Consider the following 144179-nt stretch of genomic DNA (forward strand, 5'->3'; position numbering starts at 1 on the left):
CTGTCAAAATCTTGCCAACAATTCTTTCATCATCTATATTCTTCCAAGACAAGCAAAAGCCTGAATAGCTTTGTGAGAGAATCAGGAACTGAAAAGGAGGTGCTCTTTGTCACCCAAGGAAGGTGACAAATGGCACAAGTCCAACTCCCTACTTTGCTTTTTGTAGGTCACCTTTAAGCTTTTGTCAGAGATGGAGGAGTCTTGCCAACCACGACAAGCCCGGGAGCTCTTGCTGGTAAGGCTTCTAGCTGTGGGACTGGCACAGAAAGGAACTTGGTTGAAAAACGATGTTCCAATTTGCTGAGATTGCCCAAACGTATTTAAAATGTCAAATAACGGATGGGCTGCCAATCTGCAAATGGCTCGATTGGAGTGATAGAGCAACAGAGTCTCTTCTCCAAAATCACTGAAGCAATTGTGCTACTTAACCTTTCTTATATTCTTACATTCACAGCTCACTCCTAAACACATTTATTTGAAAGGAAGCTCCACCGTTTCAGCGGAATTTACTTTTTGATCAATTTGCAAGCAGAGATAGAATGAAGAGAGGAAGAAGACAAGTAGTAAACAGGCCATAGCTCAACTGGGAACAAGTCAGGGTGCCAGGCTGTCAAGCTAGTTAGCAGGAAAGACTGATGTGGTGGTCTGGGTGGCGCTGTGGTCTAAACCACTGAGCCTCTTGGGCTTGACAATCAGAAGGTTGGGAGTTTGAATCCCCACGACAGAATGAGCTCCTGCTGCTCTGTCCCAGCTCCTTCCAACCTAGCAGTTTGAAAGCACACCAATGCAAGTAGATAAATAGGTACCGCTGCGGCGGGAAGGTAAACGGCGTTTCCGTGAACTCTGGTTTCCATCACGGTGTTCCGTTGTGCCAGTAGCGATTTAGTCATATTAGCCACATGACCCGAAAGCTGTCTGTGGACAAACACCATCTCCCTCGGCCTGAAAGCGAGATGAGTGCTGCAACTCCATAGTCACCTTTGACTGGACTCACCATCCAGGAGTCCTTTACCTTTTTTTCTTTTTCTTTTTGTACTAATTATCACTTTTAACTGATCAATTTACAAGCAGAGATAGAAAGAAGAGAGGAAGCAGACAAGTAGCAAACAGGCCATAGCTCAATTGGGAACACGTCAAGGTGCCAGGCTGTCAAGTTAGTTAGCAGGAAAGACTGATGTGGTGGTCTGGGTGGCACTGTGGTCTAAACCACTGAGCCTCTTGGGCTTGCCAATCAGAAGGTTAGCAGTTCAAATCCCCACGACGGAGTTAGCTCCCGTTGCTCTGTCCCAGCTCCTGCCAACCTAGCAGTTCGAAAGCACACCAGTGCAAGTAGACAAATAGGTACCACTGCAGCGGAAAGGTAAACTGAGTTTCCATGCGCTCTGGTTTCCATCACGGTGTTCTGTTGCACCAGTAGCGATTTAGTCATATTGGCCACATGACCCAGAAAGCTGTTTGTGGACAAACACCATCTCCCTTGGCCGGAAAGTGAGATGAGCGCCACAACCCCAGAGTCCCCTTTTAACTGGACTTAACTATCCAGGGGTCCTTTACCAGTTTTTAAGCTACAATTTGGTCAAGCAGCAGAGTCAGTCATTGGCCTCTTGTGCTACCGGACCCTGGTGAATTGGTACTTTTGATACCAACCTTTTGGTGATCTACAGTGATGGGACTTAAAGCAAACCAGAGATCAGACCAGCTGCTCCTTCCTCGAGTGAGCAACAATTATTTTTGAATTTTCCTTTTCTGTAAATCAGTGTTTCCCAAAGTGGGTGATACCGCCCCCCTGGAGGACTCTGGAATGAACCTGGGGGGCAGGGCGGTAGTAGCCTTGGGTGCAATTGGGGGGCGATGAATAAAAATAAGGGGTGTGTGTGGAAGCATAAAGAATTTCTTGAAAATTCACAACGTTTCACCTGTTGTGTAATGACGCTTACCAATGTAATGCAGAGTTGAAGTTGAAGTGATTACTTTATTTTCCAAACAAACACACAAAATGCAAGTTAAAACCGATCTGTGGTCAAGTCCGTCGACAGCATCTTTCTTTCCTATGTTGTAGGATGTAGGTAGAAATATAGATACATAAAAAGAACACCAATTTGTCATTGCATCTTTGTTCACTTAAAGAAGGTAGCTTTCCAGGGGTGCGCTGGGTAATTATTATTTTTTTCTGAGAAAGGTGCGACAGACCCTGATGTAGTGTGTTCTATGGAAGAACAGAACAGACACAAGAAGTCTTATGAACAGGCTAACAGTGGTGTCACAGAAAATTAGGTGCTTTTGGGATCCCTGTGCTTTGAGATCTTTTGCTTTCCTTTAAGATTCTTGAGTTCTGATCACGGCAAAATGGAAGAGTAATGAAATCCCCTCTATTCAACATTGGATCCCAAAGCTGACAGAATATGCCAAATTAGATGGTCTATCAGAAAAAATAAAGAATAAATCAAAACAGGAATTTGTTTCAAAATGGGAGGTTTTCAAAGAATATCTGAAAAATAAATATAGTAGTTTAAATTCTGTTGCAGCATTCGAGGAGCTTCAGTAATAGTTGCAAGGTAGATATAAGAAATTAGATATATTAAGAAAAAGTTTAATTATGATAAAAGTGTGTATTGGCAATAAGTAATATGAAATCAAAATATGGAATAGACAGGAGGTTGGGTCTTTAGTGTTAAGAGCAATATATGTTTTATTGTTTGCTAAGAAAATTATGTCTCTATGGTTATTCCTGTGTATAATTTGGTATTTGTGTTTTTTTCTTTTTTCTTGCTGTATCAATAAAAATCTTAAAAAAAATAAAATTGATTCCTTAAGATTCCAGCCTAAACCACACTTCCTTGTTTTGCATTTATTCTTCACCACTTGCATGAAATGAAGACCATGTTCCCCACACCTGGTCTACCACAAACCCTAAGGAGGTCACATACTCTTTCCATTTCACAGATGGGCAAATGGGCATCACGTTTGGTGGTTAGCTCAGTGACTCTGGCTGAATTTGGGTTCAAATTCAGCCTTATCAGGGTCTGATTACATTTGAACAAATGAAGGTTAGGTGCCGAGAAGACAAAAAAGGTGTGCTAACAGTTGCTACGGGATTATACCAAGCAATGTTCCCAGAAACATCAATCCATGTGTTTTCAAGTTTGGCTCTGTCATTTAAAGTCTATTACGTGCAGTTAAACTGGAACAGATAAAAGACAGACTAGGTGTAAAATACATACACAATCTGTGAAGTGGGAGAGGCAAGCAAATGTAGAATTAGTGTGAAGAGGTGTGTGTCCATCTGAACTTTTTCTATTGTTTATTACCGTAGATCATGACATGAGTAAAGGCTGGCATAACTTAATATGAGTAAAGATCTCCATTAGGAACCTTTCTTGAACCCGGTGCCAGTCTTATCTCAAACCTGTCCTGGAAGGCATCAAGGAGACATTTTGAGCTCCTAACACCTGTGTGTCAAGATCACCACATGCAATCTAGTTACTGGCCAAATTTAATCAACACCTCCTGTAGAAGAATGGTTCCCACCTAGATAAATAGCAAGATAGGTTTAAGACAGTAAACAAACAAGGGTAACCAGTTTAGTCATTTAGCTCACCAGGATTATATTCTTTCAACTTTTAATTAAGCAGAATAAACAAAACAGGGAACAGGCAGGACACTCTAGGAGGAGACAACAGAACGATAGAAATATTGAAATTATAAGAATTGCTCATCTAAAAGCCCCACTTCCTTCGCCATTAGAATGCACTGGTTCAGAACAGTATTTCAACCCTGGATTTTCAATGGCTGGTTAGCTCTCAAAGCTCCAACACTGACCATTTTTCACAAGGACCAGCCAGATTGTGTGCTTCACTACAGATCACATATACCCTTCCTCAGTGCTATTTTTCTAGAAAAAGAGGTGCTGGAACTCACCACGAACACCTCCCTTGTTTTCTTGGGCCAGAATTGAGTTCTGACAAGTTCTGGCTGAAAAAAGCCCTTCCCTTCCCGCTAGTGCGGCTTCTGTGGCAAAATCGTGCCCTCACTTTCTGCTGGCTTCTGGGAATAGTGAGGGATCCCCTCGCTCTTTAGATCAAGGTGTACAGGATATGCTGTTTGCTTAAACTGCAATTTTGCTGTCTGAAGCAGCGTTCGTATATTCTGTCACTTTCATTTCATGTAATAAACCAGTCTTCCTTTATTTCAGAGGTGCCCAAACTTTTTCCAAAGAGGGCCAGATTTGATGAAGTGAACATGCCTGAGGGCTGACCAAAGTTGACAACCTTTTTTTTTGGATTGAAGTTGTTCAGCTTTTTTTAGGGTTTACCCTAGGAAATAAACTGCCACAGGGGCCGGATTGAACCGAATGGCGGGCTGGATTAGGCCCCCAAAATGGACTTTGGGCATGCCTGCTTTATTATTTCTTCTGTGTGAGAACCTCTTGTGGGCATTAAATTACAAGTAAACACACATTTGTAACAAACACATGTTATAATGCTAGCAGACAGGGCTTTTCTTCAGCTGGAACTCAGTTCTGGCACCTCTCAAGTGGGCACCATTGCCATTCTAAGAGAACAAAGGAGGTGTTCATGGTGAGTTCCGGCGCCTCTTTTTCTAGAGAAATGGCACTGCTAGCCGAAGAGCCTAAGCCTGTGGGTAGTGCATGTATGAATACATGTCAGTGCTTGACACACATGTTGGTCCAGACAAATGCATTGACTTGTCAGCCTAGCCAAAGGGACCAATGGCATCTCCTTTAGAAACTGTGAAAGAAGATTTGCTTCAAGAAGTCCTGATAGCTCTGGGCCACATTTGAAGTCTAGCTCTGTGGTTAACTGCCATTTACCAAATGCCCCAAAGTGTTACCTCAGAGGCCAGGGAGACGCCAATGTCTCTCCTCAAATGCCCTCCTCCTTCATACTATGTTGCACTGTCACCTTGTCCCCGTAGTCCAGGGGTCAGCAAACCTTTTTAGCAGGGGGCCGGTCCAGTGTCCCTCAGACCTTGTGAGGGGCCGGACTATATTTTGGGGAAAAAATATGAACAAATTCCTATGCCCCGCAAATAACCCAGAGATGCATTTTAAATAAAAGGGCACATTCTACCCATGTAAAAACATGCTGATTCCTGGACCATCCGCGGGCCGGATTTAAAAGGCGATTGGGCCGCATCCGGCCCCCGGGCCTTAGTTTGCCTACCCATGCCGTAGTCTTTGCAGATATCGGCTCAAAATCCATCCCAATGAAGAAAAGTGAGAGGTAACAGGCTAGGTAAAGCAAGCCGGAAGGCCCGGGTGGTGGTTGTTTTAACCCACAGGTGAGTTTTCATCTCTTCTTTTCCTTCTTTTCTTCTGCTAAGGGTGGTGTCGTGTGGAGCAGCAAGAGTCCGAGAAGGGTTAAGGATATTCCTATCCACCACAACAGGGCATGAGTCTCTCCAAAGAGCAACTTGCCAAGAAAAGCCTGAAAAGACAAGAAGGAGACTTCTGCTCAAGCAACTGCCACCCTGTACTCGTTTGGAAGGAAGAACAGAAGATAGACATAGTAATAATAGCAACAAACTTGGCCCACTGGCTGGATGTTCCCCACCCCTGGGGTCTGGGCAGCTGAATACAGTGGTACCTTGGTTCTCAAACTTAATCCGTTCCGGAAGTCCGTTCCAAAACCAAGGCGTGCTTACCATAGAAAGTAATGCAAAATGGATCAATCCGTTCCATACTTTTAAAAATAACCCTTAAAACAGCAATTTAACATGAATTTTACTACGAGACCATTGATCCATAAAACGAAAGCAATAAGCAATGTACTGCAGGTCACACAATCAATCAATCCGTAGCTGAACACAGCCACAAAAAGAACCAGAAAAAAAGCAAAATAAATGCCCAAAACAGACAGACCTCAGAGTAACACTCATAACAGAAGCGTGGCACTCAAATCGGAAGTGTAACATGTTAGGCTTCCGAAAAATGTTCGCAAACCGAAACACTTACTTCAGGTTTGCAGTGTCTGGGTTCCAAGTTGTTTCGAAGCAAGGTGTTTGAGAACCAAGGTATCACTGTACGTTGAAATCGGAGAAAAATAGGCGCTTTAATCCCAAAATTTTACGTTGCATTTACATTTGGACGTTTCATTTTCCTTCTTAGGAACAAACAGCTTCTTTTTAAAGATTCCCTCTGCTAGAGTGCCTTGCTCATCTCACACGCCTCGCAAGCACCTATTAAAGGGGTTCCAGAAAGCGAGTTCTTGAACCAAGGACTTTACAAGAAGACACTATTAAATTAGGACTGACTTATCAGAGGTTCGGTTAAAAGCAACTCTGAAAGGTAGCACTGAGCAAAGTTGCCAACCTGGATTCATGTACGTGCTCAGAGACATTTTTTAAAAGTAAGGAACACCACTAAAAATACCATTTTCTCCTCCAGCAGCAACGCCTCACTATTTTGTGCTGGTTTAACGTATTATATTATTAGCAGCATTGGGGTTCAATTCTTAAATTTCATTGCGCGGCTCTTTCTCCTAGCCTGATTTATGTTACAAAAGTAGAGAAGGGAGTACAGTACCCAAGAACAGAAAAGGTGTACAGTGGTACCTCGGGTTAAGTACCTAATTCGTTCTGGAGGTCTGTTCTTAACCTGAAACTGTTCTTAACCTGAAGCACCACTTTAGCTAATGGCGCCTCCTGCTGCCGCTGCGCCGCCGGAGCATGATTTCTGTTCTCATCCTGAAGCAAAGTTCTTAACCCAAGGTACTATTCCTGGGTTAGCGGAGTCTATAACCTGAATTGTATGCAACCTGAAGCGTATGTAACCTGAGGTACCACTGTATAGGAATTTCCTGCGAATTCCTCATCTCACTCAAAAACTGGTCTTCCAAAAGTATCATGCAAATGTACGTACTTTGTAAGTCAAGAAAATCTTTAATAAAAACAATAATAATATTTTTTAAAACGCAGTCAGGACATGCTTTGACCAATCACACTGGCTGTCCCTAAGGCGTAACTTATACTTACGGAAGAGATGAAGTTAGACGCTGTTGAGGTCAAAGTTGCTGTAGCCGAGGAGGAGGAGTACCTTAAGGCTTTGGCAAAGAAAGTCCACATGACTGCGTTGCATGCAAGCACGAGGCCACCGCATCCAATGCGAAGCATCATGGGCAACTGTGGAACAATTGGGGAGGGACATTTTAACCGCACTGCATTTCCCACCCATTTCATGAGATGCGAGATCTGAGAGAATTGCATTGCTAAAATAGGGAGCTCTGCGGAGGCAGAAAACATGTTCTGGATCTGCCGTGCCAATGGCGACAGAGCAATTTCCATTCTTCCTTTTCAATCAATCAAATCTTTATTACGGTCACAGACCAGCATGAGTAGGGTGGGGTACATTCATTTTGGAAAGCTAAAAAGTATTAAAACAGAAGGTATATAAAAAACACTAAAAGAATCTAAAAGAAGGGTTAGGAGCATTAAACGGATGTGGAAGAGCATAAAAGTTTAGTATATAAAAGACTATAGGTATCACTTTACAGCGCACTCTGATATGAGTGAGCGTTAAATCTAGTTTATGGCACAGGCCAATTCTTCGTTTTGTATGAAGTTCTTCAGGGGAGGAATGAATTAATGAATCTTTATTTGCGTCAGCCATCGGCTATAGCAATAAAACAACAATACGATATACAAAGAATAGAAATAAAAAGTCAATTATATAAAATACATTTTATACATTTGAATCAATAGTCAAATAGTGGACCTTATTCTGATTGCCCCAGCTAAAAACCTTGCAACCTTTGCTGTCACCTGCTCATCTTGATCTGCCAACAGAAAAGACACTGTGGCAGTGGTTGGGCGACCCGGAATGGACAATAAAAGGGGTGATAATCTCATCCATCAAGTCTTTATACAGAGAACGAGAGAAATGAATGAATGAATGAAGGAGAACTCCAGAAGAGGCCAAGAAAATAGTAGTAGTATGTCTTCATACTACTCCATTCTTCATACTACTATCCATCCTTAAGGAAATCAGCCCTGAGTGCTCCCCGGAAGGACAGATCCTGAAGCTGAGGCTCCAATACTTTGGCCACCTCATGAGAAGAGAAGACTCCCTGGAAAAGACCCTGATGTTGGGAAAGATGGAGGGCACAAGGAGAAGGGGACGACAGAGGACGAGATGGTTGGACAGTGTTCTCGAAGCTACCAGCATGAGTTTGGCCAAACTGCGGGAGGCAGTGGAAGACAGGAGTGCCTGGCATGCTCTGGTCCATGGGGTCACGAAGAGTTGGACACGACTAAACGACTAAACAACAACAACATATCTTCCTCCATACAATTTAGGATCACAGAGGCGATGGCTGGAGTTTGGAGGAAAAGAAGGCATATCCTTATGGTCTCTAGGATCCAGAGCTACAGTCAACTTCTATAGTCTATCCTTCTGGAAGAACAAACTCATAGCTGTGCGTGATGGCATAAATTTCAGACGGTACAAACAGACACTGGTCAACTTTATTCAGATGGTTATGATGCATCTGATGGAGCCTTGTTTTTAACCACTCATTTGGTCACCGCTGGCGACCAGGAATTCCCTCCAGGTAAGTGACTGAGCCGGCCAAGCAGGGACAAAGCGCTCTGCCTTGCTAGCTCCTTCGGCTTCTGTCCTGTGGAGGAAATGGCTTCACTTCTTCTGCAACAGCTACGGAAACAGGCTTGCTTGGGCAGGGGGGAGAATCAGCTGCTTTTTACGCATAAGTGTAAAGAAAGCAAAATGGGTCAGTAGAAACAAGACCACTCTGGCCCCAGTTTAGATCTTTGTTGGTGTATTATATATAATTACCTATGTGCCCCATATTTAGTGAGCTAAAGCCAAGTTCTGATCTAGATTCACTCTGGTTCAGAAGCCAGTGATATAAACAACTCAGAGGAGAATACTAAAAGATTATGGATGAGCCTGTCAAGAGTTTTAAATGTGAGGAGACATCACCCAATTCAAGCATTCTTGAGCAGGATCTTTCTTCTACAATTCAGGAAACAGCTTAGCCAAATGAAAAAAAAACACTGACTAAGCATTTCTCAACTAAATTTAGCATTCCAAGGAACTCTTCTTCAAACAAACTCTGATTGGCAAGTTCTGAAGTATTTACTCTGAGCGAAGTCCGATTGCGCTTGGCAAATAATCTTTCCTATTAGCAAATAGCTTTTGCAACTTCAGGTGAGATTTGCATGCTTACTGCCCTGTTGCGGGGGACAGAGATATCCATACGCATGCCATACGCACACAGAGCAAATTGATTTAAACAGAACCACACATGTAGAGGCAAAGCAGCTTATACCCTCATGCAAGCCCGAGGAAGCACTGGACACATGTCAAGGGCACTTTCCAGGCAATGCAACTCTTTGTCAACTCTTTATTGGCAAAGGTAACACAGTCGCTTCTACAGCTCTGGATTCCTACACACACCAATCTAGCGACTAGGCAGCTGTTCCCAGATCTGCACTCTGTGGACCAATTGCAGCAACAGGGGACTACTCTCCCTCCACCAGTTTATGTACCTTCCTCTTTTGGGCTGCATGCAGGCAGCCAGAGACTGTGCCTGTGTGGCAACATCCTCTGCTCATCCCTTTTCAGCCCCCTTCTGGTTCTAGGAAACGGTGGTGCAGGAGAGGGTGGGGAAACACTTCCGTTTGCCCGGCCTGCCTCTCCCTCCAGCTCCGAAGCTTCTCCTGCCTCTGACTCTTGTCTCCCGGCTGGTACAGTTCCCCACAGACCACTGCCCCCCTCTCTCTGGTGTGCTCACTGTCAGCATCCTGCCAGTTCATGACTACACAGCATCTTAGGCTGGCCCGAGGCAAAGGAGGACAGGGCTCTGCACCTTTAATGGATGTGAGGAAGAGTGGTAGCTTGTCATGCAATTCCCTCTTCCACACTGCTATTTTAAGGTGCAGGATCCCTGCTCGGGCCACCATAATATAAATGCAAACAAACAGGGGAATACGATTGTATATCCATCTTCATGGATGGTCTAAAAGATCATTTCCCCTTCTTGAATGGTAATGCGAAGACAGCCCTGTTTAGGGAAGTTTTTAATGTTGGATGTTCTATCACTTTATTATTATTATTATTCTGTTGCGAGCCACCCAGAGTGGCTGGGAAAACCCAGTCAGATGGCTAGGATATGAATAAAACAAACAAACAAACAAACAATAATTTATTTATAGCCCGGAAGGGACGCAGGTGGTGCTGTGGGTTAAACCACAGAGCCTAGGACTTGCTGATCAGAAGGTCGGCAGTTCGAATCCCTGTGACGGGGTGAGCTCCCGTTGCTCGGTCCCTGCTCCTGCCAACCTAGCAGTTCGAAAGCACGTCAAAGTGCAAGTAGATAAATAGGTACTGCTCCGGTGGGAAGGTAAACGGCGTTTCCGTGCTCTGCTCTGGTTCACCAGAAGCGGTTTAGTCATGCTGGCCACATGACTGTACGCCGGCTCCCTCGGCAAATAAAGCGAGATGAGCGCCGCAACCCCAGAGTCGGCCACAACTGGACCTAATGGTCAGGGGTCCCTTTACCTATTTATAGCCCACCCATCTGGCTGGGTTTCCCCAGCCACTCTGGGTGGCTCCCAACAAAATATTAAACAGAATAAAACTTAAAACATTAAAAACTTCCCTAAACAGGGCTGCCTTCAGATGTCTTCTAAAAGTCAATAAATTATTATGATTTATGATTATTATGGACTTGCAGCATGACCCAAGCCCTGCTTCAGGCATTTCCCACTGCATCTTTGGGTCCCAAGTGTGTCTGTCAAGGATGAAACTCCACGGGCAAATGACCCTGAAAATCTCCGTGAATATGTACAGGGACATGTGGTTTCTGTTGTTAATGCAAATCCTGCCTTTGTGGGTCTGCCCTACGCAGCAGGCAGCTTACATAAGGTGGACCTGACAGAATACCAGAAGGAAAAGAAATGGGTGCGGGTGGGAGAATCAAGCACGGAATGGGCACAAAGAAATGGTCCTTTGAATAAACAGAGAAGAGAAAGGCGTTGCTTCACTGTGGGGATTAACTGGCCTCTGCCACACCTTTGGGTGCCTTCAGTTACCCGGTGGCCACCCAGGCAGGCTTTTGTGTTGTACCTTAAAGATGAATGGGGAAGCAATCCATTTGCCACTGTGTGCCAAAAGAAGAGGAAAAAAGCATCTTCCAGGAGGAGCTAAGGACAAACTACATGTTACACAGGAGATCTGTGGCTGGGTCTCCCAATGGGCGCATTCCTAAGGAAATTCAGGCTACAAAATTGTAGTCCTCGGGTATTTCACCCTCTCCCACGTACAGTGGAACCTCGGGTTGCGAACGTGATCTGTGCGGGAGGCACGTTCGCAACCTGCCGCGTCTGTGCACACGCGGGTCATAATTTGGTCTTCTGAGCATGCACAAAGCGTGATTTAGTGCTTCTGCACATGCGCCGAAACCTGGAAGTAACCCATTCCGGTACTTCCGGGTTTGGTGCAGTGCGCAACCCAAAATCGCATAACCAGAAGGGTCTGTAACCCGAGGAACCACTGTATTGATTTTCTGATTTGCCCTCCTCCACACTTACTGTTTGCCGCATAATTTTAGTTATGATTTTTTTAAGTACAGCATTTATACCCTCTGAGAAGCTGAAGGCAGAGTGATGCTTCCTTGTCCTCCAACTACAGGGCAAACATACTGAAGAGGAGGGCAATTCTGTGCCGGAAGGAAAGAATGAAGAAGCTGGTGGCGCACGGTGGCTGCATTTCATCTATTTATTTTTTAAAGACAAGATCAGGAGATCCACCCAACTTTACTTTGATCCTGAAATTTACCTTTGCAGGTAAGCTGCACTGTGGGAGCTGGAGTCCCGTGAAAAGCTCAGGGCAATGCCGCCTGAACTGTAGCTCCTCCAGCACCAACCATCAGGAAGCTGGCTGGCTGGGGAGAAGCCACAGAATGGGGGTCTCACAATCCTCAGGTTTCTTATGGCATCTGCAAAAAAAGGGATACCATTTCCCACAAGCTGCAGCACTTCTGCACTCTGTGTTTGGACGCCCTTAGCAGAAGACTTAGCAGAAGGTTCGTATAGTAAAAGCTATGGTTTTCCCAGTAGTGATGTATGGAAGTGAGAGCTGGACCATAAAGAAAGCTGATTGCCAAAGAATGGATGCTTTTGAATTATGGTGCTGGAGGAGATTCTTGAGAGTCCCATGGACTGCAAGAAGATCAAACCCATCCATTCTTAAGGAAATCAGCCCTGAGTGCTCACTGGAAGGACAGATCCTGAAGCTGAGGCTCCAAGACTTTGGCCACCTCATGAGAAGAGAAGACACCGACACCCTGGAAAAGACCATGATGTTGGGAAAGATGGAGGGCACAAGGAGAAGGGGATGACAGAGGACAAGATGGTTGGACGGTGTTCTCGAAGCTACCAGCATGAGTTTGACTATGCTGCGGGAGGCAGTGGAAGACAGGAGTGCCTGGCGTGCTCTGGTCCAGGGGGTCACGAAGAGTCGGACACAACTAAACGACTAAACAACGACAAAGCAGAAGACACTACGGTTCTTATTTCTGAAAGCTGGAGTTGACTTGACCAGTGGCAGACTTGGTAATATGGTGCCCTGAGCAAAGACCTTTGCCACTCCCCCTAGATATTTCTTATTTTCACAATAGTTCCTTTTGGTAACAGTTCCTTTTTTAAAGGATTTTCTTGATATTATTATTATTATTTATTCTGAGCCCTGTCAGAAAGGTGCCCTATGCACCCACAGCTCCCTAAATTCGGGGCTGACTTTACAGCAGGGTTCCCCATCTCTGATCAAATTGCAATCCTACAAGAACTCCAGTATTACGATTCTTCACCATATTGCAGCTGGAGAGGGAGTACTGGAGAGCCACCTCATGGCAAAAGTGAGATTCGCACATGAGATTTCCCAACGCACAGCTCAGTCTCTGAAGCTCCAATGTGATGCTTTTGTTTCACTGAAAAGCCACGACTCCCCTCTGCCTTAGAAAATTGCCTCCCGGCCGGAAATTTAATTCCTAAGACACCCCAAACCCCAGACAAGACTGGCAATTCTGGCGCGCGCAAAGCAACGAGTTTATAAAGACGTCTCCAAAACTTTGCACAAACAGGGACCATCGGGGCGCTTGCCGTGTTTCTTTTAAATCTCTGCTTTCCCCTATGTAAAACCGTGTGTGTGTGTGTGTGTGTACGCGCGCGATCCGTGGCCAGGAAACGGATCAGACCCAGAGACACTAAAAGCACAGCGTAGGATGAGACGCACGGATGAAAACTGATGCGCTTTCGGAAGGTCGCTTGGAGAGGTTTCCCAGCTGCTTTTGCGCGCGTCGCTACATCCATCCATCAATTTTTTTTCGTCTCTTCCGGGACAAACGGGCCACAAATCCCTCCCCAGCTGCCCAAACGTAGCGCTACTGCGCCCGATCCTGCCCTCGGGAGGGAGCAGAGGCCGCGTCTTACCCAGGAGCAGGCACCAGAGGCCGCCTCCTCGCCTCCGACGACCGCGGCGCAGGCTCCCCGCAGGTAATCCGCCCCCAGGGCCAGCTTTGCGGAGCAGGCGGCCAGCGCCCCCAACAGACCGGCCCCGGCGGCGAAGGCAGCCCCCCAGCCGGCTGGCATGGCGACTCCGACGCGCCAAACACACGTGCGCAAGGGGACGCCCACCACGTGGCTCCCAGACACGCTCTTCCGGGTAGGGTCAGCTCACGTGATAGCCCTGCGCCGCCCTCTTTTAAAAACTGGATGGGATCGTAGACAGAGTGTGTTTAGTTTTAATATATTTCTGTACCACTTTATTTTTAAGGGGGGGAAATCCCTTTAAAAATGCCCAGTATATCTTCCACCTTCTCCCTCCCTCTACGCATGTTGGGCATTTTTAAAGGGATTTCCCCCCCTTAAAAATAAAGTGGTACAGAAATATATTAAAACTAAACATATTAAATATATTACAACTAAACTATATATATATCTTCCACCTTATCCCTCCCTCTGCGCATGTTGGGCATTTTATATATAACAAGGGGGAGGGCAGAGAACACACGCACAAAAAATAATAATGGAAAAGGAGCCCAGGTAAAAAACTCCACCCCCTAAGCAGGAACAGTACTAGCTACCAACTAGTAGTAAGGAAGTAGAAAAGAGGGGGGAATTCATTATTTTAGAAACAAGTTATAAGAGCGGATAGCTATGCAAATGGCTTAAAAAGAACAGAGGGATGAGAAGAGGATTGAAAAAGAGCCATGAAGCAGCTACATCAGGAAGATTTGGACATGTGTATAAGAATTTTAAGGTCAAAGTGGGAAACCTCCCCATTGTCTCTTTCCTCACAAATCCTGTCTTAAGGGCACATTCAAGATATGAACAGGGTGTGAGCCTGTGACTTAGATTCAGGAATTAAGTAGTTATAATGACAAAAGGGGATGCTGGTGGCGCTGTGGGTTAAACCACAGAGCCTAAGGCTTGGTCGGCGGTTCAAATCCTCCTGTTGCTCGGTCCCAGCTCCTGCCAACCTAGCAGTTCGAAAGCACATCAAAGTGCAAGCAGATAAATAGGTACTGCTCTGGCGGGAAGGTAAACAGTGTTTCCGTGAGCTGCTCTGGTTCGCCAGAAGCGGCTTAGTCATACTGGCCACATGACCCGGAAGCTGTATGCCGGCTCCCTCGGCCAATAAAGCGAGATGAGCGCCGCAACCCCAGAGTCGTCCGCGATTGGACTTAACGGTCAGGGGTCCCTTTACCTTTAATAACCTTTATTACCTTTAATAACCTTTATTATTATTAATAACCTTTATTACCTTTAATAACCTTTATTACCTTTAATAACAAGAGTGGCGAAAACCCAGATAATGCAATCAGGTAACTTGCCAGACAGGAGATAAACAATGCACTCAGATTTCTGTTGTTCACCGCCTTTTCTGTGATGTAGGTATGACGTTTCTGGGGGTGGTCTGGGGGTGGCAAGCAATTTTAAATGTATATATAAGGGCTTGTGCGCCTGTGCTCGAGGTCTCCCCCCCCCCCTGTGTGGGGAATACCCTGTTGCAACAGCTTTAATAAAGATCAGGCTTACTAGCTGCCTTGCTTCTCACTATTCTCTGGTTGGCCTCTGTTATTTTCTCCTACCGATAGAGAACTTAAATAGAGGACTCTATATGGGCTCTTGGGTACCCCATAAGGGAAAAAGAGGTTTTTTTTCTTATAACATGTATGCAACAGGAGCGGAAAACCTAATCATTTTTAAAAATGTTTAATTAATTTGGATTTATTTGTTAAAATTTGGAAAACTAGTAAAAATTAAATACAAAAAGAAAAGAAAAAGAAACAAGTTATTATCCAGGTCAATTTCTGCAGAGCCAACTTAATTTCACAACATATTTTCGTTTATTGCCTCTGGTGCCCGTGCACCAGTTTTAAATTCTAACGTTCCCAGTCTTCTGTAATAGGCATCCATGAATTTTATTCCGTCTGATTAATAATGTTTGTTGTGATCTTCCAGGATGAGCTGGGTACAGTTGACACACACAACCACTGCTAGTTAGATGGCAATGCTGGCAATTATGTTTAATATTGGTCTTGGACCGTTTACAGGAATGTTTTTATATTATAGGGTGTTTGGCTAAAAATGACCATTAATTACAAATAAAAAAGCAGTTCACACTGCCTATAGTATCAAATGTAAACTTAGTTTTGTTTCACTGAAGAAAGAAAAACCTACTAGTAGAAAAATTAACAATTAAGCAATTCATCTAATTTTCCTCACATTCAGTATATACACATTCTGAAAGAAGTGCTAAAGGGATTCATCTAGGAAAGGTAAGGAACTTAAAAATTCATACGAATACAGTACATCAATAAGGAATCATGGTGATAATCCCAGCACGTACACAACATGAGACTGAATTAGCACCATGGCTTGGTAAGAAAGGAGAATTTCACTGAGGCAGAAGATCTACCTGCAGCAAGAAGGCTTTACTCAGAATTTGTAACATAATTCGCAGCAACCCTGATTGAGATGTTTCACTAGGAAGGATGAAGCCCAGTCGCATGTCTTTGTGAGTAGAATTAAAACTCCTGGTGCCGTTTCAGGATGGATCTTGATCAAATTCACTCCTTCTTTTCAAAAAAGCGTTTTCAACACGAAGCACTTGAACTGTCTGCAAAAGAGAGAACAACACTCAACGAGAATTGCAAGTGTTAAATGCAGACACCCAGGCATGCTTACATATTTAGAAACTCGGATCTGTGAACCAAGCTACTTGAGTCTGGGCTCAAGAAACTAGAAAGAAGAGCTCCTATCTCAAAGTAGGAACCCCAGAGAATGTGGAATGGAAAGGCCGAAAATTAGATCTATTAAGTGTACAAAAGTATTTTCTTCATCAAGTATTTGTTCCAGCTCCCATCGGAAGCTAAAGTGATTCTCATCTCATTTTACCTCCATCAGTTTAGCATTATCTTTCTTCAACTTCACAAGGTACTGGATCTTCTGGTTTAAATTCTGGTGACCAACCAACTTCCCGTTCTCTTCTGCAAGATATTCAATCTGCTTCCTTAGCGAGGACATCTCCTGCATTTCAAGAGAAGCACCAGAGCAATAGGGAATGGAGCTTAAATGGCAAAGAATTCAACCCAGGGGTCAGCAACCTTTTTCAGCCGTGGGCCGGTCCACTGTCCCTCAGACCTTGGGGGGGGGGCTGGACTATATTTTGGAGGGGGGGAAATAAACGAATTCCTATGCCCCACAAATAACCCAGAGATGCATTTTAAATAAAAGCACACATTCTACTCATGTAAAAACACACCGATTCCTGGACTGTCCGCGGGCTGGATTTAGAAGGCGATTGAGCCAGATCCGGCACTCAGGCCTTAGTTTGCCTACCCATGAGCTATATCTTTAATGCTTTCTTGAAAGCAAGGATAGCTATCTTGTGGTCCTTCTCCAGATTTTGCTAGACTGCAAATCTCATCATCCCCTGACCATTTGGCCACGATTCCAGGGGTCATGGACTTAAGACAACCCCCACATTTAAGCCTACTTGAAAATCTCTCACATGTGGTACGAACTTGCTCTATTTTTGTTCAAACTCACAACCCAACTCACAGCAAACAAACCTTTTCAATTTTTGCCCTCTCTTCGTAGGTTTCCTCCAGTTTTGATCTCATTTCTTCTTTCTCGGTGAAGGCCTTAAACTCCAAAGCTCTTGTTCGTTCCACCTCTTGAAGCATTCCCTGAAAAGCAGCCTCCTTGCTTCTAAGCTCCCTCCTGGCTTCTTCTAACCTGTCAAAAGTGATTGTACACAGAGACATTGTGAATCTGACTGCCCCCCTAAGAAATTTATTCACCACTATTTATTCTGCAGCAGGAGTTTCCAACTTTTCTTTTTCCAAATGCGGAATTTTACACTTTTAAAATATAGTGGAAATTTATCACTAGCTAGAACTTAATTGCCTGATCTTCCAGTATTTGCTACTTGGAAGTAAACCTTAGATGATCTGCACCTTCAAAGCTCACTTCAGGTGAGGAGGAATGCCGTTGAAAAGCCGCCAGCACTTTCAAAGCTTTCTGCAGGTGCTGTTTGTGTGTGGACCCCAACTGATTTTGTGTGTGTGTGTGTGTGTGTGTGTGTGTGTGAGAGAGAGAGAGAGAGAGAGAGAGAGAGAGAGAGAGAGTGTCACGGGGCCCTGATAGGAAAAAAAATGTTTCCCACCTCAGGTTTAAGATGTTGCTTTAAAAAAAACCAAGACCCTCTTGTGAGAGCTTTGGACGATACTCAATTTCACTGGGTCTGTTCCAAGATTAATGCTGGCTTATCACCCTTAATGTATGTATAAATAATGAACTGCTTTTTTACAGTCATTTTGTTGCTGTCATAAGTTGTACAGAACATTTTTGGAAAACAAATTATAAATAAGAAAAAAAAAAGTGGGAATACAGCTTATGATTTATTTAGGCCAAACTGGCGTTATAGTTTTAGCATTTTTCCTTCCTGCTCACAGAAGCAAGAGCGGTGCTATGCGAAGGTGTTCTAAGAAAATGATAAAGATTGGCAAGCTATGCAAGATAAAAACCTCAATTCTTATGACAAAAGGTGTAGCAGAATTATCATTATCAATAGCAGAATAAGGACACAATCTAGCCAAAGCTATGTTGTTGTTATTTACACACCTCCAATCCCTGTGAGTGATTGTGATCTTAAAATTAGGACAGCGAAAAACCCAGTGTCATTATTTCACTGGTCACCCCAGGTGCATTAGAAATTTTCACTTTGATTGGAACTTACACCGGAGACAGAAAAAAGTCAGTACCTTCGATAGGGTTTAGCGCTGTGTCCTAAATCAGACGATGCTTAGTTGCATACTTAGTAGCAACTTTCACTAACTGAGATTACAATCCTGTCCTATCCTAGTTTCAGGCAAGTCCCACTGAGCTCAGGGAGACTTATTTCTGAATAAACATGTGTAGAATTGGATTGCATGTCCCCCATATTCTGCTGGAAGAAGAAACCCCATAGGTTTTATAAACTAATGCAAGTATAACAATATTTAAACTTCGGAGAACACTGAAGTGCTTAGGTCAATAGGCAGATGATTTGTACCTCTGTATGGCTTTCATTAAACATTGATTGACTAGACTTAAAAAATTGCAACACACATTGATTTAAGTTTTAATTAGAAACTTCCTTTGCTGCTGATGTTGACAATCCTGGAAAGAGGAAAGGAGTAGAACAGCATGTTCCATGTCCAAGAAAAATGTTTGAAATCAGAATCGGGCCCTCAAATAGAGAAGACTGCACCGACAGAAAATAATGCAGGCATCTTGATAATTGCCTGTCACTATAATCTACTATTTCATTACTTTACAGCTATGTTATTTTCACTTCAACTTTTCTTAACAGTACTCCAATTATCCTACCTGCCCCTCCATCTGAAAACTGATGCCATGAATTCCTGTTTGCCAGAAATAATTTCTGAAAGTAGCTAACAGCTCCTGGATTTTTTTGTCAGTTTCTCACATCAGTTATGAAAGTGATTTGAGACTTCTTGTGCATAAAACCCTAATAATTGCAATTGACCGATTACTGTTTTTGCCATGTAGGCTATCATTTATAGTGTTGTAATCCAGGGAATTTTCAACATAAGCATTAAGGTATGAATTGTAACAACATCTGCTAACTGCCAGAAAGACTTGCCTCCATCATTTATTGTGAGAACCTTTTGAAAGCTGCTTTGAGGGCTATAAACATTATAAATCAATCAATTAAAAACACATTTCCTTCCTTGTAATCTGGTTCTACTGTACAGTGCTGCCCCGCAAGACGAATGCCTTGCAAGACGGAAAACCCGCTAGACGAAAGGGTTTTCCGTTTTTGAGCTGCTTCGCAAGACGATTTTCCCTATGGGCTTGCTTTGCAAGACGAAAACGTCTTGCGAGTGTTCCGATTTCCCCCCGATTTCCCCCCCTTTTTCTAAGCCGCTAAGCCACTAATAGCCTTTTAGCCGCTAATCCGCTAAGCCTTTAATAGCCGCTAAGCCTTTAATAGCCGCTAAACCGCTAATAGGGTTGGCTTCGCAAGACGAAAAAACCGCTAGACGAAGAGACTCGCAGAACGGATTAATTTCGTCTTGCGAGGCACCACTGTATTCAGTTCAATCTTCGGTTACAAACCAGCTTCGTGTGATTTAGATTTGTAAAAAGTACTTAATTAGAAAGCAGCCTTGTGGCAAATATGCAAGTTTTCGGCTGCCATCTTCTGGCTAAAAGCAAGGAAGAAATTGATGTTTCAGAAAGCCAAGTCACTCCATTTGGAACCCTTGTTTTCTTAATCTTAAAAGTGAGTTTTTCGTGCTATGCATACTTAGATTAGCTGTGTAAGTGAATGATTAATATCTGTGCAAATGGTTAATGTTTTTAATCAATTCAGAAATTGTCAGCTTACTCTGATGTAACTTTCAGTGTTTCTTCCAGTGCTTTACTCTGGGGGAAAAAGAAAGAAAATAGAACTGTACTTAACTGCAGTATTTAGAAGTTATAGCAGCAATGATACAACATTATTCAGCAACAGTCAAGTAATCTGAAATTGGCAATGACCAATTTATGCAAGTCTATGCACAAAATACATGTGACTTTTAAAATGGCCCTAAATGAGCCCAGAAAGGGCAAAAGGGGCACGAGAACAGTGCCTAGCAATCCCACGAGCCTTTGCAAATGCAGTCCCAGGAGCCCTTGCGTTGCAGCCTGTGGAGAGCAAGGTTTAGAGGGAGCAATTGTGGTGGAGTTTGGAATCTGGTAAGTGCTGTTGGTTTTTTTAAGGGTTTTTTAAGGATTTCCAGAGGTTTAGATGGCATTTACAGGCTTTTTCCAATGGTGTTTCAAATGTACAGTGGTACCTCGGGTTACATACACTTCAGGTTACAGACTCCGCTAACCCAGAAATAGTAATAGATAGGTAGCCGTGTTGGTCTGCCATAGTCAAAATAAAAAAAATCCTTCCAGTAGCACCTTAAAGACCAACTAAGTTAGTTCTTGGTATGAGCTTTCGTGTGCATGCACACTTCTGAAGAAGTGGTATCTGAAGAAGTGTGCATACACACGAAAGCTCATACCAAGAACTAACTTAGTTGGTCTTTAAAGTGCTACTGGAAGGAATTCTTTTATCCAGAAATAGTACTTCGGGTTAAGAACTTTGCTTCAGGATGAAAACAGAAATCGTGCTCCGGTGGCGTAGCGGCAGGCCCCATTAGCTAAAGTGGTGCTTCAGGTTAAGAACAGACCTCCAGAACGAATTAAGTACATAACCCGAGGTACCACTGTATGTGATTTTACTTAAAAGCACTGTGTCTTGGAACGTAACTCCCGTGTAAATGGGGAGTTGCCTGTATCTGTAACTATAGCCACCTATAGAACCTTGTTATATTCTTGAAGAAAAATGCAATTTACAGTGGTACCTCAGGTTACATATGCTTCAGGTTACAGACTCCGTTAACCCAGAAATAGTGCTTCAGGTTAAGAACTTTGCTTCAGGATGACAACAGAAATCGTGCTCCGGCGGCGTGGCGGCAGCAGGAGGCCCCATTAGCTAAAGTGGTGCTTCAGGTTAAGAACAGTTTCAGGTTAAGTACGGACCTCCGGAAGGAATTAAGTACTTAACCCGAGGTACCACTGTATCTCCATTTCAGTGCTTGCTGTTAGCTCTGCAACTGTTAAAAGACTTGATGTTGATAGAAAGTACATTGTAAAGATAAGTTTCCATAGTAACAACATTGCTTTTTTCAGCATATGGCTGTGATATATGCAACTACCAGGGATTGTGGTTAGGACAACTCCCCCCCCCCCCCCCCGCGCACCGCACGGAAAGTCATGGCGGAGCAAGCAGGGAGTTGAATCCAGAGCAATTCATCCAAATTAACTAATTTCTTTTTTTACTTTTTCTGTATAATAAACTTGACTGAAATAACATAATCAAAATAGTCAAAGTTAAACCAATAGTTCAAGTCAAGGACATGAGCAGTAACCAAATTCAAAACAAGACATCCATAATTAAACCAAAAGATGCAAGTACCTTTGCTAGTTTTCCTTCGGCAATTTCCTTATCTCTTTCCCTTAGGTCTTTAATATCTGGATACTTTGTGCCACTGTCAAGAAACCCAAGGATGAGAAATAGTTTATTTTGTTTTATTTCTTTATAAATAAGAATTCTTGCCCACCGTTTGCAAGGTCCCAGGGCAGATCACAACGTTACAATCAACGGCAACTTAAAACATGCAAAACAGTATATACAATTATAACAAGTAATTATCAATTACCATTTAAATATCGGGTTTTTAAAAAAGTATATGGAGCATGTGAAATACAAGATCTTCCAATATCACTATTCCCCATATTGCAGATGGATTAGGTATGCTATACCACAAAGACAAAGGAATGTAAAAAGGCCAGGAATTTGGTCGTGATCCCACGACACCATGTCTCAACTGCAGCTCCAAAGCATCTGTGGAAACAGAGGAGTGTTGCCAGCTCACCTCCATTTTGGGTCCCTACAGGACCACCTTGGCTCAAGTTTCCATTTAGTTTGCATATGTAAATTGGCAAAATCTAGCAAGCTAGGACAAAATGCTTTTGCAGTTTCCTGCCAGCATTCTATATCAAGATGGGCATAGGAGTGTCTATACATTGGCTTGGGACCTCTTGGAATCACCTCTGCTTAGTCTCCTCAATTTTCTTATTTAAATAAGGCAACATGTATTGCTTCTCAGTTGTATATGGAGAACCCTGGGTGTTTTAAGTGTCCTTACAAAAAGTAAGCCCACATAGAATCCACACCTCCTTCTCTGTAAGTTCAGGGGAGAAAGACAAAGATAATCATACCCCCATTGTTCCCCAGGAAATTCCAGGACCCAATCTACTCTTCAAAGACTGTAACTGGTCTTAGACCTTGAAACTTGGTGTGAGATTCAAGCAAGACTCCGAGATCCAAGAGTGGCCTTGCTGGGAACAGTTCAGTCTGGCTGGCTCTTGAGCTTGGCGCCCAAACTCACACCTTTAATTATTATTTTTTTAATAATATTTTATTAGGTTTTAACAATAAAAAGTTTAGAAAAATAGTAAAAACAAAAAAGATACAAAGTTATAAAATACAAAGATACAGACATTAAGCACAAAAAAGAAATAGAAGACAAAAAAAGAAGACAAAAATTCCCTCTTACTTAAATTCTCCTCTTTAGTTAACTTATTTTCCTGATTTCCTCACGTCTCCCATTTTTGTTTAAAAGTTAATTCAGCAAATACATGTCCTATTATTCTATCTATTATTAATCCAATCTTATATTTTACCTTGTTGCTAGAACCCCTGCAATTCATTTCAATGTCCTCAACATTCAAAAATTTTACAATATTTCTGCAAATAAGTTTTAAATTTCCTCCAATCTTCTTCCACCGACTCTTCTCCCTGGCAAACTCACACCTTTAAGCCCCTAAACTCTAGGTGATTCCTGAAGATGTCTTACTGCAACTTGACTGACTCTGAACTCCTAGCTCTAGGTGGCTTGTTCTGTACTCCTGCACCCAGTAGGTTCTAGCTGTGGTTGAGAATAGTCTTTTCCCTTTTGCCCTAACACCATGGTCCACACACTTCTGGGGTTTTGACAGGGCATAAGGAAAGGGGTCAACTTTCCAGCTTCCACCAGTTCAATCTCACCCCCTGCCCTGCAAACACTGACGCCTCCTCCTCCTCCTTATTGTCCCTACCAGTCCTTTTTCTGGGACAGTCTTCAGTGTTAACCTGCAAATTGCCTGTGTTTTATTTTCTGAAGAAAAGCTCAAATTCTGGAAAAGCTCTCATCTTTTCTCTTTTGTTCCCTCCAGGGCATCTTAGAAGGGCACTCGGATATCCAGGCCACATTCCTATAATTATGCATGCTGTGCTGCTGCATATTTTGAAACGTGCTGGTTTCTGAGCTAGCTCTACCAGACTGATAGTTGCCTGTCCTCTGGCAGAACAGAACCAGTGCCACAATGGGGAAAAGCCCCAAATCCAAGTGCTTGAGCGATCTGCACCCCTCACCTCTCATTTGTGCTGCAGAAAGACTTGCTCCCTGAACAAGGGAAAAATAGGTATTGTAATGGGAATTGGGGTTGCTTGTGCGTAAACTGCAAACTGCTCCAAGCTAGCCGTGTAGCTAAAACTTTCCCCGGTTGACAGCCCTTGAAACGCGACTGTCTTAGTCACTGGCAGAATCCGTCAGTGGGCGGGACCTAAATTTGCGCCAACATAGGAGTTGTTTGACTCCAAGTCTCTGCCTAGATTCCCTGCGTGGAAGCCTTCTGCGCAGCGTGGGCGTGCCAAGCAGAGGTCCTGTGCTCTCTCCGCTGATTTCACTGGAAGAGTCTCTGAGCCTCCCCTCCGCCTTGCTCTCGGCTTCCCCTTTCTCCCTGGTGTCCCCTGGATTTCTTTCCCCCGTGGGAACCCTCTCTCTCTCTCTCCTTGCTAGTTCCCTCCCCTGCATCACTGGAGCGACTTTCCTCTCCTCTTCCCTCTGATGGCAGTTCCCTGACAGATATGTTGGAAGGCAAATATCCTTGGAAAACACAACAATAAAGTTTTAAAAGTCAATTGTAATAATGTGCAAAGTCCAGTAGCATTTCAAACTACTGGTTCAAATTCTGCAAAACAAAAGAAAAAATGTCCCCTTTAGTTGTTACTGAAGAATTGTACACAAGCCATCCTATTATTTGGCACTGATTTGTACCTGATCTTTCTTCCTCTCTTCACTTCTTCAAGCTGGCTCTGCAGATTTCTGTTGCTTTCCATTAATTCCTGCATTTCCAGACGGAGGTTTTCCAGTTCACATAACTGAGCCTAAACAAGAGGACAATAGGATTCCGTTGATTTGAAATAAGCGTTTCATAACAGTTCCAGGTATTCTTGAAGTCCGTACCAAATTTGCATGCTTCACATCAACAAAAAAAGTCACAAAACTCTCTCCAATCTCTGTTTGCCCAATGGCATGTTTGCTCTCCACTCCTTTTAAAAATACACTCCATCAAGATTATTAAGATCATATTCTCAAAATGGCAGCACTTTAAGCACGTACACTACAATAGTTCACAAATGATCAGATTCAATGTACAAAGTGCTTGGAGCATTTACCTTTAGTCTTAGAATTTCACTATTTTTAGCATCTCTTTCTTCATTTAATTCGGATACAAGACATTCCAGGGTAATTGCAGAAGCTGTCCTATCTGCTATCTCCTGCTCGTGTGTTTCGAACAATCTTGCCAGACTGTTGGGAGGAGTTCGAGGGCTCTATCAAGGAAACACAAAACCATTTGAACAGTTAAGCAGGAAACTCTTTTAGAATATACGACAAGTGCTTATGGGACAAATTTATGAAACCTTTATACAGGCATTGCTCAGTCAAAACAACACAAATTCTCGCCGTTTTTTGCAGCCACTTAGTCTAAAGGCTCAAATTACCATTTTATTTGATTGGCAATGAAAAAGGGCACTCACAACAGGGGCAATAATGAACACCCTTTTACCTCTAGCACAGCTCTTTGCCTAGTTATAGATCAGGACCTCTCTTTTGACAGACAAACTTGCAGGTATACATTTCACGGAAGTAACTGCAGGTAATAATAATAAAAAATGATTTCCTAAGAACAATCATACCTGTGGAAGGGTTGTGACTGCAGAGTCCATAAACTGGTCTATCTGGCGCACTTTAGCTTCATATTCACTTCTCCTGTTTTCCAGTTCTCCTGTCCTTTTATCCAGCTGTAGAAAACGGCAACGCATCAAAATACTGGTATTCAAAGGTCACAAATCGTTGCCTATCTTGACTGACATAGGCAGCAAACATGGTTCTAGATATTTCTCCTGAGAATCTGGAATATTTCCAAATGTTTCATCCGGCTAGTTCCTAAGTCTACCGTGTATTATAAAACAATACACACCTGCAAAGGTCTCTGGGAGCACAGGTTAGACTTTTATACTGAGGTAGCATGAAAGCATTTCAATCTGGATAACACATCTTCAGCTGCTAATGGGTTTCCTCTGTATCCTTAGAGTCTGTTGTGACATTTGAACTGATGTATATTCATAGCCTACTTACACTAGAAAGGAACCGATATCGAAAGGGACTGCATTTGGGTTTCTAGCCATAGCCAGTGCAAGCTGCAATGATGGGCTATGGTTGCAATGGCGGAAGAAATTAAAGGGTGTGTGAGAGAGGAGAAACCCCATATTGCAAACTTGCTACTGCAGTTACTGGACCTCATGGTGGGGTTCTGGGGAAAATGACTTTGGCAATCCCACCCACCCCTGGTGGACTGGCACAGAAAAAATAATCTGGTGCTTGCCATGAGCTTAAAAAAAAGAAGGGGGAAAAAAGACCCTAGGCTGGGAGCCACCATTTCAAAACTACCAACAGAGTTGGCCTGTGATTTGGTGGCTGTTTTGAGGACACCACACAATTGTAAAAATAATGGCAATCCATGAGATCCTGAAATGGGAGCTCAGTCTTGGCAGGAACTAGGTAGGAGAAAACCTCAAAAGTGCCCCTGTGCCCACATTAGTGACCCCAGTCCTAAATCATAGTTGAGCATCATGTCTAAACATAGACACTCTTCTAACAACACAAAAGCAACCAGTCTGGGCTAGGATAGGTCGGGCCAGGTCAATAAGCTTATTTTTCCTCTTCCACTATTTCTCAGAGGTGGCAATGTTCATATTTACCTGTTCCTGAAGTTCTTGGATCAATGCTTCTTTCCTAATGAGGTCTTCTTGTGCAGACTGAAGAAGCGCCGCATGTTTTTTAGAAGCTTCTGTTAAACTGCTCAGCTGCTCAGTAGTATGTTGCAGTTCTTCACAAATAATCTCTTTCTACGTAAAGCAAAGAACAGCAGCAGCAACAAATAGCCTAGTGATTATATGGCCAATGGTATAATTAACATGGTAATATACATAGCCTTCACTGCCCCTCTATTTTTCCTCAGCTGCCCTTTAAAAATAAATGCAATAGTTTCCATAACTGCAGTCCGTTATCCAGAATTATAAACACAAAACTAGGATGATAAGTGTTACCTTGGTTTTCGAACATAATCCGTTCTGGGAGTCTGGTTGACTCCCGAAACCGTTTGAAAACCAAGGCGCGACTTCTGATTGGCTGCAGGAGCTTCCTGCACTCAAGCGGAAGCCGCGTCGGATGTTTGGCTTTCGAAAAACGCTCGCAAACTGGAACACTTACTTCCGGGTTTGCAGTGTTTGGGAGTCGATTTGTTTGGCAACTAAGCTGTTCAGGAACCAAGGTACGACTGTATATTGTATTGCATATCTAGGAAAAGTGATCTTATTCTAGAGTAGATGAGTGCAGTACATCACTATCTTATTTCTTCCCCATCCCGGGACTATTTTTAACCACACAACTCAAATATACTTTAAATTGAGGCAGAATCCAGAAAAAGTGTGCAAAATGAAATCCGTAACCTACTATGGAGTTATGAATCTAAACTAGATTTATTTATGTGGTGGTGAGAGCGTTGATACTTCTGAGTCAGTTTAGGAAAGAAGAAAAGGATGTACAAACAGATACATTTATTTTTAAAAAGCTACTCCTTGTGGGAGGGCGACAAAATTACCCAGAGTCTGCACAGAAAGCTGGGCAGGGGGAAAAGGGAAGGGGTTATCTGCCCACATGGTGAGATAAGGGTGTGTGATTTGTGTTCATAAAGGAGGGGCAATATTTCCAAGGATCCACTGCAGGAACATAAATCTAAACATCATCACTTTCAGTGTGGCAACTCTGGTAAAGGTAAAGGGACCCCTGACTGTTAGGTCCAGTCGTGGGTGACTCTGGGGTTGCGGCGTTCATCTCGCTTTATTGGCCGAGGGAGCTGCCGTACAGCTTCCGGGTCATGTGGCCAGCATGACAAAGCCGCTTCTGGTGAACCAGAGCAGCGCATTGAAATGCCGTTTACCTTCCCGCCGGAGCAGTACCTATTTATCTACTTGCACTTTGACGTGCTTTTGAACTGCTAGGTTGGCAGGAGCAGGGACCGAGCAACGGGAGCTCACCCCGTCGCAGGGATTCGAACCGCCGACCTTCTGATCGGCAAGCCCTAGGCCCAGTGGTTTAACCCACAACTCTGAGTGTAACTTAATTAGAAAAAGCCTCCTGCGTGGTTTAAACAGTTCTGTTTCCATGCTGAATGTTAAAAGCACATGCTCTCCTCCATGGGGCACAGTGAATATATGCAATAGAACCTTCCTTGCAGTTACACTGTCAGATAAAAAATTTACAATATCTGAAGCTAGCTGCTGTCATGACAAAAAAAAGGTACAGAGAGCTAGAGCTCTTTGAAAGCCCTGTTGCTTCATAGCGGGCAGGACCAGAACTGTGGGAGAATTCTCCCCTTGAAGAGCACCAAGCATGAAGTTATTTCACAAAGGCTGGCATCTGAAGCAAATGGGTGGAGAACTTTCAACACTGGAAGAAAAACCACATTCTATGCTTAGGCCCAGATTCTATCCTTGAAGCAAGAACAGCTACAGTATATAAAGAGGAAGACACTGCTTTCTCTGGAGGGCATGTTAAGGTAGATAAAGCAATTTTTTTAAATTGCAGGGCAAAGTAGAAATACCATAGCCATGTTCTCAGCGTAAGGACTGTAGAAGAGTTTGGTATTTTATGGAACTTATCCAAGGTACTAGAATGCAGCCTAAAAGGTAAAGGGACCCCTGACCATTAGGTCCAGTTGTGGCCGACTCTGGGGTTGCGGCTCTCATCTCGCTTTATTGGCCGAGGGAGCCGGCGTACAGCTTCTGGGTCATGTGGCCAGCAGGACTAAGCCGCTTCTGGTGAACCAGAGCAGCGCACGGAAACACCGTTTACCTTCCTGCTGGAGTGGTACCTATTCATCTACTTGCACTTTGACGTGTTTTCAAACTGCTAGGTTGGCAGGAGCAGGGACCGAGCAACAGGAGCTCACACCATCACAGGGATTCGAACCGCTGACCTTCTGATCGGCAAGCTCTAGGCTCTGTGGTTTAACCCACAGCGCCACCTGCATCCCAATGGAATGCAGCCTAAATGTCTCTTCACTGGTTTCCAACCACCACCACTGACGAAACCATTATTCCACACGGCAAGGATTCAAAATTTGATTGTTTAAAGCAGGGGCAGTCAACTTTTTTTTTATACCTACCGCTCACTAATGCATCTTTCTTGATGGTAAAATTTCCTTACCACCCACCAGTGCTCGATGGAAGGAGGATTTAGCTTGTGCCGTTGAACCTGACCGCCCACCTAGAATCCTGAAATGCCAACAACTGGGCGGTAGGGACCAGGTTGACAACCCCTGGTTTAAAGGGTGGCAGTTGAGATTCGATCAACAGCACTCACATCAGGAAATAGTATGTTCATTCCCAATTCTTGCTAAACGATTGTACAAATATATCATACATGCTATAGGCAGCTTTAAACAGGGATACAATATGAAATAGCACCATAAACAAAGACTTTACCTCAATTCTGTCAGCGGCTTGTGCTCTCTCCAAGGCCTCTCTCAACTCCTCAATTTGCTTCTCCTGATCTTCTATAATTGCTCTGCTTTCCTCTTTTGCAGCCAAAGCAGAATTATATTTACACTAAGAAAGCAGGAATGTAGAGATGTCAGGAAAACAATGTATATTAGATCTATATTTCTACAGGTCAGTAAAGATAATTGCTGACTACATCCATTCTGATACACATCACAAAGTTCACCAGTTCTTCATAATTAGTATAAAGTAGGTGAATAAATGAGCAAATTGAGTTACCGTATTTTTCGCTCTATAACACGCATCTGACCATAACACGCATGTAGTTTTTAGAGGAGGAAAACAAGGAAAAAATATTCTAAATGAAACAGTGGATGTATGATTTTTATGGTTCATGCTGTGGCCACAGACATGTGATCTGACAGTGAGTTTGGGGTAGCCCAATGCAAAAATCCTGAGGATCCATGTGGATCCGTGCTTTGTAACCACGTTTTAAGTGGGGAGGGAAGGAAAAGAACTCAAGGGACAAGGAGCTTTTCCACGGGGAGGAGGGAGGGAAAGAGCACTGTTGCTTTAAAGGTATACTTAAGGTATTTGCCCTGTGCCTGGGTTTTTTTTCCATTTAACAGTTTGCAGCCTTTTCCTTCCGCTCCTTGTTTTGAGGCGGAATAGATTTGAGCAAGTGAGGAGGACTTGGATTGCAGCTGTGTAAAAGTGCTCCTCCTTGCAGCCTGAATGATAAGCAGCCACCAGCAGCAATAGAATGGAGCACAAAAAAAGCGGTAGGGGCACTAGGACCCAGACAATGCTCAAATCTATCCTGCCTGAAAACAAGCTGCTCCGTCCCAGCCGATCAGCTGAGACGCGGGGGATTTTGCGAAGTTTTCCCCTCTCCCTCATGCCCTCCCCAGCCTTTTTTTTTACTTCCTGGTTTTCACTGCGCTCGAGGTTGGTTTTATTTTGCTGCTGGTTGCTTAAATTTTATCTTTCCTGCCGTCTCTCTGCAGCCTCATTGCTCTGTTTAGAGAGCGCGCAGACCTTTGCTAGCGTCTGTCCCTCCTCCCGTGTAAGCGGCAGCCGGCTTTGCTGCTATGGCTCTCCTTCCCTCCCTCCTTCCTGGCTCCAGGTCGCTTTAAAGAAAGCAAAGTGAGAGCCTCTTAGAGCGTGTAAGTGGCTCCCGCTTTGCCTGACTGACGGCAGCCATGGCTCTGATCCGTGCATTCGCTCCTTAACACGCACAGGCATTTTCCCTTACTTTCTCGGAGCAAAAAACTGCGTGTTTTGGAGCGAAATTTACGGTAATTTGGATATGCAGAGGATATTAAAAATAAACTTAAGGAACCGCAGAAAGAAGGGGAAGGAAGTCAATTTTTGAAATGTTAAAATGATTGTAAAATTAGTGAAATGTATAAACTTGAAAAGTATAAATAAAATTTGAAAAACTGGGGGGAAAAACCACAACTCTTCATAATTAGAAGACTAAGGGGGAATAAAAAAAATCGAGTGACTCAAAAAATACCACAAAATAATTCACCCAAGATGATGAGTATTGAGTATAACTGAGTATTAGTTATATACTCAGTTAAAGACCATCAGCTAGAATCTCCTATTAACTGTTAACGTTTTCTCCATGCTCTGTCACTAGACTTCTTTTTCTGACTTTTGAAACATCTAGGTTACTGCTCTAGTATGTACATTTCAAAGCTGTTTTTCTGGTCTATGGAAGTGATACACACAGTTCAGTTTTCAGCTCGGCCAAGGAAACCAGAAGCACTCAGCACAACCTGCTGTTGATCTGTTACTCCACATTGACACATCGCTCTGGGTTCCCTATGGGAAAGAATGGAACATACTTTTATGTCCTCCAGCTCACTTGTAAGCCCTTCTATGCACTCTGTCTTCCGGCTAATGGATATCCTCATGTCCTGGATCTGGTTCATCAGGTCTGACACAACTTCCTACAACAAAAAGAACAACGTTGTATTGATCTTGATTTGTTAAGGCATATAATTCCATATAGCAACTATGTCACAAGGTATTATTGTGTTTTTAATATTCTGTTGGAAGCCCCGGCCAGATGGGTGGGGTATAAGTAGTAGTAGTAGTAATAATAATAATAATAAGTTTTTAAACTCCTAATAATAATAATAAGTTTTTAAACTCCTTGGACCAGTATCAGGATGGTGTTTGTAAATGACTCTCTCATACACCCACAAATGTATCAACCCTTTAACCAAAACTTTACCTTTAAAAAGTGTCAAGTTTGTGAGAAAACATTTTTCTCTCTCATTAGGTTCCACATATCTAAATAAATTAAGTACATGAAAGTTTTTTTAACTGGGATCGCAAAACTTTGATTTACTGTATACAGAATGCCTGCTACAGCAGGGGAACCTTTTCTTTCCTGAAGAACAAACTTATTACCCAAACAACAATAGCAACTCTCTCTCTTGCTCACACACACACACTTAGGCTATTTTGTGCACAAGTTGTATCCATACCTTATCAGCAGCATTTGTTTTCTGCAGAGAAACAATAACTTCCTCAGAAGCAGTTAGATTTTGCTCCAAATTCTGCAACTTTATTTCCTAAAGAAAAAAAAATGGCTTCAAATTAACTCTCCTTGGATTTGCAAATATAGCAGTCAACTACATTTACCGAAAATCTAATTTTAAAATGCTCCATTTGTAAGCACACACGGCTGTACCTGCTGCTCACATCTTGACACAATTTCGGAATATTGCTTCTCTAGCTCCACGATTTCACTAATTTTCAGGTGTTCCCTAGCAGAGAACAAATACAATCACTTATAAGGGACAGAAGAAAAGGCACTAACCCAAGTAAACTTTGCAAGTTTGTCTTGTGCTAATTTTAATTCAGTTATGCTCTATAGTATGAAAATGGCACTACAATTGTTGTCAGAAGAAAGCTCTTCCCCAAACTTACTGGAATTGCTGTTAGCTATCACTTACTACGTCTTGTGGCAAATCTTCCACAAAGAAATGCCATTTAATAATGAGAGCAATTAAATTTCTATTTCTAGTTTGCAAGTGCAAACAAACAAAACTTTGGTTGATTTAATTTTCAACTATTTTGATTCAGGTTCATTATTAGGGAACTAAAAAAATTTAACGATAACCCATTCCTTCTAACTATATAGAGTAGCTTTCATTGCTTTTGAAACACTGTCTCATTTTGCTGCCCAGCATCTTAAAACAGCTAACCCACAATAGGGTGTCCACTACTGTACACCATCTTGGGAAGGGTGGGATAAGACTAAAAATAGTGGGCATTTCGGAATTGGTAGAGTAGAACATCTAATGTACAGGGCATATTTCAATTACTTCCTCCACAAAAAAGGGATACTAATCAAAAATGTTAAAATGATGCAACCACCAGCCCAAAATTGAGCTCTGTGATTTCATACGGTTAAGACTTACTTGGAATTATGCTCTTTATCTTCTTGTAATTGCATTGTTAATTTTTGATTATGTTCTTTTTCACTTTCCAACAGGCCCAATGCATTCTAAAAGATAATAGATGTACAAACATTTGGCGAACGGTTGCAGTATTTTCAGTTCTTTCTTTAACGTTCCTAAGTACTTCAGTAAATATATAATATTATTAAACTTAGGAAAGCCTCATTAATGAGACAGCAGCGCAAGTCTGCCAGTCCTGACATGTGCTCCCTCATTTTGCCAGTCATTGCAAGGGCAGTTAGGGGGTTTATTTGTTGATAAAAACCCTGAGCAATTTCATAAGGATCCAAATCGCTGCTGAGATACAGCCCCTGCACCCGTGTCTGATCTAACACAGGGTGAACACAGAGCTTCTAAAAGCTTTAGACAGGAAGTCAGTGAAGGAAATTTGTTCTGAAGGCCAAGCTTTTAGAATTAGTGAGTTTTTGCAGAAATACATAGGCTCATCTTCAGTTCCACCAAAGAATTAACTGCCTGTGACAGTAGTAGCTGTTTTAACATAAGAGGGTATTCCTTAGAAGCAGATAGACAAGTAAAGGTAAAGGGTAAAGGGACCCCTGACCATTAGGTCCAGTTGTGGCCGACTCTGGGGTTGTGGCGCTCATCTCGCTTTATTGGCCGAGGGAGCCGGCGTACAGCTTCTGGGTCATGTGGCCAGCATGACTAAGCCGCTTCTGGCGAACCAGAGCAGCGCACGGAAACGCCATTTACCTTCCCGCCGGTGCGGTACCTATTTATCTACTTGCACTTTGACGTGCTTTTGAACTGCTAGGTTGGCAGGAGCAGGGACCGAGCAACGGGAGCTCACCCCGCCGCGGGGATTTGAACCGCCGACCTTCTGATCGGCAAGCCCTAGGCTCTGTGGTTTAACCCACAGCGCCACCTGCGTCCCGAGAGACAAGTAGAAGCCTGGAAATGCAATGGCTCCCCCTCCTCGTCTTCACCTGTGTAATGCATGTTGCATAAATGTTTACACTTATATGTGTCCAATCCGATCTTGCAGTAGGTGGAGGGATTGGGGCAAATTGATAGTTTGCTCCTTTCTCACTGCCACAAATCTTTTAATTATGCTGATCTATACAATGTACAGTTAAAGGTGAAATCTTTTTCGTATTCATTACTTACCCAAAGCTCAGTTTTCAGTGCTTCAGTTTCTTGCTTGCTATCAGTGAGCTGCTGCGTTAGCTGGTCAGTCTCAAATTTCAGTATTTCCTGCAGGTTGTCATAGTCATCTTGCAGGCTTGTCTTTCTTTCAAGAATGTTTTCGTATTCGAGCCTTCGGTGAAAGAATATTACATTACTCATAATGCGTCTGGTTTTGTCTTGCACGTTTCAGGTTTCAAAACAAAGTTAGTACATCACCTCAAGGATTAGTGTGGGGCCAAAAGACGGCTGGAGGAGAGAGAAATACAGAGCAAGAGGCCAAAGCAAGTAGACCTAGGCCAGGGGTCTGCAACCTTTAAGACAAAAAGAGCCACTTGGACCCGTTTCCGAAGGAAAAAAAACTGGGAGCCGCAAAACCATTGCGACATTTAAAACAAATATATCTCCGGAGCTGCGATCTGACAGCGGGCGGGAAGGTAACGTCGGGACGGTGCGTGACTAACACACGCACCGCCCCCATGTGACATCACAGCCAGTACAGAGCCCGCCACAGTGGGGAGTGTCAGGGCACACAATGCGCCTCCTCCCCTCGCTAGTATCCGCCCCGGAGCCGCGGCAAAGGTGTAAAAGAGCCACATGCGGCTCCGGAGCCGTGGGTTGCAGACCCCTGACCTAGGCATACTGGTGAAGTCACATCATACAGGTATATTTTATATCTTTCAAGTACTAGAAATCCTTTTGATATAGGCCAGAAAAAGACTAACACCACTTCCAGAATGCAGCTAATTAACAAGACTAAACTGGCTGTTGGTATCCGTTTTTTACACAATACCGTGGTACCTCAGTTTTCGAACATAATCCATTCCGGAAGACCATTTGACTTCTAAAAGGTTTGAAAACCGAGGCGCAAAGGGCGGTCTGCCAATTCAGTAGAGAAAATTGTGAAAAACAGATATACACAGCGGAAGCCGTTCAACTTCCGAAGGGCCTTCGAAAATGGTAGCATTTACTTCTGGATTTTTGGCATTCAAAAATGGAAACGTTAAGCAACAGATGTCCGAAAACCGAGGTACCATTATAGACCAAAAGGAGGCCTTTCTATATGATGCAGTCTAAAATCAGTGGTTTTCAATGTCCTTCCAGGAACTCTTTCTACCTCAACAAATACTGATTTCCAGATTCTGGGCCATTTTGTAGGAGGTACCCTGTCAAACAAGGCAAGACCCTCACAACTGCCTCATGTGAATTGAGGACATGCCCTAAAGCACAGCCAGCACTCCCCTGTAGCTGTGCAGTGTAAGAGAAGATTTCTCTGCCACTACAGATCTTCTCACTGGCAAGTCCCTGACAAGTTGCCAAAGGACCCCTAGGTGTCCTAGAACACAACTTGAAAAATCAGATGTAGACTGTCATCTTAGCTTATTTTCCGATAAAGGAATAGTTTCTTGTGAATATAAGCCCAATTGTTGAAATAAATTACTGCATAGACACCCCGTAAGGTTCATTTTATTTTAGCAATCTTCTGCTAATTTGAGCCTGTGGAACTTGAAGTTAGCATTTTAATCCCCCCACAAACCAAGGTGACAGTAAAAGGAATAGCACATAACCAAATCTTCCTCTTGAAAATATTACACAGCTGGTACTTCAGTGTAGGAGACAGCAGTTCATGTGAATATCATGACATATGTAGATGGTTCAGCAGTCACCACACATGGCAGCTTACACAGAGACATTTGTGCACATTTTCTCTTATTCAGAGGTGCTGTTCATATGGAAATATTTCATAAGTTTGAAATAGCCCTTATTCTCATGTATTTAAGAAGCTTTTGTTGAAATAACGGCATACCTTACGTTATCAAGCTGCAGTTGTACATTCATATGTCTGCTAGAGAGTTCACCCATTTCTTTTTCTTGAGTCCTTCTGAAATGGTCATATTCCATTTTTACAGCAGACAGATCCTTGTCTGCAGACTGCAGGACTATTCGTAAGTCACGAACCTCAGTGTTTAACACTGTTTGGAAAAAACAAACAAAATCCTTGTAAAATGCACTTGTAAAAAATTCCATTATTAGATACCAATATTCACTTGATGTAATACCAAATATTCCAGTCTTCCCTGAAAGCTAAAGAAATATGCAAAAGTTCCAACTAAAGCCATTCTTGGTTTTCAGAAGAAAAATACTCAGTAAGTATTAAAGTGAAATTATAAATTTGGGGCAGCTATGAAAGGCAAAACCCTACGAAGATCACAAAAGCACTTCAGTAAGTAAAGAATTCAAGGAATGATGCCAAACCCTTTTTCATGTCCAGTTGTAGTGACTTGGGATTAAGCTGTGCTTTTTAGCATATACTTCAGAAAGCATTTACTGCCATAAAAATTGTTTTATCATACTAGCTGAGTCACATTCATTATGCAAGCAGAGATTCGTTCCTCCACTATTAGCAGTGTTTAGAGAAGCAACCAATCTTCAAGAACCCAATATTCCATTCCATATGTGGTTGTTTCTATTCTATGTGATATTCTAGGGGAAATGTCACGCTTTGAGAGAAAGAAGTGCCTACGTCCTCTTTTCGGATTTTTCTGATTAATGGAGTGCCTCAGACTCTGTGTATAGCAGATTTCAGAGCTTTAGCAAATGCACCACAGTGGTGCCTTGCAAGACGAAAATAATCCGTTCCGCGATTCTCTTCGTCTAGCGGTTTTTTTCGTCTTGCGAAGCAACCTTATTAGCGGCTTAGCGGATTAGCGCTATTAGCGGTTTAGCAGCTATTAAAGGCTTAGCGGATTAGCGGCTAAAAGGCTATTAGCAGCTTAGAAAAAGGGGGGGAGCGAAAAAAATCACAAGACTCGCAAGACGTTTTCGTCTTGCGAAGCAAGCCCATAGGGAAATTCGTCTTGCGAAGTGCATTGAAAAACTGGAAAACCCTTTCGTCTAGCAGGTTTTTCGTCTTGCGAGGCATTCGTCTTGCGGGGCACCACTGTAATAATTCTGAGTGAAGCCCAATAACTCTCATTAATTTAATTTTTTTTCTGTCTTTCTACCCAGAAAGCAGCATGGCAGCTTCCAACAAATGTATACACATACATGGAGGCAACATCTATCTCTCTACCATTTAGGGGAACATATTTTCCTCCCTCCACCCAATTCTATTGGCTGTGCCCACTGACTCCCATTCCATTGCAATTTTCAGACTAAAGACAACTAAATGATCCGCTATGGGGTTACCTACAAAGAACAGTGACCCATAGCTCTACAGAAAAATTGAATTAATTTTGAAAAGATGAAGGTAGTGGACCTATCTACCCCATCTCAGCAAAAGACAATTTTCAGCCATACCTTTTGGTCACATGAAGGTAGTAAAAACAGTGCACAAAATGGGACTGTTTTGTGCTGCACTAGAAAAAAATACATCTTTGGTAAAAAATCAGGCAGAAATCTACTGTTATCCAAACTTACTGTCCGCTTTGCTCTGAGTGTCTTGGTATTGTTTCTCAAGATAGTCTAGCTTTTCAAGAAGCCCTTGCTTTTCAGTCTGCCAATTGCTTCTTTCCGAGGCAAAGAGCTTCAGTTGGAAAAAGAAGAAGTCAAATAATGAGTGCTTGAGTATGAGAATGCATATGTGTATGAATGCATAGGATGTACAAGTTACAAAGGAACATTGCCCGGCTCTGTTGTTCTGACTGGATGGTTAAGTCTTGGATTCTGTTAAGTCTTAAAATGGTATAAGCAGCCATGGACACTTCAAGAAAAATCTTTGCATGCAGTTAAAGTAAATAAAGAAGTATTACATCAGATAGTAACAATAACTGAGCTAAGCTTTCTGCTTCCTCCTACAAGAGTCCTTGCACTAGTTCTTTTACCTCTTGCACTTGTGAAGAATGGTGCTCCAATTTATTAATATGCTGCTGAAGTTTTACAGTTTTACTTTCTTCGGCATCCAGTTTGATCTGAAGAGTGCTTAATTCTTCCTGCAATAGGACAAATAGGGAAAACTAAGCAAATTTATAATCGTACTAGCAACTGCTTTGCCGCTACTAAGTATTTTCTTCTAATGCATTTATATATTCCTGCACAAACTTATGGGGTATGTAAATACATTGTAAATCTACAGGAAGAGTTCTAAAGCCCTAGCTTTACTGTATTGTAAATGCAGTCAGAATCCCAATGTCCAAATACAGCTAAACGGCTAAAGAGGAAAGTTTCCATAGAAAGATGAACAGCGTCAGATAGCTCTCTCATTTGAACCGCCTTTGCACGCATTTTCTAAAAGCACTCAAGTAAAATCTGAGCATAAGTAGTCCCTGTTGGATCTGACTAAAGGCCTATCTAGTCCAGCAACCTGCTCTCAGTGGCCAGCCATTGTCTCCATTATTAATTTTCAGGAAGAAAATAAAAAAATTACTGTTTACCCAGGCATTAGATGGCTCAAAGGTTCCTGGCAACCTTGAAATTATTAGCTTAGATGCTTAAAATATTTTAAAATTTATTTTTAATGGTACAGTGGTGCCTCGCAAGACGAAAAGAATCCGTTCTGTGATTCTCTTCGTCTAGCGGTTTTTTTGTCTTGCGAAGCAAGCCCATTGACGGATTAGAGGATTAGCGCTATTAGCGGCTTATCAGCTTATCGGATCAGCTGATAAGCGGCTTAGAAAAAGGGGGGGAAGGGAAAAAAACCCGCAGGAACTCGCAAGACATTTTCGTCTTGCAAAGCAAGCCCATAGGAGATTCGTTTTGCGAAGCACCTCCAAAACGGAAAACTCTTTCGTCTAGCGAGTTTTCCGTCTTGCGAGGCATTCGTCTTGCGGGGCACCACTGTATTGTTTTACTATGTTGGTGTTTGCTACTCTGAGCTTCTTTGAGAAGAGTAGCAACTTAATAAATAAAATGAAGTTATCCAAGTTGGTGGACATCGCCACCTCTTGCAGGAGCAAATTCTATAGTTTAACTATGGTGTGGAGAAGCATTTTCTTCTTTTCTCCAGAATCTTCCAACATTGTTTTATTAGATGGCCCTGGGTTTTACTATTACGAGGGAGGAAAAGAGTTTCCTATCTACACCATGCCAAATCTTATGCACGTCTATCATGTCCCTCCCTTACACACCTTTGTTCTAAACCAAAAAGACCAAAATATTGTAAACTTTCCTCACAGGAGTCGCTTCAAGCCCTCGATCATTTTGATTGCCTTTTTCTGAACTTTTCCCAGTTCTTTTTGAGCCGAAGCGTGTAGAACTATACGCGGTATTCCAAGTGCAATCTCACCACAGGTTTGTAGATCTGCCTGAGACTGTTGACTTAACTCTGCCCATTCATACCTCCTAGCTCACAGCATCTTGATGAAACAATTTTAGAAATCTGCATTTTGCATCCCGAAACTTCACCTGTGCCACTCTCAGCTCTTCTGCAACAGCCTCATAGGCTTGTTCATTCATCTCAGGAGGCATGGGCTCATTAAAAATATAGTCGTTATCGCCTGAGCTTTGAATATCAACAGACTCCGGGCTCAAGGTTTCAGGGGTAAATCGTGCCACCAGTCGAGATCTTAGCTGATAAGCCTTTGTTGGGGTAGCGATATTCTGTAATAGAAATGATATTTTTTTAAAACACACACACCATATACATAGGTAGAAATACCGGAATAACATGGAAGTAAATTTAGAGGATTTGCGTCATATGGTAAGTAAACTTAAGGAACTTCATGAGACGAAAATGTTCCTGCCCTGCCTCCTCTTGCAGCCACTTCCTGCCCCCTGCCTCTCTGGTGGGTTAGGAAGCCCTCCTGAACAGAGCATATGGGGTTGCTGAGGGAGGGGGAAATCACCCCAAATTGTATGTAAATAAATTTGAGCCCAGCTTCAGCTGGGGAGGGTGGGATATAAATAAAAATTTATTATTATTATTTTATTACTAAGTGCAATCACTTTCAGTTTGCTTGAATCTCTCCTTAGCTCTTTTGTAGCAATCAGATGTCTGAATTCCAGGTTCCTTTCCTCTCAAACAGCATTCATCTATGAAACAGTGCATCCCTATTATAAAACATGGATTTTAATGCATGCACTCCCTAAATGAGAATTTTCTTTTTGCACAAAGATCATTAACATTCCTTATATTTTAAACAGCTAAATTAGCTTTCCTTATCATTGGCTCATACCTTTAAAGTTTCTCTGTGTATTTTATTAAGATGGGAGACTTCCTGGCGTTTACATGCCTTAGTTGCCTCTAAAATTTTCTCAAGATGCTGGTTCGCCTTCTGCAGAGACAGAAGTTCCGACTCAAGCTCTATCTGTTTTTTCCTGTTAAAGAAACAAATGCATCATAAAATCAAACACGGTTATCTTATTAAAATGACTCTCAATAAGGAAAAACAAATCTCAAAAAAGAAAAACACAGCAAGATTCAAGACGGTGTCTTCTGCTTAGACTGGAGAAATCCCAAAAAAACTCCTCCCATGCATTTGTTAGATACAAGGCTTGTTGATGCTTTTAACTTCTGCCTCAAGAGGAAACCATACTTTTAGAAATATGGTTTTAGAAATTCTGGTTGGAACCAGAATTTTGCCCTTGATAAACAGCTGCTTATATTTTCAGGGAAGGGTATTTCGTGGAAGAATGTTAGGACGCAGATTCATCTTACTTTGTTAGCTCTTTAAATTCTTCATGTTCCTGTTTGGAACTTGCCAGTTCGCTCTGTGTAGTGAGGAGGCGTTCCTTCAGCTTTTCACTAGAGCTGCTGTCTGTTGACGAGGCGGCAGAACACATCTGCTGACCTGTTTGGGATTTAAAAATGTACGCTTTCTTAGATGTGCGGAAGCGAACACCTTCACCTGTCCATGCAGCATATGAAAGCTGCAATGATTTTTATTTTTTTAATGTTTAAACCTGCATAAAATCAAAGATTGCTCTCTTTACAGAATGTATTGGATTTTGTTTCTGAATGCATATTGAACAATTGTCACGTGTTTTTTTACATCTATAGCTTTGCTGTCCTGCACCACTAGCTAATTAAGTCAAAAAGGTGCTCAACGTGTGCTTTCACTTTGATACGATAGCCTTGAGCCTAGTTCTCAGAAACAGCCGGTAAGTATGCCCAGGTTGTACCACATGGCACTGTAAGGTACACCTGTACAGACACTCCCTTCAGATGGATGGATGGGGTATAAATAATAAAATTACTATTCTTTCTTTGAAACCTTGTAATCCTTTTGTGAAATAAAAACTTAGGATATTTATATTTTAAGTAATGCTTTTTCATAGCAGGAAGTTCAAATGAATCAGTTTTGTTCCTGCAAGGAGCTGTGGTGACATTCCATCTCCAAAGGAAATATTTCCCATGATGGAGTTAATAGTGCAGAGTTCGTCTGTGCAGCCGTGTTCTAGGCCAGGCATAGGCAAACCCGGACCTCGAGATGTTTTGGGAATACAACTCCCATCACCCCTAGCTAATAGGACCAGTGGTCAGGGATGGTGGGAGTTGTAGTCCCAAAACATCTGGAGGGCCGAGTTTGCCTATGCCTGTTCTAGGCCATATTATGCCAGACACCGGTTATGCAACTGCATAGCTCAGCTGGTCAGGGCATGGTGCTAGTAACACCAAGGTTGCAGGTTCGATCCCTGTACTGGGACAGCTTCCTATTCCTGCAGTGCAGGGGGTTAGACTAAATGAACCTCAAGGTCCCTTCCAACTCTACAGTTCTATATTTCAGGCAGCCGTTTCTAACTTTCCTTCACTGTATGCATAAAATTTTATTCTAGCAGCAACTAGCTCCTATTAATTCACAAGATCTTCAACATGATGCCAGGCAGACAATTGCCTTTTAAAATATGCAGAAAGCATTGCAGAGGGAGATCAGCCCGACTGCAGTATGTTCATTTGAAGCAGCCTGTCTTGACAAGAACTGCCGCCACAGTTACTAATCACAATGTTTATCAGTATATGACTCATTCAGCCTAGTAACGTCCTCCAAAGGAACAGACATAAAATCCATCAAACCTGAAAACAAAATGCCAGTGAATTTATTGGGCACTACTTTGGAGGAGAAAAATGTTAAAACAGCATTACTTTAACTATGAGATCAGAGTAGAGAACCTTTAAAAAAATTTAACTTCATATATGAAAAATGTATTCCAATTTTTTCATACCTCTTTTATTGCTTTCTCTACCTGAAGCTTCTAAAAATATTTTTTCCAGCTCGGCCATTGCCTGAGCATCAATATCCTGGGCACTTTTCACTGACTGCAGGGAGCGAAGTCGTTTGTTCTCCTCTCGAAGGGCATGGTTTTCCATAGCGTATTTTGCAACACGTGGGTGCTGTTCCACCTGAACATAACACATATTCTGTTAATTCATGATATAAACAATCCTCAAAACCCGAACAGGTGTGTTGCTATATTAGTACAGGAAATTTTATTTTTAAAAAATCCTGATTACTTTTATTAGGCTCTCTTGAAAAAGTTTCCTAGCACACAAAAGGGAACGAACATCAAAACTAAATACAGTGGAACCTCGGTTGTTGAATGTAATCTGTTCCGGAATATGGCTCGACTTCTGAAACGTTCAACAACCAAGGCACAGTGGATGGTTGGAGAATTCAATTGAAAAAATAGAGAAATGGACTTCCGAGGCATGTTTGAAAATGGAAGCAATTACATCTGGGTTTTCGGTGTTCGGGTTCCGAAACGTTCAGCTTCTGAGACGCTTGAAAACCAAGGTTTCACTGTATTTACACATATCTGCTTTAAATAGTGATGCTTTTCCTTGCACATTTTTACACTATGGCCCACATGACATTTCTGAAAGGCTTGTGTCCTATTTGATCCTATTATAATTATTAATTTCATTTCTATACCACTTTATATGTAAAAGAAAAAGGATCTCAAAGGAGTTTACAACCCACATTAAAGCATCAAACAAAACAATTGACAACAAAATATTACAGAAGAAAGTCAAATACAAGGTGAGTCCTTTAAAAGAGGCCCCGTGGATACAGAGTACACATGTTCCATGGGGCCTCTTTTTAAAGACTCATCCTGTATAAAGTGTATATCCAAAACAATATATGTAACAATCCTTAAATATTGTCTTTAAGGATTTCAAAACATCACAAAGGAGGCCAACTACAGAATGCATATTGAATGCAGCAAAGTTAACAAAACAAAACAGTCTTGAAACATTTCAAAAGAAAACATTACTAAAGGAAGTCAAATATAAAATGCACAAGTACATCCTTCTTTGGAACATTCTGCTTTGGAACATACTTGGTTAAGTAGTTCAGATTAGCTTGGATGAAATTGTTTGCTGCATCCAGCTGAAGTCAATACATATGTTAATAAAAACAGAAGCTGATTTTCAATAAGTGCTTTCAGAATTATATAGATTATAAATTATAAAATCAACTCAACAACCACAAAAAGAAATGCAAAACCTTCAAAATCAATTAAGATCCATGAGTTACGGAAGAGTGCTGAAATCAGCTTAAAAGTTTTTCATCCAAGTTTAATACCAGGGATAGCGTAAAAGTGTGTCTCTTTTTGGTTCAGCTGTGTACATTGGCCAAAAAACCTACTTACAATTTGTGTGTAGACGTTTTAAGGGCTACTAACCACAACAGCTAACCTCCATGTTTAGAGAAGTACACTTCTCAATAACAGATGTAGGAAGACAAGAACAGAAGAGGACTGTTGCTCAATTAATGTGCTTTCTGGGGGCATCTGGCTTGCCAGAGAATGCCGGAGTAGACAGATGTTTGGCCTGATCCGGGTAATACATTAAACAAAAATACAGCTACCTGTTCTCTGAGAATCTTCAGCTCCTCCTTCAGTTCCCCAAAGAGCTTCTCTTGTTCACTGGGCAAAAAGCTGCCATGAGCCTCTTTATGTAGTTTTTCCAGGCGAGTTATATGATCCTCTCTGAATTTAACTATCATTTTATTGGACTGAATGAACTTCTCCTTTTTGACACAGAGATCTTCTAGTTGGGCAACTTTTTCTAACAGCATCTTGAAAATAAAGGCAGCCAATTAAGCAGGAAGCAATAGCATCATGACACATACATAATGAAAAGTATACTTGTCCAACCCTCTCTTGGATGCGATCAACAGAAATCATTAAATGAAGGCACAAACTTATGTTAATATGCTATTCACACACTCTCAACATTTGTGTTTAACTGATTTGGGGTGTATGTGTGGAGCCATATAAATAAATTAGATCAACTTTTAAGAAAGGGACAAATTATTGTTCCAGGGCAAAGATATTTTTGTTAATTGGACCTTTCCTAACACTGTACCATAGTATTCCTATTCTTACCTTTCTTTCACTTTCACCTTTTTCCAATAACAGCATTGCTTCAAGAAAATGGTTCAGATAATCTGCATTTCCTACATCACGTGTGAGGGTAGCTTAGAGAGAATGTAGAACAAAATACATTAGGTTAACACTTCCCTAGATTTATTTGTCTATTTTGTGTGTCAACTGAGATATTTAGCGCTGGTTTTTAATATGTTATAGCTGAAGTAGACATTATCATTTTATGATTATGGCTAAACTTTCTTATCTAAAAGTGCATTTAAAAGAGATTCAGGATAAAGAGGTTTGGGTTTTTTATATTTTTAAAAAATGTTTAAATACAAAAGCTTGTTGAACATTTCAGTTAAGCATAACTGAAATACAAAAGAATGCTAAATGTGTTTACTAAGAAGTCAGTTCCAAAGGATTCAGTTTGATTCTGTGCAGAATTTGGGATCCTTGCGTTTGCACAGAATTGGCCATTAAAGCAACAATCATACCCACATTTAGTTGAGGATAAGTTTCACAAACATTGTTGCTTGGTTCAATATCATGGTTATAATTCCAACCATGTCTACCTTGTGGTACATGCCACTGAATTCAATAGTCCTTATTTCCAGGTGGAGAATTGCAGCCTATGTTCGTTACTTATTAACTACAGAAATGAATGGGAATTGCGAAGGTAATTTAGTCCCAAAGATTTGGATCCAGACTAACTTTCAAGGTGACATGCACAGATCAGACTGTTACTCCCTAGCAAATATGCAGAGGATTTCACCGTAAACTCCTGCATTGTCTGAACTGTAGTGATAGATATTTACAGTTTACACACATTAAAGGTAAAGTGACCCCTGACCATTAGGTCCAGTTGTGGACAACTCTGGGGTTGCGGCGCTCATCTCGCTTTATTGGCTGAGGAAGCCGGCGTACAGCTTCCGGGTCATGTGGCCAGCATGACTAAGCCGCTTCTGGCAAACCAGAGCAGCGTGCGGAAACGGCGTTTACCTTCCCGCCAGAGAGGTACCTATTTATCTACTTGCACTTTGACGTGCTTTCGAACTGCTAGGTTGGCAGGAGCTGGGACCAAGCAATGGGAGCTCACCCCGTTGCGGGGATTCGAACCGCCGACCTTCTGATCGGCAAGTCCTAGGCTCTGTGGTTTACCCCAAAGCGCCACCCACGTCCCGATCAGACTGTTACTCCCTAGCAAATATACAGAGGATTTCACTGTAAGCTTCTGCATTTTCTGAGCTGTAGTGATAGACATCTACAGTTTAATTCTGTGTTAATAACTATAGTGAAAATAAAAGGTTAGCTATTGAAGGATTCTACCAAATCGTGATCTGAAAATGGGACTTGCAATAATATGTTGTGGTATTGAATGTTTCTGTTCAGAATTCTAGTCAATTAGTCATATTCTCTTCTAGCACACCATTCTATCCACCTCATTTCCCCCTCTTCCTCCAACACCGGTCAGAATTCTGTGTCTACTGAGCACAGATCCAGGTTCACTTATTCAGGATGTTCACTGGGTGACTGGGTTACTTGCCTCATGGGGTTATTATGAGGATAATATGGGAGCTCAGGAAGAGAGAGACTTTGAAATCCACCCTCAGCAATTTGGAAGAAAGGTTTGGTAAGAATATAAATACACTCAGTCCTCAACGGACTGTTTGGGTTTCCCCCGCTAAAGATTTATTTGTAGTTCTGCAAACTTTGGTTCTCTGAAGCTTGCTGATACCTCCGCTCTTGTGTTTGTGGAAGGTGCCATTTTGGCATACAGAGAACCAGTCTTCTATTACGACATTCCACTTCTGCGATATATTGGGGGCATGAATTAAGTCTGATCCTGTACAAAAGTCATGTTTTTTTTTAAAAAAACATTGAGGGGTTTTTTAAAATGGAAAACAAATGGAGTGCTTAAACAAATCATCCCGAAACACCAGTTTTAAGGGAGGAAAGGGGATAGGCTTTACCTGTAGGTAGAGAAGCATCTTGCAGAGACTGCCCTGAATTAAGCAGAGCAAGCTGCTCTTTCAGTTTCTTCACTTCAGACTGCAACTGCTTCACGTTTCCTTGGGTGTCTTCATTTATCACAGCCTTAAATAGAAAATTTAAGATATTGAAACACACACGCCTGATGATCGGATAATTCAAATCCTACTGACAAAGCCAACTAGAATGCGTTGTTCTCACTTTCAAACATCATAGGTTAAAAAGAAAATAATATTGAAAAAGAAGACTATATACTAGCATGGCAGCATATATTCTATGCATTTACAAAAGCAGGTGTAGAATTTAGCCTTCCCCTGATCTCAGCTCTCTTTTCTTTTAGAAAAGCATGTTCTTAACGCAAGGCTTCACGTGAGGAGTGAAAAATGTATAGGTTTGCTTTGTGAAGGCGCAGAAACGAGTTTAGGGAGTCTTTTTCTGTTTTCCTACATGCTGCCCCTACTCATGACTAATACTACTGACTCCCCCCACCCCCATTTCTCGCTACCTGTTGGTGTTTTGCAACTTTCTGACCTGTTGCAGGAGCTTAGCCAGACCTTAGCAGAGTATACGCAGAGTTCACAAAAGCAATCGGTTGCAGGCAGGATGGACGAAGAAGGAACCAGTAACTTGTTACTTATAGGTGTTTATTATATACAGTGGACTTCAAGTTACTATTTACAGGAACAGAACAGAACAGAACAGGGATCTTTAACTAGCTCTCTCACCACACGACTCGTAGACAACACACTGACCAACACTAACACCTAACTCCCAACTAACACATTCCAGTCAGTAGGCCATAAATCATTATGCCTGTGAGAGACCTCGACCAATGGTAGAGCTGTTTCCAGGCCTCTATATCTCCAGGCAGATTTTACTCCTTTACTTGGCCTTGGCTGTTGGCCAACTCTTAATTGACTCTGTGTGACGCTGCATGTATTCGAAAACCCAACACTACCGTCACCCCCTTAACTTATGGCCCTCTTTCCCTTTGCAACCCAGGAAGGCTTTGAAAGTTGATGTTGGCAGAAGCAATAGTACACATATGCACATTTATAAATTTGTGAATCGTGTTTGCATAAGATGCACATAGCTCTGCCTATCAGTTTTGATTCTTCTAGCTTGGGAGTTCTTAATAGATGCACACTGTAAAGGTTTAGCACAGAGAGTTGTTCTAGGCCAGGAAGCTTGTGTGTCTTGGTTGTGAGAACTGCGAGAAGGGAACTTCAGACAGTTTCTTCATTTTTACACAAGTCCCACAATGTCTGATACTGTTTTAAAAGTCCAAAGTGAATAGAAGTTACTTTTATCTCATGTAATTATCATTGAATTGTATGTTGCACACACAGCTAAAAAACGTGAAACATACCTCACGTATTCTAGAAAGGAATGCAACCCATTTCCTACTACAGCAAATGATAGAATTTTCAGTAATTTGAAGGAGTCAAGGTATTTGTTAAATGTCTGCAACTGCAGTCTCTCCCTCTCCCTGTTGGTCTATCCAGTTTCACGACTGGAATGTTAAGACTTAGCAAGAACACAGTATTATAAGAGTTGAAATAGATGAGAAATACTCACAATATTTATTTTGATTTAGCAAACCCTTTTTCTGCCAAAGAACCCTTTCAGACAAAGAAATTGCTTACAACTATGTACATTTGTGAAGAAAAATAAGGTGACTGAATAGCCAATGTAATATTCTGTCCCAATTAAATACCTTGTTCTTTATCAGTTTGGCTCTCTGAGCAAAATTAAGGGTGGACAAGGTTTCACCAAAACATCTGGAACCTGGATTGATGTTTGCTATGATGCAAGTTTTGGCATTACCTCCAAGTGAATCCTGTTTGAAGACATGAAAATTACTTTGAGATACAGCACTTTTAAAAGCACATAGTTTAACTAATTCTAGTGTTTATAGAAACACAAACTATTTCCTCTTCTACTAACCCTTGTTTTGGGGAGGATAACGCCCTCCTCGTAAGACCACTGTTTTAGGCGACTGTGTTGCTTCAGGACTTAACATTCTGATGGGGCACTTTCAATAGAACAGTGTGACAAGATGCTCTAAAGCAAGATTAATATCACCACATACATATGTATTGCCACTATGTTTGGTTTATGATGATACTGCATGTTAGTGCAAGCAGCCTGAATACTTACGAAAGCAGGTAAAGAAACCACAAAGGGGCTAGTTTAGCAGTATATCCAAACCTGGAATCATGGCTTGTTTCTCCATAACAAACCACAATTGCTAGCCCGCTTTAGACAAAAGCTTGTTGTTGGATTATCACGTGATTTATTATGATCAAACAATCCATGACTCCAGATTCAGACATAACACTAAAGTAGCCTGTTTGCGATTTGTTTACTAGCTTGTATGAAGGAGGAGCGAGGGAAACACTCTTCGGCTGTGTAAATCTACATGCAGCTTGTGTACAGAATAGCTTAATAAGCAAAACTTTGTGGCTTAGCATTATGTGGCCAACGGCAACAGATTGTAGTAATCATTGATTCTCCAGGACAACATACCGCAAGTAAGACATCTGAATAATATAAAAGTCAAAAGCATTTTGTCTTTTGAAAAACCAATGTCCTAAAAATTAATGGTACACATTACCCGTAGCAGAAAAGTGAGCCTGGAGTCCCTGTAACAGATGTGCCTCTGTTTTCCATTGCCCACATCAACAAGTGCAGTAATCACTTGGCCCAGACAACTTAATGAACGGTTTATGTTCCCTGCTTCCTAGAACAAAAAAGAAAATAAAAGTGAATGCCAAGTTGGTTACTGTGAAGTGTGCTTGAGCATGCATTATACAAGCGCATGGACTCTGTCTCCAGGAGGAGTTAACCCTTTTCTGCATGCTCCAATTCCCACTGACCAAGAATGCACTGTTTCGCCACTAACCTTTAACCTAACTCCCTCTGTGTGAGTATCTTTTTGTCTCTCTGATCCAGCCAAATCTACCAAATTCAGCAGAGATGATCGAATATTCATAACGTCATTGGTTTTCTCCATTGATTCGACCGTGATAGTAAAAACAGCATGAGACCTTGAGGACTCTCTGTTCATTGAGGTAGACGCTACGCGACGATTTCTCCAGCCCGTTGTTAACACCTAGTCAGAATAAGATACGAGTAGCATTTACAATATATTATGGAACAGGCTCAACAACTTTATCTTAAGCTATTTTGAAGTCACAACTGGGATTGTAGTGCTAATCTTAAATGTGTTAACGAAAGAACCCCTCTATTTCTAATCCTAATCTGCAAGAAGTGTTAAATTAACATCTTACTTGTAGGCAATGATGCATGTTTTACACATCCCTGTTCAAAAGGAATTTATAACATGGCTTCCCAAGTCTCCCATCCTATTTTTTTAAAAAAAATCTTATACTTGTACTTTTGATGTACCTATGTGTATATTACAGATAGGTAGCCGTGTTGGTCTGCCATAGTCAAAATAAAAAAAAATCCTTCTAGTAGCACCTTAAAGACCAACTAAGTTAGTTCTTGGTATGAGCTTTCGTGTGCATTCAGAGTGTATCTGAAGAAGTGTGCATGCACACGAAAGCTTATACCAAGAACTAACTTAGTTGGTCTTTAAGGTGCTACTAGAAGGAATTTTTTTTTTATTTTGACTATGTGTATATTGATGTACACATGAGCCAGGCTGATGATTTCCCCTTCCAGAGACAGTCTTTCACACCTTGTGAAATACTGTTCCAGATAGGCCCAATTTGTGGAGTGGGTTTTGGTGCAAGAGTGTTTCTGCTGCTGGAAAGGCGAGCGTGAAAAGTTCTCATGCATACTTAATGCATTGCACATGCCTTCTGCATCCTGGGCACTGGAAGCTGAGCTGCAGGAATGAGTGTTTATTGCAGAACATAAATAGCCTAACATAAGGGAGCTGAAGGGCAAAAGGTACAAAACAAGCGTAAGAAGCCCAAGTTATTTCTTTTAGTTAAGCTCTTCAAATAATAATACTGCTACTTCAATGAGTGCTGCCTCTATTACAACATGCAAGGATGTCTACCTCTACTTATCAAAACAGCATACTTTATATGCTTCAGCAGCTGAAGTCAACACTTGCTCCACTGCACCAACAACAAATACTCCTTTTGTGATGTGCTCTCTGAGGAAGAGTCCAGCTGAGGCAGAATCCAGCAAGTCAAATAGCTGCTCATTGTAGATTTCAATAAACGAACACTTGCAGAGAAAACTCTTTTCTGTACCAGCCTATAAGAAACATTAACATTTGTGTTACAGAAAATGCTGTTTTAATTTTATCTGGCCTCTAACCTCATTACAAGGTTTTCACAGCAACTATGAAGGCATGCCTTTATTGATCTCTTACAGTTTACAAAAAGACATATTTTACCACCCAACTCCTACTTTCACTTTACATATTTGGAGCCTTTATCGTACGAACTTCAAGCCCTTCAAGAAACAGTTTACCCACCTACTTCCCTGCCCCATCACACCACCTTTGGTCCTGTTCATAACTAGCTGTCCTTCTGCTGTTACCCACTGAACCCATTTCAGCTATTAAAAGCTGGTGCAAACTTGCAGCTCTTCTATTTGCAGCCTGGAAAGAGTAGCACTGTACTACATTTACTACTGATGCAACTCTGTATCCTTTTTGCCTTTAAGGGCCAACAGAGCTTAATCAGTGCAATATTGTAGCAGCTCAGCCCTAGCAATTAACTCTGGTTGGAAGAGAACAGTGAGCACAGGCAATAAGGCACAACACAGTATTCTGAAACAGATAAATTTACGCTTGAAATTGGACAGATGGCTGGGAGGGTCAACTAGGGTAGAAATGAAGTCTACCATTTCACTTGCACATTGGAAGCCAATTGCTACTCACCATGCGTAAGTAGCAAGCTAGCATAGCTGCTTGCCTGTATGAAATAGTGTGATCCCAAGCTATACAATCATTCTAAACATGCAAGCTATTTCTTCCAAATGAATGAAGGGCACCCAAGAGCTGGATGCCATTGCTACTAATTAAAACGAACCCTCAAGGACTTTTACCACAATCTTCATTAAGAAAAGGATTTACCTTTTCTTTTTCACGTTCAATTAGAAAAAACAGATATTCAAAACTCCGTGGTATTACTCCTCTCAGATTATGAGTAAAGTTATCAGAGTCGGGAGGACCTTGAAAAAAGAAAGAAAGAATTGCTTGGATAGAAATCTAAAAATATCTAGCAGAAATAAGGTGGTTTACATTATTAGTATTAGTAGCATACAATGTTTCTGAAATAGGAAGGAAGCCTTATTGAATAGATAAAGGCCATGGTTAAGAGCAGGCTTCATCAAACTTGGCCCTCCAGATGTTTTTGGCCTACAACTCCCATGATCCCTAGCCAGCAAGACCAGTGATCAGGGATGATGTGATCTGTAGTCTCAAAAACATCTGGAGGGCCAAGTTTGAGGAAGCCTGGTTAAGTGATACAGTGGTACCTTGGTTTTCAAACTTAATCAGTTCCAGAACTCCGTTCCAAAACCAAGGTACGCTTTCCCATAAAAAGTAATGCAAAATGGATTAATCCATTCCAGACTTTTAAAAACAACCCTTAAAACAGCAATTTAACATAAATTTTATTATCTAATGAGACCATTGATCCATAAAATGAAAGCAATAAACAATGTTCTGCAGTCACACACTCAATCAATCAATCAATCAATCTGTCAGTCAATCAGTAGCTGAACTAGGTTCCACAGTCACAAAAAAGAGCCGCAAAATCGCAAAAACAGACAGACCTCAGCGTAAAACTCAAATTGGAAGCGTAACACTCAAAACAGCTTCTGAAAAAAGTTCACAAGCTGCAACACTTACTTCCAGGTTTGCAATGTTTGGGTTCCAAGGTGTCTGAGAACCAAGGTACCACTGCACAATATCCCCCCCCCCCCCCAAGATGCTGATGCCTGATTAGTCTAACTCTAATCCCTTCCAAGACTCTTCCAAGTATCTTTTTCACCTGTCCCTTTGATGAAGGCTTTGGCTATCTCTTAGAGTCAGGAACACTGCAGTTCCTTGATCTATGTTGTTAGATCATAGACTATGGCAAAATTAATGATATCCTAATATGAAACTAGCCCTAGATTTGGGAAATACTGCGTTAGAAGTTAATATTACACAATGCGAAGCGGTGGGGAAAGAGGATCCCACACTGCGATCTAAAATGAGATAAACAACTGTGAACACAAATCGGTATGTGTTGTACTTACCCATCATCGTAAAGGTTTTCCCTGAACCAGTTTGGCCACTAAAGAGAAAAAGAAGCAGCACGCACGTATAATTATATCTCAGTAATCAGAGCTTACTCATTTAGTCATATATATATATATTTGCTAGGGTTAATTCTGTACCACTAAGAGGGTTAAATGTAGAGACCAGACTGTGGCAGAGCACATGTGTTGCATGCAGAGATTTCCAGGTTCAACTGCTGGCATCTCAAGTTAAACAGGATGGAGTAGCAGGCGATGTGGAAGATGCTGGGCCCCAGACACTGGAAAGCTAATGCCACACATGGATGAATGGACTAGATGAACTCATGCTTTAAAATTTACAGTCCTTAGAATGGTCTGACCAGGTAATGTATTTCTCAAAAAGAGCAGTTCATATAATTCAAATCAGATATTTTACTATTTGCATGAAATAAAAAGGTTAAAAGCTTACTATGCAAAAATGGTCCCATTGTAGCCATTCATGCATGATTCTACTATCTTTTTGGCCACGCTTGAGAACACCGATTCCTAGGCAGAAAAGATTTTAAAAAATAGTTTTAATATGTTATAATGATAAAAACAGCTTGACTTCATAGTATTCACAAACATATAACCACACACTGTGCACTATTCATTAAACAATACACATACCCTGACATTAAGGAATACTTTTCATTAAACACAAGCAATTCCACTGATACTAAAGAACCATTATTATGCACGAAATAATGAAATCAATGAGACTCGCTTCCAAGTAATAGGTTGGAACCATTATGAGAATATATCTAATGAATATGGCTATTACTAAAACAGAAATTGTTAATGTATCATAAATCTTAGCACACACCAGTCAGCTAGCAATTCTGTTTCCTTACTTTCATCTTCTTCCCTTTCCTTCTCAACATTCTTAGATTGCAAGCTCACATAAAGGGGCTATATATTATCTATGTATAATTCTTAGCTATTTCAGGCACTTTAAAGCAGTGTTAGAAAACGAAAGCTAGGAGCTAAATGGCACCCTAAACCATAGGTTATGGGTGCAACAACAGAATGTCTAGGCGCGCTTTTTTATAACAAGAATAGAAAACTGAAAATGAATGAATGGCAGCCAAAATATTATGTTCATCTTTCTCATGGTCTAGTCCAGGGGTCGGCAAATCTGGCCTTGCACGATGGGCCGCAGGGCATGGTGCACACTGCCTGGGAGCTCCACGGGGATGGGCCAATGGAGCGGCTGCTGCTCGTCAACAACGCCGGTGAGCGGGCAGCGCTGAGACATGCTCCTGAGCATGTGCAGAGTGCGTTCCGACTCCAGGTCCTGAGGCAGCTGCGGGAACAGCTTGCAGGGTATTTATATTTTTCAAAATATAGTCCGGCCTCCCACAAGGTCTGAGGAACAGTGGACTGGCTCCCTGATGAAAAGGTTTGCTCCCTGATGAAAAGGTTTCTAGTCCTTCCCCAGCCCACCCCCGTAATATTCTTAAAAGGGTCTCTTCTCCAGAGAGTAGCTAGAAGTGGGGAGGCAGAACTTACCCCTCAATAAGTGTGTATAGGATTGCAGCCTAAGGTAGGTGGGTAACAATTTTAATAACCTGTGTTATACTAGCCCCTTAAATGAAAGTACCTATCTGCAATTTCAGTTGAAAAATTTAATGCTAATGTAGATGGCTCAATGCAAACTATTTTCTATTACAAATGAGAACATGGCCAAAGAAGTCTCTTTTCTTTCTTTTTTTAAAAAATTACTTAACCTTTTAGGAACTAACTTATCTGTTGAATTACCTGGGTTGTATCCACATCTGCCACATGATCAAAGGTAAAAATCTTAGGTTCAGGCTTTGAATTCAGGCGAATAGTGTTTGATGAAAGAACAGATAAGCACAAGCCATTGTCAGCAAGCACAGTTCCTTCTTCTAGAGGGCGCACCCTCACGAAAACCTTGATAGCATCACCTTCAGCACTAAAACAAAACAACAGCTACATTAGTATACTAGTAACCAGCTGTAACATGTTTGTAAAGTCATTTTATTTTTGTCTCGTTCTTATGACACAATATGCAGACACAACTAGATAAACATATTTATCTTACGTTATGCCATACATGCAACTGCTGTGGAAATGTTATTGTTTTAACCTGCACCATCAGTTCATCTGATTTTGTTGCAGGTTGACAGTCGTCCATGCCTTTTTAAAAAAATATTTATTTTGGAACAGCCAGGATTGTAAATTAGGATCAAATTGTAAATCTCTTGATCACGCAACGAAGTTGTCCAATCTGATGTTTAATTCTTGCACACAATAATTAATGGATTCTTACCTGGAGGCTGCTAACGCTGGGTCACCTAAAAAACGAAAGTGAGAACGTGATAATTTAAAAACTGTATGTAAGACATCTATCTACTGCTAATTATTCACATTTCTATGGAGTGTCTACAAAAACAAGCTACAGAAAATGGGGTGACAAAACAAAAAAACTGAAGCAATGACAGACAGCTGCTAGCTATGATGTCACACATAATGCAAACACCTTGTATTGCCAAAGGTCTGGTACCCATACTCTGGTACACCTGGAAGGTGTGTAATGTGAACACCCCAGAGGTGTAAACTCCCCAGAAAGTGGGCTTAGAATAACCCCCCTTTTTGTCCTAAGTGGACACGCATTACTTATTGCATGCACATTCATATTGATCAATTTACTTGAGGTGTTTGCATGTGAACCCCTGTATCTGTTCCCTAACCATAGAACTGGAAAGAGGATGCGGGAATCGCAACGAGGTGCCCATCCAATCTCTGAAACCACGATTTATTTATTTTTTTAACTTATCGCTTTTTCATGAAAATGCTCTTTGCCAACTGCGCCATCCGATTCACGTCTCAAGCCATGGGTAGGCAAACTAAGGCACGGGGGCTGAATCCGGCCCAAATGCCTTCTAAATCCAGCCTGCGGTCAGTCCGGTAATGTGTGCTTTTATTTAAAATGCATCTCTGGGTTATTTGTGGGGCATAGGAATTCATTCATTTTTTTCTCTCCAAAATATAGTCCGGCCCCCCCACAAGGTCTGAGGGACAGTGGACCGGCCCCCTGCTGAAAATGTTTGCTGACCCCCCCCAAAAAGGAGGAACATTTTATCATATGTGGTGGGAATGTAAGAAAGTAAAAAACTTCTGGGAAATGATATATAATGAGATGAAAAAGATGTTGAAATATACATTTTTTTAAAAAATCAGAACCATTTTTACTTGGTATTATAGGTGAGGATATTAATAGACAAGATGTTAAATTGTTTTTATATGCAACAACAGCAGCAAGAGTATTGTTAGCCCAGAAATGCAAGCAAGAAGAAATTCTGACGAAAGAATGACAGAAAAAATTAATGGACTATGCAGAATTAGATAAAATGACAGGAAGGATTTGAAACCTGCGGGACCAGAGATTCACAGAAGATTGGAAGAAATATACGAAATATTTGAAGAGCAACTGTAATCAACAAATTACTCTAGTAGGACTACAATAAGTTTTGTAAGGAGAAATATATAAAACATTGCAAAGTAGAGAAAGAATAGAGATATTAGTTATGAGATTTAAATGTAATAGTGAAAGTAAGAAATGTATATTAAGTGAATAGATTGGAAAATTATCAGGTGTGATTGATGCAAGTCAAAAAAACTGTATAAGATGTAAAAGTATGTTTAATTATTGTTGAAAATGATGTTAAAAAACTAATAAAAATTTATACATATATGAAAAGAAAAAGTTTGCTGACCGCCCCCCCCCCCGGTCTTAAGCAGAAACAGATCCCACCGAGTTCAGTGGAGCTTATCCTTAGATGACTTAAAGTTGGAAAGGGACCAGGAGGGTCATCTAGTCCATCCCCCCGCCATGTAGGAACCTTCCCCCCCCAAAGTGGGGCTCAAACCCCACAAACCCGAGATGAAGAGCCTCACGCTCTACCAACTGAGCCATCCCTTCAGCACTACCTTGCCAAAGTGAAGATCCCAATAAGCAACTTAGGAAAGGGCATTGTTGTTGTTGTTTAGTCGTGTCCGACTCTTCGTGACCCCCTGGACCAGAGCACGCCAGGCACTCCTGTCTTCCACTGCCTCCCGCAGTTTGGTCAAACTCATGCTGGTAGCTTCGAGAACACTATCCAAAAATGTCGTCCTCTGTCGTCCCCTTCTCCTTGTGCCCTCCATCTTTCCCAACATCAGGGTCTTTTCCAGGGAGTCTTCTCTTCTCATGAGGTGGCCAAATATTGGAGCCTCAGCTTCAGGATCTGTCCTTCCAGTGAGCACTCAGGGCTGATTTCCTTAAGAATGGAGAGGTTTGATCTTCTTGCAGTCCGTGGGACTCTCAAGAGTCTCCTCCAGCACCATAAATCAAAAGCATCAATTCTTCGGCGATCAGCCTTCTTTATGGTCCAGCTCTCACTTCCATACATCACTACTGGGAAAACCATAGCTCTAACTATACAGACCTTTGTTGGCAAGGTGATGTCCCTACTTTTTAAGATGCTGTCTAGGTTTGTCATTGCTTTCCTCCCAAGAAGCAGGCATCTTTTAATTTCGTGGTTGCTGTCACCATCTGCGGTGATCATGGAGCCCAAGAAAGTAAAATCTCTCACCGCCTCCATTTCTTCCCCTTCTATTTGCCAGGAGGTGATGGGACCAGTGGCCATGATCTTCGTTTTTTTGATATTGAGCTTCAAACCATATTTTGCGCTCTCCTCTTTCACCCTCATTAAAAGGTTCTTTAATTCCTCCTCAATTTCTGCCATCAAGGCTGTGTCATCTGCATATCTGAGGTTGTTGATATTTCTTCCGGCAATCTTAATTCCAGCTTGGGATTCATCCAGCCCAGCCTTTCGCATGATGAATTCTGCATATAATATTCCCTTTTTTAACTATTTCTAAAAAGGAGGCGAATAGCCTCCTTCAGTTGCAAGGCACCCCACATAACCGTGTGTAGGGTGTGTGTGAGAGAGCGAGCCTCGGAACCTCCCCGCGCCTTCGGGGCTTGAGCTGCGTGTGCGGGTCCGACCCCATCCCGTCGCAGGGAGTTCCGCGGACCCCGCCCGCCTCCCGCCAAGAGTTCTCCTGCTCGCATGCAGAGTTCCCGAGCCCCAGCCGGCTCTGCCTTCCTCAGCGCCGACTCCCGACAGCAGCTGCTGTGGGGGAAACCCCGCGGCCGCTAAATAAATGCATAGGGCGAAAGAGCTTTTTCCTCACAGCTCCCATCCAACCTCCCTCCCTCGAAGCCCCATTTCGCCCCCACCGCCGTTTTTCCTTACCTTTCGACCCGGGGGCCATTCTCCGCCCCGATATCCCCCCTCAGCAACGTCGACTCCTCTGAGGGCTTAAAAGCCTGAAAATGGCGCCCTGTTTAAATTTGGCGCGAACGAAGCTTCCGCGGGGGCAGCCATTGTGGGGGGCGGGGGAAAGGGAAGGCCTCCGTCACGTGACGCGGGGAGAGAGGGCGGGAAGGGAAAGAAAGATGGCGGGGAGTGGGGTGGGCGGGGCGTCGGCGTGACGTGACGTGACGCGAGGCGCCGTCGCTCGGCGTTCACACAAGCCTAGGTTTACCTCAGCGGCACCATGAGCAAAAAGAACCAGGTTTCGTACGTGCGGCCGGCCGAGCCCGCCTTCCTGAGCCGCTTCAAGGCGCGAGTCGGCTACCGGGAGGGGCCCACGGTGGACACCAAGGTAACGGCGACGAGCGCCCGCCCCGGGGCCCTTTCCTGGCCAGGCGGGGGAAGGCGGCGAGAGGGTCGCCCTGGTGTCCGGGCTTCCGCGCTTCATAGAAGGGCCCACCGAGGTCGTCTATAGTCAGCGCAGGAATCTTTTGCCCAGAGTAGGATTCGAACCCACGACCTTGAGCGTAAAGGGTCTCGTACTCTACCCGGCTTCGAATTAGGGTTGCAGCCTCTCTTCTGGCAAAAGGCTATTCCACCCCCCCCCCAAAAAAAAACAAACATCTGGTGCTGAAGTGACTTCAAAGCTTTGCCTAACAGGATAGCCCCTCTGGAAATGCCACAATTTGAAGAGCCCCAAAGCTTTAGTACATGGCCTTTTGCACACCGTTTCAAACACATTTGGAGAGGGGTCCCTAACTTGGATCCTTGCTTAGGGATCCTCTCCCTAACAAGTTAGGGATTTCCACCTTGGCAAAGATAGAATATTTGAAATAACAGGACAAAACTGTATCAATACAGGATGTAGTGTTTTTTATTTCTTTCTTTATTATTAATAAATATTTTTATTTGAATAAAAATCCCCCCTTGAATAACTTTCTTTCCCTGGAGCATCTTTCTCCCCCTGCATCCTGTTCTCTTCTCTTAGGGAACATCCTAACTAATGAGATCCCAAATCTTTCACTCCCAAGTGCAGTTTTATTCTTTAGCCAGGGTGGATCCATCCGATTGTGCAAGAAAGAGATGGGGATAGGAAAATACCTGCTTTCTTGAGAAAGGAAGGATCTGGCACAATGACTGGTGTGCTATTTTTGCAGAAACAAACAGCAGAGGGAGTGCAAGCTAAACTGAATGAATCTTACTCCTCGCACTTTGCAGCATAAATGGCCACTTTGACCAACGATCCCAAACTACCATGCATGGAATGGCATTGCTGGCTTTTGATCTGGTGTCAAACCCTTAACCTGTGCTTCATTTGATAAGAGAAGTTATAGGTTGATACCCCCCCCTAAAAAAAAGCACACTCTAAATGCCTACGATTTAAATAGGAACATAAGAAGAGCTTGTGGGATCATACCAATGGCCCATTTCATCAGGGTTCGAAATTAGCAGGCGCCAGGCACATTTTGTGCCTAAATATTCTCCATTCCATTTGCGAGCACCTCAAAAAGTGTGGCTGCCATTTTTTGCGCCTGGCTGACACTCAAGGATTACTGGAATGTATGTGCTTTGAAAAGGGACACGGGTGGCGCTGTGGGTTAAACCACAGAGCCTAGGACTTGCCGATCAGAAGGTCGGCGGTTCGAATCCCCGCGATGGGGTGAGCTCCCGTTGCTCGGTCCCTGCTCCTGCCAACCTAGCAGTTCAAAAACCCGCCAGTGCAAGTAGATGAATAGGTATTGCCCCGGCGGGAAGGTAAACGACGTTTCTGTGCACTGCTCTTTTCACCAGAAGCGGCTTTGTTATGCTGGCCACATGACCCGGAAGCTGTACGCCGGCTCCCTCGGCCAGTAAAGCGAGATGAGCGCCGCAACCCCTGAGTTGGCCACGACTGGACCTAATGGTCAGGGGTCCCTTTATCTTTATGTGCTTTGAAGCCTCAAAGTATATATTAAGGATAGACAATATGTTAAGGTGTTTAACAATAAAGAGCAGTTTTGAAAACTGAAGTTTGGTACCAATATTTTTATTGTAAACACCAAATTAAACATGTATTAACAATTTCTGTTAAAAATGTGATATTAGCAATCTGTCACTTATGTTAATTGCATCTTAATTCATGCTTATCAAAATAATAAATAAAAAGTGTTGCCGACCCCCACCCCCCAAGGGCAACTAGACGTTCTGTTTTGGCACCCACAACCCAGACCCCCAAAGCCATTTGGCACCTACCTTTTCTGTCCCAGATTCTAACACTGCATCTCATCCATCATCCATAGTAGCCAACCAGATGCCTGTGGGAACCCCCAAAGCATGACTTGAGCACAACAGCCTTCTCCCCACTTGAGATTTCCAGCAACTGGCATTCAGAAGCATCACCGCTTCAAACAATTGGTCCTAAACCCAGAGAAGTGCCTATGTCAGAATTGCATGCGTAGCCAGGCTCTTTGTCTCTCTTGACATAGCAGCCCTTGGGCTTTGCGCCACCAGCTGTTTGCGAAAGAAGTGGGTGAAGACTGAGCTTTGAAAGTGGTTCGTGTGAGTGAGACACAGTCCCAAAACAGATATGAAAAGCCCCGCTGCTCGTGCCCAGCCCTCAAGTGCATGCAAATAAGCTTGTATTGAATCTCTGTAGGCCTCTCGTGCTCTGTATGAGGGTGACACACAAATTCACACAAGCAATCCATATTTTTCATATTTAGGCTGTTGAAGAAGGCTTCTGCTGAAGTCATTCTAGAAATTAATAATTGTACGATTGTAGAAGTCTGGATGAGCCCTGAGAATGCCAGAGATCTTGATGGATCAGCTGCAAATCCAGAAATATACAGACGTTCTTGTGCACATGCCGTAATTTTTTATGTGTGCATCTGTGTTACATCTGTGTTTCAATATGAAAATTGTTCTTTACAAATAAAAAAAAAAGGTTTGCAAAAGTTTTTTAAAAAATTGTACGATTGTAGAAGTCGACCGTGCTGGTTTGGTTGTGAAGCAGTTGATAAATAAATTAAAGCCAAATAAATAAATAAATATTGTAGCCACTCCAGACTTGTGCATGTTTATTAAACATGTAACTACCCCTTTGGCTATAAAGCAGGGGTAGGAGTTAACATTTTACCCTTAAAAGGAGCATGTTGATGGAGGGGGGGGGGAGTGAAACTTGCCCACCCCCCACTCAGCCTTACCCTGCCATGCTCCTCTGCTTTACGTAGTTTTTTCCTTGCCAGTAGTGGAGCCAGGCAGGGAGGGGCAGCTTTAAGCAGCAGAGAACAGGGAAGTCAAGATTGGGTGGGTGGGTTTGCCTCGCCTCCCCTGTGGGCTTTTTAAAGTATAGATACATACCCCCCCCCCCTGTGTGAACAGAGCATGGATCACTCACTTGGTTAGAGTGTGGTGCTGATAATTCCAAGGTTGCAGGTTCGATCCCCATAAGGGAATGCTGCATATTCCTGCCTTGCCAGGGGTTGGTCTGATCATTAGGGTCTCTTCCAATTTCATGATTCTATGTCTATGTGAATTTGCATACAATTATTCTCTCTATCCAAAAGCAAAGTCCAAAAGACTCAAGCCATGCAGCGGTCTTGCTGGTGTTAATCAGGTCTGGATCTAGTTGCAGAGCAGACCTTCTGGGAACCTTATACACACTGCCTTGGCAGGGCAAAAATCTAACAAATAGTATTTTGCACATGGAGCTTGCAGCAAGACGTTGGGAGTATGGAATGCTCCTGTTCAGGGTTCCAGCCTGCCTTCCAGCCATGCCCTTTTGCAAGATGGACCTTTTCTGCAATGGCTCCCCATTTGTGGAATCCTCTTCTCAGGGAGGTTTGGCTGAGATAGATGATAGATGATAGCTAGATAGATAGATAGATAGATAGATAGATGATGAAGGGCCGTATACAAGATAGATAGATAGATAGATAGATAGATAGATAGATAGATAGCAAGCAGGTTTAGTTTGGACAAACCAGGCGAGATCCTTTCTTAATGAACAAATTGTCAAAGGGGGGAAAGGCAGGAGAGTGATAAAGAGGAGGAAAAGTAATATTTCAATTTGTCCTTAGTAACAACGCTTCTCTGACAGTTTCATGCAGTGTGATGGAAACCAATTTGTAGCTCTGCATTTGATGTCTCGTAGGTTTGATTGTTTTCCTATTCTGCCTGCGCTGGTGAGTGTTCTGGGGCTGCAGAAATGAGAAGCAGTACAAACCTTCAAGCTGGGTTGCTTTGCATAGATAAAAAGCTGTCACATTTTGTATTTTAGATGCAAGCTGACTAGTTGCACTTCACAGAAATCTGAAAGCATTTGAGTTGCTTTCGGTATAAGCTGTCTTTGCAAATCACAGATTCGCAAATCTAGACTGGATTCCAGAAAGATTGGGTGGATTCCCATTGGGCTCCCGGAAGGGCATATATACACTCACGGGGTCTGAGCTGGCACTGACAGGAATATGAGACCTTGGGTTGTACTGGATAGCTCCATGAAAATGTCAACCCTGTGTGCAGCAGTTGTGAAAAAGGCAAATTCCATGTTATGAATTGCTAAGAAAGAAATGGAAAAGAAAGCTGTTGATATCCTAATGCCACTATATAAACTTGTGGTGTGACCACATTTCAGATACACTGGGTACAGTTCTGTTCACCTCACTTCAAAAAAGATATTGTAGAGCTGGAAAAGATTCAGAAAAGGACACCTAAATGATCAAGAGAATGGAGCAACTCCCTAAGAGTAAAGGTTGCAGCATTTTGGGTGACTAAGAGGTGAACGTGGTAGGATTTTATAAAATTATGCATGGCAAGGAGAAAGTGGATAGAAAAAGCTTTTCTCCCTCTCTCATAACAGGAGAACCTTGTGGTTGTAGGGGTAGAGGGTAAAAATCATCAAAAATCACCTGTTCTGTTCTGTTAGTGGAGGCGTCTAGATCCAAAGCTCTTGTGTGAGTGCAAGGGCACCAGTTGGATTCTACCTGTTCATTCTAGATGATAACTGGAAGCAAGTTTTGTGTAAGATTTTTGCAATCTGTAGCTGTAAACCAGCTCAAGAACATTACATCTTTTGCCTAAAAGGTAAAGGGACTCCTGACCATTAGGTCCAATCATGACCGACTCAGGGGTTGCGGCGCTCATCTCGCTTTATTGGCCGAGGGAGCCAGCGTACATCTTCTGGGTCATGTGGCCAGCATGACTAAGCCACTTCTGGCGAACCAGAGCAGCGCATGGAAACACCATTTACCTTCCCGCCGGAGTGCTACCTATTTATCTACTTGCACTTTGACATGCTTTCGAACTGCTAGGTTGGCAGGAGCAGGGACCGAGCAACAGGAGCTCACCCCATCGCGGGGATTCGAACCGCTGACCTTCTGATCGGCAAGTCCTAGGCTCTGTGGTTTAACCCACAGCGCCACCCGCACCCCCCCCCCCACATCTTTTGCCTACTACTTTTCAATTAATGCTGCAATCCTAAGCATACTTACCTGGGGAAATAACATTGATTCCTGTAAGACTTTCCAGTGAAAATGGCTAGGATTAGGGACAAGAGTGACGTGGTGTGTTCAAAAGTCCTTTAAACAGCAATCCTCAATACCCGCTCAATTGGAATTACTCCTGTTTAGGATTGGGCCTTTATGTTTTATCTCAGCAAAACCTAGAACGGCAGGTCACTATTTATCCCAATCGACAACTGAAAAATGAACTGAGGCAATGAAGGTGTAGTTTGTCCACGGGCTAACTTCACGGCAGAGGTAGGACCTGAATACCGCTTCATGTTTAACCAACACCAGACTGCACTGACTGTTAACTGTCTGGAAGTTTGGTTTTCTTTCCTTTTCTTTTTATTAGAAAAGTATTGGTTTCTTACTTGCTGGACATAGTACATAATTAAATGCATGGTTTGCCTCAAAATGGCCTTCTTACAATAAAACTAAATGATTCAGGTGATGTAGTTGTTATTAGAATTATTTTACTATATAAAAGAAGACCCTTCAGAAAGAACAAGACTCAGGAACCTTTGACCCTCCAAGTGTTGCAGAACTACAAGTCCGTTCAACCCTGATCATTGGCTATGATGGCTGGGGGTGATGGGAGTTGCAGTCCAACAATGTCTGTAGGGCCAGAGGTTCTCCAGTCCCGACATAGAAGATAACAGGGAGAAGCTGTTCCAGCCAGCCTTCTTCCTGACATTTTATAATTTCATGTTCTGCCAATTCCAAGTATTGTTTTGTCTTCTCCTTAACCCAAAAGAACTGGTCAGATGGTAGTAGATGACTGCAAATCTTCCTTTTCTTACCTTAAAATTATTTTGGGAATTACCATCTGAGTAGCTTAGCTTTCCTCCTTTCTTCCAGAGAGAACAGCTCCCAGCTGATGACGACGAGGATGGAAGCGACAAAGAGGATGAACAGCCACAGGTGATTGTTTTGAAAAAAGGGGACCTGAGTGCCGAAGAAGTGATGAAGATTAAAAGGGAGGTTAAAGAGACTCCCAAAGCCATAGGTACGTTTTGTAAATACTAAGTTCAGCATTCTTTACGAAGTAGAAGGACAGTTTCTATCAAGCAGCCTTCTAATTTGTCAGTTACTTTGCATACGATGCCTATCCAACCCCCCTGCTCTGCTCACTTTGATTTCCTTATTGCCCCTCTCCCTAACACTCTCTCTGTGTTGATCTTCCAGTACTGCCACCAATTCCCATTTCCCTGGTTTGCCATTGCAAGTCACTACCTTTCTCCTTTCTGCATTACAGCTGCTTCCTCTCTCTAGGGGCTCCTTTGGGTGTGCTTTCTCTCTCTCTTGCTAGCTTTAGTTAGAGATAATAAGGTTAGAGATGCAAGGTGGAACTTAACAGCACAAGTGTGACAGCCACGGCAAAGGGACAGAAAGACATAACCGCGTTTAAGGCAACAACTTACTGTTCATCTTTCTCGAGGGACAATGGAGTGCGCCTTCTGGGGTGAAATCAAACAGCTGGAGAGTCACAGTAGTCGCTGTGGCTGCAGAGACCGATAACTTGTAACTGCTGCCTCCTGCATTGCTTTTGCTGCGTTAGCAGCACCAAAGTGGCCTCTCTAAGGTGCAAACCTGGGCAGCATGTATGGAGCTCATGGGCTGCTTAGATTAGTGTTTCCCAACCTTTTCCCAACCATGGCCCCCTTCTGAACTTCTTTCCTTCCTGTGCCCCCCATGGACACAATACAAATCTGAGGTTCTGCCCCATTAACAAAAGCCTGCCCCCCAACAAAAATCCTGGCTATGCCCATGCCCCCCCTTGTCCTACTGGTAGAAAGGTAGCTATTTAAATGTTTTGTTTGTAAACAGTTATTTGACACACAGGGGGAAACCTACATATACAGTCCAAAAGGTGCACAGGGAGTTCTGTATAAAGTGGAACCTCGTGTTACGTACCGTCCCCCAACAAATGCTTTGGGTTACGCGCTCTGCTAACCCAGAAGTAGATGCTCCCGGTTGCGACCTTTGCCCTGGGATGCGAGCGGAAGTCATGCTCCGGCGGCACGGCAGCAGTGGGAGGCACCATTAGTGAAAGCGCGCCTCATGTTATGAGCGGTTTCCGGTTACGAACGGACCTCCGGAACGGGTTAAGTACATAACACGAGGTACCACTGTATATGGGAGAAATATTAAAAGCAAGTGGTCCTCACTGACATGGTGCAAAAAGATCTTATCAAGCAGCTCTGGCTTGCCCAGCCCTACCCATTGTTGCCCCACCACCGCACTTACCTGACCTGGGGGTTCTGGATCGTGGGCTCTACTGGTCAAAACAGGAGTCTCAGTGATCACCCTCTCCTGCCGGAAACAAACCAGGACTGCTCCAAGAAAACACACATGGCAAAAAGGAGTGCTAGGACCTGGTGGGCCGCCCCCTTACTCGCTTGTGATTGGCCAAGCGGATAGCCAGCCTATCAGGATTTTTTAAAAAAACAAAATTGATTTCTCCCTTCTCACTTCCCTCTGTGGCCCCCTAGCATCATGCTGTGGCCCCCCATTTATGCAAGTTTCACCTATGCCCCCCCTTGGAACATCCTGGAGCCCCCAGGGGGCCATATGCTCCCCCATTGGGAAACACTGGCCTAGATAACAAGACACTTCACTGATGTGGTCCAAAGGAAAGCAGACCAATACATTTGGCACCAGCTTGGCTGCAGGAGTTGGTGGAAAGAGGTGTAGAAGACACCACCCTCAGGGTTTACTTCTGAAGCTTTTCTCACAATTTGAGTACAGCCACAAGGCAGTGGGGGTTTACAATCAGAGTTTTCCTTCTCTAAGATGGTGTACCTGCCTGATTGACAAACCCCATCCGCCCCTCACTTCCCTCTACAGCATGCGCAGAAACTGCCTTCTTGACCATTTGGACCCGCTCTTGGTCTTCCCCGCTCAATCCACCAGAGCCTGCATTCGCATGCAGGGAAGTCCCCCCTAACTCACAAAAGGTTTGGGACCCATCAGCTACCCTCACCTGGTTTAGCCATCCAGTTGAAGCTGTCCCCAGGGTGTGGCTGCTGACAGCATATATATATATATATCTCAATCACAATGCACACAAAGGAGATAGACAGAAACACACAAACATCAGTTTGGCAGTGATGGCATCAACCACATTTCTTCAGTGATAAAGCAGATCTCTCTTAACAGAATTGTTTTTAGCCACAATCTAAATATTTTCACTTAACCTTAATTTATTGGTAGAAGCTAAATTAGTTTCTAAAAATGAAAAGAGCTTAAGTCTGTCTCTGTGCAATATTTTTCTGTAAATCTTCCGCTTGAATCCTAGAGAGAATTACTGTCCTGTCAAAGGTAATTTTTTCTGAGATAAAATTTCATAGAAGCAGAAAATGGTAATTGGTGTATAATGCCTTTTTCATGTATTCATTATAATCTCTAGAATTGATTTTTTCTGCTCCTTTTCTAGTACATCTGGCCTCTGGGACATCGTAATGTATGCACAAGTCCAAAAACTTGGCAGCGAGTGTCCTTACTCATTCAAACTCTAATATTATTCTAGTCTTGTTCAATTTGCTTGGTTTCTCTCTCTCTCTCTCTCTCTTGTTTAGTTTTTTTTTTTTTAAGCCATATGCCACACATTATCTGCTTGGGCATCAAAGTACACTTTCTACATCCCAAAGTGCTGCTTTAGCACTTTGTGAGTTTGTGCTGACGTGTAGCTGATCGGCAGCCTTACTGACTTGCTGTTATTTCAAATAACCTTGTGTACCACTTGACTTTCAACACCAGGACAATAGATTGGTTTCCATCGCTCTTTATTTCAATACTTTTTTCAGGGGAGAAAGAGAGACATATTTAGTTTAATGATGCCGGTGGTCTGAGAATTGTGAGGTACCATACCAGTGGGAACATTAGAGCGATGCCTTTATGAATAAGTGGCTAGAGGAACATGTACAGTGGTGCTGGAGAAAGCCAAAAGGTTTGCTGTTAAGCTATTCAGTCTTCTGCCATTAGTGAGTAAAGATCGTGTTGATGAGCCCTCAGCCCTGCAGTGGTGACAGATCTACATGGCTTTCCCTCTTCCGTCTTGAATTGCTGGCAGGCAAAGGAATCCTGGAAGAAAGCTCCGTTTAATATGGGACTCCATTATGGAGAAAGAAACTGAGCTCTGTGCTGTGTCTCTTAAGTTCTGCACAGCATTGTGGAAACTGAGGATTGTATAGATGCCTTTGCAGTCTCACAGTACCTCTATTGAAATAGACTGTTAAGAGGGTGGCTTCACAATATAAGTTTTTAAAGCATAAAGTGTGTGTGAAACAGATGCATATTTTCAGTCACATCAGGATCCCACCATGTGTGCATTTATTGCCATATAATGTAAAGGTGCCCTGACACATGAAATAATTACATCTGATCCCTAGTACAGTCGTACCCTGGTTTTCAGTCACCTTTGGAGTCGAATGTTTTGGCTCCCGAACGATTGAAAACCAGAAGTGATTGTTCCAGTTTTCGAATGTTCTTTGAAACCCGAACGTCCAACGTAACTTCCTGCAGCCAACTGGAAGCTGCGCCTTGGTTTCTGAATGTTTTAGAAGTCAAACGGACTTTTGAAATGGATTCCGTTCGTCTTCCAAGGCACCACTGTAATTTTTTGATTTTTAATATAAAACAACAACCCATCAACTTTCTGTGAAGAACCCACACGGATAAAGAAATGACAATTCTGGGAACTGAATTTGTGTGTGTATGCATATAGAACTGTGATTTACCTCTTTTAAAACAAGGTTTTTCTTTTTCCCTTTTGAAATTGTCTTAATAAGATTCAAAGTGGAGAATAAAGATATCTTTGGAATGGCTGTGTTTTATTCAGCTAAGTCGTACTCAGAGTAGACACATAGAAATCAATGGACCTCAAGTTGGTCATACCCATGAACTTTAATGAGTCAACCTTGAATGACATACCTTCAAAGTGCTCCCACAGAAACCCCGCCCCCCCAAACCACTTTCTCCAAGGCTTTCTTTTTTAAAAAAAGTTTTTATTTATATTTATTTCAAATTTATACATTTCAATAGTTTTACAATCAATTTAACATTCAGAGTTTGACTTCCTTCCCCCTCTTTCTGCAGTTCCTTAAATTTATTTTTTAATCTCTTCCGCATATCCAAATTCATTTAATTTGCTCATTTAATTATCTACTTTAAATATATACTTTTATGAGACTGCAGGTTATTACAATAATCCTGCTACCGTTCTTATCTGTTTGCAATTTATCTGTAAGTATTCAACAAACCATTTCCATTCTTTTATAAAAAGTTTGTTATCTTGATTTCTTATTTTCCGGTAAGTTCCACGATTTCTGCATATTCCATAAGTTTTTGTATCCATTCTTCCTTTGCTGGGACTCTGCTTCTTTCCACTTTTGGGCGAGTGGCATTCTTGCTGCTGTAGTAGCATACATACCGGTAAATAAATTTCTATACAATTTAGGTAGTTCTGCCCCTATAATTCCCAAAAGAAAAGCTTCTGTGTTTTTTTTACAAAAGTTATTTTGAACATCCTTTTCATTTTGTTGTATATCATTTTTCAGTAAGCTTTCTCCAAGGCTTTCTTAATCACTGGAGGAATATGAAGTTAGTTCCCCATCATCTGGAACTTCTCCAGGTTTTTGTGCCAGGGTTCAAAATCCAAGGCGGTTCTCCAGGTTTTTGTGCCAGGGTTCAAAATCCAAGGCGGAGGACTTTATTTGAGAAGGACCAGAAAACTAGTAAGATCCTTAGAGTCGCTGCTGGAGAGCTCAGCCTCTGAAGGTTCTTAGTCCAGGACCACAGCAATGACACAAACAGTATTTGTTTAAAGGATTTTAAACAACGTCATTTGTTTAGCATTGTCCCCAGTAACATTGCCAGCTATTTTTAAAACACTTGTTTCCTTGTTTGTGCCAAATATGTTCTTCCTGGGCAGTCTTAGCTGTGCTGATCTGTTAAAGTTTTAATGTTGTTATTAATGTTTTATTTCTCTTTCTGTCAAAATTAACTTCTGCTTCATTTCTGTAAAACCTAAACCATTCACCGGCCTACAACTGTCAGCTCACTTTCGATAAAAAGCAATTCCTCTCAAATTCCTGGCTTTGGCTGTTGTCAGGCTTCTAACAGCATTTGTTTCTTTTACAAATCCCTCTCTGAACTTTTCAAAGATAGATAGCTCATCAGTTTCTGGAGGTCATTGGCCCAACTGTAGGATGTGGTAGAAATCCATCACTTGTATCTCAGAATGGGTGAGATGTATTTTGTTCCTAGCTAAAGGAAAAGTATCCTTTTTTCCCCCTTGCTTTTTTTGCAGGCCCTCACAAATCAAAGTTGCTTTCCTTCAACATGTTAGCCAAGCTGATTTAGGACTTCATCTCCTCTTTCTCATTCTTCCTGCAAACTGCTTGCACAAGACTTTACCTGTAGTCATTCCTCGCTGATTTATTCCCCAGTTCACCACTGCTGACAATGTGGAGTGGAGTCAAGGGCTCCCAAAATTGGTTGGTGTTGTTGATTGAAAGGTTTTGATCTCGGTGAGCCAGTGTATCCTATCCTAGTTCTCTCATCTCTCTCTGCTGGCAGGTTTTCTTTTCTTCTGTAGATAATCTATGAGTCAAGGTCTGATTTTTTGGGTGTGTATTTGTGTGTGTGTGTTTCATTAAAAACATTGTTACAGCATATTTATACTAGTCCCTCTGATTTCCACATCATCAGAAAAGATCAACCCTTTCTCAGTGCCACTTTAATTAACACACCGCCATATGATCTAGAAAATCCACCATCCCAAAATGGTGTACGCCCCCTCAGGGATTGACATCTGTCTGCTCTGCATCTTCTACAATCATGAGCAGGGTGGATAAAAATCAATGTTATTTTTTAAAAAAAAAATTAAAAAATAGGATTTTTTAAAATTTAAATTGGATTTTTTAAAATTTAAAATGGATGGATTTTTAAAATAAAATGCTTTTGGAGGAAAAATATTTCTAAAGGTAGTTTTCTGTTTAAGTTACATTATAGTCCAAAAGCTAGTCATCAGGAAATAAGGATTTGTTTTAAGTTTTTCATGTGTGCTAAAACTCAAAGGTTTTTTTAAAAAATTGTTTAACCAAATCAGTTAACAAACATGGATACATATGCTATAATGTTATTGTTTTAGTTTAATAAATTGTTTAAATTGTTATTAAGGAAATGATTCTTTTTCTCCTTCTAGTAAAGCACAGCAGAAAAGTTGTCCAAATATAAACAGTTAACTTATTAAATCTCACGATAATTTCATAATTATCTGTCTATGTATTTCTAATAGTATAACCAAATCAGTAAATTTTGATACAACTGTAAAAACTACTCTGAAAATTTATTATTCCAAAAATGAAACTGTCATCTGGTTGTAAATATTAAGATTATACCAGCAAGAATGAGTCTTTCGGTAAAAAAGAAAAGAAAAAAAGATTAAAATCAAGTCTTACTGACTAGTGATTTAAATCTATTTGATTTAAATCAAATCCACCCTGATCATGAGCTTTCTTTTGAGTCAACTTTCTGCTCATCACCTGCTCTTCCTGCCAGCCCTTGGAGTCAGCCACTTTCTCCCAGTGCTGGGAGAGGTCATAGTAGCTGTGCTGTACCATTAATTTTGTTTGGAGTTCTGGCAGCTTTCAGTGGAGACAAGGAGCGAAGTGGGAGTCTTGGCCAGTCCATGGGTAGTAAGCCATAAAATGAGACCTTGTACGGGAGAGTAGAGAGAAAGAGAGAACATCAGCCCAGCTCACTCCTGCCCTACCTGTTCTGCCTTATTTTATTCAAAAAGGCAGCGGCGTCGAGCAGTAATGGAGAACCAGCTGTTGTCTTTGCTGAGGTCTGAATGCGAAATTCTTAGAATACATAGCTGAGTTTGCTTGGATCACAGAACTAGTTTTAAATAGTGTAATTGTTACAACAAGAGTGCATTCTGTATTCCACTTTGTTCATATTGAATCCACCTTTGCACTGCTTTCCATGACAGCCTTGATGGAAAAGGTACCATGTACCATCACAGCTGTGGCTTATTATAAATCTCAAGATAATGGTGTTGCAAGGGCACAGAGTAAGTTATTAAATGAAGATCAATCAACCACAGTGTTTCTGGCAAGTTTCTATTAGAAAATTGATTTTTAAAACATTCTGTTACTTAGTTAAGAAAAATGTGTTGCCGAGGAGAAGCTTAGATTTTTCTTTCAATGCTCCGCCACCTATAAATTATCAAAATTGCAAGCCATCTCAGCATAAGGCTTTGCTTGTGATTCATGACGCTAGCTTTCATAATCTAGCAAAACAGTTTTGAGATGCTTCAATCTTGCCGATGATCTTCATCTCGCACATTACCAGTCTCAAGAGTTTGTCTTCATCGACTTCCTCAAGCAACATTTACTAGCCTTCACATACTGCATTATGATGCCCTTTATGCACCGTGGTTGCAATCCATCAGTCAGTGCCTCTTATGCAACCACCATTTATTTCATTGTGTGTTTCACCTAAGCTGTGCTGCGGGGTTTGGTAGGTTATATGCCTTGTATGTGCACAATGACATAGTTTAAATGTGTTGACCAGACCATGATTTGGCTGTTGTGAATGGGCTATATTCTGTCATAATAATAATAATAATAATAATAATAATAATAATAATAATAATACCTTTATTGTCATTGTACAACCTGTGTACAATGAAATTAAACGAGCCTTCCTCCCTTTACGTACTCAGGATCCCCTTTCTGGTCTGTGGTAACTATATTATTTTATTTAATAATTGCATTTATACCCCACCCTTTTCTTCAACGAGCTCAAGGCGGCGTACATTCTTCTCCCTCTCCACTTTTAACCACACAACAACCCTGTTGGGTAGGCTAGACTGAGAAGCAGTGATTGGCCCAAGGTCACCCGGTGAAATTCATGGCTAATTTGGGGATTTGAACTCTAGCCTTCCAGGTCAGAGTCTATTAAATCGGGCAAGAGGCAGTCCTTAATTTCAGTGGGTCTGCTCTTACAGTAGTTAAGCTTGGTTGGATACCATCCATACTGATAGTACCTGAAAAAAATACGGAAACTTTCAAGTTTAGGGTCGTTTTTGTTTTGTTTTTTAATTTTCATTTATGAATGCTATGTAAGTTAACTGTGTGCTTACCTACTACATTAGTTATGAAGATTCTTTGTAACGTTTGCCAGTTTCCTTCAAATAGTTGCATCAGATTTCTTCCACTCTTGCTTCTTTTGGAGTCAGGCGATCCTGGGCTTTCATATATGAAATTTTGAGAAATTTCATTAGAGTAACTCAGATCAACATATTACAGTGGCAGCACATCACTGGGCCAACCTGACCTTGTTATGACTTCCACCACATATAGTGTAACTAAGACAGAATTTGGGGTGGGGTGGGGTGGCGTATTTAGACAAATTAATATTGAGAAAGACGGAAGGCTACCTTATAATGGCTTAGACAGCCTTTCTCAACCTGTGGGTCCCCAGATCTTGTTGGACTACAACTCCCATCACCCCTAGCTAGCAAGGCCAGAGCTCAGGGATCATGGGAGTTGTAGTCCAACAACATCTGGGGACCCACAGGTTGAGAACCACTGTCTTAGACCATTGCTTCATTTTAACTATTGTCTGCAGTGGCTCTCAGAGTTTCAGATTGTGGTGTCTCTCAGCCTTTGCCTGAAGATACTGCAGAATAAGCTTGTGCACTGCTGCAGCCTTTTCCCAGGATACTTGAGCTATCCGGTAGGATTATCATACTTTTTTGAAACTCAGAAGGTGGGAAAGTAGAGATGCGAGAGTGTGCACATAAAGGACTATTTGCATTCTTACCCTAGATGAAGAAGCTGACTCTGGAGATGGAAAGATTATGTTTAGGAAACCTCCTAAGCGTTCATCAGAAGAGAAGTACTCCGGTTTGACGGCCACATCAAGTAAGAAGAGAAAAGAGACAAAGAGGATTTCTCCAACCTCCCAGAATACAACCAAGCAAGTAAAAAATAGCAGCTTGCTTTCGTTTGATGAAGACGAGAGTGATGATTAGGAGCAGATTTGGATAGACATACAGTTTTTCCTCACAGGCAGAAAGTTGCGCTGAGCGCACCATGGAAACAGAATGGGACTTTTAATTTTATTTTATGCACATCTATAGTCATGAAAGATCTTTGAACAAAACTATGGAAAAAAATGAAATCTGTACAAGTTTAATATTCCACATAATGGAATCTTTATTGGTGCACATATAAATTTTCAGAGAGATTTATCTGCCAGCCAGTCCCCTTATTTTGTTTCCACAAGAATTTAGTGTCAAAAGACGGCATCTGTATGTGCATATTTACTCAATTACACCTGATTACCCAAACGGAGGAATGTAAGGTCTGTTTACTGTGGACTAAAAATGTATAATGTTGCTTTGGCAAAGCTGTCTGTCGTATCTCAAAAGGACCGAAAGAATTGCTGGGATTCTGATCACACTGGGCATATTGATTTCAAAAGAAGAAACCCAGCCGCAGAGTGTCCTTTAGTGGAAAAATATTTGGAAGTTCAGTGTGTTCTGTAACCAGGAATGGATTGTGTGTTGCTACAAAACATGTAGCAGGATTAACAATGTAAAGCTTCATCAAGGAGCTGGTCCGATGTTGCTGGGTGCAACAGCTGTTTTTAGTATAGCTGATATTTTAATGCCACGATTAAATGGCTGCGTGAAATTATTTTCTGTGATTCCGTTTTTACCCACTGTTCTTGAGAGAATAAAACTGTTTCTCCCCAGGCTATAACTGAAACTTTCTTAGCAGTATTTTCCCCAAATTATAAATGATTATCCTTTAATCTAGAAGGTAACAGAGGCTCCAAACATATGGAGACTGAAAAGACCCCAATGAATGGATTATCCAGTCTCACTCTGAGTCTTAAGAAAGGATATCCTGTTTCCAAAGCATTCGGGACAGATGCTTAGGTACAGCCCACTTCTTTCTTATATGACCTCACATCATCTCTGATAACTAAGAGTACAAACTGTGGTCATGCCATTGAGTTTCACTTCCTCCTTCCCCTTTTGTCTTAGTGACAGCAGTTAAGCATAGCATCCTTTCCCCTTGGAGCAGACTGTGAAGCTACTCAGCATGTGCAAATGTCCCATGTGGAGAGGCAACACAACGTCTTCCTCAATTTATTTCACTAATCCAGAGAAGGGGACATCACCCAGTTAAAGAGTTAAGGACATGCCAACTATGATATTCAGAAAAATATCTATGACAGGCATCTTCCCATATCGGATTTGTGGGTGCATATATCTGCATGTAGTCAGCACCACATACCACTGGAAGTTCCTGTCAGGATCCGTCCTACTCTGGAGTAGAACCCTGATAGAGACACATGCCCGACTGGCATGTTCTCTCCCTCCTGGTCGTTCGTTCAGGAGAGTCAAAAGCTTTCTTCAGCCCAAACATCACAGTGACCAATGCCAACAGACACCGGCACACTTAGGGATCTGCAGAGTGTTTGCAGTTTGCATAACAGACCTCAGCAACTGAGCATTTTGGCTAATCTACTTTATTTACATATTAACACACACGGAACATTCTGACTTAGCTCCTTCCTCTTTCTCATCAGACAGCAAAGAGAAAGAACAAAGGACAATACAGTGGTGCCTTGCAAGACGAAAAGAATCCGTTCTGTGATTCTCTTCGTCTAGCGGTTTTTTTGTCTTGCGAAGCAAGCCCATTGACGGATTAGAGGATTAGCGCTATTAGCGGCTTTTAGCAGCTTATCTTCTTATCGGATCAGCTGATAAGCGGCTTAGCGGCTTAGAAAAGGGGGGGGGAATGAAAAAAACCCCGCAGGAACTCGCAAGACATTTTCGTCTTGCGAAGCAAGCCCATAGGAGATTCGTTTTGCGAAGCACCTCCAAAACGGAAAACTCTTTCGTCTAGCGAGTTTTCCGTCTTGCGAGGCATTTGTCTTGCGGGGCACCACTGTAGTCCCACTTCACGGAACACAGTAACACAATCATCCTTTCTCCGTCACTTCCCACTCTGTGGAGTCAAAACGTACACCATCATGTAATAGACAACAATCCCATGACTGCAGTCATGGAGCAGGAATCTTAACAGTTCCTAGCTTCATAAGAGATTAGGTGCAGAATTATCATCGTTGGTGCCTGTTTAGCCATGGCCACTGTGGTGATCAGACTACTGCAGCAGCTGAATGGCTAATGGTAGCAGCTGCCTTTACTTCCCTTCCTGATATCCCAGGGCTACAGCAACACATAACATCGCCATGTGCAAATCCTCCTCCTGACAATGTGACACATTCTCACACACTTGGTAGAATAGAGTATGGTGAAGAGGAGACCTTCTGTGCCCGGCTGTCCTCTGGACAGAAAGAGTGACTGATTTCTTGGATAGTTTATGAACCAAAGAGTAGCTCCATCTTTCTGCAGATCAGTTTGTGTATTGGAATGCATATCTCTGAAATGCAGCTTCCTCAAGATACAGTGGTACCTCGGTTTTCGAGCATCTCGGAAGCCGAACGTTTTGGTTTTTGAACGCCGGAAACCTGGAAGTAATTGCTTCCGTTTTTGAACGCGTCTTGGAAGTTGGACGTGCTTTTCAATTTTTCCAATTGACCTTGCAGCCAGCCCCTTGCTCCTCGGTTTTTCAAACGTTTCAGAAGTTGAACGGTCTTCTGGAAAGGATTACATTCGAGAACCTAAAGTACCAGTGTACCACAATTACAGAAACTGCTAGTGCAGACAAATAATAAACAAACAAACAAATAAATAGTTTATATGAACTGCCCTTGGATTTGGCTAAAATGGAGCTTACATATACACACACTTCCTGGTTGGTTCCACTGCCATTTCCCCTTTTCAGCAGGGCTGAAAGTAATAAGGATACAGTAATAAGGGACAGTTGATGGAGCAGAAGCTTTGGTCTAAAAGAAGGTTTGGCCTGCAGGTCATGGTAAGGACCTGGATTTGAGAGAGATGGAAGATGGCATGCTGAAAGGAGGGAAGAACTTTAAGGATGGAGTTCTATTAGAGAGAAAACAGTTTAGATTCAGGCTGAAGAAGTGGTTGGGGTTATTTGGAGTGGGATGGAACTCACCCGTAACACAAAAGCACACACTGAAGTTGCTGAACTACAACTCCCATCATCCCAGACCATTGGCTGTACTGACTGGGGCTGATGGTAACTGGGTCCCGAGAACATCCATAGACGCCATACTGCTATAGTAAGCCTAAACAGGTATGCACATTGTGCAGGTGGGTTATATGCATGATTGTAGACTTCTGTTGCTAAACTAAAAGGAAAACTAAGGTTCACTTCCAGAAGAAAAAGGGCAATGCGAATTTTGTGTTTCTGGGATGTGACTGTTATCAAATATTGTTTATGCTGATCACCGTAGTGTATAGCTGTTTGCCTGCTTAACCAATGAATAAATGTACTCTCCAAGGAACTGGAAGTGCGCCAGAAATCCTCTGGACTCTGTTTTCTACACAGAAATGCTCCCTGTGCATTTTTTCCCACACAGTCGGCAAAGCAACTCGCATTAGCTGAAAGGTAATTCCAGCGCTGTGTTTATCAAGGTGGTGAATGATGCCCAAAAGATCAAAGAGAATTAAATTGACCTTGAAAGCAGGAAGGGGGCTGGCGAGAGAGAGAAACCATCGAGCTGATTCTGCATAGGCAGAAACAGTTGTTAGGAGCATAGTAAGCAATTGTATTTAAGACCCGTCCTTTTTGAGAGTCCTACTAGGGTTCAGTGAACAGAGCATGCAGGCCACTTGCCTACTGTTTTCTTTGCTGTGCTGCCCCATGTACAATCTGCCTTCAACAGGTTCATTATTGGCTTGGTGGCTTTTCCTCTGTCTGCACACAGTTCAGCGGGGACAAAAAAAGCACTCAGAGTAGGGCAAACCTCCCAGTCAGTTCTGAATCCTAACCTGTCCTCCACAGGCATAAAAGGTAAAGGGACCCCTGACCATTAGGTCCAGTCGTGGCCGACTCTGGGGTTGCAGTGCTCATCTCGCTTTATTGGCCGAGGAAGCCGGCGTACAGCTTCCGGGTCATGTGGCCAGCATGACTGAGCCGCTTCTGGCAAACCAGAGCAGCGCACGGAAACGCCGTTTACCTTCCTTCCGGAGAGGTACCTATTTATCTACTTGCACTTTGACATGCTTTCGAACTGCTAGGTTGGCAGGAGCAGGGACCGAGCAACAGGAGCTCACCCCGTCGCAGGGATTCGAACCACCGACTTTCTGATTGGCAAATCCTAGGCTCTGTGGTTTAACCCACAGTGCCACCTGCGTCGCAGTCCACAGGCATAGTTTTCAGCAAAACCTGCCTAGAGCTAGGGCTGGGCAATATATCTATATATCGTCCCAAACTGGTTTGAAGTCCATATCATGATAATCGGTATCATAATTTTTGACCTGACAATATATTGTGAATCGTGTGTGTGTTTATGTGCTATGCAAAAATCACGACGCAGGAAAAACCATGAAGCCAGCCAATGCCTCTACATAAAGCTCCATCCTTGTTTCAGACATCGTAATATATCAATATACAGTCGTACCTTGGAAGTCAAACGGAATCTGTTCTGGAAGTCCGTTCCAAAAGGACTTCCAAAACGTTCTTCCCAAGCCAATCGGAAGCCGCAGAAGCCCTATTGGACGTTCGGCTTCCAAAAATAGTTCGCAAACCAGAACAGTCACTTCTGGGTTTGTGACGTTCAGGAGCCAAAAGGTTTGGGAGCTAAGCTGTTCACCTTCCAAGGTGTGACTATTGCAATGTTTAGCTGTGATATATTGTGATGGTGAAAACCAAATATTGCCCAGCCCTACCTAGAGCCCTGTGAGTGAGTTGGGCTGGATCTACAAATATCATAGCTATCAACCCTGGGGAAGTGGGGGGAAAGGGCCAGGGTGCAGGGAGAAATAACAGTTGTTGGAAGAAGGGTGATGGATCTCAAAGGGCTAAGCTTCCGGGATTCTTAGATAGGTGTCTTTGGCAAACCCTGGTTCAGAAATCATATGCAAAGATGCCTCTCCATGCTAAAAAGAGCGACAACAGGCTCAAGGGCTGTAAGTGAAGAAGCTGTCAGAGACTTTTCAGGGTCTCCAAGAATTAAGACCCATGGCTTCTGCTTCCTTGTCAACGAAGAATTGCTCACAGAACCTTATCACTCGCCTCCTCCCCTCCTTACTGTCCCATCATCAGAGAAATTCCATTCAACAAGGAGAAGTTAGATCCAAAGTGGCTGTGACAGTGGTTTGGCTGATATGCTGCAGTACTGTTTTGGGGGGAGTGGGCGAACAGGTGTGGAGGACTCCCTGGTCCTGAATGGGGTAACTGTGCCCCTAAAGAATCAGGTGTGCAGCCTGGGAGTCATTTTGGACTCACATCTGTCCATGGAGGCGCAGGTCAATTCTGTGTCCAGGGCAGCTGTCTGCCAGCTCCATCTGGTACGCAGGCTGAGACCCTACCTGCCCAGGGACTGTCTTGCCAGAGTGGTGCATGTTCTGGTTATCTCCCGCTTGGACTACTGCAATGCGCTCCACGTGGGGCTACCTTTGAAGGTGACCCGGAAACTACAACTAATCCAGAATGCAGCAGATAGATTGGTGACTGGGAGTGGCTGCCGAGGCCATTGGCTCCCATAAATCCTGCATGAGCTGCATACCCTCCGACATTTCTCCGATGAAAATAGGGACGTCCTGTTCCAGGAGTCAGGAAGGTTTATCTTACCTGGGCTGGATTGGTCCAGCAGAGATCCCTCCATGGGCTGGATCATGTGTGCACATGAGTGCGCCCACCCGCAAATTTTGGCATCTGAGCATGTGCAGACACTATTTTGGCATCGGCGTCTGTGCAGACGCAGTTTGGGGTGTCTGCGCATGCGCAGACGTGGTTTCCGGTGCCGCAGAAGCGAGTCCCCACACCGTGCTGCACCGCTTTAGTGCAGCGCATGAGCAGGCGGCTCAGTTTGGGGGTGGCTCATGGGCCAGTCAAACAACTTCTGTGGGCTGCTTCTGGCCCATGGGCCTTAGGTTGCTGACCCCTGTCCTATTCAATGATGATGATTTTATTATTGATACCCTGCCTATCTGACTGAGTTGCCCCAGCCACTCTGGGCAGCTTCCAACATATATAAAACATTAAACATTAAAAAAAACTTCCCTATACAAGGCTGCTTTCAGATGGCTTCTAAAGGTTGTATTGTTTCTTATCTCCTTAGCTCGGGGGTCACATAACTCTATACCCTCCAACGTTTATTTGATGAAAATAGGGATGTCCTAAGGTGGCGCTGTGGGTTAAACCTTGCCGATCAGAAGTTTGGCGGTTCGAATCCCCGCGACGGGGTGAGCTCCTGTTGCTCGGTCCCTGCTCCTGCCAACCTAGCAGTTCGAAAGCACATCAAAATGCAAATAGATAAACAGGTACCGCTCCTGCGGGAAGGTAAACGGCGTTTCCATACGCTGCTCTGGTTCGCCAGAAGCAGCTTAGTCATGCTGGCCACATGACCCGGAAGCTGTACGCTGGCTCCCTCGGCCAATAAAGCGAGATGAGCGCCGCAACCCCAGAGTCGGCCATGACTGGACCTAATGGTCAGGAGTCCCTTTACCTTTACTTTTAAGGAAAAGCAGGGCATTCCAGAAACTGGGACGGCATCTGTAAATCTGGGGCTGTCCCTGGAAAATAGGGACACTTGGAGAATCTACTGGAAGGAGAGAAGACCTCAACTTGGAAGTGATCAAACTGTTCTTGGGGCCTGGTCTGCAAGAGCAAGGGCTCTCATAATTATTTTGACGACTACTTTATATAACTAAAATGTTTTTTGTCACCAAGCTGGTGCCCTTGGCTACTACACTGTTCACCGCACAGCTTTGCTTTCGGAGACACAGAATGGATGACGGGTGTTAAGCCCAAACGCCGTACGCTGTGTGTACCGATAGTGCCTTGAACAGAGAACACCGGTCCCGAGCTGCGATTTTGAACGCTTAAACAGAATGTTTAATGAAAAACATGCTATACCGACAGGGTCTCTTTTAATGGATAATCCTGTTATGATTTGCAGTGAACCAGCGTTGGCAGTTGTTTCGGCTGATTATTTTCCTTGTGTCACAGTGTATTAACAAAGTAATGCTTCACTCAGCTACGTGGGGACAATTTCGCTCTCAAGGACACTAGGCATGCCTTTGGCACAGCGCAAGAGAGATGATAATGCAGCCTCACTGAGTATTTTGAAATGGAGCCAGTTAATAACTTCGGCGCGGATCGTATTACCTGCTTCTCCCTCCCTTCTCGCAGAAATGCGTAGGCTTCATTGATTCCACACATAGGCCCCAGACACACGTATAATGAAATGGCAGAGCCGTTTTCCTCGTGTCATTGGCCTATTCCCAACCCTACAGCAATGGGATATATTTCTGAAGAGTCACTTCATGGTATAGAATTACCTCCTGTTTCTTGAACCTCTCGTACATGCTGTTTCTCAAACCTCATGTAGGCAATCACAAGAGGGCTCTCTTTACCACCAGTATAGCTTCTAGTAGCCTTTCTGGTGCACTCTGATGGTTTTGGACTGTAGCCCCAACTAGCGCAGCCAACGTCAGGGACATAGCTGTCAACTTGCAGATTTGAAAATAAGGGACCTGCAGCCTCACCTGTTCCAGGCACTCCAGTCTTCCTGTCCTCCTGCAGTCTGGTCAAACTCATGCTGGTAGCTTCGAGAACACTGTCCAACCAACTTTGTAACCAGAGGTTCAACTGAATAGAATCTGAATCACATGCACCACAAGGCCTAGGCAGCCTCAACATAAGATGGCTCCCCGGCCTGGCTTTGCACTGCAAAGTTTGCAGCAGCACGTGCAACAAAATGGCTGTTCAGTTTCTGTTAATTGGTTCTCGTGGGAAACTTGCAGATTCTGGCTAACACAATTAACTCAAGCTGGTGTCAATTTACTCTTGGCAGAAAGCCCAGGTCTGCTTGACCTAGAAACTACTCACTCTGATTGGTTAACGACCAGCACTCAACTCTGTTATCTAGGATTGCTAGCTCAGTTTGGTGTTAGGTGTGTTAGGAGTTAGAAGTGCTGTGTATGGTTTTGAGAGAGAGAAAGAGAGGATTTATTTTGCTTTTATTTGTATGCAGAAACTCTGCTGGTTTTATTTTTCCTTTTAATAAATCCTGTAAATAGTTATTCTGAGTCTAGCTGACTAGTCATTACTGCCGCAACTAGCTTCCTCGCTGTGCAGGAAAACTCTGCTACGTTTGGGCTAAAGCCAATAGGGCTATGCCTGACACTTCAAAGTTCCATGAATGGCGTCCAGCATTCAAACCCCCCCTCAGCTTGCATTAACTAGCCACACACACACAGCCTCCCCCCTCACCATGAGATCGCCAGTCACCCACCATTTTAGTCAACCAGCTCCTTTCTTTTCCCCCATAAGTCAATCGAAGGAGCCTCCAAAACAAATTCAAAAGCCCCCCCCCACGAGATCTCCTTTCCTTTCCCCCCACCATGTGCCCCCGCTCCAGAGAGACCTTTTCACTGGCAAGGATGAGTGGGCCGTCGATGACGTATCCATCCGATTCCGATCCGAGCACTCAGCACAGGTATGTTCAACTTCTGAGCCCCTCTGAGCCAAAGGCAGAAAGCCCAGCCAGCAGCCAAACGAAGCCTCAAGGAAAACCACCGTCACCTCTCCGCTGGGAAGTGCTGAGCAAAGGCGAGTCCCCAGGCAATGCAGCCGATTTGATCAGCACAAGGCATGCAAGCTCCACCCCCCAGTCGTTCTTAGACTTCTTATTGGGTGAGCAACACAGCCAAGCAACACAGTTGGAGCCTCCCTCCTCCCTGGCTGGCAAGGAGGGAGGGAGGGAGAGGAGCTGCTTCCTTTGAAATTTAAGGGACATCATTTAAGGGACATCCATCAATAAGGGACAGCAGCAGGACATGGCACTGGAATAAGGGATTGTCCCTCCAAATAAGGGACGCTTGACAGTTATGGTCAGGGACAATGGGACTCGTAGTCCCAAATATCTGGAGGGTGGCAGGGTGAGGAAGGCTGGTCTGTAGCAACAGTTATTAACATCTCTAGCATCAGAGGGAACTTCCCTCCCCAGTGGAGATTGAGGACTTTAGATACCGATCTAGGTCAGTGTTTCCCAAACCTGGGTCTCCAGCTATTTTGGACTACAATTCCCATCATCCCTGACCACTGGTCCTGCTAGCTAGGAAGGATGGGAGTTGTGGTTCAAAAACAACTGGAGATCCACGTTGGGGGAAAACTGGTCCAGATGGAATTGCTGTGGAGACTCAACCATGCCAAATAGATTACAGCTGGCTCAGGGGTCCAGAAAGATAGCTGCAACTTCCTTGTTCCGATTGACATGGTGTTATCTCCCGCTTGGACTATTGCGTGGGGCTACCTTTGAAGGTGACCCAGAAACTACAACTAATCCAGAATGCTGCAGCTAGACTGGTGACTGGGGGTGGTTGCTGAGACCATATAACACCAGTCCTGAAAGAACTACATTGGCTCCCAGTACGTTTCCGAGCACAATTCAAAGTGTTGGTGCTGACCTTTCAAGCCCTAAACAGCCTTGACCCAGTATATCTGTAGGAGCGTCTCCACCCCCATTGTTCTGCCTGGACATTGAGGTCCAGCTCCGAGGGCCTTCTGGCGGTTCCCTCACTGCATGAAGTCAAGTTATAGGGAACCAGGCAGAGGGCCTTCTCAGTAGTGGCGCCCACCCTGTGGAACGCCCTCCCATCAGATGTGAAGGTGTAGCCTTATGAGGCTTTGCCCTCGGGTGAGAAAAATATTGCACCCGGGAAAGGGAAAATGGGAGTCAACAGACACTCAAGGAATAGTTTCGGAGAAAAAGCTTTTATTTCTACCATCCATGAACTGGTAGAAGGAGCAAGTGTGATAGTTCACAAAAAGCATGCACGAGTTCACAGTCATGTGCACAGAGTATATATTCCCATTCCAGTTCCCTCCCCTTTCTCCTCCTTTTCCGGGAGTCCTGCCCATGAGTTCCTCTGAGCATGAACAGAAAGCTGCCTTGGGACTATTGTGGACTCTTGGCACCCTTCCCAGGAAAAGGGGAATGAGAGCGGTTCAACATGTCCAAAGATGTTGCAACTAGAATGAGATAAAAGTCAGTTCTCAGGCCTGCTTTGAACAGAGTCTATTCATTAGCTTTTTGAAGCCTTCTCGTGCTGATAAAAATACAGTGGTGCCTCGCAAGACGAAAAGAATCCGTTCCCCGAGTCTCTTCGTCTTGCGGTTTTTTCGTCTTGCGAAGCAAGCCCATTAGCGGATTAGCGCTATTAGCGGCTTAGCGGGCTTAGCGGATCAGCTGTTTAGCGGCTTAGCGGATCAGCTGTTTAGCGGCTTAGCGGATCAGCTGTTTAGCGGCTTAGCGGATCAGCTGTTTAGCGGCTTAGCGGATCAGCTGATAAGCGGCTTAGCGGATCAGCTGTTTAGCGGCTTAGCGGATCAACTGATAAGCGGCTTAGCGGCTTGGGAAAAAGGGGGGGGAAAGGAAAAAACCCCCGCAGGAACTCGCAAGACATTTTCGTCTTGCGAAGCAAGCCCATAGGAAATTCGTTTTGCGAAGCACCTCCAAAACGGAAAACCCTTTCGTCTAGCGGGTTTTCCGTCTTGCGAGGCATTCGTCTTGTGGGGCACCACTGTAATGGTTTTGCCCTTGCCACAGCATCTTGTGAGAGAAGCAGAGAAGAGCAGAGAAAAACTGTTTTGGATTTTTTAGAAGACAAAAGGAACTTTGGACAGTTTTGAGGCCTGGTTGGGGGGGGGGGACTTCGGGCCTAGGTGGGGGTCACCTGTCCTCACCTCCTACAAAGGAAATAAACAACTATCTGATGTCTGGAAGACATCTGAAGGCAGCCCTGTTTAGGGAAGTTTTTAATGTCTGATATTTTATCGTGCTTTCAATTCTGTTGGGAGCTGCTCAGAGTGGCTGGGGGTACCTGGCCATGTCCAGGGATTAAACCCTTCAAGATCAGTGCATGATAGCAGAAGGGGGAATTTAGTCTGGTATAAGGTGGACCTCTTCCTCTGTGGCCCACGGCCCTTTCAGCCAGAGGCAGACTGGTATCATCCCACTAGAGCTGTCCTCTAAACTAGCACATCTGCTGAATTAATGGGAGCACAACACAGGTAACGTAAGCTATTTGGCCTGGATAGTGGAACGTCCTCATAAGGATCCCGGAAGGGAAAAGGGAGCTGAGACTTTGGGATTTAACCAAGAAGGCAAGTTTCAATTACAATACAATACAACCATCGATAGGCTATCCCAGGACAGAGGAAGTAGCGGCAACTAAGGTACACTAAACTATGGTCTAGTGTTTTGTGTGAACACAGCTGCTGTATCCCATGTAGCAAAATGCAATATGGGCACCTATTTCCCCTAATCTGATTTATTTCATTTCCATAAAGTCAGAGCAAACAAAATCAAGGAGAATTACATGAGTCTGAATTAAACGAATTTAATTATGGCAAGTTAAACTAATCTAAATTGGAAATATAGCTCTCAGGAGGTACCAGCCAGGATGAGAAGAGGCATTAAATGCTGAGATGTGCAACGCACAGCTCATAAGCAGAACATTTTGTTCTGGGCTGTCCCCTACCCACCCACATTTGAAAAATGCCGTATTATCCCACATTTCCACCCAGGAGATTTTGGACTGACAAAAGCACAATTTGCTAGCAGATTATAATATATCACTAAACCATAACACTCTCTAGAGTGGAAAGTCACAGGAAAGCTTTTCAGCCCTCTATATGAGTGAGGGCATTTCTAAGCTACCACCACACACCCTAATTTACAACTTGGTGATCTCATAGCTGGTTTCCATTCTAGACCAGGTACGCCATTGTCCTTGTCAGACAACATTCACATGACCCAGCTCCTGCCAAAGTCTTCCTTCTTCCCTTCCCAAAGGGAAAGCAATATTTAGATTTGGATATGTGAAATTAGAAACCCGCATATTGTCAACAACATGCTAAAATGAGTAGCGCATCAGTTTATATTGGCAAAACTCCATAGAAAACAAAGAATCGCTGCATATTTTTCATTTTGACACGGCATTAGTGACTATAAAAAATGGAGAAGTGGTTGGTTATCAGTAGGCTGCCAAGAAAAACAACAGAAGACCCACAGATACTGCCTGACGGCTGTTTACGAATATTACATGCAGGGGTGGCAACTTGAATAAAGTATTGGGGGGGGGGGTCAGGTAAGCCCCACCCCACATAATTGATCACAAGGCACACCATTTGAATGACACTGCCCATCAACTTGGAGGGGAGCTAGATCCCTCACTTTTTTATTAGGGGGGGGGCGCGAAGGGACCTCAGCGCCTAGGAGTTGTCTCCTGTGACTACATGGGGGGCACAATGGTGTATAGCCGAGGGGAGAAAAATTGTTGGAGGCGAGAAAAATTGGACTATGACTGGTGAGACTCAGGTTCAAACCCCCACCTATTGTGAAATGCCCTGAGACTCCTGGGTACAGTGGTGCCCTGCAAGACGAATGCCTCGCAAGACGGAAAACTCGCTAGCCGAAAGAGTTTTCCGTTTTGGAGGTGCTTCGCTAGACAAATTTCCTATGGGCTTGCTTCGCAAGACGACAATGTCTTGCGAGTTCCTGCGGGTTTTTTCCCCTCCCCCCCTTTTCTAAGCCGCTAAGCCGCTTATCAGCTGATCCGATCAGCCGATAAGCCGCTAAAAGTCGCTAATAGCGCTAATAGCGCTAATCCGCTAATCCGTCAATGGGCTTGCTTCGCAAGACGAAAAAACCGCTAGACAAAGAGAATCACAGAACGGATTCTTTTCGTCTTGCGAGGCACCACTGTATATATATTGTATATAAATTCAAGCAAGGAAGCAAGCAATATAATAATAATAATAATAATAATAATAATAATAATAATAATAATAATAATAATAATATAATAATAATAATAAAAATATAACAATAATAATAATAATAATAATAATAATAATAATAATAATAAATAATAATAATTAATAATAATAATTAATAATAATAATAATAATTAATAATAATAACAATACCAAGCAAAAAGGCCATGGGCCTGTCACGCTTTCTCAACCTACCTCACACGGGCTTTGTGAGAGTTACCACAAAGTGGGGAAGTGGGGGGATATGTGAAGGAACATAGTCTAAAAGTGCATAACTGAGAACCCCATAACTCTAAAAGGAAGCATAAAGGTAAAAGTAAAGGAACCCCTGACCATTAGGTCCAGTCGTGGCCGACTCGGGTTGCAGCGCTCATCTCGCTTTATTGGCCGAGGGAGCCGGTGTACAGCTTCCGGGTCATGTGACCAGCATGACTAAGCCGCTTCTGGCAAAACAGAGCAGTGCACGGAAACGATGTTTACCTTCCCGCCAGAGCGGTACCTATTTATCTACTTGCACTTTGACGTGCTTTCAAACTGCTAGGTTGGCAGGAGCAGGGACCGAGCAACGGGACCTCACCCCGTCACGGGGATTCGAACTGCCAACCTTCTGATCGGCAAGCCCTAGGCTCTGTGGTTTAACCCACAGCGCCACCCGTGTCCCTAAAAGGAAGCATACATTGGTGCATATAGACTGAATTGTGCCATGCTTGTGTAATATCCTGTCTTACTTGGGGAAAAGGGTGAACCTGAGCACAATACCGGATCCCTAGGCCTGTGGTTAGGAACTTGATCCTGCATGGACTAGGAGGCCGTCTAAGTGTCCTGGATTTACAGAAGCCGTTTTGATTTCTGATTTGATCCTGGAACGTCCCGCTTTTCCTTAGGACATCCTTGCTCTCATCGGAGAAATGTTGGAGGGTATGGAGTTATGCGACCCCCCAAGCCAAGGAGGCAAGTAACTCTACAACCTTTAGAAGACATCTGACGGCAGCCTGCTCAGCTGCAATGGTCCTGCCACTGAGGAAGCTATTAGCCACTTCCTGATATTCTCTGAATGTCAGCTGATAGGGATTCTGAGCAACATCTCGCACAGCTGCCTCCACTCTTTCAGTGGATGCATTTATTTATTTAGAAGATCTGTATCTTGGCTTTCAGTCAAATGATTGTCAAGGTGACTTACAAACCACAGGTAAACACACACACACACACACACACACACACACACACACACACACACATGCTCCAGAACATGCTTCCGTTTCCTTTTTTGCAGTCTAAATGCAAAATGCTGTGGAAAACAAAATCACTTCAGACACTTCTTCTTTGTCCAACTGCTGAGGTCAGGCTGACTCCGTTTCTGCCATGGTGTTTTTCCTCATTTGTACAGCTCACATCTAGGTGTGGAGGCACATTTCCTTTTCGTACACTGGTCAACTTCCAGGACAAGGGATGCGGGTGGCACTGTGGGTTAAACAACAGAGCCTAGGACTTGCCGATCAGAAGGTCGGTGGTTCGAATCCCCGCGACGGGGTGAGCTCCCGTTGCTTGGTCCCTGCTCCTGCCAACCTAGCAGTTCGAAAGCACGTCAAAGTGCAAGTAGGTACCGCTCCGGCAGGAAGGTAAACGGCGTTTCCGTGCGCTGCTCTGGTTCGCCAGAAGCGGCTTAGTCATGCTGGCCACATGACCCGGAAGCTGTACGCCAGCTCCCTTGGCCAGTAAAGCGAGATGAGCGCCGCAACCCCAGAGTCGGCCACGACTGGACCTAATGGTCAGGGGTCCCTTTACCTTTACCTTACAGCTTCCTGGACAATGCAAAGCAAAAAAGGCAGCACTGCTTTCTCTGTGTTTCCGTCATGCGCATGCCAAGAGCTTCTGGATTCCGGGAATGAATGTTTGCATTGAAAATTGATCAATTATACACAACAGCAACTGGCACAATTACACATATCAGCTTGATTTATTGTGGTAAACAACCAAGCCACAGAAACAATAGATGGGAGAGCAGACTTCTCATTTTACGTATGACTCGCTCATTCTTATAAAGCCGTCAGTCTAATTTCACAAATGCTCACTTCTTATAAACTGCTAACATATCTCCATCGTCTTCCCTTTGCCAGCAGCTGTGTGGAAATATGTATGGAGTTGTACGGCACTGTCTTCCAAAGGGGATTTTATCACTTCGCAAGGACAAAGTAGCATAAGAGCTAAACATGAAAACAGCCCGCAACAAACATCAGAATCTACCCAATGAAATCTCGCTGTGTCGTACGTAAATGAGAACGTGCTATGAAAGCCATGCGCAGAGCAAACTGGAACAACTTTTGAAAATTCTCATGGAGTTGAGACTGAAAAGATGAACCACATGCTATGCATTTCGCAGAATCACAAAATTGTAGATTTGGAAAGGACCGTGTGTCAGGGACTGGACTGAGGAGGAAGGGTGGAGACCTACCCCTCCTCCTCCTGCAATTTCCAGAAGAGAGGGAGACAGTATAGATTTAGATCAGTGGTTTGCAGAACGTCACAGTTCAGAGGCTGCAGAGGGGAGAAGCTGGGAAATATTGGGAGAGGAGCAGGAAGAAGAAGAAGCACCAGGGGAGAGACAGCAGACAGACTCAGTGTCTTTAGAAAGCATTTCAGAACCCACTTCTCCCAGGACCAGACAGGCATTGAAAGTAGGAGAACAGAAAACTCAGAGGCAGAAAGCACAGATCAACCAACGTAGGAATGACGTATAATAGGAGAGACAGAGAGTGTGGGACTTTACCCAGAGCAATGCCATTATCCAAGAGAGACTGCATTTCTACTGTTAACGGAGAAATTCGAGGGCTCCCTTGGACAAAAAAACAAGGACACCAGCCAGGAATACCAGAGCAAAACAGCAGCCAGTAGGCTTGGTCTTTATTGAAGACTGTCGCGACAGGACTCCCACCTGCTACCAGGCGAAACAAAATGGAAGCCCCGAACAACAGAAGACCCCAACTTTTATTAGCTACTAATCCCCCAAGCTACACCCCTAGAACTACATCATGACTACATCATTGACACATCACAAAAAGGAGGGGTTGAGGGAGGGGTTGTGGAAGTAACCTGAGTGTCTTGTCACCTGGCTGGTTCCTCCTTTCCCCCTCCCCATGAGTCATTTCCAGAGGACAAAGGGGAGTTGGCAGTTTTATGTCCCCAGAGGGAAGATCTGATCATTGTCCTTTGTTCCAGTCCGTGTTGAATCCACTCCCATATGCAAGTCCGTTGTGTCCTTGATGGTCTTCTGTCTGGGACCATCAAGGTTGCCATGCCAACTGGGCAGGGCTCCTGAGTACTTGTTGGTACGGTTAAGGGATTATGGCCGTCCTGTATCAAACCGTCCCCCTTTGATAGTCCTTCCTTCATGGAGCAAGATAAAAGTGGACCGGTGTAAATCCGATGTACGGTTGATTTACTAAGAATTTATAACAGAAATGTCGCGTATGTCGTGTGTGTGTGTGTGTGTGTGTGTGTGTGTGTGTGTGTGTGTCATGTTTGTACAAACTGAATGATTGGGGTGTGTGTGTTTCCTGCAACACTACGTCTCTCTGTGTGAATAATGAATAAAAGAGTTTCTTGTCTTTCCGTTACTGCCAGACAGCCATGAGGGAGGGGGGGTCAGATTCCTTGAAGCATAACAACAAGAGGGTCATCTAGACCAACTCTCTTCAATGCAGGAATATTTTGCCTGAGATGGAGCTCCAACTCACAACCCTTGGATTAAGAGTTGCATGTTTTACCAATTGAGCTACCTCAGTGTTTACCATTCAACAGGGCCTTGCAGAGCCAGGCAGAAGCCCGGGCCAGGGAGATAATGTGGGCCCCCCTTTTTTTACCCTGGGGATAACTGAAGTCTTATAAATAAGTATATAAATAATTTTCACAAAAGTTATGCTGACAAATAATTTTATTTCGAGGCTTGAACCGTATCTGCATATGAAGACAAAATGGAAAATATACAGTGGTACCTCACAGCGGCGTAGCGTGGGTTATCAGCACCCGGGGCAAGGCAAGTAATTTGCGCCCCCTAACCCGGGGCAAGGCAATTAATTTGCGCCCCCTAACCCGGGGCAAGGCAAGTACAGTAATTTACTCTCCCAAGCAGCAGCAGCGAGGCTTCTCTTTCCCCCGCGCTCTCCTGGAGCTGCCTCTTTTCTTTCCTTTCGCTTTCTCTCCTTAATTGATTCCTCCTCCACACCGCAGCGTTTCCTGGCTGCTTCCCCCCCCCCTTCCCCTCTCTCTCCTCCTCGCTCTGCTTGCCTTGCCCTGCCCTGCCTGAGGGCGCCCTGAGGAGACTCCGCTCTCCTTTTTGACCAGGCGAGGTGGAAAAGTCTCTTCCCGCCCCCTCGCCAGACTCCCTGCTCGGCTCGGCTAGCCAGGCGGCCAGTGGAGAGAGAGCCACAATTACCATAAAGCTCCTCTCCCTCCGCTTCGCCAAGCTGTCAAAGCCCCGGCAGCAGCAGCAACGGCAGCAGCAGGCGCAGCCAGACCCCCGCCAACCAGCCAGCCCGCCCGCCCGCCCGCCCGGCTTCCTCTCCTTTTTTTGCCCGCGGCAGAAGGCTTCGTTCTCCCCCTTCTGCGACCTCCTCGCCAAGCCGAGCGAGCGCAGGCTCCCTAACCCGTGGATTTTAGTAGGGGCAGAGAGCTGCTAGTGCGAGCGCGCCCCCCGTCCATGTTGCGCCCGGTGCGGCCGGCACCCCTGGCACCCCCCACGCTACGCCACTGGTACCTCAGGTTAAGTACTTCATTCGTTCTGGAGGTCCGTTCTTAACCTGAAACTGTTCTTAACCTGAAGCACCACTTTAGCTCATGGGGCCTCCTGCTGCCGCCGCACCACTGGAGCCCGATTTCTGTTCTTCTCCTGAAGCAAAGTTCTGAACCTGAAGCACTATTTCTGGGTTAGCGGGGTGTGTAACATGAAGCGTATGTAACCTGAAGCGTATGTAACCCGAGGTACCACTGTAGATATACATTGCTGACCGAGGCCCCCTTTGGAATCAAGAGGCCCGGGCCAAGTAGCCCTAACGCCCCCCCCCCCCCGCGTCTGGGCCTGCCATTCAAATGTGTAAGAGATGCTTCACCATAATGCTGGTTGTTCAATCATCTCTGCATGTTTACAACCAGCTAGCCCTGAGTTTTTAAAATATAAATACTGAACATCCATGTACTCATTCAAGGGCTCGTCTGCAAGTCTGTGGGATCTTTCTATGACCAAGCTATTGTGAGGACAGCATTCCAAAAATGTTGGTCCGATAATATAGGGCAGACAATATCTCTAGGGATTCCTTGCCAGTTGATACCATCTTGTGCATCACAGCTATGAGAAGGAATACCCCATTCATTCATCTCCAACTGAATATTGAAGGTGGAAGGGAGGGGTGCTAATTGTGAACAGTCATGAAAATACTGGCTGCAGACAGTTTTTAGAGTTGAGATGTGGGAATGACACCGTCTACTACGTGAGGTCCAGCTCCAACCTCACTGTGAGAAGTGAGGTTACGGGGAACCAGGCAGAGGGCCTTCTCGGTGGTGGCACCCACCCTGTGGAATGCCCTCCCACCAGATGTCAAGGAAAGAAACAACTATCTGACTTTTAGAAGACACCTGAAGGCAGCCCTGTTTAGGGAAGTTATGTATTGGTATAATTTGGATTAACTAATGTGATATGATTGGATTGTTAAATGGAAAACTTAATAAAAATTATTTCAAAAAAAGCGAAGTTATTAATTAAAGTTTTATTCTGTTTGTACTGTTCTGTTGGCAGCAGCCCAGAGTAGCTGGGAAATAATAAAATCATCATCATCATTGTCACACATTGAAGCAGCAAAATGCCCATTGATAAGGTTTCTGGGAGGAAATAGGCAAGGCTGCAGTTTTTTGTCTTGGAAGCTGTTGCAAACCACTGTGTCAAAAGAGTGAAGGAAAAGAACAAAGAAAGGTTACAATTCTGAGCAGCTTTTTATTCTAGAATTTAATCCAGAATGTGGCTGCCAGACTGGTGATTGGGAGCCGTCGCTGATACCATATAACACTAGTCCTAAAGGATCTGCGTTGCCTCCCAGTATGTTTCAGAGCCCAATTCAAATTCTCCACCCCCATCGTTCTGCCCGGACACTGAGGTCCAGCTCTGAGGGCCTTCTTGCAGTTGCCTCATTGCAAGAAGTGAGGCTACAGGGAACCAGGCAGAGGGCCTTCTTGGTGGTGGCACCTGCCCTGTGGAACGCCCTCCCATCAGATGTCAAGGAAATAAACAACTACCTGACTTTTAGAAGACATCTGAAGGCAGCCCTGTTTAGGGAAGTTTTTAATGTTTGATGTTTTATTATGTTTTTAATATTCTGTTGGAAGCTGCCCAGAGTAGCTGGGGAAACCCAGCCAGATGGGTGGGGTATAAATAATAAAATTATTATGATTATTATTCTAAGGGCTCATCCACACTGCTGTTTGCCCTGCTGCTTTCCCCCAGGGAAACCTGCCTTTTATCGCTACCTCATGCAGAGGGAGGTGGTCTGAAGCTATTTTTGAAGTCAGGAAATCTTAAGCGCTGTTTAGCAGGGCCTTTCTCTGGCACTTACTGGTAGTTACCAAGAAAATCAATGGGATGTACACGGGGAAAGAAAACTATATTGCGACCAAGGTGGATAAAAATCAATTTTTTAAAAAAATCAATAAAATCAGATTTTTTAAAATTTAAACCATATATATATATATTTCATTTAAATTGGATTTTTAAAATAAAATGCTTTTGGAGGAAAAATATTTCTAAAGATAATTTTCTATTTAAGTTATATTATAGTCCAAAAGCTATTCATCAGGAAATAAGGATTTGTTTTAAGTTTTTCATGTGTGCTAAAACTCAGTCTAAGGTGTTTTTTTAATTGTTTACCTGCATCAGTTAACTAACATGGATACATATGCTATAATGTTCTTGTTATAAATTGTTATTAAGGAAATGATTCTTTTCCTCCTTCTGATAAAGTACAGCAGAAAATTACCCCAAATAAAGTACAGCAGAAAATTACCCCAAATAAAGAGTTAACTTATTAAACCTCACAATAATTTCATAATTATCGGTCTACGAATTTCTAATGGTATAACCAAATCAGTAATTTTTGATACAACCAGTGTTTTTTTCGGGGGGGGGGGCTGGGACGGGACGGGACGCAGAAACGTTTTGCAAACCTTTGTACTTTTGTCCATTTGCTGTATTTATTTTCCCCAATCTGAACTATATAATGGTGGTTTTCTTGAGTCAAAATGAGAGCACCCCTAAACACTTTTTAAGAAAAGAAAAGAAAGCACCGGATATAACTGCAAAAACTACTCTGAACCTAATGTAACCCTAATGCCTCAACAAATGAAACTGACCTATGGAAAATGTAGCTTGAAAAAAGAGACATTGCACATGCCTTTGTAAACCAGGAAAACTTTAATAAAATGTTTTTAAACCACTCTGAAAATTTATTATTCCAAAAATGAAACCTTCACCTGGTCTTTCTGTAAAAAAATAAAATAAAAATGATTGAAATCAAGTCTTACTGGCTAGTGATTTAAGTCGTGATTTAATTCGATTTGATTCAAATCAAATCCACCCTTATGGTGATCCTTCTAAAAGCATCCAGAGAGGAAGGGCTGCTGTTGAAAGGTGAAGAAGTCGGAAGCGAGATGGAGATCTGAAGGGAATGAGTTGCACACTTGTGGGTGGGGTGGGGTGGGGGGAGAAAGCTGCAGCAAAGATCACCTGCTGGCTGCAGGCGGGACAGTCGGATTCCCCAAGAACAGGTGGTGTCTGAGTGCGTCTGTGCCATCAGGTCAAGATTCCAGGAGGAGGCCTTGAATACAGGCCGTCCTGTTGAGGGTCCCAAATACCCAAACAGTGATCTCTTACATTCTAGCCTCTTGCTCTGAAAGCAGCTAGTGTACTAAAGGACAACAGGATGGGCGGTAATGCGATCGGGAGACACCCGGACCAACTGTGTGGCTGCTTTCTGTGTAAGCTGCAAACAGCAGAGGAGCACAGCGGGAAGTCGGTATCAAAGGGAACGGCTGGGGAAAATAAAATAAGATTTCTCGTGGTCACCGAGGCACGATCAGCCTAAAATGGCACAGCTGGGGGGAAAAAATAAGAGAGGGCCACAGATTGGGTGAACGCGAAGAAGAGGTCATTCGTATGTGACTACAAATGAAGGACACCTATTAAAGCCGCACTAATCCTGCCAACCTAGCATGCTCAAAAGTGCAAAAACTGTCTGCGGACAAACTCCCTCGGCCAGTAAAGCGAGATGAGCGCCGCAACCCCAGAGTCGTTCGCGACTGGACCTAATGGTCAGGGGCACCTTTACCTTTTTAATCCCGCCATAAGGAGGTGTAAATTAAGAGTAATTTATATGTGAAGGGCACAGAAGGGGAATACCGTATTTTTCGCTCTATAACACGCACCAGACCATAACACGCACATAGTTTTTAGAGGAGGAAAACAAGAAAAAAATATTCTACATGAAATAGTGGATATATGATTTTTGTGGTTCATGCTGTGGCCACAGACATGTGATCTGACAGTGAGTTTGGAGTAGCCCAATGCAAAAATCCTGAGGATCCATGTGGATCCATGCTTTGTAACCATGGAGGAGGGAAGGAAGGGGAACCATGGATCCTCTGCTCACGAATGCAGCAGATCCCCACCGCCACCCGCAGGCATTCGCTCCATAACACGCACAGACATTTCCCCTTACTTTCTAGGAGGAAAAAAGTGAGTGTTATGGTGCAAAAAATACGGTAAGTTTTGAGATGAGGACACAGGAGGAAAGCGTATCATGCCAAGCAGTGGCAGAATTTTTTTAATTGGAAGGGCTCCTGTTCTTTCTGATCTGCCATTAGAATTTCATAGAATTGTAGAAGGGACCCCAAGGGGTCGTCGTCGTCTTCTTCTTCTTCTTCTCCTTCTTCTTCTTCTTCTTCTTCTTCCTCTTCTTCCTCTTCTTCCTCTTCTTCCTCTTCTTCTTCCTCCTCTTCTTCTTCTTCTTCTTCTTCTTCTTCTTCTTCTTCTCCTCCTCCTCCTCCTCCTCCTCCTCCTCCTCCTCTAGTCCAACCCCCTGCAATGCAGAAATCTCAGCTAAAGCATCCATGGCAGATGGCCTCCCAACCTCTGCTTAAAGATCTCCAAGGAAGGAGAGTCCACAACCTTCCGATGGAGACTGTTCCAGTGTCAAACAGCTCTTACTGTCAGAAAATTCTTACTGATGTTTAGCCGGAATCTTCCTCCTTGTAACGTGAAGCCTTTGGTTCGAGTCCTACCGTCCAGAGCAGGAGGAAACACGCTTGTTCCCTCTTCCATGTGGCAGCCGTTGGACAGACTTTGCTTGTGTGCTCAAGACATCGATTCTATAAAACATATTTTGCTGCACTGTGCGAAATATGAGCAAGCCAGGGCTGAACTGATATTACCCTTGCTGGTAGCTTTCCAGAGAAAAGCAGAGGCTCACTATGTCAGGTTCCTATTGGAAGACCGGACAAACGCTAGAACATTAGCAGTGGCGAAGTTTTTATCGGTGGTTGCAAGAACCAATGATCCCTATCTTTAAGTCTGAACAAAATGCTTGTTTAACCTGGAGGTAGGCTGTCTGAACTGTGCGTTGCTTTGTAAGGATTTGTTGGGTCTCTGGACCATAATAAAGATTGATTGATTGATTGATTGATTGATTGATTGATATTTTAAGACGGCTATCATATCTCCTCTCAGTCTCCTCCTTTCCAAGTTAAACATACCTAACTCCTTCAACCGTTCCTCATAAAGGCTTGGTTTCCAGACCCTTAATCATTTTGATTGCCTTCCTCTGCACACATTCCAAGTTGTCAACATCCTTCTTAAATTGTGGTCACTCAAAATTGGACACAGAACTCCAGGTACCATTACTTCCCTTGATCTGTCTCTTCTGTTCTGTGGTTATAAATTTTTTCTTCCTTCTTAGCAAGGTGCAGGGTGGCCTAGAAGAATGTCCCAGTGCATTATAAAGGTAAGGGGACCCCTGACCATTAGGTCCAGTCGTGACCGACTCTGGGGTTGCAGTGCTCATCTTGCTTTATTGGCCGAGGGAGCCGGCGTACAGCTTCTGGGTCATGTGGCCAGCATGGCTAAGCCACTTCTGGCGAACCTGAGCAGTGCACGGAAACGCCGTTTACCTTCCCGCCAGAGCGGTACCTATTTATCTACTTGCACTTTTGACATGCTTTCGAACTGCTAGGTTGGCAGGAGCAGGGACCGAGAAATGGGAGCTCACCCTGTTGTGGGGATTCGAACCGTCGACCTTCTGATCGGCAAGTCCTAGGCTCTGTGGTTTAACCCACAGCGCCACCCGCATCCCCAGTACATTATAAACTTGTGTAAATGACCAGTAGCCCCTGGAAGACTTGACAAGACTTGGTTTTTTGGCTCTTACCCAGAGCGGGGGAAAGGACATTTGCACCATACAGGATAAGAACTGCATATTTTTTCCTTCTGTGCATGTGATAACTCACATGCCGCCGCCGCCATTTATTTGTATGCCACTTTCCCATAATTAAAACCATGCTCATTGTGTAAGCGCCAGTTGCACAGATGTATCTGCAAATGAACACAGGAACACACCTGCCTGTTTTTTTTCTAATCGCAGATTCTGCCGGATCATCCTTAAAGTCAGCGGGAGACACTGGGAAGAGTGTCTGGAGCACGGCAGCGATGATTGGCAGGAAAATATGCACAGTTGGGGATGAGGCATCCAGCACTGCGCAATCTGCATCCCTGAGTGTTTGCCAGGGACCCCCACACAGCTGCAATCGCACAAAGTGTTTTAGCAGCTATCCTGCTGTGCAAGGAAAGGAATCCTCCCATCCTGTCTGCTAGGATTCCCTTGCTCCCCTGCTGAGATGCTTAGACTAGAGGCTGGGTTGCTTGTTTGCCTTTATGCAAAAGAGCCTAGCAGATGTCATCACCTAAAAACAAAATGGTGCGAGAGAGCGCGCGCGCGCACACACACAATGCGTTCAGAGTGAAGGTAATTTTGCCAGGCACATTTTCTCACTTTGCTTGCCGCACAAGGATCAGGGTTCTGCGTGATTTTAAGCCTAAAATCCATATTTGATTTGTTTTGTGCCTTGGCTAGGACTTAGGCATCTGAATGTATCGCAGTTCCACTCTAATTACCAGCATGAGGTGCAATTGAGTTGGAAAGAGAGGATTGTATTTTGATCCCTCTCTCCTAATGGCTATTTCTCCTTTAAATATAAGCAGATAATTGACGCATAGACGTACCTGAGTGCTTCCTTGCTTTAGCGCAATCTTAGATTTGCTCTCTCGCCTCATAGCTTGTCGTATCAACAGTTATTCATCAACCCATTAAAGAGCTTAGAGTGCTTTAGAAAACGACTGGGGGGAAACCCCAACATGAGTAATGCACATTTAGCCATTTTCCATTTTAAACCTTCATTCAAACACATACATTTTTCAGGTCTGTGTAAATTACATCAATTGTATTTAACAGTCCTGAACCAGTCCTGTTCCCAACAACCTCCCTGTAGTTGCTCCCGAAATCTCGTGCACTATTTTGCGATGTTTTGGTTGGCCAAACCAAGGTATTGCCCTAAAAATGCACTTTGGAATAAAGTAAGTCCAGTCAAAGGCAACTATGGGGTTGAGGCACTCATCTCACTTTCAGGCCGAGGGAGCTGGCGTTTGTCCACAGACAGCTTTCTGGGTCATGTGGCCAGCAGGACTAAACCGCTTCTGGCGCAACACAACACCGTGACGGAAACCAGACTACACGGAAATGCTGTTTATCTTCCTGTTGCAGCAGTACCTATTTATCTACTTGCGCTGGGGTTCTTTCGAACTGCTAGGTGGGCAGGAGCAGTGACTGAGCAACAGGAGCTCACTCCGTTGTGGGGATTCAAACCATTGTTATAAGAATTTTAAGGTCATATATAAGAAAATTAATATTCATAACTGTAAACAACAGCAGCAGCAGCAACAACAACATCATACTATTTATACCCCGCCCATCTGGCTGGGCTTCCCCAGACATTCTGGGCGGCTTCCAACAAAATATTAAAATACTGTAATGCATCATACATTAAACCACATGTGTGAAACCCCACAGGAAAGGTCCTGAACAAATTGACCTCAAATATTTCTCTGCAAGTTCAAAGTGGGAAATCTCCCCATTGTCTCTTTCCTCACAAATCCTGTCTTAAGGGCATATTCAAGATATGAACAGGGTGTGAGCCTGTGGCCTGTGACCTAGATTCAAGAATTAGTTATCATAACAAAAGAGCGGCCAGGATGCCATTTAATCCAATCAACTAACCTGCCAGACAGGAAGAAACAACACACCCAGATTTCTGCTCCTTCTCTGGTGTCTTAAGGGGATGGTCTGGGCTACACCCCTTCTGTGATGTACAGTATTTGTGATGCTTCTGGGGGTGGTCTTGTTCTTCAGGACGGGCAATGTCAAATGTCTATATAAGGGCTTGCCCACCTGTGCTCGAGGTCTCTCCCCCCCCCATGTGTGTGGGGAGCACCTTGTTGCAACAGCTGTAATAAAGATCAGGCTTACTAGCTGCCTTGCTTCTCACTATTCTCTGGTTGGCCTCTGTTATTTTCTCCTACTGATAGAGAACCTAAAAAGAGGTCTCTATATGGGCTCTTGGGTACCCCATAAGGGAAAAGGAGCAGGTTTTTTCTTATAACACCATCGACCTTCCAATTGGCAAGCCCAAAAGGCTCAGTGGTTTAGACCACAGCGCCACCTGCATCCCTTCTGACTTCTAGAACCCATCTTCCAGCACAAGTGAGAGCTGGACCATAAAGAAGGCTGATCGCTGAAGAATTGATGCTTTTGAATTCTGGTGCTGGAGGAGACTCTTGAGAGTCCCATGGACTGCAAGAAGATCAAACCTCTCCATTCTTAAGGAAATCAGCCCTGAGTGCTCACTGGAAGGACAGATCGTGAAGCTGAGGCTCCAATACTTTGGCCACCTCATGAGAAGAGAAGACTCCCTGGAAAAGACCCTGATGTTGGGAAAGATGGAGGGCACAAGGAGAAGGGGACGACAGAGGACGAGATGGTTGGACAGTGTTCTCGAAGCTACCAGCATGAGTTTGACCAAACTGCGGGAGGCAGTGGAAGACAGGAGTGCCTGGCGTGCTCTGGTCCATGGGGTCACAAAGAGTTGGGCACGACTAAACAACAACAACAAACTATCACAGCAAGATGGTAGAGCATGAGACTCTTAATCTCAGGGTCATTTTGTTTTGAGCCCCACATCGATTCCTGCTTTGCAGGGGGTTGGACTAGATGACCCTCGCGGTCCCTTGTAATACGATTCTAAGAGCCCCGGCTGCTTTGTCCAGAGATCCTTTTCTCCTTCTTCCTTCTTGCTATGAAACTGAGAAACTGCAGGGGGCAGTAATACGTCATTGGAGTGTGGGGTCCTTTTGCACTCCCCCCCCCCACATTTCCCCTCAAAGAACACACTGCAAAGCTTCCCAAACTTCTCCTCTGCAGCGAGGGAAATCTATCTGGGCTCTATTTGTTTTTAAATGGATTATATCTGGGCTTCTTTTATGAAAGCGCCTAACATCTGGCATTCAAAGAATATAATCACTCCGGACTATCAGCGCCGGTATTGGCTTGTATTAAATTTTCGCTTGTCTTCCCTCCCCCTTCCCTCGCTTTCCTTTCCTGACCTTTCATCTTAGCAGGGGGTCTGACAAGAAAGCAGCTTCTAGAAGCGCAGTGTGTTTTTCATTTGCTTTTCCAGCCTCAGAGTTGCAGGCTACCTAATTCCACTCTCCGCCCTCCCAGCCACATATCTATTGTTGCACCTGCCGCCTGGGTTTTTATTAAATTTGAGAGGCGCAAGGCACAAAGCGCTGGGGACGGCGAGATAAAAAAAAAGCCACTTTTAATGCAGATTACTATTATTAATATTAATATCATTATTATTTCCCTCTTTTCGGTTGCGACAAAAAAAAGAGAAGGCATTCCGAGGATGGCTGCTGCCTTTGCTTCGTGTCAGATTGTTCTCAGCGCCGACATATGTTACAGCAAGTTTCGGACCATATGGGTGGCTTGTGTAGAGGGGTTAAAGGTATCTGTTCTCTCTCTGTAAGGAGACAAAGATGAATGTGAGAGAAGGAAACCAAGTGTATTGTGCTTTGTCATTTCCCAACAATTGGGCAGCTTCCCAAAAAGCTGGGCGCTGCTGCTTTCTGGTGGTTCAGTCACCGCTTTTCTGTCATGGAATCAGTGGCGTAGCGTGGGTTGTCAGCACCTGGGGCAAGGCAAGTAATTTGCGCCCCCTAACCCGTGGATTTGCGCCCCCTAACCCTAACCCCCAGATGTTGCGCCCGGTGCGGCCGGCCCCCCCTGCACCCCCCACGCTACGCCACTGCATGGAATAGGCACCACATAATATTAGAACGTAATATTACAACTGGACCTGAGCTCAACAGCTTGATGCTCCGCAGATAATTGAGGGCCTGTGGTAGATTAAACACAGAGAGTAAGGATGCCAGCAATGGCTGGGCCAAAAGTCTTTATGCTATGTTTTTTAAAAAATTTCAATTGTATATATATATGGATGAAATGGAAGCTTTCTGAAATGAGAAAGCCAAAGGTTAACATAGGGAACAAAATGTAGCTTCTCTGTTTCACAGGGTCGTATTTACCACATTTGATTTCTAGGTAAAGGTAAACAAATGGTAAAGGACCCCTGGACAGTTAAGTCGAGTCAAAGGTGACTATGGGATTGCGGGGCTCATCTTGCTTTCAGGCTGAATGAGCCAGCGTTTTTCCACAGACAGCTTTCCAGGATATGTGGTCAGCATGACTAAACCGCTTCTGGCACAACGGAACACCGGGACGGAAACCAGAGCGCACAGAAATGCCATTTACCTTCCTGCCACAGCAGTACCTATTTATCTACTTGCACTTTGACATGCTTTCGAACTGCTAGGTTGGCAGGAGCTGGGACGGAACAATGGGAGCTCACTCCGTCGTGCGGATTCGAACCGCCAACCTTCCAATTGGCAAGCTCAAGAGGCTCAGTGGTTTAGACTTCTAGGACCCATCTTCCAGCACAACATCTTCCAGCACAACATCTAGGACCCATCTTCCAGCACAACATCTGGAGCATAGGATTGAATTCCTAGGCACCGAGGGGTCTTCAGCTCCCTCAATAAAATATGTGAGGCTGCTGGGTCCCCCAAAGTTGATGGGCATTGCCATTCAAATGGTGTGAATGCACTGTGTCATGTGATCAGTTGTGCAGGGCGGGGCTTACCTGGGTCCTCCCAATATTTTATTCAAGTTGGCACCCCTGATCTGGAGTAAGGAACTACCTCTGCTAGCAATTCCTCAAGAGTGCCTGTTGCACTGGGACTTTCCAGAACTTCCCCCGTCCCAATGTATACAGAATAAAATTAAGCCGTACTGAATAATACATGTCTTGCTCTGTTGACTCTTGAGTGAGTGAAGCTTTTGTGCCAGCTTCTCAGTCATCGTGAGGAACCAAACCTAATTATGCCAGGCTTGCTCAAAATACCTCCAGACTGAATTGAGTAATTCCATGAAAATGTCAACCTACAGACCCATTTTCACTTTCTTATACCGTTAACACGTTTTATATAAGAGAATTTCACGAAGTTTCATTATTTGGCAATGATTTCTCAAAATGACAACTGCTGGGGAGCTGAGGAACACTCTCCCAGTGTCACTCTCTAAACATGGCCCTGAAAGTAATCACAGAACTGCCATAACATTGGGCCTCTGACACCCATCCCATGGGTGAAGATGCCATGGTCAATGGTCTCAGAAGCCGCTGAGAGGTCAAGCAAAAAGGGTCACACTCCCTTCTCTCACAATAAAGATTGGGGTGCCCAGGGCTGATTTGGTGCCCAAACTGTGTCTGAACCCAGATTGTACTGTACAGTGCTGCCTTGGTTCTCAAATGCCTTGGTTCTCAAACGCTTTGGTTCTCAAACTCCAAAAGCCTGGAAGTAAGTGTTCCAGTTTTCGAACAATTTTTGGAAGCCAAACGTCTGATGCAGTTGTAGGCTATTGTTTCCAGGGCACCTGCACCAATCAGAAGCTGTGCCTTGGTTTTCGAACATTTCGGAAGTCAAACGGACTTCCGGAACGGATTAAGTTTGGTGCTTTTGCTTTTTGTTTTTGAGGCTTTTCGGTTAATTTGTTTTTCTGACTGTGTGGAACCCAGTTCAGCTACTGATTGATTGATTGATTGATTGTGTGACTGCGGAAATGGATAAAAGTCCCCCATCCAAACAATGCCTATCATCAGTTCAGGGAAGAAAAAATAATAATTTTTATTTTTTATCATCTACAACACTGTCTTATTTATTTTATAGTACAGTACATTGATTATTGCTTTCATGTTATGGATCAATGGTCCTGTTAGATAGTAAAATTCATGTTAAATTGATGTTTTAGGGGTTGTTTTTAAAAGTCTGGAACGGATTACAGTGGTACCTCGGGTTACAGACGCTTCAGGTTACAGACGCTTCAGGTTACAGACTCCACTAACCCAGAAATAGTACCTCGGGTTAAGAACTTTACTTCAGGATGAAAACAGAAATTGTGCGGCGGCAGTGGGAGGCCCGATTAGCTAAAGTGGTACCTCAGGTTAAGAACAGTTTCAGGTTAAAAATGGACCTCCAGAACGAATTGAGTTCTTAACCTGAGGTACCACTGTAATTTATTTTGCATTACTTTCTATGGGAAAGCACGCTTTGTTTTTGGAATGCTTTGGTTTTGGAATGGACATCTGGAACGGATTAAGTTTGAGAACCAAGGTACCACTGTGTATAATTCTGACTAAACATCAGGAAAACTTTCTGACAGTAAGAGCTGTTTGACAGTGGAACGGTCTCCCCTAGAAGGTGGTGGTGAAATCTCCTTCCTTGGAGATTTTTAAGCAGAGGTTGGATAGATACTTTAGCTGAGATTCCTGCATTGCAGGGGGTTGGACTAGATAACCCTTGGGGACCCTCCAACTCTACAATTATATGATTTTATGATAACGAGTTTTATCCAGGAATACTTGCAATTGCACCTCAACCACCCGCTCCACCATCTTTGTCAAAAAAGGGGTGTCAGTGACTGTTCCATAGTTATTATTCTCCATTGGGTCTAGAGTGGACTCACTACCTCAAAAGAATCATAGAATCATAGAGTTGGAAGAGACCACAAGGGCCATCGAGTCCAACCCCCTGCCAAGCAGGAAACACCATCAGAGCACTCCTGACATATGGTTGTCAAGCCTCTGCTTAAAGACCTCCAAAGGAGGAGACTCCACCACACTCCTTGGCAGCAAATTCCACTGTCGGACAGCTCTTACTGTCAGGAAGTTCTTCCTAATGTTTAGGTGGAATCTTCTTTCTTGTAGTTTGGATCCATTGCTCCGTGTCCGCTTCTCTGGAGCAGCAGAAAACAACCTTTCTCCCTCCTCTATATGACATCCTTTTATATATTTGAACATGGCTAACATATCACCCCTTAACCTCCTCTTCTCCAGGCTAAACATGCCCAGCTCCCTTAGCCGTTCCTCATAAGGCATCGTTTCCAGACGTTTTGGTTAATTTTTTTTTCTCCTGCCAAGTGTATGTTTCCTCCAAGCATACTGATACTTCATTGTTTCTCAGTGACCCTGCTTTGGGTCCAGTGCTGGCAATCACTTCCTGAGTCCACAGTTGGAGTGATGATGCCTTTGTACAAGTCCAAAACATAGGAGAACTTCTTTAGAACACACCTGTCTAGGTCTTAACAGTATAAATATCCAAAGTAAACCCCTTTGATTACTATATACAAGGGATGACCAGAAAGTTCGGTGAATGGTCACAGAAATCGGGCAGCGAGAAATATTTGAACATACATACCTTAAAGGTAAAGGTAAAGGGACCCCTGACCATTAGGTCCAGTCATAGCGAACTCTGGGGTTGCGGCGCTCATCTCGCTTTATTGGCCGAGGGAGCCGGCGTACAGCTTCCGGGTCATGTGGTTAGCATGATTAAGCTGCTTCTGGCGAACCAGAGCAGTGCAGGGAAACACTGTTTACCTTCCCGCCGGAGCGGTACCTATTTATCTACTTGCACTTTGATGTGCTTTCGAACTGCTAGGCTGGCAGGAGCAGGGACCGAGCAACGGGAGCTCACCCTGTCGCGGGGATTCGAACCGTCAACCTTTTGATCGGCAAGTCCTAGGCTCTGTGGTTTAACCCACAGCGCCACCCGCGTCCTTACAGGACTTCAAATTAGGCCGCCTCTGATACAATGCACTGTTGACAACGTCCATAGAACTGGTGGAAAAGTCTGGAGAAGTCCTCTTTTTGTACTGCTTTCAGTTCCCTCGTCACAGCAACTTAGACGTGTGAAATGTTGGGAAATTGTGCCCTTTCAGTGCAAATTTCAGTTTTGGAATAAGAAAGAAATCAGGTGGGGCCAGATCAGGAGAATATGGAGGGTGGGACAACTCAGTAATGATTTCATGTGGAATATGCCATTCTTCCGCCATCATTCGGACGGATAAATGCTGATCCCACATCAGTAATTCACAAACTCTGTCGACGTTTGCCGCCATTCTGCTTGTCAACGGTCTCCCAGACTGAGGGTCATCTTTGATGGTTTGCCGCCCTTCACGCAAACACTTAAACCACTCACACACTGTATTTTGAGTTACAGCTGCGTCTCCGTACACAATTATGGGCATTTCGTGGGTTTCCGAGGCCGATTTATCCAATTTGAAACAGAATTTCATATTGACTCTCTGCTCCATTTTCAATCACAATGCTGCCACATGAACGTAGGCCTGTCAACAAATGCTGAGGCACAGGCACATAAGTGAGCTGAGATACGGACGAACGCCTCCCATGTGTCTCCGCGAATATGGCAGTTCCCATTATCCCATGCCGGGGTGATTCACCCTACTTTCTGGTCACACCTTGTGGGTTATGTTTCTGGCATAGACCTATCCTTAATTATCATGACTGAGCACCACAGATCAGCATTAAGCAACATCAACATGAGTTTAAAGCCTTGGCAGGAGTGCTCTTAGTATTGCAAAAGGCAAAGGTCTAATAAAATGTGATGTATAGTATATATCAAAAAGAACCGCGGAGTTCAGATCAATTAATCAATATTTGAAAAATTACCAAGCTAAATAGCTAACCACCAGGCATTTGATAAAAGGAGATTTGATTTTCATACTTTAGCATGCTTACAGAAAAACCTGCGAGACAATTTTTTTACAATTCTGGACTGGTGAGATGGAGATTATAATGTGGGGTGCAGGCATGCTCCAGAATTTTGCTTCTCTGGCTGCACATTAAATATGGGATGTGTGGTGGAGTGTGAGTTGTAGCTGGAGTAACCTAAGACTGCCTGTGAAAGATACATTTCCCAATATTTAATTCTTTTTTATAATCCTGTGAGAGCTGTAGACCTTCCTAATGTCCCAATTTTCCAGGGACAGCCCCAGATTTACAGAAATTCCTGATCTGATCCCAGAATGTCCCACTTTTCCTTAAAAAGGTAAAGGGACCCCTGACCATTAGGTCCAGTTGTGGCCAAGTCTGGGGTTGTGGCGCTCATCTCGCTTTATTGGCCGAGGGAGCTGGCGTACAGCTTCCGGGTCATGTGGCCAGCATGACTAAGCTGCTTCTGGCGAACCAGAGCAGCACATGGAAACGCCTTTTACATTCCTTCCAGAGTGGTACCTATTTATCTACTTACACTTTGACGTGCTTTCGAACTGCTAGGTGGGCAGGAACAGGGACTGAGCAACGGGAGCTCACCCCATCACGGGGATTCGAACCGCCGACCTTCTGATTGGCAAGTCCTAGGCTCTGTGGTTTAACCCACAGCGCCACCCACACCCCTCTCACTTTTCCTTAGGCTGTCCCTCTTTTCATTAGAGGAATGTTAGAGGGTATGTAGTTATGTGACTCCTGAGCCAAGGAGAATAATTATGTAACCTTTAGAAGACATTTGAAGGCAGCTCTGTATAGGGAAGTTTTTTAATGTTTATTTTTTTAAATTATCTTTTTATATATGTTGGAAGCTGTCCAGAGTGGCAACCCAGTCAGATGGGTGGTGTAAATAATAATAATAATAATAATAATAATAATAATAATAATAATAATAATAATAATAATAATATGTTTGTGTGTGTTGGGAAGATATTGAAATGGATAATAAAGCACCCAGTTTCCGGAACTGTGGAGTATCCAACTTCTGGGACTGTGAGTGGTAGCCAGATTTTGAGCTTTTGCTAGCACAATAAAGTAAGCAACATGATGTGAGTACAGCACAAGTACAGCAGCAACAACAGGGAGAGAGGCAGGATATGATTTTGTTTGCACCAAATACACACCAGTTACACACAATACACAAACACACACACAAACACAGACATTTGTCAACTGCATCATTTTTCATGAGTCTTCAGCTAACGGGATGTGAAAAGAGAAGATACGAGGTACAGATCTCACCATCTCTCTTTCCGGAAATAATACCAGCTGGCTATATGAACAACTGCTGACCCCATGCAGCCTAAATAATGGCTTAATGAAGAATTTGCCCATGGAAAGTGTCATTTGCTTTTACGGAAAGCCAAAATTCTTTTCTAGCTCATTTCTCGCTGAACTCCCATCTTTTCTGGAAAAGTGAGCCAACGCACCTCATTTTCCCATGTAGAACCAGTTGTCACATCCTAATTACTCAGAGCGAGATTTTAACTTCTTTCTTTCTCCGCTGTTTCCCCCCCGCGGCTGCTTCCTTCTCAAGGCAACAGTGTCTCGCAGAAACAAATCGTTCCATGTGACCCGACAGAGTCGTTTGGTTGTAATTAATTCAGGGGGTCTGTTCTGTTGCTGATTCCCTTGCAAAACTTCGATTAACGTTAATAGGGGCTATGCGTGCATGTCCGGAGCAAAGCAACCCCTTTAATAACGTTTCACGGAATGTTATTATATTACTGCTGTAATTACATCCTGCATGCACATCACTTTTACTTTACTTCACGACATGCCCTTCAGCTGCGGTTGGAGGCCATCTATTATATTGCCCACCCCGACGCTGAGGCTGCCATAAACATCCTCAGTCATTGTCCCATGTCTTTTGGGCCAACTCGATGAGGAGGAGCTATGGCAAAAGTAAAATATTTTGCAATCTATCACTTTCAAAGGCTGGAAATGTTCTGTTTGGTACTTTTGCCTCTCCCTTCTCATGAAACTCTTTGGGGAATCCTAGTATCAGAAACCTAGACAGCATCTTAAAAAGCAGAGACATCACCTTGCCAACGAAAGTCTGTATAGTAAAAGCTATGGTTTTCCCAGTAGTGATGTATGGAAGTGAGAGCTGGACCATTAAGAAGGCTGATCGCCGAAGAATTGATGCCTTTGAATTATGGTGCTGGAGGAGACCCTTGAGAATCCCATGGACTGCAAGAAGATCAAACCTCTCCATTCTGAAGGAAATCAGCCCTGAGTGCTCACTGGAAGGACAGATCATGAAGCTGAGGCTCCAAGACTTTGGCCACCTCATGAGAAGAGAAGACTCCCTGGAAAAGACCCTGATGTTGGGAAAGATGGAGGGCACAAGGAGAAGGGGACGACAGAGGACAAGATGGTTGGATAGTGTTCTTGAAGCTACCAGCATGAGTCTGACCAAACTGCGGGAGGCAGTGGAAGACAGGAGTGCCTGGCGTGCTCTGGTCCATGGGGTCACGAAGAGTCAGACACGACTAAACGACTAAACAACAACAACAGTATCAGAAAAGAGAATGAAGACGAGATCTTCTGTTCCTTCCTGCATCGCAATGTAAACTTCTATGGACTGTGATAACAATTAGTTTTATCCAAAGGGGGCTTTGTACTTCTGTAAATCACATCAAGATGAGGAACTAATTTTTTGCCAATACTACTACTGCTACTACTAATAATAAGTCTACTCCCCCTTTCCTGGGGGGGTGGCATTGCGGGAGGGCACCCTCCAAGTGACAGCCGTTTGCGGAGGGATGCCACCAGTATCATAGGGACTCCTGGCTGCGTCACACGCCCCAGCTGACCAATCGGGATATCCGGGGGCGTGGCCATTTGCCATTTAAACTGCGGCACGGCCGGGTGGGGGGGGGCGACATCCTTTCGCCTCCTTGCCAGATCTCCCAGCCCACCTGCCCTCTTTTTTATGGGTTACTTGGCAGCGGCCTTGCTATGGACTATGTTGGCCGCCATATTGTTGGGGCCAGGTAGGAATTTTTCCACTTGGCAATTTGGCACCAGCCATTTGGTTTTCACCTACCTTGTAGCAATGGTCACAACTTTGTAAGGTTAGGCATTGGGTAAGCCTTGTTTATGGGAGGGGAGGTTGTGGCCTCCGCCTGCCCCTCCTCGATAACGGTATCCTGTTAAAGGGATCCGGGGGTGTGGATCTTGTCCATGCCACAACCCTGTCGGGGACTGTGGGGGTGCCCCAATTTGATGTATATCATAGGGCTCCCCCTACTGGTGGTTTACCCTTATGGGACTCTGTGCAGATGGGCGGGACTCAGAATATAGTCTAGTTTCACCCAATGCCTAAGCCAAACCGCTCACATCTGTAGCCAATAAAGTTGTGGCCTATTTTATCCCATTAACCTAAACATTTGTGTCCATATGTTTATTATCTAAGGGGATAATAATAATAATAATAATAATAATAATAATAATAATAATAATTTATTATTTATACCCCACCCATCTGGCTGGGTTTCCCCAGCCACTTTGGGCGGCTTCCAACAAAACACTAAAATACAATAACCTATTAAACATTAAAAGCTTCCCTAAACAGGGCTGCCTTTAGATGTCTTCTAAAAGTTTGGTAGTTATTTTTCTCTTTGACATCTGGTGGGAGGGCGTTCCACAGGGCGGGTGCCACTACCGAGAAGGCCCTCTGCCTGGTTCCCTGTAACTTGGCTTCTTGCAGCGAGGGAACTGCCAGAAGGCCCTCGGCGCTGGACCTCAGTGTCTGGACAGAATGATGGAGGTGGAGACGCTCCTCCAAGTATACTGGACCGAGGCTGTTTAGGGCTTTAAAGGTCAGCACCAACACTTTGAATTGTGCTCGGAAACGTACTGGGAGCCAGTGTAGGTCTTTCAAGACTAGTGTTATATGGTCTCGGCGGCCGCTCCCAGTCACCAGTCTAGCTGCCACATTCTGGATTAGTTGTAGTTTCCGGGTCACCTTCAAAGGTAGCCCCACGTAGAGCGCATTGCAATAGTCCAAGCGAGAGATAACCAGAGCATGCACCACTCTGGCGAGACAGTCTGTGGGCAGGTAGGGTCTCAGCCTGCATACCAGATGGAGCTGATAAACAGCTGCCCTGGACACAGATTTGACCTGTGCCTCCATGGACAGCTGTGAGTCTAGAATGACTCTCAGGCTGCGCACCTGGTCCTTCAGGGAGTACAGTTACCCCATTCAGGACCAGGGAGTCTTCCACACCTGTCCGCCTCCTGTCCCCCAAAAACAGTACTTCTGTCTTGTCAGGATTCAACCTCAATTTGTTAACTGCCATCCATCCTCCAACCGCCTCCAGACACTCACACAGGACCTTCACCATCTTCACTGGTTCCGATTTGAAAGAGAGGTAGAGCTGGGTATCATCTGCATACTGATGAACACCCAGCCCAAACCCCCTGATGATCTCTCCCAGTGGCTGCATGCAGATGTTGAAAAGCATGGGGGGGGCCTTGCCACTCAATAGTAGTAGTAATAATAATAATAATAATAATAATAATAATAATAATAATAATAATAATAATTTATTATTTATACCCCGCCCATCTGGCTGAGTTTCCCCAGCCACTTTGGGCGGCTTCCAAAAGAATATTAAAATACTATAATACATCAAACATTAAAAGCTTCCCGAAACAGGGCTGCCTTCAGATGTCTTCTAAAAGCCTTGTAGTTGTTGTTCTCTTTGACATCTGGTGGGAGGGTGTTCCACAGGGCGGGCGCCACTACCGAGAAGGCCTTCTGCCTGGTTCCCTGTAACTTGGCTTCTCGCAGTGAGGGAACTGCCAGAAGGCCCTCGGTGCTGGACCTCAGTGTCCGGGTAGAACGATGGAGGTGGAGACGCTCCTTCAGATATACTGGACCAAGGCCGTTTAGGCACTACCCATGGACCAGAGGGAGTTTTCAGCAAGCTTGGAGGGACCCAAACACAACAAAAGCACACATGCTCCACCTGGGTAACCGCAGAACACTTAGTGGCTATGGAAGGCTGACTGACTGCTGGGGTGGAGGATAGAAAAAAATGGAACAGGAATAGGAAATGGAATGTAGCTGGAATCTTGAACAGTAGTACTCTGCGCACTGCAATATTTTGTTGCTGATCCCACTTTCATTTTGTGAATGAAAGATGAATGGAAATATTTATTTGCCATTTGATCAAAAGCCCGTTGGGTGGGAACTCGTATACTGCTTGATTACAAGTCATTTTGGCACGTAATAAGAATAAGAATGCCTATGCTGTAAAGGTGTTTGCTTTCAGTGTGATATTCAGATGGAAGCAAAAAGTCACATCTTGAATGAGGCATGAAAGTGTCCAGTGAAAATGCTCACACCCCAATAAACCACACAAAATATACCAGCCTTCCTCAACACGGTGCCCTCTGGATATTTTGAAATACAGTTTTCACCATCCCTGGTCAAGGATTACAGTAGACCAAAACATATTGAGGTCACCGCATAATACCCACCAAATCGTGCCAATTATATGTCAGCTCAAAGAAGATAATTTGTCAATGTTTCCAGAACACGCTCAGGGTTCGGTCACTCCCTCAGGGAAAGGTCAATAACTGTGAAGAATCCAAACAGAATTCCTTGACACAACCTTGCAGCCTGAACATACATCAAGAGGAGGCACTCAGCCAATTGTAATGGCTGAAACAGGGCCAGAAAATGGAGGCAGCCTTTTATTTGTGGTAGTGATTATATGGCAAATATAGAATGGTTTCAGGCATTAAGCCCTCACAATTTTGCTCATGTGCATTGCTGTGGAGAAGGTAAAGGTAAAGGATCCCTGGTGAAGTCCAGTCAAAAGCGACTATGGGGTTGCGGCACTCATCTCGCTTTCAGGCCAAGGGAGCTGGCGTTTGTCCACAGACAGCTTTCCGGGTCATGTGGCCAGCATGACTAAACCTCTTCTGGCTCAACAGGACACTGTGACGGAAACCAGAGCGCACGAAAACACCGTTTACCTTCCCACCACAGCAGTACCTATTTATCTACTTTCACTGGCGTGCTTTCGAACTGCTAGTTTGGCAGAAGCTGGGACAGAGCAATGGGAGCTCACTCCGTCGTGCGGATTCGAACCACCAACCTTCCACTCAGCAAGCCCAAGAGGCTCACTCTGCCAAGTTATTGTGTGGCAAGGGATTATGAAGTGTATGTGAGTTTCTACTTATATATATTTCTGAAGGCCTGGGCCACTCCCACTCTCATCGTGATTAGCTGACTAAACCCCCAAGCTGCGAATCGTAACCCAGAGCCAATGCCAGTAGCCTTAACCCTGAAAATGCTATGTGATTGGATATCATGTATCGAATCAAAACATGGGCCTCAAAATCCTAGTCCAGACTCAAAACCAGGTGAACAGAGACCACTGCAAACAGCATAGATGCCCTTCAAAGATGCTGTCTTATGAAGCGGGAGCCAAAACAGGACATCCCGGTCTTATGTACTGAAGTTCTCACCCTGGGCCAGCAGGTGGATACTGTAGATAGTTATGCAAATAAGGGATCGAAAGTGACATTCAGTGATTGGATAGTTTTAGAAAATTGTTACAGTTACGTTGTACTGGAGCTCTATATAAGCAGGCTGACTGAACCCTTCAGTTCAGTTCTGTTCTGGCCTGTGAATAAACAAGAGCTGTTTGAAGAATCGCTGTGTCGTCTAATATGCTCACCCACAACTTAACACCTGGGATCTAGTCAGAAGCTGGGATGGCTTCTGGGATGGCCAGCCCCCAAAGTGCATCCATTCCATAGAATAGCAGTGATGTGGGCCATCCCTGCCAGAAGTATGCAGTGACAATTCAGAGAGTTGTAGTTATATGTGGTGGGTTTTCAAGTTCTGTGTGGATTTCTCCTGTTAGAAGGTACCCCCTCCATTAAAAGCAGCATGTGACAGTCTCTCCTCTTCATTTCGGCTCGTGGATGTCTGGCCTATATTCCAAACAGACTTTCCTCTAAACCATCTTTGATTCCGCAGCTTCACTTTGGCATACCATCAACAGGCAACGGCGGGGGGAAAGTGACGGGTACACCGTTAAGTTGATGTCTTAAATGTACGCAAATCCCACATGCTGTGGCAACAACAAAACGAATAACAAATATGCTGCATGAAAATCCTCTTAAGTTTGCTTTCTTATTTTCATTTTGAGCCTCACCTACAACAAGGAGACGTCTTAAAAAATAATCCCCTAATATTCCTGGAATTCACAGTGTCTGTACAAGGCACAGAATGATTTTCTTAAGCTTTTCCCGCTGTAGCTTCAGACAATCGCAGCTGTTACTAGTAAATTAAATGCTGCTGGTGTGTGCGGGGGGGGGGGGGGGAGAGAAGAAACCAGGTATGTGTACGTGACTTCGTATCATTGGAAAAAACTAATTGGAGTCTTCTCCTGTTCAGCAGTTGACAGCTGTACAGGACAATTCAGAGATGGAGGAATTTATTATTTTCTTTCCGGATGATGGATATGGTCACTTTTATGATAAATTTTGCTTGCGGCTTTAGCGTACAATGATAATCTGAGTTGCTTTGTTATTTGATACATTTTATGATGCCTTGGGTGGTACCCGACTAAATAAACCCACTAACAAAAAGACCTTGAGTTGAGCGACAGAACTTACCCTTCCTCCCTCTCCATGTTTCCCTCATGGTCCTCTAAATCTGTTATGGGGGTTCTTTCGACCCTCCACTGCAGTTTTGGAAAATGTAGGGGATGCACAGAAAGAGGAGACGGAAGGGAACTCCCATTGCATAAACGTAAATCCTTGAGCTAGGAGATCTGTTTAGTTGAATACTGCCTCTTGAGAACTCTACTTTAATAGAAACTATTGAGGTGGCTATCAGACCCTCCAAATGTCCCCATTTTCCAAGGACAGTCCAGATTTACAGAAGTCATCCCAGTTTCTGATTTGATCCCAGAATGTCCCACTTTTCCTTAAAGGTAAAGGTAAAGGTATTCCTGACCGCTAGGTCCAGTTGCAGACAACTCTGGGGTTGCGGCGCTCATCTCGCTCTATAGGCCGAGGGAGCCGGTGTACAGCTTCCGGGTCATGTGGCCAGCATGACTAAGCCGCTTCTGGTGAACCAGAGCAGCGCACGGAAACGCCGTTTACCTTCCCGCAGGGGCGGTACCTATTTATCTACTTGCACTAGCATGCTTTCGAACTGCTAGGTTGGCAGGAGCAGGGACCGAGCAACGGGAGCTCACCCTGTCACTGGGATTTGAACTGCTGACCTTCTGATCGGCAACTCCTAGGCTCTGTGGTTTAGACCACAGCGCCACCTGCGTCCCTCCGCTTTTCCTTAGGACGTCCCTATTTTCATTGGAGATCCCCCGAGGAGATAAGTAACTCTACAACCTTTAGATGACATCTGAAGGCAACCCTGTAAAGGGAACTTTTAAAATGTTTAATATGTTATTATGCTTTTATATATGTTGGAAGTCGCCCAGAGTGGCTGCTGGAACCTAGTCAGATGAGCGGGTTATAGATAATAAAGAGAGAGAAAAAAGGGTGATTTCACCCATGTCTAACTACTGTTTCCCCATGGCCAATCCATTCCTTGAGGGAATGTGTCCTTAACAAACAAAATGGGGGGCTTCCTCCTCAACTCTTTGCCGTATCTGATTGCAGAGGTGATAACTTGCTGGGATCCTAGGTGCCCGAGCACCCACAAAATTCCCCATGAAGAGGCCGGGCACCCACAAATTTCGGTGCCAGGGCCATGCACACTGCATGGCACCCACAGCCCCGGGCACCCATGGTCAAGTTGGCACTCCTGATTGCACACATGAAACCAGTGATGGTTCAATGACACTTTTACTCATCAGAATGCAGCATAATTTGTTGGCACGTCATAAAGCAATATAGGATCTGGACGATGTGAGGCATTTTTGCTCATCTCAAGCATCCCATCATCTTTTTCTGGATATGTGCTGGGGTGGGTGAGGTGTGGATGCACTGAAGGGAAGTTGTAAACAAGCATAATTTGTGACACTGCACAACATCATTGCAGATCGCAAGGAACGTCTGCTAAGGCATGACCCTTGCTATTGAATGATGTCTCGCAGGCAAACAAAATCTTTTATGCAATGCTCAGATGACCAGTTTCTAAAGAGCCTGGGTGCAAATGAAATAGGACATATAGATGGATACGATAGCTTTAACCACCACCTTGAGTTCCTCCAACATGTTTTAGCAGAGAATTTTCACAACATTCTCCCAAAGAGATGGGTACTCAATCATTAATATCAAAAACTCCCATTGACTTTAATGGACTGGGATTGCAACTCATATTGTGCCCTGTTGAAATCAAACTGGACCCATTATTCTGGTTTGGTTCCTAAGCTCTTTACACTCAGTCGGAAGCAATTTTATGTGCCTCTGGCTACATGAGATTTCTCAGTGTCCATTCCTACATGTTCCTTTTGTTAAGGAAGTAGCATGTCATTGTTGTGTCAAGATAGCCCCATTGCTTTGCTGGCCTTTAAGAGCCGAAGGAAAGGTACAAAATTGGTAAGAGGAAACCTTTTATTGAATCCATTTCTTTTGGTGAAAGAGTTTCCAAGGTGTACAACAGGGAAAATGCTGTGACTCTAGCTAATCCTCCTAGGATTCAAGGTTATATTGGATGCTTGTATAAAATGCAGATTTCTCTGAAGAATCAGAATTCCTGTTGATTGCATTTCTCAATAACTGAATGTGGATTTTGAATGGTTTGTTTGGTAGAAAAAGCTGCAGTTGTTCATTTGGGTATGTGTTGCATTCCAGTGTAGTGTTTTAATATAGCAGTTGTGCTTAAGGCTCCTTTTATACATATTGCAATTGTACTCCAGTAACCCAAATGTTGCTTCCTATTCCTATAGTGGTACCTCAGGTTAAGTACTTAATTCGTTCTGGAGGTCTGTTCTTAACCTGAAACTGTTCTTAACCTGAAGCACCACTTTAGCTTAATGGGGCCTCCTGCTGCTGCCGTACCGCCGGAGCACGATTTCTGTTCTCATCCTGAAGCAAAGTTCTTAACCTGAAGCACTATTTCTGGGTTAGTGGAGTCTGTAACCTGAAGTGTATGTAACCCAAGGTACCACTGTATTTTTGTTTTTAAAAACTCACCTCAATAGCATGACATGTGCTCTTGCATTCTTCAATTTATGTGGACCTATACCACCTGCAACGCACTTGATAAAATATGTCGAAGGCCATAAAAATACATGCCAGATAGCAGATTTAGAGGTGAACAACAAAATGATTCTGCTGCGTTGATGCTTCCCTCTGCAACCGCAAGGCATTTCCAGATAGTGTCTATATTCAGGTGGGATTCAATCACACACCAGCACATTCGGGCTGCGCCATTGAAATTGATTTAGAGCACAAGCAACCTGCTTCTCCCACTCCCACAAGAGACCTGGACATTTCATAATAAGGAACGCGCCAGGAAAGTGCAGTACAGCACTTGAGGCTATGTCATATAATCTCTCTGCAAACAGATCAGAATGTTGTTGGCATCCGTCTGCCTCGAGAGACAATGGAGTGCGCCTCCAGGGGTGAAGTCCAACCACAGCAGTTGCAGCACCTCCCTGGGGCACAGCCTAGACAATTTGTATGGAGATTGACAGATGACAAGACACCCCCTTCCTGGCCTTGCTGATGTGGTCCAAAGGAAAGCAGAGCAATACATTTGGCACCAACTTGGCTGCAGGAGTTGCCCTTACAATGCACCATCTGTCACTGTCCGGTCTATGGGCGATCAAAGTCCTGGCTGAGGACGTCGGGACCGGGGGCAAGATGGCAGGGCTGGAGCAGGAACGAGAGTCCAGAAGCCAGGGGTCCGAGGGTCAGGAAGCAGGGAGTCACGAAGTCAAGGGTCTGAGGGTCGAGAAGCAAGGAGTCAAGAAGCCGAGGTCCAAGGATCAGGAAACAAGAAACCAAATACAGCGAGGCAGGAAACGTGTTGCTGTGGCAAAGAGCCAAAGGGAAATGCTGACTTTATATCCCTTCCAGCTCTGGCCACCAGGTGCAATGAGTTACCAAGCAGCCTCACCTGTGCAGCCGCTCCTTGCCTCTCCAGAACAAACTTAGGAAGGCCCCAGTCCTGCGAAGCCCTACTGGTCACAGGGCTTGGCTCCTGCACGCACTCCTGACACCATCCAACCGTCTTTGGGATTCCACTCTGGATTTGTGTAGGTTTTCCTCCCTAGCTTTTCCTTCTCCTGCAAGATGTCCTGCAAGGCAGTGGAAGTTTAGGATGAGAGTTCTCTTTCTCTCAGATGGGCTACCTTTCCAGGTGGACAATCCCCATCTGCCCCTCATTTCCCTCTACAGAACGTGAAGAAGTTGACTTCTTGTTGGACCGGCAATTGGTCTCCTCTGCTCAGTGTGCCAGAGCCTGTCTTTTCATGCAGGGGAAGTCCCTGACTCACTGAGGGTTTGAGACCCATCAGCTGCCCTCACCTGGTTTAGCTGGCCAGTCAAAGCCATTTCCTGGGATATGGCTGCTGTCACATGCTGACAGCTTCTAGGAGCCACAGGTGAGAGCTGAGTGTATGATGGAGACCAAAGGTGGACAAACTACTCCAGAAGGAGCATGGTGTGCCCCCCACTAGAAGAACTACCCCCAACACCTCATAAACAGGTGTGTGATGTAATGTTCTGAATAAACAAAACTACTGACACAAAAGTAGACGTGGAAGTTGGAAATCCTCAGGCATTATGACCTATCAAGGATTAGGGATTGATTTCTATTTCAAAGTTGTGAAGTAGCAGGACAGGGAGAAAGCCTCCACCTGAGACCCCAGGCATCAAGACTCGTAGTTTTCAAACTTTCTGTCAGTTTGCATTTCTTAGTGCAGAAAATATTGATCTGATGTGTAGAGATCTTTCCTATTCTACTTAATTCAAGAGGGTTCTGGAAGCTTCTCTGTGTGAAAGAAACAAGCAGAAGGTTCATGATGTTTGGGTTATACCTTCTGAGAAGCCGAGTACAGCTGGCTTAAACTGGTTTTCTTATCTCTTTTGTCAAGGACATGCTGACTATAATAATAAGGCCAGAAGGAGCCTGGGTTTCACATTCTCTTTCTATCTCTTTTCCTTCTGGTGTGGTGTTCTGTACATACTATGCTTAGTGTTAAGGTTTAGACTTATTGTAAGTTATTGTAATTTAAAGTTACCGTATTTTTCACCCCATAGGGTGCACCGGCCCATAGGACGCACCTAGTTTTTTTGGGGGGAGGGGGAATAAAGAATTTTTTTTTATTTCCCCCCCAGGTGCGGAGCCCGAGCTTCCCCCAACCCCAGCCCCCAGAACAGGCTGCTATCCGCTAGCCGTGGGAGAGCTGCATGAAGTCGCGCAGCTCTCCCACGGCTTGCAGAGAGCTGCGCTAAGCCCGAAGCCTGGGGGGGCACTGAGCTCTGCGCGCCCCCAGGCTTCGGGTGCAGGCACCTCTCCCCAAGCCGTGGGAGAGCTGCGCGAGTCTTCTCTTCTCTTCTCTTCTCTTCTCATGAGGTGGCCAAAGTATTGGAGCTTCAGCTTCAGGATCTGTCCTTCCAGTGAGCACTCAGGGCTGATTTCCTTCAGAATGGAGAAGTTTGATCTTCTTGCAGTCCATGGGACTCTCAAGAGTCTCCTCCAGCACCATAATTCAAAAGCATCAATTCTTCAGCGATCAACCTTCTTTATGGTTCAGCTCTCACTTCCATACATCACTACTGGGAAAACCATAGCTTTTACTATACGGACCTTTGTCGGCCAGGTGATGTCTCGGCTTTTTAAGATGCTGTCTCTCCACAAAACTTCTCCTCTTTCTTTCCTCTTTGTAGGACACCTTGGGTAAAGTAAGCAGCGCCTAACACAGAAATGCTCACAGGAAGTATGTTTCTCATATGACGCGAGCATTTCCCTGCAATGGGTTTGCTGTGATTCACTACAGAAAGGACTCAGATAGAGGCAGCGGCAAGGTGAAGTCATTCTGCCTCCAGTAACACTCTTATTTGTTAGAAGCCAGATGTTTCCAATGAATTTTATTGTCAGCAGCATCTGATTTAAAATATATGGCCCATCTTGGAAAGAGAATGACCACGGGGATCGAAAGAGCTGTTGAAGCTAAAGACAAATAATAATGTATAAAAGCACCATATTTATAGCTGTTGGTTATAGATTGATTTCCTTTTAATCCCTGGAGGAGGAGAACTAACTCGAGATGAATCAGAGGTCCCAATGGCTTTCAGATGCTTCACTTTGCTGCTTTGTCTTCATTTCCAAATACCTCCAGGTAGAAACAAAATATTTCTTTCTGAACGCGCCGGTCGGACTTTCGTCGGCAGTCTCGGGCAAGCCATTTCTTCCTGAGCTGTGCAACGAGGATGATTTACATAGCAGTTTGGAGAATCGGTGACCCTTGCTATGTTTTTTGATACGTGTCATAAAGAGGCTATTGTGTTTGGGCAGGGGATACCATCAAACAGATGGGGCTTGTTTACTCTGGAATCCTGTGCTGCAAGACAGCTTCCATCGCTGTGTTGCTTTAGCCCCGTGGCATTCTCCTTGCTCCATCTTTGCTGTTCTTTTCCAACTCTGTGAGAAAAGCTCCGGTTTGGCGCTGCTTTCCTCAGCCTGTGAGGTTGCGGCGACAGGAAGCAGGTGACCGCACATTTGACTGTCATCCTTTGGCCTGGCCGGGCTGCGCATGTGACAGGTTTTGACAGAGATCTGTGCTGGGCTGTATCAATATCACTGGAGAGTTGCATGTGGCCTGTTGGCTGCACTTTAGTCACCCTCCGCTGCAGTTTGTGTTGAAAGGAAACGTCAACGGTGCCATTTTATCGAGAGCACCCTGTGAAATTTCAAGCTTGCGTTTCATCCAGACAGGCCACTTATGCTATAGCAGATGCTACTGGCATAACCCGACAGCCTTGACGTAACCCAAAAGGCATCTGTCTGCAAATGGGAACACTTTTTCACAGCTCATTGTCCGGTTCCACAATGAGGCACGGGATACAGAGAGTGAGAAATGAAACGCAGCGTGAGAGAAGTGATTCAGTGACCGCTCAGGACTTATTTCGCCTTGACAGGGCGGCGCTGAAGGAGATTTAACACGCAGTTGACCTGCAGTTTCTCTTTTGCCCTTCAAAGGCTTCACACATTATTCACATTTTGTACACTCGAGTATTTGCTTCCCATGCCCTCCAACATTTCTGGCCTTCCCATACCTTCCAACATTTCTCCGATGAAACTAGGAATGCTCCCCAATGAATAATAATGTTCCCTAGTGAAAACTGCCAATAGCTTCAGCATGCTCAAAAGGCCTTAGGCCTCGTTTGAAAAGCAGCATTTCCTGAACTTTAGTTTAAAAACAAGAACATAAAAAATCATGTCTAACTCTGCCTCTTTAGGGATGGGAGGGAAAAATTTGATTGTCTTCAACTTCTGAAGCGCATACCCTACAACATTTCTCCTATGAAAATAATGACATCGGTTGTTGTTGTTTTGCTATTTATACCCCACCATCTGACTGGGTTGCCCCAGCCGCTCTGGGTGGTTTCCAACATATATAATAACATAATAAAACATTTAAAAACTTCTGTATACAGAGCTGCCTTCAGATTTCTTCTAATGGTTGTAAAGTTACTTATCTCCTTGGCTTGGAGGTTGCATAGCTCCATACTCTCCAGCTTTTTTCTGATGAAAATAGGGATGTTCTAAGGAAAAGCAGGATGTTCCGGAATAAAATCAGAAACTGGGATGGCTGCTGTAAATCCGGGACTACAGTGGTGCCTCACAAGACGAAAAGAATCCGTTCTGTGATTCTCTTCGTCTAGCGGTTTTTTCGTCTTGCGAAGCAAGCCCATTGAAGGATTAGCGGATTAGCGCTATTAGCGCTATTAGCGGCTTTTAGCGGCTTATCTGCTGTTCGGATCAGCTGATAAGCGGCTTAGCGGCTTAGAAAAAGGGGGGGGGAGGAAAAAAACCAGCAGGAACTCGCAAGACATTGTCGTCTTGCGAAGCAAGCCCATAGGAAATTCGTTTTGCAAAGCACCTCCAAAACGGAAAACTCTTTCGTCTTGCGAGTTTTCCATCTTGCGAGGCATTCGTCTTGCGGGGCACCACTGTATCCCTGAAAAATTGGGACGCTTGGAGACTCTGTCTTCCCACTCATCCCAGACATGCAGGGCTAGTGGTGATTACTTAGTGTTGGCGGGGCGGGGGGAATATCTGCAAATACCAACTTTGGCAACGAAAGCCAGAGGTTGATTTTCTGAGGGAGAAATGGCACTGAACAAGAGTTACCATGCATCCCTCGTAAGTACCTCGGGTTACATATGCTTCAGGTTACAGACTCCACTAACCCAGAAATAGTACCTTGGGTTAAGAACTTTGCTTCAGGATGAGAATAGAAATCGTTCTCCGGCGGCACGGCAGCAGCAGGAGACCTCATTAGCTAAAGTGGTGCTTCAGGTTAAGAACAGTTTCAGGTTAAGAACAGACCTCCGGAACGAATTAAGTACTTAACCCAAGGTACCACTGATATATTGCTTTTTTCCCTTAAAAAATGTTTAGGGTTACTCTCATTTTGACTCAAGAAAACCACCATCTTATAGTTCAATTGAGGAAAATAAATACAGTAAATGGACAAAAGTACCAAGATTTACAAAATGTTTAGGGGTATGCGTCCCCCTGCATCCCCCCCCCCAGATAAGAGCACTCTGTGTGTGTGTGTGTGTGTGTGTGTATGTGTGTGTGTGTATACACACTGCTATGGGAAAGCATGCCTTGGTTTAAGAATGCTTTGGCTTAAGAATGGACTTCCGGAACGGATGAAGTTCATAAACCAAGGTACCACTGTCTTTCCTTTGACACCCCCCCCCCCATTTTGTGGTTCCTTGTTATAATTTTCATACTGCATCTCTTTTCTAATTCCAATTATAAACAAATCCCTTAATATTGCTTAGCACAAATTTTAACTATTAGTTCTAAATTTACCCTGCTGATGTTATTTTTAAGCGAGTACACCTTGAATCGCCAGTGAAATATGCTGGTCTGGGATAGGATCCCCTGAATCTTTTGCTACTTGGAAAGGTATGTCTGGGGAAGGGGAATAAAAGTATCTTTAGGGCATTTTTCCCCAGCCGGAGCTCGCCGGACCTCAGTTCTGGCATCCCTCAGGTGGGCGCCATTGCCATTCTAAGAGAACAAGGTGTTCATGGTGAGTTCCGGCACCTCTTTTTCTAGAAAAATAGTACCGACTGTCCTTACTTTAAAAAGTCCAGAGTATTAAGGCAGCAAAATGACCCAAGTTTTATTTTTATTTCGCTCAGGAGCGGCGTCAGCAACTGTTAATCCTGGGCAGCTGTCAATGTCTGAGAGCCTCAGCACTTCAGAAAGTCCTGAGTGGATGGGTCTGGCTGCCATTTAAATTTCCAAAGCAGAGCTCCATCACGGGCACTGTGAGTAATTCAATGAGACGTCACCGGTATGCCTGGTTAAGCTTGGAGCTCCTATCATGGCTGGTCACCTCTAAACGGCTTTGGTCCAGTATATCTGAAGGAGCATCTCCACCTCCATCGTTCTGCCCAGACACTGAGGTCCAGCGCCGAGGGCCTTCTGGCGGTTGCCTCCCTGCAAGAAGCCAAGTTACAGGGAACCAGGCAGAGGGCCTTCTCGGTAGTGGTGCCCGCCCTGTGGAACGCCCTCCCACCAGATGTCAAAGAGAAAAACAACTACCAGACTTTTAGAAGACATCTGAAGGCAGCCCTGTTTAGGGAAACTTTTAATGTTTAATAGGTTATTGTATTTTAGTGTTTTGTTGGAAGCCGCCCAGAGTGGCTGGGGAAACCCAGCCGGATGGGCGGAGTATAAATAATAAATTATTATTATTATTATTATTATTTGAGCCCAGCAGTAGAGGAGTGAGTCCGGGCATTTTGCTCCCTCCAACCAATTCAGAACATTGCATCACTCCCCTGTTTATGTTGAGATTTCCATTCCATCTTCAGGACCAGACATGTGGAACTGTTACGTGTCACATGTCTGTTTACATTCCAGCACAGCTTGCTGGGAACTTCTGTTGTGTACAGCTTTTCCTTTTCCCGTTCCCTCTGAGAAGATGAGAGAGAGAGACAACATGTTTCTTTGTCCTGCTTTATGATTAATAAATCTGTAGTTGTAGTATGCTTCCACAAGCCTCACGCCTATTCTGTGGGCCCAGTTCGCTCTGCTGATAGTGTGCCCTGGCTTTGAAGCCTGGGTCACTGATTTACGTTGGGCAGAGGCTGATGGTCTTCGCAACGGGACGACTGGAAGGGGAGGCTCAGCTGGGGCCAGCCAGCTGGCCTCCTGGCCCTCTGCATATCAACAGTTTATGGGGTGATGGAGAGGGGTAGTATCTCTGGTTGGGGACACATTTTCCTCCTTTGGGGGGTAGTTTGTCTACCTTTGGTCCCAACCCTGCACTCAGTTCTCACTGTGGCTTCTAGAAGCTGCCAGCAACAGCCCAGGAAACGGCTTTGATTGGCTGGCTAATCTAGGGTTGCCATATTCCCAAAAGTGAAAAACTGTTTTTTGTTTTAATAATAATAGTAATCAGTCCTTTTTTTCCTGGGGGAACGCAGGGGTACGCATACATCTAAACATTTTGTGAACCTAACGGGAGAAGAAACTAAAAAAATTACAGAAATTTGTTTCTTCTCTAGTACGGTGAATCGTCAGTTCCATTGCTAGCCCCAATGGCGGCTGCATTTCCTGTCACGGTGTTTCCTGAGCCTCAGGCGGAATAAGAGTACCCCTAAACATTTATTTTTTTTAAAGAAAAAAAGCACTGATAATAATAATAATTTATTATTTATACCCCGCCCATCTGGCTGGGTTTCCTCAGCCACTCTGGGCGGGTCCCAAAAGAATATTAAAAACATGATAAAACATCAAACATTAAAAACATTCCTAAACAGGGCTGCCTTCAGATGTCTTCTAAAAGTCAGATAGCTGATTATTTCCTTGACATCTGGTGGGAGGGCGTTCCACAGGGTGGGCGCCACCACCGAGAAGGCCCTCTGCCTGGTTCCCTAGGTCAAAGTTGTTTTGTTTTTTTAATTACCCCCCTTGCCATATGCCCAGATTTTGCCGGACATTTTGCCGATTTAGCAAAAATCCACCAGGATGTCATTCTGCTGCCCGATTCCCAAATGTGTCTGGGAAAATCCGGGCATATGGCAGCCCTAGCTAATCCAGGTGAGGGTGGCCAATGGGTCTCAAACCCTCAGTGAGTTAGGGACTTCCCCTGCGTGCAAAGACAGGCTCCGGTGGATTGAGCCAATGAATTGCTACACTGATTCATCCTGCAGCATGTTCAGATAGCTAAGTCGGTAAAGCATGAGACTCTTAATCACAGGGTTGTGGGTTCAAGTCCCACGTTAGGCAAAAAATTCCCACATTGCAGGGAGTCAGGCTAGATGACCCCTGTGGTCCCCACCGAATTGACATGATGCTAACCCGGTCCCATTGCTCTCCACACGTTGGGGCTGGCTATCTGCAGCAGTGAGCAAGCTCCGCTCTGGCTCAACAGAGGGGGCAAGGCTGGCAAAGTGCTGTCTCCAGGGCCGGATTTAGGTTTGATGAGGCCCTAAGCTACTGAAGGTAATGGGGCCCTTTATAAGTAAGTAAAATATTTAATATAATTATAATATTTATATACAGCATTATAGTAACAGGTGAGGGTAATAGGGAACTGTACTAGTAAATAATAATATAGGCCTACTAAATAATAAGAGGGGCGTGGGTGGCGCTGTGGGTTAAACCACAAAGCCTAGGACTTGCCAATCAGAAGGTCGGCAGTTAGAATCCCCGTGGCGGGGTGAGCTCCTGTTGCTCAGTCCCTGCTCCTGCCAACCTAGCAGTTCGAAAGCACGTCAAGTGCAAGTAGATAAATACCGTATTTTTCGCTCTATAAGACGCACCAGGAAAACAAGAAAAAAAATATTCTGAATCTCAGAAGCCAGAACAGCAAGAGGGATCGCTGCGCAGTGAAAACAGCAATCCCTATTGCTGTTCTGGCTTCTGTGATAGCTGCGCAGCCTGCATTCACTCCATAAGACGCACACACATTTCCCCTTCCTTTTTAGGAGGGAAAAAGTGAGTCTTATAGAGCAAAAAATACGGTAGGTATGAAGGTAAACGGCGTTTCCGTGCACTGCTCTGGTTTGCCAGAAGCGGCTTAGTCATGCTGGTCACATGACCCGGAAGCTCCCTCAGCCAATAAAGCGCAATGAGCGCCACAACCCGAGTCGGCCATGACTGGACCTAATGGTCAAGGGTCCCTTTACCTTTGCTAAATAATAAGGATGAATATTTTTCTAAAGTAATTTTATAATGGGATCAAAATAAATAATTATGTATTACATGAAATCAATCAGCAGGCATAAGACTCATACCCTTAGTCTATGCTGCCTGATCATCAGTCTACAAGCACTCTTAAATACAGTGGTGCCCCGCAAGACGAATGCCTCGCAAGACGGAAAAATCGCTAGACGAAAGAGTTTTCCGTTTTGGAGGTGCTTCGCAAAACGAATCTCCTATGGGCTTGCTTCGCAAGATGACAATGTCTTGCAAGTTCCTGCTGGTTTTTTCCCCTCCCCCCTTTTTCTAAGCCGCTAAGCCGCTTATCAGCTGATCCGATCAGCAGATAAGCCGCTAAAAGCCGCTAAAAGCCGCTAATAGCGCTAATCCTTCAATGGGCTTGCTTCGCAAGACGAAGAAACCGCTAGACGAAGAGAATCACAGAACGGATTCTTTTCGTCTTGCGAGGCACCACTGTATTAGATAACAGGTACAACCGCTTGACCTACGTTCAACTGTGCTGCACTACATGCAGTCTGCAGCTGCATGCTACATGTTGCCATGCAACCATGCAGAATGTAGGCACCCTATATGTAGAAATGAGCAAACCAGTGATATTTTAGGGAGCAGGCTAGCAGGCGGGGCCCATGACTTACACCATAGGAGCCTACACAACACAAAACACTGTTGCTGTATGTAGCTTTCATTTTATTTGTTTTTTATCTTACATTTTCGAAATGTACATCCAGGGTTTTTTTCCTTCAATTTTTTTGGGGGACCTCAAGAGAGTGGGGCCCTAAGCTATAGCTCGTTTAGCTTATACAGTGGTACCTCGGGTTACATACGCTTCAGGTTACAGACTCCGCTAACCCAGAAATAGTACAGTGGTGCCCCGCAAGACGAATGCGTCGCAAGACGGAAAACTCGCTAGACGAAAGAGTTTTCCGTTTTGGAGGTGCTTCGCAAAACGAATTTCCTATGGGCTTGCTTCGCAAGACGGCAATGCCTTGCGAGTTCCTGCGGGTTTTTTTTTCCTTCCCCCCTTTTTCTAAGCCGCTAAGCTGCTTATCAGCTGATCCGATCAGCAGATAAGCCGCTAAAAGCCGCTAAAAGCCGCTAATAGCGTTAACCGCTAATCCGTCAATGGGCTTGCTTCGCAAGACGAAAAAACCGCTAGACGAAGAGAATCACAGAACGGATTCTTTTCGTCTTGCGAGGCACCACTGTATCTCGGGTTAAGAACTTTGCTTCAGGATGAGAACAGAAATCGTGCTGGGTTGGCAGGAGGCCCCATTAGCTAAAGTAGTGCTTCAGGTTAAGAACAGTTTCAGGTCAAGAACAGACCTCCAGAACAAATTAAGTACTTAACCCGAGGTACCACTGTACGTAAATCCGCCACTGGCCGCCTCCTATCATGTGATAGAAAATGCCACACACCTGAACAGAGCCGTGATCTGTTCTACATTCCATCTGCAGGGCGGGAGGGAAATGACAGAGTTTTATAAGATAACGGGGACGTGTATGGGGGGGGGGGAGCTTCCAAAGTGATTAAATAAAAATATTGGATGCCATTCAAAAGAAATTAAATACACTGAAAGTCCCATTGATTCCACTGGGTCTTTTTGTTTGCAAGCAGACAACTGGATACTGAACGTGCATGGCAAAATGGACTGACAGCCCGCCAGCTCCATCCCCATTACTATGCAACTAATCTCCCGTAGTTCAACAGATGCTCTTTGATTTGGAGTTCATTCATGCTTTGCAAGAAGGCCATTTGAGTTGTTTCGTAATGGAATAGCCTTTTGCAGTTAAATGAATCTGTCTCAACACTCCAACGAGCAGAACACCTAAATATTTTTATTTTGATGACATGATTAATTTTATGGAATTTTCGTGAGCTTCCCATTTTTTGTTTTTCTTTGCAATTGCACACATTGAACAGATTTATTCTTCCACACACTCCTACAGCATTACAGGCATTGTTGCATAATGCCCTAAGACCATTCCACCAAGAACGCCACGTATTCTTAGGAGATAATTGTGTCGTGTTTTCATATCCCTGTGTTTATGGGGAAGCGTATTAGTATATTCCTGATAGATCTGTTCTTAAGTCAATGCAAATGTACGGCATCCTGGCTGGATGCGAGAGGGACTGAATCAATGAGAGTTTATCACAGTGAGCCCCATCGACAGATCATGGCATTTAAATCCCATTGAAATCAATGCGGCCAGTAAGTTGTGGGTGTGACCAGTTTAAATCCCATTGATTTCAGTGGTCTTACAGGCAACAAACTTTCACTGGATCTGGATCACAATGCTTTGCAGCAGATGCTGTATGTTTCCTACATCTATCTATCTATCTATCTGTCTGTCTGTCTGTCTATCTATCTATCTATCTATCTATCTATCTATCTATCTATCAACATATAAAGGTAAAGGTAAAGGGACCCCTGACCGTTAGGTCCAGTTGCGGATGGCTCTGGGGTTGTGGCACTCATCTCGCTTTACTGGCTGAGGGAGCTGGCGTACAGCTTCTGGATCAAGTGGCCAGCATGACTAAGCTGCTTCTGGCGAACCAGAGCAGCGCACAGAAATGCTGTTTACCTTCCTGCTGGAATGGTACCTATTTATCTACTTGCACTTTGTGCTTTTGAACTCCTAGGTTGGCAGGAGCTGGGACCAAGCAATGGGAGCTCACCCTGTCACGGGGATTTGAACTGCCGACCTTCTGATCGGCAAGCCCAAGAGGCTCAGTGGTTTAGACCACAGCACCACCCGTGTCCCTTATATATATATATGTATATATAAAACAAGGAAAAATATAATACAGTCGTACCTTGGTTGTCGAAACCCTTGGTACTCATATGTTTTGGCTCCCGAATGATCGAAACCCGGAAGTGAGCGTTCCAGTTTTCGAATGTTCTTTTAGAAGCTGAACGTCTGGTACAGATTCCGCTATTGTTTCTCGAGCACCTGCGCAAACGGGAGCCAATCAGAAGCCACGTCTTGGTTTTCAAACATTTTGGAAGTCGAAGGGACTTCTGGAACACATTCTGTTCAAAAACCAACGTATGACTGTACACCAAAAAAGGCTGAGGAGCAGAGCCAGGGTAAGTCGCAATTTATCCCCCTAGGAGCGTGCCCAAGCAGTGCCCATTGATCACCTGGGTCTGCCCCCATGGGGAACTCCCAAATGACTGATTGGTTGGTCGTCACCAGGTGGGTTATCCTACCCAGCCATTCGCCAGATCACTGGCATGTGTCCTGGTCTGGCCACAACACCGCCCACCAATGAAGATTGAGCGGACTTACATGACAGAAGTCTGTGGTGTGAATAAATCACTGGGATTGTACCACAGAGTTAGCACAGAGATTGGTGATAAATGAACAACAACATTTTTGGGCAAGCCTTTAATGGTGGGAGCCATAATAAAGGCAATCACATGACTGGGTCCGATATTCTTTGAGCTTTCCCGTAAACACAGATCTGAAATCCCGGGTTTGGTTTTTTAGGCTTATCAGGTGTTTAGTTCTGAGGAGGACAACATGCTGAATCACGAATAAGCCGACCTTTGGCAAGTGCAAATACTTTTAAATTCATGAGTGAATCCTCTGGTGTGCACAAAAGTAGATTACTTTTGCACCTGAAAAAGTACTTTTGTATGTTACATGGGGCACCTGAAAGAACCATGCTGAACACAGCAGATTCTTCCCTGAACTGATGTGGGGACAGTTACAGATAGGTAGCCGTGTTGGTCTGCCATAGTCAAAATAAAAAAGTTACTTCCAGTAGCACCTTAAAGACCAACTAAGTGTATCTGAAGAAGTGTGCATGCACACGAAAGCTCATACCAAGAACTAACTTAGTGGTCTTTAAGGTGCTACTGGAAGGAACTTTTTTATTTTGATGTGGGGACAGTTTCCCTTCCATCGGAAATGAGGACCTGTGTCTCCACCTAGTTTAGCTCGCCACCAGGGTCAGCCTCGAAATCCTGCTATTGCGGTCAGCATATGCCATGATCACTTGCGGGGACTGAGCTTGGAGACCCTGGTAATTGACAGATCGCATCATGCTGGTCAAAGGACTTCTCTTTCAAAGAATCGCCTGGAGGGAAGTGTGAATGGAAGAACCCCTGGAGGCAGGGAATAAGAGTGAGACCTGATGAGTTGGCAGATGTTGCTGGATCAATGGCTGCGACATGGCACTCTCCTTGTGATCAGCTGGTGTTTGTGGCTGGGTAGGCGCCAGCGAGCCCGGATTGAGGAAAAAACCAAAACAAAACAAATGGGGTGAATGCAAGTTGAGCAGGGGAACTTCTAATTGCTTTTAAGGTCATGTCGCACAGAGACCAGCACATAGCGATTGAATTTGTTCATGCTTAGAAAGCCACACAGATTTCCAGTAACCACACAGTGTCAGTGCAGGTCCCTCACACTGCGAGATTTAAGAATGGTAAGGTTTCAGTATAAAAAATGTTCTGCCAAGAAGTCTACAAGCAGTAGTAGACTTGGGGCACTCAAATTTCAGCGGCGCCCTGTGCAATGCTAAAATTCCATTCTACAGCTGAACCAGTCACACTACCCTCAAATTGCCTCTGCCACAAGGACCTTTGAAAGACCTCACACCTTTGCATTTTGTCCATTCCTCTTGCTTCAAGTTCAGACCGTGTGTTTGAAACTATATTCTGTATTTTACATCCAAGAGCATTCTACCCGCGTTCTCCTTGCTGCGGCATGAAACAATGCAGGAATCAGACCTTTGGAGTTAGTAAGTAAAGCTCTTAAACTTTCTTAAGAGTTTGTGATCTGTTCATTGCTAGAGGGGTTGGCAAGAACATTAAAGCAGACTAAATGGGATATGCAAAAGGGTTTCGTAACATATATTCCGTGCTATACTGCTGCTTAATTCTGAGAGTGTTGGGGGCTCTCTCCCACTGGAGAGTGTGCAAAGCCCTGTGTTTTGAATCTAGGTGCCCAGCCAATTACTTTGTTAATGATCCACATGTGAGTCAGTTCTGTTGACCGCCTCCACAACTTGTAATTTAGCCGTAGTAAAGAAAGGGTGGGGGAAACCAATATATTGTAAGGAAATTTCCACTCCAGAAGTCTAAGAGAAAAGGGCACCGAGGCAGCTCGCTTTGACTTAAACCAATATTTCATGCATGCCTGTGTGTTTGTGACAGCTGTAATATGCTTAGAAAGAAGTAAAGAGTTGGTTAAAAATATCTGATGGAGCATGTTTATGAGCTCGGACTCATTCTAAATTATATGCACCCAACAACACCAAGGCTGAAATCCTATGAGCACTTACCAGAGAACCAGTCCCACCGAACTCAGTGGGTAAATATGCTTCAGCTCAGGCTATGAGGCTGTTTTATGATTTCTGTCTAGTTAAGTTAATCTCCTCTAAGGTCAGTATGTCTGCCCAGGTAACAAAGGTCAGATATAACAGCCGTTGCAGAAACACAGGCAGAGATTGGTGCTTCGAGTGCAGTTTCCTAAGGTCCTCTCCTTCTTTCGATGATTTCTGCTTGGTTTGAGCCGGCGTGATGGCCTCCCATATTCATGAGAGCCAGTGTGGTGTAGTGGTTAAGAGCGGTAGTCTCGTAATCTGGGGAACCGGGTTCGCGTCTCCGCTCCTCCACATGCAGCTGCTGGGTGACCTTGGGCCAGTCACACTTCTCTGAAGTCTCTCAGCCCCACTCACCTCACAGAGTGTTTGTTGTGGGGGAGGAAGGGAAAGGAGAATGTTAGCCGCTTTGAGACTCCTGAAGGGGAGTGAAAGGCAGGATATCAAATCCAAACTCTTCTTCTTCTTCTTCATCTTCATCAACAGGCTGTGCAGCTTACGCTTTTGCTAGGCACTCAAAACAGAATCTTCTGAAGGCGAGAGGAGGGAGAAGGACAGAATCGTTCCTAAGGATTGCATTCCTATTTAGACGCGATAGCCTGCGTGGAGAAGCCACAATTAGGCAATAAGAGGTCTAAATGTCACCGCAGTTGCCACTGCCTCTCCTAGGAAGGGAGCCACTAATCTCTTGAGTTCACTAGACAAGAATGAAGGGTTTGATATATCATAGTAATACAGATAAATGGAAGTTTAAGGTCTGTGCACCAAGTCAACTAAAGTGGCCAAGATAAATTGAAAGTCTTTTTTCCGGAGTAAAGATGGAAGGAACATTTGCTGCTTTCTACTTGAGCAAATCCTAGATTCCCTCAATCTCAGAAGAGGACTATTTCCTGGGTGGTCCTTGCCACCGTCTCTTCAATATATGTGTGTGGGGTGGGGCAGGAGGAGCGAACTCTCTCTGAAGCGAAGGGTCTCGATGTTTTGTTTTTAATTTAGCCTCAACACCAGTCATGTCAATATGCAAAGCGGTTTCTTTCTGCTCGCAATGGGATGGCCATACTCACATTTCAAAGCAAGGAGCAGTCTGGAGCCCATTGTGTCTGAAACAAGGACCATCAATTATATTCCACAGAGCTGTCATATTTTAAACTGTAGGATGAGCGTTGAAAGGAAGGTAAAACGTATCAAATGGAAGACATCTGGCAGCCTGGAGGACAAGGAGATTGGCAGCATTTCTCAAGTCAAATTAATTTGAACTGTGTGGAGATGCAATGCAATTTAGGAACCTCACATACAACCATGCATTTGCAGAGCTAATCCAATATTAAATGAGATGATGAAGGAGACTTGAAATGTTCGCGTAAAAAAACTCTCTCCTATTGAAAACGAGCAATTGTGTAAATTGGCACACCAATGCCAGGATGTCTGTGTTATCAACACTTTTTTCTTCTTCAAATGGTCACCGTTAATCAGATAATCATCGCCACCAGTACTTTCTCCCCATATTTAATTTCTTTATGACCTCACTGTTTACACGCCCCCCCAGCCATGCTTATACGTACCTAGAAATCAGGATAAATCTTCAGAATACAAAAGTGTATGCCATAGTAGATTTTTTTTTTTTAGTATTTGTTGTTTTTGTTGCAATATGAACACCGCTAGCTCTTTGGAAATTGTTTGTAGCCAGTCATGGTTTAGCATTGTGTCTGACTCACGGGTTTGAAATATGATGCATGTGGACATGATCTGTAACTCCTGGATGGATGTGTGGATTGGAGCTGAGTTATTTAGTGGCTTTTGCGATTCTGAAATGTGTCACTGTATCAATAGTTTTATTTGCAGTTATATATACCCCCATTTTAAAATGCATTTTAAATATAATTTTTAGAAATCCATATTTCGGAATAATGAGCATAGTTTGAGAGAAAATAATTTAAAATGCAATTAAAAAGCAAATTTTGGATCTTTTAAAAAATTACAGATTAATGTGATACTTATAGTTCAGGGTTGGTAAATATGTCAATTTCAGTTTCCTTAGTTTCTTATTTATCCAACCATAAGTTTAGTTCCCCACAGTTGTTTTTTTAAGTCCTCACGAAAATTCATCAGCATTTATGTGTGAATTTCTCCTAATATAGACATTCTTGTATGAAATTTCCTACACTATAATAATTTCCGCAAAGCTATTTCCCTCAATAGAATGCCATTTAAAGGTCATTTTCACAACAATATGCATTTATCCATCTTTGGAGAAGTGCAATTTTCAGAAGCTGGCTGTTTCGGTTCATGTACAGTTGTACCTTGGAAGTTGACTGGAATCTGTTCCAGAAGTCTGTTTGACTTCCAAAACGTTCGAAAACCGAGGCATGGCTTCTGATTGGCTGCAGGAAGCTCCTGCAGCCAATCGGAAGCTGTGGAAGCCCCGCCGGACGTTTGGCTTCCAAAAATCATTCGAAAACCAGAACACTCACTTCCAGGTTTCGATCGTTTGTGAGCCAGTTTGTTTGGGAACCAAAGCATTCGAGATCCAAGGTATGACTGTTTTGTTTCCGCAACTGCGAGTTGGGTAAGTTTGGTTTATATGTTAACTGAATCAATTTTCTCCTCCACCCCCGCTAATAATAATTGAATGCATGGGGAAATGACATAGGCTGCCAGTAGACCGATTCACCCTCTCTACTGTGTCGTTTGCATGACATGATTTGTGTCCGTGTGGGGATTTTCACACGTAGGCCAGAGTCACACCATACCTTTCAAGCACAATGGTGCTGCTTTAAACAGTCATGGCTTCCTCCAAAGAATCCCAGAAACAGTGGCTTGTTAAGGATGCTGAGAATTGTCCGGAGATCCCTACTGCCTTTGAAAGCTGCCATTCCCAGAGTAGCATAACAATCAGTCTAGTGGCATGAGGTGAATTTTTTCATAGGGAACAGTTAGGGCCAGAGGTGCCAGCTTGCAAGGGTGACTGGATGGGACAGGACGGGACGGGACTGGTGTGTGTGATGTCACAACGTTCTGACATTGCGCATGTGAGCATTGCACCTAACTCCCTAAACTGGGCAGAAGCTTCCTGGGCTTTGGGAAGGAGGCGCCCAGGGAATATTTAGGAAATTAGCCTAGTCCCCCTAGTCCACTGAACACACACCACCGCATCAATCCCTCTGGGAATTGTGGCTTTGTGAGGGGAACAATTCTAATAATAATAATAACAATAATAATATTAACAATAATTTATTATTTATACCCCGCCCATCTGGCTGGGTTTCCCCAACCACTCTGGGCGGCTCCCAACAGAATATTAAAAGCATGATAAAAGATCAAACATTAAAAACTTCCCTAAACAGGGCTGCCTTCAGATGTCTTCTAAAAGTCGGATAGTTGTTTATTTCCAGGCATAGGCAACCTCGGCCCTCCAGATGTTTTGGGACTACAATTCCCTTGATCCCTAGCTAACAGGACCAGTGGTCAGGGATGATGGGAATTGTAGTCCCAAAACATCTGGAGGGCCGAGGTTGCCTATGCCTGTTTATTTCCTTGATATCTGCTGGGAGGGCGTTCCAAAGGGAGGGCGCCACCACCGAGAAGGCCCTCTGCTTGGTTCCCTGTAGCTGCACTTCTCGCAGTGAGGGAACTGCCAGAAGGCCCTCGGAGCTGGACCTCAGCTGAATGATGTGGTTGGAGATGCTCCTTCAGGGATATGGGGCAGAAGCTGTTCTCAGCACCCTTAACATCTCCCAGGATGTCATGAGTGTTTAAAGTGGTTGTGACGTTGCCATATGAGAGTGCTGGAGGTGAAATAGTTAAACAGGTTACCCTATCAGAACCCAGGGGGGTGGAGTCAGAGGGACTATAAAACCAGCTCTGGGAGGGGCAAAGGGTGGTGTTCGTTAAGAGTTCGTTGGGAGTTGGGTGGTTGGTTGGAGTGGGAGTGAATTGGGATAGAGTTTGTGGGTAGGTTGAGTTTGTTGTTATTGTTGTTTAGTTGTTTAGTCGTGTCCGACTCTTGGTGACCCCATGGACCAGAGCACGCCAGGCACTTCTGTCTTCCACTGCCTCCTGCAGTTTAGTCAAACTCATGCTGGTAGCTTCGAGAACACTATCCAACCATTTCGTCCTCTGTCGTCCCCTTCTCCTTGTGCCCTCCATCTTTCCCAATATCAGGGTCTTTTCCAGGGAGTCTTCTCTTCTCATGAGGTGGCCAAAGTATTGGAGTCTCAGCTTCAGGATCTGTCCTTCCAGTGAGCACTTAGGGCTGATTTCCTTCAGAATGGAGAGGTTTGATCTTCTTGCAGTCCATGGGACTCTCCAGAGTCTTCTCCAGCACCATAATTCAAAAGCAGGGTTGAGTTAGTGTAGTGAAATAAGTTGAGTCAGGAACAGTTAGGAGCTAGGAAGACAAGTAAATATCTGAGAGGTGGTTTAGTGAGTGAGAGCAGGTAGTGGAAGTTATAGGTCTGGATAGACACCCCATGATTGTAATTCACCGATACCGTTTATGAAACCACATGCACGTTAAACTGCAATAAATAAACAGAAGTTTATGTTCCAATTTAACCCTGACTGGACTCCGTATTGTACCAGGTAGGGCCTGGGTGGTGGCAGCGAGAAATAAAGTGGTGGCACAGGGATCAATAGATGGTGAAACGTCTGGGGACCCTGTGCGATCACCACAGTGGTATCATAGTGCTTTAAGTCTATTGTGTTGACGTGGCCATGCCATTAGAGAGGAAACAGAACGGTCCGGATGAGCTTCCACTCCATTCCTGCGGCTTTGGACCGAAGCCTTGACTCTTCCCCCTTCGCCTCCCGAAAAAAACGGAGAAATGCAGGCAGGAGCTGGGACCGAAAGCGTTAAACGCCAGCGAGAGCAGCCGCTCCAACACAGTTAATCCATATAAAGCTCATGGATTTCTCTGCAGTGATCTTTGTGTTGTCATTTGCATTCCTCCCCCCTCTTTTTTTTTGGTGTGAAATCTTTTCTTCTTTCCCTTTTTTAACACTCGGTCTGCACGGGGAAATTAGCATATTGTACTGAGAGCAGGAGATGTAAGAAGCCGACCCCCTGCTGTTCAGCGGATTGTGCAATCTGCAGGCGGCATCAATTTTTCAGCACTTTCCTCATTTCTCATTACAGTCAGGGCACCGCGCAGCTCCTCCCGGTTTGCCACAATCCCTAGCGGTCCTGCAGACAAGCATATGGGCTGTCAAAGAGCTATCCCGGTACTTTCGGAGCATTAATACCCTTGTTTATGCCTCCCGCCATAATTAATCAGGGTATTAATGCGGCCTGGGCTTAGCTCTGCTAATTATATAGGGTACAGTGGGATAATTATGTCAGCGTGCTCCAACACTAATACTTGACAGCAATTTAGCAATCTGGGGAGAGACACATTAACCCTCTGGCCAATCTTGCCATGTAAACAAGGAGGGGGAGAAAAACTGGGGGTGGGTGGTGGGTGACAGCCGAATGAAGCCTGCAAGATGCACCCCAGAGCCACAAACCCCATAAGTCGGAGCCCTGGACTTTCGGCCAATTCCGCGTCGCCGACTTAGAAGGGAGCCCAACCGGCTCGAATCTGCCGGCGCTGCCTCAAAGGTGTTGTCGCCGCTACCGGTGTCATATTTTGCATACGGCACAATAAAGTTGTTCTGGGGTGTCGAGTTCTGCGGTTGTCATAGCGACGTGCGCATTATTGGGAGGGTGTTGTTCCTCCTGCCAGCTAATCTTATAATGATGATGTCTCGTTATCAAACGGAGGAGTGGCCCCGGTCCACCGCCCTCCCAGCTCCTCTGCTCACCAACCCTTTCCCGTCTCGTTTAATAGGGCCATCGTTAATCGCTACCCATCTCCTCCAAGTCAACTTTTGAAGGTGAAAATGCGGCGAAGTATCGGCCATACAAAATAATGGCCTGTCCAAAGCAGTCTAGTTAGTTGCTGATCTGTTCCCAATCTCGGCGAATGCGTGTTTGTGTGACCTTTACAAAACAAACAAACCACAGCCGCTATCCCTGGCTATCTAAACATCCAAATTCATTAAACCGAAAGATGTCGAAGCTCTGGCCCGTAACAGCTTTGCACCTGTTTTTGCTGCTTGACCATTGCTGCTGAATATCTTTCTGTGGGTCAATAATACCTTTCTGCATCAGGCGCATGGCTTAATGGAACTTCCTTTTCTTATCATTAGCCACTTTGCATATTTATATAACACTATTAACCAGGAGACTGACTCGCTTTTAATTCCATGCGGAGGTTTGCCTCCAATTGTTATCCCCCCCCCCCCCCGCCCAGACAATCCAATTATCACAGCTTGTCACACAAAGACGGATGGTCCACTTTAACAATTCGTACTGCTGGCTACATTTTAGAGACTGATTCTGCATGAGGTCAATAAAACTAGAGCATTGCGGTCACGTGAGTGTGGTTTTGTGGGGAAAGAGCCCTGAGGTGGGTTTTAATTCCGTTTTAATTAAGCTCTTTGTTTTGTTCGTTGTCCGGCAAAACAAAATAATAATTAAAAACAGCAACAACAAAACGAAACGAAAAACAAACAACCTCAACATGAAGAACAGCCAAGCCAACTCTAAATCTGCTGTGAAATTATGTTGTTTGAAGATCTGGAATCTGAAAAACGGTTTTAAATGGTTTGATTTTGTTTGTTGTTTTGGAAACTCGATTTATATCAGGGTTGACACTGAATAAAGTGAGGTGCAGGCCACTGAAAATTAGAATAGTCCAAGGCAGGGGGTTTTTTTTCTAGAAAAAGAGGTGATGGAACTTGCTGAGCAGCCACCCAAATGGGAAGAAACCAAGGTGGTTGACCATTTTTTCGGGGAGAAGACATCTTCTCTTCTTCCAAAACGAGAAGAAACACAGATGGGAATAACTCACAGGGACTTTTCCCCAGTGCAACATGTGCCATTGGAGCCTCCTAGGTCAGTGGAAGCCCTTCCCCATCGTTGCTCAAGGTGAGGTCTTCTTTAGACTTTGGGAAGTGGGGGACTCGCAGGGATGCCATGGCAGCAAAGGAGACTAGATGCATGTCCCAGTTTAAGTTGGGTCTTGCTCCAAAGGTCCCATACCACAGTCAGGACTTGGGCTGCTACACTGACCAGGACAAGGTGTTCAGATTTCAAGTCTTCATCTCTTGCAGGGGCGCAATTAGTGCCAGCACCGTCTGTTAAGAGTTTGGGTGTAATCTTCGACACCTCCCTTCCCATGGAGGTGCAAATTGCAGCTATAAAAAAGGCGGCATTTTTTCATCTCCGCCAAGCTAAGCAGTTGGCTCCTTACCTCTCTCGCCCTGATCTAGCCACTGTGATCCACGCAACAGTCACCTCCAGACTAGATTATTGTAACTCGCTCTACGTGGGGCTGCACTTGAGACTGACCCAGAAACTCCAGCGGGTGCAGAATGCCGCAGCGAGACTCCATACGGGGTTCTCGCTGCGGGATCACATTCACCCAGTCCTATACCAGCTGCACTGGTTCCCAGTGGAGTACAGGATCAGGTTTAAGGTGCTGGTTTTGACCTTTAAAGCCCTATACGGCCTAGGACCCTCGTACCTACGGGACCGCCTCTCCTGGTATGTCCCACGGAGGACCTTACAGTCTTCAAACAAAAACATCTTGGAGGTCCCGGGCCACAGAGAGGTTAGGCTGGCCTCAACCAGAGCCAGGGCTTTTTCGGCTGTGGCTCCAATCTGGTGGAACGCTCTGTCACAAGAGACTAGGGCCCTGCGGTACTTGACATCTTTCCACAGAGCCTGCAAGACAGAGCTGTTCCACCAGGCCTTTGGCCAGGGCACAGCCTGACCTCCTCCTTTGGCAATCCTCACAGAACTCTAGCCCAATGGTTGCTATTAATCTGATTTGAACTGATTTTATAATGAAATGATTTTAGAATGTTGTATATTTTGCTGCTGTTAGCCACTCTGAGCCCAGCTTCAGCTGGGGAGGGTGGGATATAAATAAATTATTATTATTATTATTAAGTCCCCTCATCCAATGACTCTCCTCAGCCTTATAAAATGATCATTTGGAGGAAACCCTTGTAGGAGACTAGCAACCATAGTCTAAGGTAGACTTGTGGTTCTTCGGCACAGAGGAATAATGTGCTTCCCAGTTCCCTGCTTCCCCAGCCAAGCTTTTGTATACTGATTGGGCCAGGTAGACAATGGCAGGCTGCTTATTGTGTTACTTGACAATGCCAAGTGACACCACTCCTTATTTTTACTCTTTTCTTCATTTGTGATCAAAGCCCTGATAGAGGGTGAAGGGAGTGGCACCGTTGGTTCGCTGAATACCAGGCTTCTAACTCATTCCCCAGGTTTTCTCCACAACTGCGAAGACTGGAAATGCCACTATCAAAACAACACTTGGAAGCCAGGTCAGATGCCATGCTCCTCAAGCACTAGACGGAAAACCTGAAATCTAGCTAATATTTCTAGCCCTCACTCTGTGCAAATGTTTCAGAAGGACCAGTGTAACAGCCGCAGAGGAAAGAATGACAATGAGAAAGCCCTATAAACAAAACATAGTAGCTACCCTGGATTCCTCTTGCATCGCTCTGGAATGTTGGTCCAGGCCAGGGATGGGGAATCTGTGGCCTCCAGATGTTGTTTGACTCCAGTTCCCATCAGCCCCAGCTAGCATGGCCAGGGCTCAGGCCTAGCTAGGCTCTAGGAGCATGTGTAGTAATCCTTTGTGTAGGTGGTGGTGATCTTATGTGTCTACCCGTTGATGCTTCTCTTCAGGAAGCACACAAGAGACTCTGATCACATCAACAAATATTTCTAAAATAATAAACACTAAATATGGTCTGAAGCTCAACATCAAAAAAACTAAGATCATGGCCACTGGGCCCATCACCTCCTGGCAAATAGAAAGAGAAGAAATGGAAGCAGTGAGAGATTTTACTTTCTTGGGTTCCATGATCACTGCTGATCACGAAATTAAAAGACGCCTGCTTCTTGGGAGAAAAGCGATGACAAACCTAGACAGCATCTTAAAAAGCAGAGACATCACCTTGCCAACAAAGGTCCATATAGTAAAAGCTATGGTTTTCCCAGTAGTGATGTATGGAAGTGAGAGCTGGACCATAAAGAAGGCTGATCGCCGAAGAATTGATGCTTTTGAATTATGGTGCTGGAGGAGACTTGAGAGTCCCATGGACTGCAAGAAGATCAAACCTATCCATTCTGAAAGAAATCAGCCCTGAGTGCTCACTGGAAGGACAGATCCTGAAGCTGAGGCTCCAAGACTTTGGCCACCTCATGAGAAGAGAAGACTCCCTGGAAAAGACCCTGATGTTGGGAAAGATGGAGGGCACAAGGAGAAGGGGACGACAGAGGACGAGATGGTTGGACAGTGTTCTCGAAGTGACTAACATGAGTTTGACCAAACTGTGGGAGACAGTGGAAGACAGGAGTGCCTGGCGTGCTCTGGTCCATGGGGTCATGAAGAGTTGAACACGACTAAACAACAGCAACCCCTGAAGGATTACATTGCACACTGCGATAGGGACCGCATGGCCTCAACTCGGCAGGCCCCACAGCCATGGCTGAGGAACTTATTTCAGCTTGTAGTCCTCATTCCCTCAAGCGCAACCTTCCAGGGATTGTACACCAGGGGTGATGAATAAGACCAGGGGTTGAGAGCAGATGGAGAATGGAGGTGCCTCTTGATTTTGCACAGTAGGCTACATTCCAGCAATGTGAAACCCAGAGGTTCCCACACGAACACCTTCCCATCTTTCATTCAGCCAAGCAAGAGGCACCACCTAGGCAAAAGCACCTGAGGAGCAGGGCTGGTGAAGGCTGTGGTTTGGGGAGAGCTTCAAGGGCTAGGCCGAGATAGCTGGAGGCCGACAATAGTTTCTGAGTTTCCTCGCCTTTGCACTAGGTGAAGTGAGGGAGCTGCCTCAGGGAGCTGATTTTGGAAATCGTGAAAAGGCAGCTAGTTTTTTGTTTGATATATAACTATGGTATTTTTACCATTAGGGAGAGAAACAGAGAGGTACTTCTGGGATTTTGTGCCCCAGGTTCCAAAATATCTATCAGTCTTGGGTACTATGCATAAACAGGAAAACTAATGCATTATTCCCCACATCTGAATGCAGCCAGTTGTTCTCCTCCAAACCATCCAAAATATTTATATGTTCAGGACTTGAGTTTGCATCTCACTGACATTCTTCTGTTAGATTTGCTTTACTTATATATACAGTATCTCCTTCACTTCATCAGCCCATAGCTGGCCAGATTCATGATTCCAGAATGCCCCCCAATAATCACTCTATTACACTGGAGGCTGCAAAAGAAATCATATAAAACCGGCATAGATATTGAACAAGACGCACCTTTCTATTACATCACTGCCCCAGGTTACTGTGTGAGAGACTGAGGGGAATTAAGACATAAATGGAACGCAGGATTTCGTCTTCTTCTTCTTTTCTGTCCATGAGCCCTGAAACTATTACCCTTGTTATATGGTTTTGATCAGTGAAAATTTGGGCCTGCCTGCCACACGTGTGCCAGCCATTTATTGGCACATCTGCCCGGAGAGGAATTTAATTTGTGTAGCTGACTCCTCTGACAGATTTTGACTCCTTTATTTTTATGAAAGAGCTGTTCTGTATTTTGATTTTGCCTGCTTCACTATTTTCTTGGCTTCTCCCAGCTCTGACACTTCTCTGGGCTTGTTCCCCTCTAATAGTGATTGATTATACATATTTTAAAATGTTATTATTATAATTAGATGATGTGCATCAAATAAGAAAGTCAGCAACATTTTGAGCGTGTGTTAATGTCGACAACAAACTCGGGGGTGAGGTAGGCTGCAGATTTTCTTTATGGCTGGGAAACATCTCAATATCATTTTATGATTAAGTCTTACGGTTGTTTCAGGTCATAATTTACAGGTGGTGAAAAGAAAGCATATAAATATTGCCCAGCATAAAATGCAACATGAAAACTTAATGCATATGACTTTGTGTTATCCATCAATATAAATTATACTCTTATTTGAAATTAAGGCAGATCTTGAGATGGGTCCATAGGACACGTCTACCCAGCAACTGCAATGCTTCATTTGGTGTCCTGTGCTCATTTTGGGGTGCCACAATTTCAGATGGATGCTGACAATAATTTGGAGGCAAACTGCAAAGATGGTAAAAGGTGCAGAAGGCAAGTCAGAGGAGGAATGTCAGACGGCACGGCTTATGCTCGAGAGAAGATTAAAAGGAGTCACATTGACAGGTCCCAGATATTTAAAAAGGTGTTGTGGGACGAAAGGGGGAAAGCCACTTCCCTGCGACTGACGTGACCCCAAGAAAACACAACCATGTATCTGAAAATCTCCTGATCAAATTTGCAGATGACACCAAACTGGGAGGGGTGGCTAACACCCCAGAGGACAGGATCACACTTCAAAACGACCTTGACAGATTAGAGAACTGGGCAAAAACAAACAAGATGAATTTTAACAGGGAGAAATGTAAAGTATTGCACTTGGACAAAAAAAAATGAGAGGCACAAATACAAGATGGGGGACACCTGGCTTGAGAGCAGTACATGTGAAAAGGATCTAGGAGTCTTGGTTGACCACAAACTTGACACGAGCCAACAGTGTGACGCGGCAGCTAAAAAAGCCAATGCAATTCTGGGCTGCATCAATAGGAGTATAGCATCTAGATCAAGGGAAGTAATAGTGCCACTGTATTCTGCTCTGGTCAGACCTCACCTGGAGTACTGTGTCCAGTTCTGGGCACCACAGTTCAAGAAGGACACTGACAAACTGGAACGTGTCCAGAGGAGGGCAACCAAAATGGTCAAAGGCCTGGAAACGATGCCTTATGAGGAACGGCTAAGGGAGCTGGGCATGTTTAGCCTGGAGAAGAGGAGGTTAAGGGGTGATATGATAGCCATGTTCAAATATATAAAAGGATGTCACATAGAGGAGGGAGAAAGGTTGTTTTCTGCTGCTCCAGAGAAGCGGACACGGAGCAATGGATCCTAACTACAAGAAAGAAGATTCCACCTAAACATTAGGAAGAACTTCCTGACAGTAAGAGCTGTTTGACAGTGGAATTTGCTGCCAAGGAGTGTGGTGGAGTCTCCTACTTTGGAGGTCTTTAAGCAGAGGCTTGACAACCATATGTCAGGAGTGCTCTGATGGTGTTTCCTGCTTGGACTCGATGGCCCTTGTGGTCTCTTCCAACTCTATGATTCTATGATTCTATGATTCTATGATTCCTCCTCCCATGGTCCAACTCCATGTCACCTTGGTCATGTTCAGAGCTGTAGTTAAGTGATCTTGTGCCGGTGGCAGAATCATCCAGATTGCGCCCCCTAGCCAGGAATAAATTGGCTCTTCTTTCTGCCGGGAGCAGCTTCTTCCCAGCTCGCTCACTTCCCTGCCCTGCCTGGGCTGCGGGCAGGGTGCGCGGGCTGGACAGGACGCCCAGCAGAGGGTCTTGGCAACCAATTTTGCACCCCTCCTCGCCTGCGCCCCTCGTGGGGGCCCACCTTGCCACCCCCTAGCTACGGCCCTGGTCATGTTTGGGAGGTCAGATTACCTGAGGTTGACTTAATCAGAGCTTTTTTTCTGGGGGTACGCAGGGGTACTCATACCCCTAAACATTTTGTGAATCTTTGTGCAGTGGTACCTCGGGTTAAGAACTTAATTCATTCTGGAGGTCCGTTCTTAACCTGAAACTGTGCTTAACCTGAAGCACCACTTTAGCTAATGGGGCCTCCTGCTGCCACCGTGCCGCCGGAGCACAATTTCTGTTCTCATCCTGAAGCAAAATTCTTAACCTGAGGTAATATTTCTGGGTTAGCGGAGTCTGTAACCTGAAGCGTATGTAACCTGAAGCGTATGTAACCTGAGGTGCCACTGTACTTTTGTCCATTTACTGTATTTATTTTCCCCAATCTGAACTATAAAATGATGGTTTTTCTTCAGTCAAAATGAGTGTACCCCTAAACATTTTTTTTTGAAAAAAAGCACTGGCCTTAATCATATTTTTATTTCCCATACCAGCAAAGCCCATCCATCTGCAGAGCAGGAACAATGTGATGCGAGGAACGGCAAAAGCGCTCATCTCCTATATGTTACTATAGCACCTGTTTGTCTCAGATCCCTCCGGCCTCCTCGCCAGACACACTAATCGGACCAGGAATTATTTCCAGACAAACTCACCGTGTGCATATGAAAAGATCAAAGTTCAGCCATTTTTTCAAAACCACACCTGACGGATGGGCCTGGATCATGCTTCCCTTACAGTTAGTCTGGCAATGGAAATTTCCTTTCCCACAGAACTAAGTCAGACCTCTGGGATGTTGCTGAGGGACCATTTCTGCATGCAGACTGCAGCTGGGACTGAGCTTAGTCAAGGTTGGCAGAGCCAAATGTGGCTGGGACCAATCCCTTTTCTTTCTGACTCTCAGAGAAGGGACAGACATACCCCCCAACATTTCTCCAATGAAAATAGGGACATCCTATTTTAACAATAACAACCACCATTATTTATATCCCACCCATCTGACTGGTTTGCCCCAGCCACTCTGGGCAGCTTCCAACATATATAAAAACATAATAAAACATAAATAAAAAAACTTCCCTATCCAGGGCTGCCTTCAGATGTCTTCTAAAGGTTGTAATCTCCGGGTCACCTAACTCCATACCCTCCAACATTTCTCCAATTAAATCAGGGATGTCTTAAGGAAAAGCGGGACATTCCAGGATCAAATCAGAAACTGGGATGGCTTCTGTAAATCCAGGGATGTACCTGAAAAACAGGGGCCCTTGGAGGGTCTGGACAGATCACTCTTCTGAAGCGACCCCTTGCAGCAAGCTTCTGAAATAGGTTGCCAAGGGGTTCTGGGGCTGCAGATTATTCACCGCCACTAGGTTAGTGTGCCAGGAAATGTACCTTCCGCCGTTGCATCTTCATTTCTTTGAAAAATATTTGTTCCACATCCTCTTACCTTAAACTTGGTGATTTCTTTGATTCTCTAAAACAGGCTTGAAGTATTGCTAAGGATAAGTAACTGACTTAAGGCTGGTCAATCTTTGGGGAGTTGCGCATGCTAAGTCTGTTTTATCTCTCCACCCCAAAAGGGATCTAGGTTTGGGTGTGGCGCTCCTGTGGTTCTCCCAATGAGTAAAGGCCAATTTGACAGAAATCTACGTGGAGTGAACATGTGGCTTAGATCAACTGTGCTTGAGA

General features: G+C 44.1%; 3 protein-coding genes and 1 long non-coding RNA gene across 4 annotated transcripts; 2 read left to right on the forward strand and 2 right to left on the reverse strand.

The window, feature by feature from the left end:
* Positions 1-1952: 1952 nt before the first annotated feature.
* TMEM42 (transmembrane protein 42) lies at positions 1953-13683 on the reverse strand. The gene is made up of 3 exons (XM_083468634.1): positions 13468-13683; positions 6994-7140; positions 1953-5447 (listed from the first exon to the last, which is right to left on the reverse strand). The coding sequence occupies exons 1-3, from the start codon at positions 13624-13626 to the stop codon at positions 5310-5312; spliced, it is 444 nt and encodes a 147-aa protein (XP_083324760.1). The 5' UTR covers positions 13627-13683; the 3' UTR covers positions 1953-5309.
* Positions 13684-15236: 1553 nt separating this feature from the next.
* On the reverse strand, positions 15237-57525 carry KIF15 (kinesin family member 15). The gene is made up of 35 exons (XM_083467830.1): positions 57423-57525; positions 54452-54476; positions 53917-54094; positions 52586-52662; positions 52135-52172; positions 50963-51060; positions 49957-50136; positions 48806-49015; positions 48518-48643; positions 47618-47740; positions 45882-46005; positions 43927-44018; positions 43407-43616; positions 41761-41938; positions 40256-40388; positions 39774-39915; positions 39004-39198; positions 37485-37592; positions 37081-37186; positions 35468-35633; positions 33643-33793; positions 32479-32564; positions 31746-31821; positions 31540-31626; positions 30892-30996; positions 29024-29146; positions 26237-26383; positions 25172-25276; positions 24650-24805; positions 24249-24358; positions 21563-21635; positions 19940-19977; positions 17115-17280; positions 16438-16569; positions 15237-16159 (listed from the first exon to the last, which is right to left on the reverse strand). Exons 1-35 carry the CDS (start codon positions 57439-57441, stop codon positions 16088-16090), a joined length of 4155 nt encoding a protein of 1384 aa, XP_083323956.1. The 5' UTR covers positions 57442-57525; the 3' UTR covers positions 15237-16087.
* On the forward strand, positions 17498-19980 carry LOC310690095. Its single transcript, XR_014517894.1, has 3 exons — positions 17498-17603; positions 17659-19290; positions 19633-19980. It is a non-coding gene; the product is annotated as an uncharacterized lncRNA (long non-coding RNA).
* Positions 57526-57693: 168 nt separating the features above from the next.
* Positions 57694-76444, forward strand: KIAA1143. Its single transcript, XM_083468633.1, has 4 exons — positions 57694-57834; positions 63821-63968; positions 72805-74291; positions 75079-76444. The coding sequence occupies exons 1-3, from the start codon at positions 57727-57729 to the stop codon at positions 73008-73010; spliced, it is 462 nt and encodes a 153-aa protein (XP_083324759.1). The 5' UTR covers positions 57694-57726; the 3' UTR covers positions 73011-74291; positions 75079-76444.
* The last annotated feature ends 67735 nt before the right edge of the window (positions 76445-144179 follow it).

Source organism: Podarcis liolepis (genome assembly GCF_965112155.1).
Source record: "Podarcis liolepis genome assembly, chromosome: 12".
Taxonomy (NCBI): domain Eukaryota; kingdom Metazoa; phylum Chordata; class Lepidosauria; order Squamata; family Lacertidae; genus Podarcis; species Podarcis liolepis.

Excerpts from the sequence above, each read along its gene's own strand:
- TMEM42 (XM_083468634.1), bottom strand. The coding sequence starts at position 13,626 with ATGCCAGCCGGCTGGGGGGCTGCCTTCGCCGCCGGGGCCGGTCTGTTG. Across the intron at positions 7,141-13,467 it reads CCTCTGGTGCCTGCTCCTGG|TTGCCCATGATGCTTCGCAT; the intron begins GTAAGACGCGGC and ends ATTGTTCCACAG. Across the intron at positions 5,448-6,993 it reads CGTCTAACTTCATCTCTTCC|GCTTTTCTTGGCAAGTTGCT; the intron begins GTAAGTATAAGT and ends TTGTCTTTTCAG.
- KIF15 (XM_083467830.1), bottom strand. Across the intron at positions 26,384-29,023 it reads AAGCCGCTGACAGAATTGAG|AAAGAGATTATTTGTGAAGA; the intron begins GTAAAGTCTTTG and ends TGCTTTACGTAG. Across the intron at positions 25,277-26,236 it reads TCCAAGAACTTCAGGAACAG|CTGGATAAAAGGACAGGAGA; the intron begins GTAAATATGAAC and ends CGTTTTCTACAG.
- KIAA1143 (XM_083468633.1), top strand. The coding sequence starts at position 57,727 with ATGAGCAAAAAGAACCAGGTTTCGTACGTGCGGCCGGCCGAGCCCGCC. Across the intron at positions 57,835-63,820 it reads GGCCCACGGTGGACACCAAG|AGAGAACAGCTCCCAGCTGA; the intron begins GTAACGGCGACG and ends CCTTTCTTCCAG. Across the intron at positions 63,969-72,804 it reads AGAGACTCCCAAAGCCATAG|ATGAAGAAGCTGACTCTGGA; the intron begins GTACGTTTTGTA and ends TTCTTACCCTAG.